Source organism: Geotrypetes seraphini, chromosome 16 (genome assembly GCF_902459505.1).
Source record: "Geotrypetes seraphini chromosome 16, aGeoSer1.1, whole genome shotgun sequence".
Classification (NCBI taxonomy): Eukaryota; Metazoa; Chordata; class Amphibia; order Gymnophiona; family Dermophiidae; genus Geotrypetes; species Geotrypetes seraphini.
The window spans coordinates 14,716,530-14,860,708 of NC_047099.1; the positions used below are offsets into that span (position 1 = coordinate 14,716,530).

General features: G+C 43.1%; 4 protein-coding genes and 1 pseudogene across 6 annotated transcripts; all 5 read left to right on the top strand.

The window, feature by feature from the left end:
• The first annotated feature begins 8,443 nt into the window (after positions 1 to 8,443).
• Positions 8,444 to 9,400, top strand: LOC117349714 (olfactory receptor 146-like). The gene has a single exon (XM_033923307.1). The coding sequence runs from the start codon at positions 8,444 to 8,446 to the stop codon at positions 9,398 to 9,400; it is 957 nt and encodes a 318-aa protein (XP_033779198.1).
• Positions 9,401 to 31,819: 22,419 nt separating this feature from the next.
• On the top strand, positions 31,820 to 32,742 carry LOC117349715 (annotated as a pseudogene).
• Positions 32,743 to 37,056: 4,314 nt separating this feature from the next.
• LOC117349716 (olfactory receptor 6-like) lies at positions 37,057 to 79,518 on the top strand. Its single transcript, XM_033923308.1, has 2 exons — positions 37,057 to 37,193; positions 78,579 to 79,518. The coding sequence occupies exons 1-2, from the start codon at positions 37,057 to 37,059 to the stop codon at positions 79,516 to 79,518; spliced, it is 1,077 nt and encodes a 358-aa protein (XP_033779199.1).
• Positions 79,519 to 107,314: 27,796 nt separating this feature from the next.
• On the top strand, positions 107,315 to 112,761 carry LOC117350714 (olfactory receptor 11H12-like). Of its 3 annotated transcripts, none has more exons than XM_033925225.1 (2): positions 107,315 to 107,559; positions 111,697 to 112,761. In XM_033925225.1, the coding sequence occupies exon 2, from the start codon at positions 111,821 to 111,823 to the stop codon at positions 112,640 to 112,642; it is 822 nt and encodes a 273-aa protein (XP_033781116.1). In that variant the 5' UTR covers positions 107,315 to 107,559; positions 111,697 to 111,820; the 3' UTR covers positions 112,643 to 112,761. The 3 variants fall into 3 exon arrangements, with proteins under 3 accessions (XP_033781116.1, XP_033781119.1, XP_033781118.1); XM_033925228.1 differs by having other exon boundaries at positions 107,315 to 107,531; XM_033925227.1 differs by lacking the exon at positions 107,315 to 107,559 and adding an exon at positions 107,576 to 107,846.
• A 13,329-nt stretch (positions 112,762 to 126,090) lies between these two features.
• LOC117349717 (olfactory receptor 11H6-like) lies at positions 126,091 to 127,017 on the top strand. The gene has a single exon (XM_033923309.1). The coding sequence runs from the start codon at positions 126,091 to 126,093 to the stop codon at positions 127,015 to 127,017; it is 927 nt and encodes a 308-aa protein (XP_033779200.1).
• Positions 127,018 to 144,179: the final 17,162 nt, after the last annotated feature.

Sequence of the window (144,179 nt, forward strand, 5' to 3'; positions counted from 1 at the left end):
GCTCTGCACTCAGGCCTGCCCTGTTCCGGCCGACCAGATCCCGTTATGCCCAGCCTCGACAACACCTCACTCCCTCGACCTGCATGAGCAACGAGCAACGTCGGACAGAATTCGCATAGCGCTGGTGTGACGTGATAACATACATTTCTCTTCCCCCCACTGTGCCTATAGCTCTTCACCTGCGTGATCAACATCTTCAACCTGCTCACTGCAGCCTTGGCTCTCCCTCTTATGTCACTTCCGGGTCCCATGACTCAGGAGGTGACATCAGAGGGAGAGCCAATGCTAGGTGTGGGCATAGATGCTGCTCATACCAGGGAAGTTGAAGAGGTACATGGGAGAAGGGCACAGGAAGGGGGGGCACCACCAAACCCGTCCCTGAACCAGTTGCCCCCCACCCTAACTACTTCACTGTAGTAGCCAATTATTGAGGGCTTTATTTTAGTATTTATACACTGCTTATAGCCTAAGCAGTTTGTATTTAGGTACTCAAGTATTTCTCCCTATTGTACCGGTGGGCTCACAAATCTGACTAATATACCTGGGGAAATGGAGTGTTAATGACATGCACAAGATCACAAGGAACAGTGCTGGGCTTGAACCTGCAACCTCAGGGTGCTGAGGCTCCAACCCTAACCACTAGGCAACTCCTCCACTCCAACCACTATGCCAAGTTGTGCTTACAATATAGGACAAAGAAAGGACTTAAGGAAGCCAAGATGGTTACAGGGTGAGAAGTGTTGTAAGAGGCTCCTCCACTTACGGGGTTTTTTCTCTTTATTATAAGTTTTTGCCTACCTGCTTTTCTTAGCGGAGTTTTCCTTTCTGCAGTGCCGAAACGCAGGGGGAAACTGAGGAGTGATCTCCCTGCCTCCTCTGCCTCTTTGGTTACACGCCAGGCAGCTATTACTTCCTATGTTGTTCCTTTTGGATTGGGCGGATCTGCACTCCGAGGGAGATTGACCTCGGAGTTAGACAGTGACTTGTCGCTGAGCCCGATTGGGCCTTTAATGCCCCTCCGTCTCGGGATGATGTCGGGGAAACCATCAACTCAGCAGGAAGCGTCGGGGTGTAAGTCTCCGTCGGAGCCGATGTATCACCTTTGACCCCAGAGGTAGTTCAAACCCTGCCGGATTACCATCTACCAGACGGCAGTTGAATTTTTTCCTCACAATTTTTAATTTGAATTGCAGTTTGTTGAGTTGAGGTAATAAACTGGGAGCATAACTGATGAAGGCTCTCCATGGCTCCCCACAACACCTCCATGTCCACCACTGCTGACTTAATCAGGGGTCTCAGAGGCTGAATTGGAAAAACTATTCCATTTTCTGCACTCGTCTAATCTTCAGATGAAAGACAAAAATCTATTAATCAGGAAAATTTTAAATTTAGAAAATGCTAATAGGAATTTGAACTTGAGACTACTCAATTTTCCTGTTTCTAGAATGCAATCTCCTAGAGAACTTTTTCATTCTTTTTTGACATCGGTCTTGAAATTTTCTGAGACTAATATGCCTCCGCTGCAGAAATTGTATTATCTTAATCTGCTGAAAGAAGAAAAAGATAAGTCATCTACACATCCTGGAAACTTGGATCTTACCGGGATGTTGGAATCCTCTCTGCGAGAGCTACTCTGCTTGTGACCTTTGTCTTTATGCAAGACAAAGAAGCTGTTCTTCGTTTCTTTTACAGAACTGAGAATGTTGAATTTTATGACCACAAGATTTCCATTTTCACTGATGTTTCAAAGTGGAGGCAGGCTAGAAGGAAGAAATTTCTGATGTTTTGTCAGTCAGTTATGGGTCTGGGAGCAACCTATCAACTTAGATTTCCTTGTAAATGTTGTGTTACTTATCAGGCGAACAAATATATCTTCTATGAACCAGATTAATTGCAATTTTTTCTGGAAGGCAAAGCTGTCATAACGGTTCCAGACCCCTCCATGATTTCCACCACTCAGGACTAAATGTAAAAATCCAAAAGAACCCCTGTATTTCTATAGGACATGGTTATATATGACCGTAAATAAATTATTTAAGTTCAACTTCCCTTGGGGTATGGTTTCTCCCCTCTATTTGTGGACTATGTTCATGGTATTATTAATAGGTGTGAATGTTTTCACCCATTTTTTTCTTATTGGTATTTTCTTTTAAGATGTATATTTAATTTCTTTTATCAAAGTTTTCTGTTCTTTGATGTGAAAATGAATAAATAAATTTTTAAAAAAGAAAGAAAGGACTTAAGAGGTTGCAGCTACTCCAGAACACAGTGGCTAGAGGGCCAGTCCGCTGCTGATAGAGCTACACTGGCTGCCTGTCAAGTATAATATAAAATTTAAAATGAAGAAAGCTCAAATGGCCTAACTTTAGCCATCCAAATTTCACACTCCTTCTATAACTCAAGAATGAGAGAAAAATAGAAACCTTTAAAAATTGATGGCAGATAAAAACCAAATGGTCCTTCTACTCTGTCCATCCCCAGTAACCTCTTCATCTCTCTAAGAGATCCCACAAGCCTGTCCCATGATTTCAGACACAGTTTCTGCCTCTACCACTTCTTCCGGGAGGCTGTTCCACACATCTATCACCCTCTCTGTAAAAAAGTATTTCCTTAGATTACTCCTGAGCCTATCACCTCTTAACTTCATCCTATGCCCTCTAATTCCAGAGCTTCCTTTCAAATGAAAGAGACTCGATGCATGCACATTTACATCATGTAGGTATTTAAACATCTCTATCATATCTCCCCTCTCCTGCCTTTTCTGCAAAGTATACAGATTGAGATCTTTAAGTCTGTCCCCATACGCCTTATGATGAAGACCACGCTCAATTTTTGTAGCCTTCCTCTGGACCGACACCATCTCTTTTATATCTTTTTGAAGGTGTAGCCTCCAGAATTATACATAATATTCTAAATAAGGTCTCACCAAAGTCTTATACAGGGATTCAATACCTCCTTTTTCCTACTTGTCATACCTTTCCCTATGCACTATAGCATCCTTCTAACTTTTGCCTTCACCTTTTCAACCTATTTGGCCACCTTAAGATCAACACTATAAATTACCTTTTCTCTCTCCGTGTCAAGTTCGAAGGAAATTATTCTTCAAATGCACTTTCAAGTTCCAAGACCCCCAAATTTGAAACTGCCTCCCTCCTATCTTCACTCTAGGAAGGTGTTAAAAATGTATCTGATTTCATCATGGTATTGCTATGATTCATAATGTCTATGTTGCTAACCTTATGAATCTTATGTAAGCCTCAATGATTCCCAGTTAACATTTGTTGGATATAAGAAACAATATGATATTGTATAATGGCCAGATTTGAGCAGCTTTTATAGAATCCGGAGGTTAAAAGTTATTTTTCAGACTAACTGGACTTCCATTCTTCTTGCCTATTGCCCCCTGCATGGATAGAAATGTATTCAAATAGAAAGGAGTAAAAAGTGGTCTGGGTGATGCAACACTGATTTGACTAGAGAAGAAGGCTATAAAATCACTATTCAAACAGCTTTAACCAAACAGTAGTCATGACTTACATGGAAACCCATTAGAGAATGACACAGTAACAAAATTCATCATCGTTCCTGTCCCCGCGGATAACCGCGGGAAATAATCCCATGTCATTTTCTAGTGTCTATTTCATCCTCTGTCCTTCTACACCAGCATTCTTCAAAGCAAAGCTTGTGGGTCAGTGGTTGTGGCCATTAATGCTCTGTTTCTTCCATCTCTCCTTAAAGAATGGCATGAAGATGGTTTCCTGCGGTTATCCGCGGGGACGGGAACGGTGATGAATTTTGTCACCGTATCATTCTCTAAAACCCATCTGATTTAGGACTGCAGATTCAGTTGTCCTAATTAATCAGATCAGATGCAAAGATAAGTAGATAAGTCATTCACGTATCTTTATATAGTGATCAGACAGCTGAATATTGCACCCACACTTGTGAGCCTAGGGTAAGTACCCATAGTATACACAAAAAAACAAGAGCCACACAAACGGGGACAGGCATCTCATCACAAATTTGGAGAGCAATGTATGTTAACACACACAGCTTGGGCTACAAAATCCTGGAACTAGAAACAGAGATAAGGAATGCTGACCTTGACGTAGTAGAGATATCCGAGACCTGGTTCACAGTCTCGCATGTGTGGGATATGATTATACCAGGCTACAATCTACTTCGTCGGGACAGAGAGGGCAAGTTAGGAGGGGGGGTAGCACTATACACTAAGGATAATATCAAAACTACTAGAATCACAGAGGTTAGATACACAGGGGAATCACTTTGGGTAATCCTGGCCAGAGGGAATGAAAAATGCCTTTACCTCGGTGTGGTATACAGACCTCCAAGGCAACAGGAAGACAAAGACAAGGAATTGATAGAGGACATAGAGAACATCACTTTGCGTGGTGACACTACTGTTAGGGGACTTCAACATGCCAGATGCAGATTGGAACACACTCTCTGCGACTACGAGTGGTAGCAGAAGAATATTAACCCCCATTAAAGATGCACAACTTAAACAAATGGTATTAGAGCCCACCAGGGAACAGGCAATACTGGACCTGGTACTCACAAATGGAGACAGTGTCACGGAGGTATCAGTAGGAGACACGCTGGCCTCCAGTGACCACAACATGGTATGGCTCAAGCTCAGAAAAGGCTTCTCTAAATCAAACACAGCGACGAGGGTCCTCAACTTTAGAGTCGCAGATTTTGACCACATGAGAGACTTTTTTCCATCAAGAGCTGCAAAACCATGCAGAAACTGACAATCTGGAAACTATGTGGTCAAATCTGAAATCCATCCTGAACGAAGCAACTAGCCGCTACATAAATACAGTAAGCAAACGCCGGAGAAACAAAAAACCACAATGGTTCAGCAAGGAAATAACGGACCTCATTAAAAAGAAAAAAGAAGCATTTATCACCTACAAACATCTTGGGAAAAGGGAGGCAAAAGAAGACTATCTGGCCAGATCTAAAGCTGTCAAAAAAGCAGTCAGGGAGGCCAAACTTCGAACAGAGGAAGATCTAGCACGGAACATTAAAAAAGGGGATAAATCCTTCTTCAGGTACATTAGCGACAGGAAGAGAAACAAGGATGGGATAGAACACCTTAGGCAGTCAGACGGAAACTACGCAGAATCTGATTCTACCAAGGCAGAACCACTAAACGAATACTTCTGCTCAGTATTCACCTGTGAAGCACCGGGAGCTGGTCCAAAACTACAGACAAGAGACAGCCAAAATGATGTGTTTCACGATTACGAGTTTACACCCAGTAGCGTCTACTACAAACTTTCAAGACTCAAAGTAGACAAAGCCATGGGACCTGACAATCTACACCCCAGGGTGCTCAGAGAGCTGTGTGAAGTTCTGGCTGAACCACTATCCGTGCTCTTCAATCTTTCCATGCGCACGGGAAGAGTACCCCTGGACTGGAAAACAGCTAACGTAATTCCACTCCACAAAAAGGGCTGCAGAACAGAAACAGAAAATTACAGACTGGTGAGTCTCACATCTATAGTATGCAAACTCATGGAAACACCGATCAAACAGAAACTCGACAAAATTCTAGACAAAGAAAATCTACGTGATCCACACTGTCAGCCTAGAGGCCTCTGGGAGATTATATCAATCTGACCCTGGCATGGGAAGGCAGATAGACCCTTAGTGCAGGGAAACTGTTTTAAGTAGCCCTGATTGATATATTTTAAGTTTCAAGTAGCCCTGCTTGAATCATGGCTAGCTAAAAGGTGTTAATGTTTGATTAAGAGGGTGCTTAGGACAATGGTGCACAGATCAAGCCAGAGACTTAATCCCATCACCATGCTTACAGGTATCTCACCCTCCTTAGCAATTAAATTAACCATTGTTTCAAACAGTTTACAAATTCTAAACAGAAAGATACTGGGGCATACAGGTTTCTATATTGAGCCAAGGTATAAAAGCCTGCTCTCTGCAACACACAGCTCTCTCTCTCTTTTTCTATGGAGCTATCTCTTGGCTCTTTGCTCGGCACTCTGGTTCTGTCTTGGCTCTCCCTCTCTCTGTCTATCCTTCCCTTTATCTATGGAACACGAAGCTTCCTAGAACTGCAAGCTTCTATGTCCCTCTCTGCCTCTGACCTCTGTAAGGCAGTGAGACTGCTTGCTCTCTGCTTAAGTGTAATGCTCTCTGCTTAATTGTAATGCTTATAAATATTACTTTTCTGTAAGACTATTTCTATAATATATTCTTTATATAATCACCCCTGGCTGTGCTTCTTATTTGATTTTATCCCTAATGAAACTTCTGTGAAGGAACTGAACCTGGGACCTGGCGTTTTTCAGTACGCCTTTCACTTAACCCCTACCACCTAATATTGTGGGGACCACTTTCAAACTGACATCTCCCATAATTTTTTTACACACACCAACACGGATTTACCAGGGGAAGGTCCTGCCAATCTAATCTGATTGACTTCTTTGACTGGGTGACTAGGCATCTGGATTCCGGGGAGTCCTTGGACGTGATATATTTGGACTTCAGCAAAGCTTTTGGTAGCGTCCCACACCGCAGGCTGTTGAACAAACTAAAATCTATGGGATTAGGAGATACACTCACTACATGGGTTAGGGATTGACTAAGCGGTAGGCTTCAAAGGGTGATGGTAAACGGTACCCTCTCCAAAACGTCAGCAGTGATGAGTGGAGTACCTTAGGGCTCCGTCTTAGGGCCAATTCTATTCAATTTATTCATAGGAGATATGACCCATGGGCTTAGAGGAAAAGTATCACTGTTTGCTGACGACGCCAAACTATGCAACATAGTAGGTAAAATCAGTGTGCCTGACATTATGACGCAGGACCTACGGCAGCTGGAACAGTGGTCGTCAACTTGGCAGCTAAGCTTCAATGCTAAAAAATGTAAAGTGATGCACCTAGGTAAAAAAAATCCGCACAGAACTTACACACTAAATGGTGAAACCTTGTCCAGGACCACAGTGGAACGTGATTTAGGGGTGATCATTAGCGATGATATGAAGGCTGCCAATCATGTGGAGAAGGCTTCGTCCAAGGCAAGACAAATGATGGGCTGCATCTGTAGGGGTTTTGTCAGCAGAAAACCTGAAGTCATAATGCCGCTGTACAGATCCATGGTGAGACCTCATCTGGAGTATTGTGTTCAATTCTGGAGACCACACTACCGGAAAGATGTGTTGAGAATTGAGTCAGTTCAGCGAATGGCTACCAGGATGGTCTTGGGGCTCAGGGATCTCACGTATGAAGAAAGGCTAAAAAAACTACGGATGTACTCACTGGAGGAACGAAGAGAGAGGGGAGACATGATTGAGACCTTTAAGTATATCACGGGACGTATAGAGGTGAAAGATGATATCTTCTGTCTTACAGGGCCCTCAGTTACCAGAGGGCATTCGCTGAAAGTCAGGGGAGGGAAATTTCAAGGTGATGCCAGGAAGTACTTCTTCACCGAAAGGGTAGTCGATCATTGGAACGAGCTACCTCAGCAGGTGATTGAGGCCAACAATGTGTCAGATTTTAAGAGAAAATGGGATATTCACGTGGGATCTATAGGGGAGTAAAAGTTGGGGAGTGGGTCATTGGTATGGGCAGACTCGATGGGCTGTGGCCCTTTTTTGCCGTCAATTTCTATGTTTCTATGTTTCTATAATGTATTACTACTATTGAAAGTCCACTGGGAGAAAAACCCCCAATTCTTTAGAAAAACTTGCATAGACTAAGGTCCTTGCCAGCACTTTATTTATACATATAAATTATTTATCTTCAACCACTGTATACCATGAACTCATTTGTGATGGAAAGACCATCAAACATTTTGCATGTGTGCATATAACTAGAGATGAATTAATGATCTCTACTGGGCACAGCTATTCTTCTCAACTTTTAGGATTCTTCAGTGATCCAAGACATCAACATTGGTTTCTCTGGGACCCATCAGCTTGCCAGAAAAATAACACAAATTTTGAACATACTTCAGAAGTATATGGATGACACTAGCAAGGTCAGATAAAAAAAGATGGAGAAGTGGAGTATGTGCTGGGTTGCTAATGGAAATTTCCATTGATATGTTGCCTCAACTATATGAATCTCAATTGTACAGATTGAATGAGACATTCGGGCCTTTATCTGCCTTCATTTACAATGTCACTAAGAAACAAAGCACTCAAAGCACAATTAGGTGTTTCATCCTTCATTTCACTTATGAAACTTCTGGGATCATTTCCCAAATGGACCGACAGCAAAGAATAAATATTCAGGTCTTAATTTGGGTTACCAGATTTCAGATGATGTAAACTCTCCTCTTTATTAAAGGTAAGAAATTAAGCACCTGAATAGGAATGATAAATTTAAAATCCAATCAAAACCCAAAGACTTGATGACTTTCCAACAAGACTCCTCACTCATGAAACTGAATGAAGGACTTATTGGTGTTTAAAACTGAGAATCCAATGGAAAAGGTAAATTTTACCACAGTGACAGAATTTATCATTTTGGGGTTTCCTGAATTTCCAGACCTGCAGGTACCTCTTTTCTTTCTGCTTCTATTGATTTACCTGATCATCCTAATGGGGAATCTAACTATTATCATCATAGTGTGCCTGGACTCTTGCTTGAAAACCCCTATGTACTTTTTCCTCAGTAACTTGTCTTTTCTTGATATCTTTTGCACCTCAGTCTTTCTTCCCAAGCTGCTGGATATCCTTCTAAGAAAGACTCATCATATTTCAAAGAACGGATGCTTTACACAAATGTATATTTTTCTGTCTCTGACTGGCACTGAATTTTTAATTCTTTCAATCATGGCTTATGATCGCTATATTGCAATATGTCAACCTCTGTCTTACCATTTGATTATGAATCAAAAAGTTTGTATCCTCATGAGTACAGGAACATGGATCTTAGGGTTTCTGCTACCTTCATCTTATTATATTTTTATACTTCAGTTCTCTTTTTGTGGACTCAATGAGATTAACCATTTCTTCTGTGATTTCTCAGCATTGCTAAAGCTTTCTTGCAGCAGTACCTCATCTCTTCAATGTGTAGTTTATATTTTGAGCGTACTTGTAGCTTGTCCATCCTTTATCTGCACCCTCACATCTTATGTGTACATCATCTCCACCATCCTGAGGATCCGTTCCACAGAGGGGAGACGTAAAGCCTTCTCTACCTGCTCTTCTCACCTCACAGTTGTATGTCTGTTCTATTTGACTGTGATATGTGTATACATTAGACCACCATCCATGCAATCAATAGATATAAACAAAGTTATTTCTATATTGTATAATACTTTAATTCCAATGTTTAATCCTGTAATTTACAGCCTGAAAAACAAGGATGTAAAACACGCCTTTAGAAAATATTTCTGCTGATAGCAATTGTATACATTAAATTTTCCCAAAGATGTTTTAACCTTAATCTGTGAGTCTCTTACTGAAAAGATCTAGCTGTGTACACTAAAGGTAAAGTTTAGGAATTGATTCTATAACAAGCTTCTTATGTTAGGCAGCAAGGACGTATTGAAATGCTGGTAATGCAATCATGTGTGTGTGTGTGTGTGTGTACCACAGCAGCAGCTTCTACCGCAGGTTTATAAAAGGATACCATAATTATTTATTACTTTATAAAGTTGGGATATTAGAATATAACTACAGAGAGAAAGAGGATCCTTTTGTGTGACACTGCCATAAGGGGAAGTGCAGCTCAATGTCATCGTGGATCATGCTAATGATTGTTATAAAATGTTACCATATATTCTCGAATATAAACTGAGCCCAGTCAATTCTGGCACATCCCACCTCCTTCTATCCTCCCAGACTTTTAAAAACCTACCTTTTAAGCACTGGTTTGTCAAGTGGTGAACCGGGCCAGAATCAATCTTCCTACTCTCCTTCCCCATGCAGCGTCACTATCTGAAATGGCTGCTACAATTTCTCACGACAACCTCATAAGTTACCGTATTTTCACACATATAACGCGTGCGTTATACACGATTTTACAAACTGTGCATAACTATGCGCGTTATACGTGTGAGCGCGTTGTACAAATTTTTTTTTTTCACTCTGATCCGGCATTCCCCCTGCGAACCAGCATCCTCCCCCCTGCTCGCATCACCCCTCCTACCCCGCGATCCTACATCCCCCCCAGCACCGCAAAGACAACTCTTACCCGATTGGGCACCGGCACCAGCACCAATGCACAGGATGTGCCAGTGCCAGTGCCCGAGATCCTCCCTCGTTGGGCTGGGCTGGGCGGTGCGAGAGAGATCCTCCTTCTTCCTGTGCCGGGCTGGACTAGGCTTTTAGCATTTGTGCATGCTCAAAGCCTTCTGGTCTCGCTCTCTCCGAGATAATCTCGGAGAGAGCGAGACCAGAAGGCTTTAAGCATGCGCAAATGCTCAAAGCCCAGTCCAGCCCGGCACAGGAAGAAGGAGGATCTCTCTCGCACTGCCCAGCACAGCCCAGCCCGGCCCAGCCCAACGAGGGAGGATCTTCGGGCACTGGCACTGGCACATCCTGTGCATTGGTGCTGGGTCCGGTGCCCAATCGGGTAAGAGTTGTCTTTGCGGTGCTGGGGGGGATGTAGGATCGCAGGGGAGGGGGGAGGTGATGCGAGCGGGGGGGAGGATGCCGGTTCGGAGTAGGCGGAAGGAGGTTTTATCGTGCACGGTGTACCCGTGTGCGCGCTATATTAAAATTTTATTACATAATGTCTGTTCCCCGCGCGGTATATGAGTGAAAATACGGTCATCTTGTTAGGTTGCCGTAAGAACTCACAGCAGCCATTTAAGAGAGCAATTCTGCATAGAGAAGGTGCATAGGAAGATTGCTCCTGCCCCAGTTTACCAGTGGACAACCAGAGCTGCTAAAGTATTTTTTTTAATTTGGGAGGCTAGAGGAAAGTGGGATGTGTCAGAGTTCACCGCGACAGGAATCCCTCCTGTCCTAGCCCACCACTGGACCACAATGGCTTATAACAAGGCAGGTGCGGGCTTGCAACAGGTTCAGCAGTGGTCAGATGGACACTGAACAGAACATAAACTGAGAATCCAATTTTTTTGGCCATTTATTGGCCCCCAAATCTCAGTTTATATTCGATTATATACAATATATTAATAATTGTAAGCTAGTTTCAATATAAAATAGCTCCATTGTATTGTGTAAAGCACATTGGGCTATTAATTTGCTTTTGGTAGGTTATATTGACTTGTGATGACATTATGATAGATGTAATTAAGGAAAAGAGTAAAGCTGTGGCTAAAATTGGAATTCCACTCGGATCTATTGTGTTAATTGGCGATTTGTGAGGTTTATGGTATGAATGTTTTGTGTGTTGAATCATAGGCGTCAGATTGGGGTACCATAGAGGCCATGGCCTCCCCAATAATTGCCCATCCTGTAGGTCAGGGGGTATGCAGACTGACCACCGCCCATTACTGCTGCTGCTCCCTACCTGCTGCTGCCGCTCGCCATCGCAACTGCAGGAAGGGAAGGGAAGAGCCAGGTGTCTGCAGCGAATGCACGCCACTGACCCACTAGCCTTCCCCTGATGTCAATTCTGATGTTGGAGAGAAACCTTCTCTCTGATGTCAGAATTTATGTTGGGGGAAGGCTTGTGGGCCAGACCTACTGCATGCGCCTGGTTTTTCCCTTCCTTTCTTGAATTTGCTGAAGCAGAGGGCGGCAAGCAGCAGCGGACTAAGGGGGAGGAAGAATCAGTGGTGGGTAGGCCAGCTTCAGCTCGATAGGGGGGAGAGAGGCAGGCTGGCTTTGGTGGTGGAATGGGGGAAGGAAGAATCAACAGTGCTTAGGCCAGGCTTCGGTGCAGAAGGGTGGGAGGCAGGCAGGCAGGCTGGCTTTGGAGGAGGGGGTGGGACAAAGGCTGGAAGGCAGTGAGGGGGATATAGGAAGGAGGGAGAGAGGCAAAGAAAGGTGGGGGGTTGTAAACAGAAGAAAGTCAGAGAGATAGAGAAAGGCCTGGACCAAAGGGGAAAGACAGGAGGCAGATGCTGGACTATGGGAGGTACAGACAGAGGGGGAGATACTTGAGGAAGAACAGAGTGATGGAAGATCATAACAGAGGACGGAGAAAGAGGGAGACCTGGAACAAAGCTAGTTGTAGGTACAAATAATAATAACTTTATTTTAGTATACCGCAATACCAGAATTGACACTGGATCTGGGGAGGGTAAGCAGAGGGAAAAGAGATAGAGACCTGGACCCAAAAGGGTTGGGGCTAGATTGTGAATGAAAGAAAGAAAGAAGGAAGGAGGGGCAGAGCTTGATAAGATGTCATCTCGCAGCAGCATGCCGACATTGTAGCAGACTTTGAGTCTTTTTCCTCCCCAGAGATGGTTAAAAGAAAGTCTAAGCACCCGGGGTTACCGGGTGAATGATTACCTATAGTAGGCCCGATGGACGAATTTGTGCAGCAAAGCCATGTGACGCAGCAGTATCTGGAGAGTAATACCTCGGCTGGAGGGGAAGCGCTGGTTGAGGCGCGTCTCCCTTCTTTTGAGGGTGTCAGCCTCTCTCCGGAGGAACAGAGTCCTCCGGCTTGCCCTGATGCGGCGAAAGTGGAAGCTGGTGTAGTTGGAGAGGAGCAGCCGATGCTGAGTCCTATTCAGGATGCCTTCCTGCTTGCCTGGTAGAGCAAAGTTCCCAGAGCCATATGGAAGCAGGGGGAGTGGGCAGTTTCATCTAAACAGCCGCGAGGAGAAGAGGATCAGATAAAAGCTGTTTCAGGAATATCTGCAGCAAACGCAAGTACTTTGGCTTTACCAGGGGCATCCAGAACTGAGTTTTTGCCCTTACCTAAACCTAAAGTTTTTAATATGTAAATGATTTGGGAGGCTATTTCAAATCTCCAGTCTACCCTGGGAAACCAGATACAGCAACTCTCTCAAAATTGTACTGCAGTACTATCAGAAAATTTGGATTTGAAGAATAGAGTTTCGGTATTGGAAAATAAATCAAATGACTGTGACACCAGAATAAAATTATTGAAAGCACAAGCACTAACTTGGGTTAAATATAGTGCAAGTATACATTTCAAACAAGAAATGGTGGAAAACTCCATTAGGAGAAGTAACTTGTGGATTATGAATTTTCCAAAATTATTTTCCATATCGGCAAAAGATATATTTAAGCATTACCTAAGTGAAGTTTTGAAAGTACCTGATTCCTCACATCCACCTCTCTCTAAAATATATTATTTATCTGTGAGATCTAGGTCTCAAAATCCCAATCAGCAGAATTTATCTGCAGATAGTTTGGATTTAACTGATTTTCTAGAGAGGTCGGAAACTGAGACTCAGGTACCAGCTACACTATTACTACAGTTTGCCATTGATTCAGATAGGGAATGGATGTTAAAAATATTCTTCAAATATAAAGATGTTCCCTTTTTGTCTAATATTGTAGGAATGTACCAAGATGTTTCACGTCCGACACAGAGGAGAAGGAAACAGTTTCTCATACTGAGACCTAAGGTGGTTCAGTTGGGGGCGACCGTTGTTCTGAGGTACCCCTGTAAATGTGCAATGATTTATAAAGAGAACAGATATGTTTTTTATGAACCGCAGCAGCTATCTAAATTTATTACTTTTTAGGATAGTAAGTGATAATTAATCCTGATTCTCAAACCGTTTATAAGGAATGTTCCGTGGCATTTGAGCCTCCTTTTGGTTTTCCTGGTCACATAAATTATTTGTAAATTTTCAGCAATTTCAGCACCGTCTCCATCTGATTGTGGACTAACTATATTGTGTAATCCAAAAATTTTCCTTGATTTATGGAGATTTGATGATATTTCTGATTTCATAATATTTTTTCTTATGTTTTGATTTTGATTGTCAAAATTGTAAAACTAATAAAGAAAGAAAATAAAAAGAAAGAAAGAAAGATTGGATGCACAGTCAGAAGGAAGTACAACCAGAGACTCATGAAACCACTAGACAACAAAGGTAGGAAAAATGGTTTTATTTTCAATTTAGTGATCAAAATGTGTCAGTTCTGAGAATTTATATCTGCTGTCTATATTTTGCACTATAGTTGTCTATTTTTCTATAGTTGTTACTGAGGTGACAATGCATATTTTAAAGTAATTTGCCTTGACATCTTTGAAAAAATACCTGAATATAAATGATAATTAACATTTTCTCTGTGTATACTGTGCTTTGTGTTGGTTCATAGTCAAATGCATGCAAGTGGTGCGCTCAGTTATCGTGTGCGTGATAGTATTTGCGGCTAATTGTCCTGCATGAAATTGTGTCACGCACAATTGTCCTGCACTGAAATGTCTATGCGTATTTGATTGCGTGCATTTGTCTTGCGCAGATTTGACTTGCCACCCACAAAATGGCACCCAGCAACATATCAACCAAACTTTTCCATACGTCCCAAACAGACCACTCCAATCCCAGGAGGAAACATATCTTTACATCCCTGCTGGAAGCGCCCTACAACTCCAGAGCGTCAGACACTATTCCTACTCCCACTTCCTACCAAGTTACTGAAATCAACTGCCTCCTCACATCAGATCACTCAAAGGGCTTCTGAACTCCAGGAAAGCAATAAACTTACCTCTTCTTATAAATCCAGTCACTCCCTTCACACCATATGTATTCTAATGTAGACTGAACTAGATCCACTCTGGTTATTAACTGAAGATGGAAATAAACGTATGTTAGCTTAAAGACAAAATTGTATGCTAAACCTGACTCTGTATATCTAACATTATTGTACAAATGTAAATTCATAATTTGTCTATGCTTTATGTATGTCAACCTTGTTACCCATTCTGAGCTCGTTGGAGAGAACAAATAAATAAAACATTACAGTTAAAGCACCTACCGGAGCCTAAAAAAAGGCTCTGGAATCACATCTATATAGATGCTTTACGGCAGTTAACACTATGGGCATGGCTAATGCCAGAAGTGATGTTAGGTGTGGTAAAGTGCCTATGTAGATACAATGTACAATAAAGTTATGTGCCAGAAATGTAGGCCTGGAAAACACTGGCCTACAGTTCTGATGCCTATCTTTCGCACTGTTGTATGACTGACATGCCATCAGTGAGTGCTTTTTAGGCGGCTGCTGATATTGGTACTAAATAGAGAATCTGGGCCTTATTGAATCTCAGCTGTACAGATTGGATGAGCCATTTGGGTCTTTGCCTGCTTTCTTTTACCGCACAATGTCACTAGGTAACAAAGCACAATTAGATGTTTCTTCCTTCATTTCATATACTCATCTTCTGGGGTCAATTCCCAAATGGACTTACAGCAAGAATAAATAATACATTCTTAATACAGGTTAACAGATCTCCGATGATGCAAGCTCTTCTGTTTATCGAAAGGTATGAAGTAAGGCATGTTCTTAGAAATGATAAATTTAAGTCCTTTATGATTTTCCAACAAGGCTCCTCACTCATGAAACTGAATGAATGACTTGTTGGTATTTTAAACTCAGAATCCAATGGAAGAGGCAAATTTTACCACAGTGACAGAATTTATCATTTTGGGATTTCCAAAATTTCCAGAGCTACAGGTACCCCTTTTCTTTCTGTTTTTATTGATTTACCTGATCATTGTAATGACAAATCTCACTATTATCATCATCATGTGCCTGGACTCTCGCTTGCACACCCCCATGTACTTTTTCCTCAGTAGCCTGTCCATTTTTGATATCTCTTCTACCTCAGTTTCTCTTCCCAAGTTGCTGGATATCCGGATATCCTAATAAGAAAGACTCATCATATTTCAATGAATGGCTGTTTTACACAATTTTATTTCTTTCTATCTCTGACTAGCATGGAATTTGTACTTCTCTCAGTCATGGCTTATGATCGTTATGCTGCAGTATGTCAACCTCTGTCATACCATTTGATTATGAATCAGAAAGTTTGTATCCTCATGAGAAAAGGAACATGGATATTTGGTTTTTTGCTACCTGCATCTTTTCATATTTGTATTACTCAGTTCTCTTTTTGTCACTCCAATGAGATTAATCATTTCTTCTGTGATCTATCAGCACTGGTAAAACTTTCTTGCAGCAGCACTTCATCTATTCAATATGTAGTTTATATTGTAGGTTGTCTTCTAGGGGTGCCCTGCTTTATCTTAACCCTCACATCTTATGTCTATATCATTTCCACCATCCTGAGGATCCGTTCCACAGAGGGGAGATGTAAAGCCTTCTCTACTTGCTCTTCCCACCTCACAGTTGTATGTCTCTACTGTTTGACTTCAATATGTGTGTACATTAGACCACCATCCATGCAATCAATGGATATAAACAAAGTTATTTCAATATTGTATAATACTTTAATTCCAATGTTTAATCTTCTAATTTATAGCCTGAAAAACAAGGATGTAAAAAATGCCCTTAGAAAATGTTTATGCTAGTGAATGACAAGGGGACAGGTACCCACGGGTATCCATGGATCGAGGAAAGTGGCAGAGCCTGAGGGGCACTTATGGTGACAGAGCCCATGGGGACAGGCACAAACTTTATCCCCATGTCATCCTCTTTAAAAACTTGAACCTAATATCAATATATAAAAACTGAACACATCTTAGACAATTGCCAACAGAATTCATTGATTAAAAAAACTGCAGAAGTTGCTTTTTTAGTTTAATGAACTACTGTTAAATGACATCTGCAATGTCCTTCCATCAATGTCCTAGGATCTCTCTTGGACACAGCCAGAGAACATCTCAGCATAGGAAAAAAAATGATGCTCACACAACTAGACATTACCGCTGCATTTGACTTACTGGACCATAACATTCTACTACAAATCCTGGATACAATAGGTATCACAGATAAAGTATACACATGGTTTGAAGGATTCCTTAAATCAAGAACCTATACAGTAAAATCAGACAAACAAAAATCTGAACCTTGGTCAAACCCCTGCGGAGTTCCCCAAGGATCCCCTTTATCCCCGACTCTCTTCAATCTCTATACAGCCTCCTTCAGCTCTCACCTGGACAAACAAGGCATAACCTCCTACAGCTATGCCGATGACATTACCATTCTCATACCCTTCGATCAACCTGAACTCTCCATGACGAACACAATATACCAAACACTAAAATTAATAGCAACCTGGATGAAAGATCACAAACTGAAATTGAACCCAGATAAAACGAAATTCATCCTCCTAGAAAACAACAAAATACCAACCATAACCAACATTGAAATCAACACAATCAACTACCACATACAAACCACCCTAAAACTGCTAGGAATAACTATCGACAGATGCTGCACCATGCAACCGCAAATCAATAAAACAATACAAAAGTCTTTCTTAGTCATGAAAAACTTAAGACAAGTTCGGAAATTCTTCGAGAAAACTCAATTCCAGCTCATAGTTCAGTCCTTTATACTAGGCCTACTTGACTACTGTAATATTCTGTACCTCCCATGCCCTTCAACCATAACAAAACAACTACAAACTATCCAAAACACAGCACTAAGACTCATCTACTCATTAAAGAAACATGATCACATTACAGAAGCGTATCTCCAATCACACTGGCTTCCGATCCCAGCAAGAATACAATTTAAATTCTACTGCCTACTATTTAAGACTTTATATGGAGACAGTCCAAACTACCTGAATAACCGCCTCATCCACAACACCACAACCAGACATAGGAAAACTCACACCCCCATTCTCATACCCCCCAATTAAGGAGGTCAAACGGAAAAAACTATATGATGGCCTCCTGGCCACTCAAGCAGCCAAACTAGACAACCAAATCGCCAATCTACTGACGGCATCCCTCGACTACAAGACTTTTAGAAAAGAAATAAAGACCATACTCTTCAAGAAAACTCTGAAAAAAGAAATAATACCGCAAGTCTCAAACTCCACCTCTAACTAAAGCCAACCACTTCAAATAAATAACCTTACCAATTTCTTACTCTCTTTGAAAATGACCAATTTTTGTTTTTTTTTGTAAGTTCTTGTTATAATACATCTTGGATAATTCTTTTGTAATCCGCTTTGAACTGCAAGGTAATGGCGGAATAGAAATCCCAAATGTAATGTAATGTGTCTAGCTGATCAAACTTCTTACTGTTATTGCCATCATTGCTGGCATCAAGGAACATTTTAAACATTTAATAGACATTTATTTTCCTGTTATCCGCTACACCAGCCCTGCACAACATATGGCCCGTGGGCCGCATGCGGCCCAAAACAGCTCTCACTGCGGCCCATGCCTGATACAGCTCTCACTCCAGTTTCCTGCTCCTGCTCTTCCCTGCTTGTCTCACCTTTAAAAGCGCCACCATCATTATCAATGACTAACAAGCTAATTATGGCAGCCTGCAGAGCAAACCTAGCAGGCTGCCATTGGCCTCTGTAGCAGGTTCCTTCTGCAGCAGTCCCACCTCTGACATCAGAGGAGGGGCGGGACCGCGGCAGAGGGAACATGCTACAGAGCCCAGTGGCAGCCTGCTAAGTTCGCTCTGCAGGCTGCCGTAATTAGCTTGTTGGTCCTCGATAAGCAGCGGTGGTGGCAGCAATCACAGCACAGAAAATGACCTCTCTGGTTATGGGAAGCAGCGGATAGATGGGGATTTCCCGATAGATGGGGATTGCCAGAGACGCTGGATCTGGACATTGCGGGTGGGGATAGAAAAGGACCTTCAGGAGTGGCAGGAAAGCAGACTTGAACCAAAAGGGAGGGGGAAGACAGGGCAGATGCTGGACCAGATGGGGTAGAGATGGGAAATACCCTGAACTGAGGAGAGAGAGAGATGGCTTTGGGGAAGTCAGGCAGGCTCTGGGGGAGGTAGGCAGGAGGCAGGCTGGCTGGTTGGTTGTCTCTGGGGAAGATAGGCAGGCAGACTGGCTGACTTTGGGGGAGACAGGCAGACTGGCTTTGGGGGAGGTAGGCTGGCAGGCTTTTTGGGATGGGGTTGGATAAAGGCTAGAAGGCAGTGAGGGGACATAGGAAGGAGGGATGAAGGAAGGAGAGAAAATGGCAGAGAAGGGGGGGTTGTAAGTAGAAGAAAGGCCTGGACCAAAGGGGAAAGACAGAAGGCAGAAGCAGGACTTTGGGAGGTGCAGACAGAGGGGAAGAGCCCCTGACGAAGAGCAGAGAGAGGCAAGATCATAACAGAGGAGGGAGAGAGAGAGACCTGGAACAAAGGTACAAAGGAGAACTGACACTGGATCTGGGGGCACTAAGGACATAGGAAGGAGGCACTGGGGGCATTAAGGACATAGGAAGGAGGCACTGGGGGCTCTAAGGACATAGTAAGGAAGGAAGGAGGGAATAGAAAGGGACAATTGTTGGGCCTGAGTGCAGAAAGAAATGAAAGATAGGATGCACAATCAGAAGGAAACGCAACCAGAGACTCATGAAATCACCAGACAGCAAAGGTAAGGGGCCCCCTTGCCACCTTGGTTTCTCATTTAAGTCCTATCTTCCCATCGAAGTCCTAACCCTCCGGTTTTGCACATGCACAACCTGGTTGGGTTTCTATACTTATTACCTGGTTAGCTTTCTATACTTGTGTTACATCCCAGCACCTCTCTCAGTATCCCACGATCCCTTTATCCCAGATTCCTGAGGGATAAAGGGATCATGGGATACTGAGAGAGGTGCTGGGATGTAACACAAGTATAGAAAGCTAACCAGGTAATAAGTATAGGAACCCAACCAGGTCGTGCATGTACAAGACCGGAGGGTTAGGACTTCGATGGGAAGATAGGACTTAAATGAGAAACCAAGGTGGCAATGGGGTCCCTTCTGGTGATTCAGACAGGTCGTGACCTGTTTGGGTCACCGCGGGAGCGGACTGCCGGGCGGGATGGACCTGTGGTCTGACCCGGCGGAGGCACTGCTTATGTTCTTATGTTCTTATGTAAGAAAAACAATTTTATTTTCAATTTAGTGATAAAATGTCAGTTTTGAGAATTTATATCTGCTGTCTATATTTTGCACTATATTTGTCTATTTTTCTATAGTTACTGAGGTGACATCGTTGAAAAAACCCCAAATATAAATGATAATGAACATTTTCTCTGCGTATAGGCTGTTTTGTGTTTTTTAAAATTTTATGATTACCATTAATTAATAAATGAAAAATGAATGGAAGAAATTGGGGGCAGGGCTAGGATGGGATTGGGGATGGGGCTAGGGCAGGATTGGGGTGGGGCTAGGGCGGGATTGGGGGGCAGGACTGAATATTAATAGATGTCCCGTTTTGATGAAAAAAATAAATGGTCACATTAGTGATCCAGAGCAGGCATTGCAGTGCTAATTTGTCTAGAGAAGAATGCTATTCAATCACTGTTCGGATAGAATATTTAATTAGGGCAAGCTTCTATTTTTTCTCAGAATGCAATGGAAAAGTCAAATTTTACCATGGTGACAGAATTTATCATTTTGGGGTTTCCAGAATTCCCAGACTTTCAGGTACCTCTTTTCTTTCTGCTTTTATTGATTTACCTGATCATTCTACTTGGGAATCTCACAATTATCATCATTGTGTGCCTGGACTCACACTTGCCCACACCCATGTACTTTTACCTCAGCAACTTGTCCATGCTTGATATCTCTTCTACCTCAATCTATCTTCCCAAGCTGCTGGATATTCTTCTAAGAAAGACACATCATATTTCGATGAATGGGGTGCTTTACACAAATGTATCCTGTATATTTCTTTTCTTGGGAATGTTTTGTACCTTCTTGTTTTCTTAATGATATGTTTATTTCATCATGTAAAATTTAAATTTCAATAAAATTTCAAAATATGAAAAAAATGTACATACTTGCCTCTGGAACATCAGCACTGGCATAGGCTTAAGTAGTCTTTGGGGGAGAGGGTAGGCTAGAGAACCATAGAGAAAAATGTGAGGCTACAAAAAAATCAAAACAAAACCCTACTCTCCTGCCATATAGGTGGCATCTGCAGCCATAAGAGTTATTGGGGTTGTAGACAGTGAGTTTTAGGGGGCTCACCATGACCTATAATATAGTTCTGGTGAGATGTTTATGTGGCACCTTTGTTTGTAAAGTTCACAGTAGTGCCCTGTAAGGTGCCCAACTACTCTCTTGCCATGTCTGGCTAGTCCATCATTTTTTTGGGCCCTTCCTACATCCAAAAGATCTTGTTCTGGACATTTTAGAATTGGGCAAAGAATGGTCGAGAATGTGGTATAAAGAATATGTACTGGCGGTCTGTATGATCAAACACCAGGCAATTAATATACGATGTCCAAATCAGACTTAGGCATTTCTTTCAGTTATGGCCCTCCACATTAATACCATGTTTCCACAAAAATAAGACCTACCCCAATAATAAGCCCTAGTCCAGGATTTGCCATCAGTTTCCATTCCCATAGGCTGTGTGGTGGGTGCGGGTGCTTGGGAGGGGGAGTTTCTCGCTCAAGGATTATGCTGCACGAAGGATGGGAGGGAGGGAAGGGAAGCTGGGCAAGGGTCCTATTGCACAAGGAATGGAAGGGAGGGGAGGAAAGATGCTGCACATGTGGAGGAGAGAAAGGAAAGAGGTGAATTGGGGTGAAGGAGAGGAAGGGAGAGATGATCATGTAAATACCCCAAAAATAAGAACTAGTGTGTTTTTTGGGCCACTGTCTTATTTTCGGGGAAACATGGTAATTGTAAGCTAGTTTTGATACCAAATAGCTCTATGGTATTGTGTAAAGCACACTGAGCTATTAATTTGCTTTTGAAAGGTTATATTGCCTTGTTATAATATATGGTACTTAAGGAAGAGAGTAAAGCTGTTGCTAAAATTGGAATTCCACTTAGATCTATTGTATTAATTGGCAATTAGTGAGGTTTGTGTTATGAATGCTTTATATGTTGAATGGAGATATGGTGTGAATGGCATTGTTAAAGAATTCCTTCCATTGTGTGCTAAGTCAATTATGTGATGTTCACTCAGGATAGGGTTACCAGATTTTCCAAACAAAAAATCTGAACCCATGGCCCTGCACTCAGGCCTGCCCTGTTCTGGCCGACCAGATCCTGTTATTCCCCAGCCTCGACAACACCTCACTCCCTCGACCTGCATGAGCAACGAGCAACGTCTTTTTTGTTTGTTTATTTTGTTTACACCACAGTGCCAATGTGGTTAGGAGAAGACAAAGGGGATGAAGAGGCTATAAAATAAACCCACCATAGAAAAGTCAAAACACGCAAATAGACTTTTTATTCCTGACCCAGAGTCAGATTGCTCAGAGGTTCTTAGAAGACTGTAATATTTCTCAATACATTGGTGCAAAAACCTGGCCACACTGGTTGCACAAATGTCAGAATGGCCCTTATTTTCAAAATCCCAAAGAAAAAGAAACAAAAACCAAAATTATGGCTGGACTTCAGTCTTTACCACTCAGTCCTCTTCACCAGCCTTAATAGGTAAAGGTAAGTTCATCGATGCTCTCTTTCTTGGGAAAGAGCAGTAAAGAAAAATACACACAGTTCTTGTAGCTTTGAAAATAAACTTTTCATAAGCTCAAAGGTGAACTGCTAAAGCTAGCTGGCTCTGGCTGACTGCAGCTAAGGATCTTATATACATGGAGCTCTTCCGTGGCTGATGTTCCCTGCAGTACCTTATCAGTATCTAATTAGTCTCCAGCTGTGTGGAGAGGAGCGTAAGGAAAAGGCTCGTAGTTAAATGTTCAAGCAGTATATAGCAAAAGTAATGTAACAGAATGTTTCAGAGGTTAGCACTGAAAGTCAGACAATTCTGCTGTACACTAAAACAAACTCAGTCTCAGGAATTCACCACAAATCACAGTAAGAAAAAGTATCAAAATTCTTCCCACCTTTCAGCTTGTGTCCATAACTTCTAACCTCTCACTAGGCTCACTGGGCAAACCAATATCCATAGGTTCACAGCTTTCCCACTGCTTCTCAATGGTGGGTTCAGACTCTTCTGAAACGTCCATCATCTCACACTCTTCTCCCAGCTCATCAGCATTCAGCTGGGGAGAGAAGTCATACTGCTTTTCAGGATCACGTTTCCAGCTTCTCTGTTCCTCCCCCTCTCTGGGTCTCAGCTGCCTTGTTTTAACAGGCTCCAAGCAGCCCCTCCCTGCTCTGAAGAGGGGGATGGGAGAAAGCTCCCTCTGCAGCTGTGTCTGCTTACATGACAGCTTCCTGCTAGTACTCTGGCTTTCTGGGAGCTGTAGTTTCCTTGCTCCTGAGTTCTTTTGTGAGCTAATAGCAGGCTTGGTAACATAACCTGCCGCTGGACTCTCCCTGGCAGTCACTGTCTGGCACATCAATTTCAGTACAAGGGAAGTCAGCACTTCCATACTCAGCAGAGCCAACCTGGGCAGCTCTCTTGCATAGGGGCTTATTGCTCTTATTAGTTAAACCTGAGACAAAGCTAGGAGAGAGCTAGATTTGTCACAGCCTATAAAAATGGCACCAGACATGTGCCAATCACACTTAGGCACCATTAAATGAATTTCAGCTGGATCCAAGATGGCCGCGGTCGTGGTTCATTGAGCAACCGCCCGCAAACCTTACCTTGAAAAATTTCTTCTTCTGGCGGTTTACCGCTGCTGATTTTGGTTATGCTGAAGAGGAGAGGAAAGGGTGCCTTTGCAACCTCGCAGCGCCCTGTTGCAGTCTCCTCTGGCAACATCGAGAAGTTGCTGAGGCGGATGCAGGGCACCATTGGAACGTCGGCGTTGCCCCCGCTTGAGACGCTTCCTGGAGACGGATTGGAGGCGTCTCTTCGGGCTCATGAGATCTCACTGAGCCCCTACATGAGAGTCCCTCCTCCCAACCCTCGTGCCGCCAGTTCCCCGGGGGTGGAGAGGCAGTCGGAAGTCGGCATGCGCTCCCACCCTGAGGTTGCTGGGAATGGTGAGACAAACAACGATTCAGGCTCTCAGAGTTTGCAGCAGAGCCTGAATGTACATGAGGATATTACAATGCTGGGATTAGTCCTGACACAGGAGGAACGGAGAGGAGAGGATCCTTTGGCTGGTGAGCCCAATTTTCTACTATCAAATTTGCAGACTTTCAATATTGTAAAGCCCCAAGAAGTTACATTGGAGGCTTGTGGGATTTGACTGCCAATTTGGTTAGAACAGTGAATACTAATTACTTTTAGATTGAGGCTAAAATAAAATCTCAGGAGAAGGAAGTTCTTCAGATAAAACAAGACCTGGAAGAATCAAAATTAGATATTCAGAGCATTAAAGATCAACTCAAATCTTCCAAATTGCTTCAGGATACTTTAATTAAGGATAACACTAACTTAAGAAGGAAGATAGAGACGTTTGAAAATTTCTCTAGGAATAACAATCTTAGATTAATTAATTTTCCCCTAATTTCAACAGTGACTCCAAGAGAAATGTTAAAATGTTATTTGTTGGAGATATTGGAAGTACCGGAAGATTCATTGCCTCTTTTAAATCAGGTCTACTATTTACTCAACAAAAGTCAGGATTTTCAGGAAAGAATTCAAGGACCAATTGATGTATCTGCCTTACTTGAATTGTCTGATAAAGAAAATGCAATACCTGCTACATTGATTGTGACCTTGGCTATCACATTGGATAAAAATTGGCTTTTAAGATTATTCTTCAAAAATAAAGAGAAAAAGTTTCTTGACTTTAAGATACAAATGTTCCCAGATCTGGCAAAAGATACACAAAGACGTAAAAGGAGTTTCTATTATTAAAACCTGGAGTTTTGGCTCTTGGGGGAACTTTTTATCTTCGTCATCCCTGCAAATGTATAGTACAATATAATTCTCAGAAATATGTTTTCTTTGAGCCAAACCAGCTGACGGCCCTTCTCTCCTTGTCCCACCTGGAGAAGGGAAAGAAATGAGGGCTTTAAGATATTAGACGCCTGAACATCAGTTAACCACGTACCAACTATCTCTAGTTAATATTTTCTTGTTATTTCCGTTCTTATTACATCACGGATCATATGGTGGACTTGAGAGATTATGCAATATTTTGTTCTTATGTAAATTTATGGGATTTCTTCTGTTTCTTTTGCTATAATCACTTTCTGTACAAGATTTATCTTGATTTGTTATTTGAAATTTATAAATAAATAAACAAATAGGAAAAAAAAAAATGAATTTCAGCTACCGGCGCCTAAGAAAACACGTAGGCACCAGTAATATAGGCTAGGGTTTTTAAGGTCCACATTTCCAGTGCTTTTAGTTTTGGGAAAATCATGACTAGTGATGCCTAAGGTCATCTCTACCCCTAATCATGCCTACTCTGACATTAGGCATGGTTTGGGCACCTATCTTTTTTTAAATGGATTTTTAATCGGTTTTAAAAGGCACATCAGTAAAGTGGCAGAGGGAATTCACCGGCGGACAAGGCCGAAACAGCCTATTTAGAGTGCTGCCGGCCCGACGCTACCTTGGAGGGGAGATACGGTATGTAGGGCTCGCTCACGGTCAGCGGCGTTCGGATGGAGGTCAGCGGGGGTTCGGCTGTGCAGCGGGGTGGGGGGAGGGAGGGAAGGATAGAAGCTGGCAAGGGTTCTGCTGCATGGGGTTGGGAGGGAGAGGAGGAAAGATGCTGCACATGGGAGGGAGAGAAAGGAAAGAGGAAGAACTGGGGTAAAGGAGAGGAAGGGGATGATGATTATGTACATACCCTAAAAATAAGACCTAGGGCTCCTTTTACTAAGGTGCACTAGCATTTTTAGCGCATGCTGCATTGCCGCACATGCTAATCCCGTGCTACGCGCCAAGAACTAACGCTAGCTCAATGCTAAGTGCGTGCAAAAACCACTAGCATAGCTTAGTAAAAGGAGCCCCTAGTGCATTTTTGGGCCCAAAATTAATACAAGACACTGTCAACCCCAAAACAAATGCTGCATAGTTATACCCTCGACATCATTGAAGTCTATCAGTTTTTGGTGATTCAAGCTGATTCAAATAAATGGCAAAAAGAACATTATTGGACAATGGTTTATTTTCAGTAATCTGTTGTGTAAAGAGCCATCCCCCTCACCCTACTCTTTCCTGTTTTCCTTTGAAAAAGTCAGTATTTACAAAAATTTAAGGGGAGAGAAAGGGAAGGTCTGTAAGATATTTCACTGACTTCTTTTGAACACATTTACACTTTGATGAAAACTTCCCAACCTTTGCATAACTGCTTCTATGGTTATCGGCCTCTTTTAAAAAGCCGCGCTAGCAGTTGCCCTGCGCTAATGGCCCCGAAGCCCATAGAGATTTAAATTGCTTTGGGGCTGTTGCCGCACAGCTTTGTAAATGAGGCCATATATGTGGGAGGAAACCAGGGGTGCCAGTGTACTCATCGATGATCAAAACCTAGAAGTTTATTTGAATTTGCTCTAACATGTACCTTTTAGGGCAGTTTACCATGAAAAAATATATAACAGATAAAAAATCAACTACAAAATAGGATAGGAAGGAAGGAAGGTGCTAATAGATTAAATGTCACTTATGTGACACTGAATTTGATCTTGAAGATACTTTAAACAGTAGTAGTAACCTTAACTACCATTTGTATATACCCTTATGTGAAAACTTTTTCTATGTTCTTCCAGGATCCTCAGCGGCACCACTTGGAGCTCAATTAGATCTCATTGCTCCAAGCTTTATGTGTCAACTCGTCATCGGGTCCTTATTTATTCCAGTTATATATAAACTTATTAATTTCTCTTTGCTTTTGTGTAATTAATTCATACTTAAACATTTATCGTGTGGTCTCTGGCTAGGGATTGTTATACCAACATGTTTCGCTGTAATGACGTAATGATGTAATGACATAATGACGTAAGCGCAGCTGACTAGGGTTCTGCTCTATTTAATTTCAAAAAAGACGACAACGCCATATCTGAGGACATAGTGGTCACCGCTTCTGGTGATATAACAGTTAGGTGAGAAATCAAATGCATACATTGTAACTTGGTGGAGTCTGTTACTTAGTTATTTTTGTTGCAAAATGAATACGTATTAACTTTAGCTTTTGTTGTTTGTAGGGGGTTATCCTTGATAAAGCTATAACAGCGAAACATGTTGGTATAACAATCCCTAGCCAGAGACCACACGATAAAGCTAAGTAATATGCTTATAAATGAACTAGTTTTTTAGCCCATTACATTAACAGGTGCTAGAATAGATGTGTAGACTTAGGCATTTCTTTCTATCTTTCTGTATGTGTGTCTTTCTTTCTCCCTGCCCCCTTTCTTTCTGTCTCTCCCCCCTGTCCAGCAGTAGCCCTTTTCTCTTCCTTTTACCTCCCCCTATCCAGCAGTACCCCTTGCATGCTCCTCCTGTCCATCAGTAGCCATTCTCCCTTCTTTTTACCTACCAATATTCCCATTTCCCCTTTTACCTTTCCTATTTCCACCTTTTTCACCCCATCCAGCATCATTAGAGTACCTGTTGCATTGTTGGTGTTCCAGTGTCTCCTCTGCCTTGGGTCTGGGTTGACTATTGTGGGCCAGGATTGCCAGGGGTGCCCTGTGAGACAGGCAGGGGGAAGGGTCAGCAGAGGTGGGGGAGTTCTGGGTGGCAGCATGAGTTCACTCTGGTGTGGGGCCTCTGCCGGGTCGCGGGGAGCTGGTGTCTGCTCCCATTCCCTCTTCCACAGCCGCCACCACCAACATGTCTGCCCAGGCGAGCCGCAGCGCTTTCTTCTGTGTGCAGCACGTAGGCGTGGCATCACGAGTGGTGACGTCCAGGCCTCGCACTGCCATGTCTTTCCTGGGCCGTGATGGAGAGGGCAGGGGGTGCTAGCGGCCGGCAGCCGCCACTCCGCACCGCCTTTCGCCTCAAGCCACCATGGCCTCCTCCCGGCAGCTGCCGCTCCGCACTGCCTTGCTGCGGCAGCGTCTAAAGAAACTTTGGCCGGTAGGGTCGTATTGTGAGGTGGAGAGCAGGAAAGATTGTCTGGCACGCATGCGCACTTGTGCTGCCACATCCCGACAGAAAAGGGATCAGGGAACACGCAGCGCGAGTGCGCATGCGCGCTTAGCATTTTATTATTAAGATGTTTAAGTATGAATTAATTACACAAAAGCAAAGAGAAATTAATAAGTTTATATATAAATGGAATAAATAAAGACCCGATGACGAGTTGACACATAAAGCTTGGAGCAATGAGATCTAATTGAGCTCCAAGTGGTGCCGCTGAGGATCCTGGAAGAACATAGAAAAAGTTTCCACATAAGGGTATATACAAATGGTAGTTAAGGTTACTACTACTATTTAAAGTATCTTCTGGATAAATCACCCCTGTGAAGATTAGTTGATTGTGCATATTTCATAATTCACTGAATTTGATCTTAGCATAAGGAAAACTCCCATTTACTTACATAACTTATAGCATATGGTATGGTAAGTTGCATATGTCCCTGCTGAATTTACACTTTGGCAGAAGACACCTGTATTTAAGGGCACATTGGCACCTATGTATATCTATACAATTCTTGCACAAATCCTACTGAAATTATACCTAGATTGAAAATGTAGACATGATGCCTCCTCAAGAGTGGCCATCATCGTTAGCATGTACTCTGTGTAGGTATTGTGATAGGGAAAGTAGGAAGCCAGAGAAATCCCAAGGTTTCAGCAAGAGAATAAGAGAACCTTCCCTGTCACTGGAGAGAGAGCTAGTCAGTAGCAGCTAAATCCAAAAGCTGCAGGGAATAAAAATATTCCTGCACATCCTTGTCTGAGGATCCTGATAGGGTGAGACACTCCACATCTCCTACTCTAGTTAGAGAGAAGAAAGGGAGTGGAGTGGAGAAAGTGTTCCAGACAAAGCTACAGCAGAATGCTTTGAGACAGGCAAGCAAAAAGCCTGTGCTATAATCTATGAGAAGTTCTTGATGTGAGCTTGATTAAACAACCTATGAGAAGTTCTTGATGTGGGCTTGATTAAACAAGTGGAGAAATAGAAGCAAGAGAGCTTCACTACAGACTAGAAACAGAAGGGCAAGAGCAATTAGCCAAAGTCCTCAGCAATACCACTCATGGGAGAATGGCTGAGAGAGATATCATGGCTAGAGAACTTCTGAGGCTCAGTAAGACTACTGATTCTACACAGGGTAGGAACCTTATGCCAAAGGTCCCAGATATGGAAGTGCTGTCTGAGCCTGAAGGAAGTGAAGCAGTGCCAGTGATAGATGAATGCATGGATTTTGAGACCAGTGTATCTGTGTGTACAGATGATACAGAAATGTTGTGGGAACCAGGGGAAAACACGGGAGAATTGCCTAGAACCTTGTATGAATTATATATTTTCCCTTAAAGCTGAATTAAGGAATGTATGTGTTTTTTGCTCTAAGCTGCCTAAGGAGCTCATTGTTAAGACTATGCTAGGAGTAGTGCTAGCATAAGAACATAAGAAATGCCTTCACCGAATCAGACCCTTGGTCCATCCAGTCCGGTGACCCGCACACGCGGAGGCTCAACTAGGTGCTTGCTAATGAAGGCCTAGGTGGTCCCAGATGAGACCTTGTTTACCTATATCCCTCAATGTGATTAGCAAGGAGGTGTGCATCCAACTTGCACTTGAATCTTATAGTGGAGGTCTCCATCACAACCTCCTCCGGGAGAGCGTTCCAAGAAAGAAAGATAGGGCTAAGAAACTTCAAGAAGTATTTCTGTTATATGCAGAAGAATCAGCAGTGTGTGGAGGAGGGGAACTCAGTAATTCTTTCGTTTCCTAACTGCTATGCTATGAGAGCAATACTAACATAGTAACATAGTAGATGACGGCAGATAAAGACCCGAATGGTCCATCCAGTCTGCCCAACCTGATTCAATTTAAATTTTTTTTATTTTTCCTCTTAGCTATTTCTGGGTAAGAATCCAAAGCTCTACCCGGTACTGTGCTTGGGTTCCAACTGCCGAAATCTCTGTTAAAACCTACTCCAGCCCATCTACACCCTCCCAGCCATTGAAGTCCTCCCCAGCCCATCCTCCACCAAATGGCCATATACAGACACAGACCGTGCAAGTCTGCCCAGTTCTGGCCTTAGTTCAATTTTTAATATTATTTCCTTAGTATAACGTGAGTCTCACCTGAGGGGATTTGGGGAGGGATTACTATCTAATTGCCCCTTCATACTGAACCCCATAGCTAGAGTTAGGGTTCAGTGTACAGTTGGTAAATACAGCAAATGCGGTGAAAGAGCTTGGGTTATTCATAAAACTGCTGCTAGTTGATACAGAGGGATTATAATAAAATTCCCAGTTATATTAGGAAGAAGCTAGGCCACTTCAGCAGAGTGAGAAGGAGCCAGAAGACTCTTATCTCCTCAGATAGGAGCCAGGCTCTGTAACCAAGGAAGTGCTGGGCCCTGAGAGCCCTGGAGAGCAACTTTAGAGAAATGTATTTCACCAGAGACTGGCAATAAGCCACAGAGGTTTGGGAGCTGTATCTGAATTGCTATTTTAAGAACATAAGAACATAAGCAATGCCTCTGCTGGGTCAGACCTGGGGTCCATCGTGCCCAGCAGCCCGCTCACGCGGCGGCCCAACAGGTCCAGGACCTGCGCAGTGATCCTCTATCTATACCCCTCTATCCCCCTTTCCAGCAGGAAATTGTCCAATCCTTTCTTAAACCCCAATACCGTACTCTGCCCTATTACGTCCTCTGGAAGCATTTTGATTTCTGGACTGGTTAAGTTAGAACGCAAAACTGGAAACTTTGGGACCGAGTTTGAGCAGTGCAAGGGCACAAGAATGAACTGTTTTGTTTGCCTTTCTGCCTTTCTGTGATGAAATAAATATGTGACATAGAGTAAACTGGATTTCAGATCCATTTGTTTATTTTTGTCACCAAATGCAAGCAGTGTCTCACTTCCGGTTCACCACACAATTGTTTCCCACGTACTCACCTTTATAGGACCCCCAGGGACCCCTGAAGAAGACTTTTTGTCGAAACGCGGACCGTGTTGGGTCCTGTATCCCTAGCGGACTAGGTCCTTTAAGGCTCTTATGTGGATGATTTACTTTTATATGGAAGGAATTATTTTATGTGGATGATTTTAGTGTACCTTTGGAACTTTGATACTTTCAAATAAAGTCCATTTGGGAACATCGTCACTCCACAGAGTTTTTTTGGTTTTCTATGAAATAAATATGTGACATAGAGTAAACTGGATTTCAGATCCATTTGTTTATTGTTGTCACCAATCCTAACTAGGCCACTGCAGGGATAACTTGAACTGGTGCTGTGGAGGTCAATGTGGGTCAGTTGCCTCAGCCTTTCTTTAGCCACAGTATATATTCAATTTACACAGTTTGGATGTAAATTGGGATATTGTTCATCTTCCGGCCAAGCTCTGACCCTGAACATGTCTATTGCATAGAACCACTCACAATTTTTGGCATGATCTAATTTAATAAGAGCACATTTAACCTCTTAAATCTGTGTTCTAAATTAGACTCCATTTATGCTCAAAAATGTATTAAATAATTGCCCTCTTTTAAAAGATTTTAGCACAAATAATGACTGTTGAAAGAAACTTACCTGTACTGATTGGATGAGCCATTTGGGTCTTTGCTTTCATTTACAATGTCACTAGGTGACAAAGCACAATTAGGTGTTCCCAACTTCATTTCACATATACACCTTCTGGGGTCAATTCCCAAATGGATTCACAGCAAGAATAAATATTCAGGTCCTAATACTGATTACCAGATCTTAGATGATGTAAACTCTTCTGTTTATTGAAAGATAAGAAATTAATCCTTTAAAAATCCAAAGACTTTGATAATGAAGCTGAATAAATGATTTTTTGATGTTTGAAACTCAGAAAACAATGGAAGAGGCAAATTTGACCACAGTGACAGAATTTATCATTTTGGGGTTTCCTGAATTTCCAGAGCTGCAGGTACCTCTTTTCGTTCTGCTTTTGTTGATTTACCTGATCATCCTAATGGGGAATCTCACTATTATCGTCATTGTGTTTCTGGACTCTCACTTGCACACCCCCATGTACTTTTTCCTCAGTAATTTGTCCTTTCTTGATATCTTTTGCACCTCAGTCTCTCTTCCCAAACTGTTGGATATCCTTCTCAGAAAGACTTATCATATTTCTGTGAATGGGTGTTTTACACAAATGTATTTCTTTGTGTCTCTGGCTTGCATGGAATTTGTTCTTCTTTCAGTCATGGCTTATGATCGTTATGCTGCAGTATGCCAACCCCTGTCATATCATTTGATTATGAATCAGAAAGTTTGTTTCTCAATGAGCACGGCAAACATGGATCTGGGGCTTTTGCTACCTGCACCTTATGGTACTCCTTTTTTTCTCAGATCTCTTTTTGTGGATCCAAAGAGATTAATCATTTCTTCTGTGATTTCTCAGCATTGCTAAAGCTTTCCTGCACCAGCACCTCATCTATTCAAAGCATAGTTTATGTTTTTGGAGTACTTGTAGCATGTCCCTGCTTTATTTTAACCCTCACATCTTATGTCCACATCATCTCCACCATCCTGAGGATTCGTTCCACAGAAGGAAGACATAAAGCCTTCTCTACCTGCTCTTCTCATCTCACAGTTGTATGCCTATTTTATTTGACTTTGATATGCGTGTACATTAGACCACCATCCATGCAATCATTGCATATAAACAAAGTTATTTCCTTATTGTATAATACTTTAATTCCAATATTTAATCCTCTGATTTACAGCCTGAAAAATAAGGATGTAAAACACGCCCTTAGAAAATGTTTCTGCTGAAAGCAATTGTATGGTCAAGTGAGTCTCATATTTAAAATATCTGGCTGTCTAAATGTATATGTTCAGGGGTTGATGCCATAAGAAGCTTCCTATGTTACTCAGCAAGAAAGTATTCAAATTCTGGCAATGCATCATGTGTGTCTGTGTATGTGCACACCACAGCAACAGCTGCTACCACAGCTTTATAAAAGGATATCATAGTTATTTATTAGTTTAGAAAATTTGGATTTTAGAATATAACTACAGAGAGACAGAGGACCCTTGTGTATGATACAGCCATGAGGGGATGCATAGCTCAATGTCATCTTGGGTCATGCTAATTGTTGTTATAAAAAGTTACCATATATTCTGAAATATAAATTGATCCAAATATAAATAAAAATAGGAAAAAAATGTTGACTCAAATATAAACTGGGAATATATATTCAAGTGCCCTGCTTGACAGGCTCTGCTCTGCAGCCAGTCCCCTCCCTCTCTCTCTGCCCTGTTAGGCTCTATAATCAATAATAATAAAACCCTAAGCGCGCATGCGCTTTTCAAAGATCGTGATGGTGTGCTTCTGTGTCAGCCTCACGGCGCCTGAGCTAGCTGGAGGCACGTGACTGTGCAGAAGACACCAGCGACTCCTCCCTCCCGCTGCCGCTCCTCTTCAAAGCGGCCTGCTGAGGTTCGCCAGCCGCTGTAGCAAACCTCGCGGGCCGCTCTCTACCCTTCCCGACATGGTGTTGAAGAAGGAGTCGGGGTTGCCGCTGCCGCCACACACGCACGTCTTCCTCCAAACAGGGTAAATACAAATAGCAGCAGGAAGATCTAATAAGATCAGCATAGCCTTTCAAACAGCTCTTTTAGGCTGCAGTCCAGTTCCTCTTTACAAACAGAATCCCCAGCACCTACCTACACTCGCCGGAAGGACTGGGCCCCAGCGCTGGACATCCTGCTCTCCTGTCGGCTCCTCTCATGAGCCGCACCAGCGTTGGAGAAGGCTTCCGACACTGGCGGGGATCGAGAGGAGCCGCGGTGACATCTCAAGGGGCGGCAAGGGAAGCGCCGAAAAAAGACTCCAGCCCCTACTTTCTTCGCGGTCCCGACTCTAAACGCCGATTCAAGCAGCGTGTGCAGCACTCTACACACGCTGCTTCGGGGCTTTCTACTGCCCTGATTTGCTCTGCCGCGTCTCTGATGATGTCATCAGGGACGTGCCAGAGTAAATCAGAGCAGTAGAAGGCCTCGAAGCAGCGTGTGTAGAGTGCTGCACACGCTGCTGTAGTCGCAGGTTTGTCAGGAAAGGGGAGCAGGAGACCCCATACCCTAAATCAGATTTACCTTTGCTCCATTTCCCACCAGCTCAGCTTGATCCCAAGTAGCAGTACCAAAAGGCTACTGCTAGGGGTCAAGAAATGCTACTTTGAAGGTGGCAGTCTATGAAGTAGGAACAACTATGGATCACTCTTTAACCACCCCCCCCTCCCAAAGGGCAAGAGAGCTGCAATTGGACAGACTGAGGAAGGAAATGTTCAGATAAAGAAGAGCTGAGACTGAAGAAGGAAAGAAAATTGGAGAGACTGAGGTAGGAAATGTTCAGAGAAAGAAAAGCTGAGACTGAAGAAGGAAAAAAAATAGGAATAAATATCTACAGGGAAACACAAGATCAGGAGCATACAGAGAAAAAAATACAGCATAGAGGTTTGCAGGAATAAGGAACACATAGAGAAAGTAGAGCAGAGACACCTGCAAGAAGAGAAAAAGAGCAAAGAGACTAGAGATGAGAAAGAGAGCAGACATGCTTGCAGGAGAAAAAGCGAGGCAGTAAGGTTACAGCTGGAGAGTGCAAAGTGAGGAAGAAAGCAGAGACAGCGCTACACATGGAAATGGAGGGGGAGAGAGACAGAAAAAAAAAAGACAGACATATATTCTAGCACCTGTTAATGTAACGGTCTTAAAGACTAGTAATAATAATAACAGTTTATATACTGCAGGACTGTGAAGTTCTATGCGGTTTACACTGATTAAAAATGTTACAGATTGAGTAGAACTAACAGAGTTAAAGTCTAGAGATTAGTTATTTTGGGAAAGATTGTGCAAATCAGCTACTTAAGTACTTTAGGAACAGATATGTTTTTAGGTGTACTCAACCCCCCTTCCTTTTCTGCCCTGACCTGCCAGGCTCTGCACCCAGTCCCCCTCCCATTGTAGGCACTGCACTCTTCCTTCCCTACCAGGTTCTGCACTCAGCCCTTTCCCTTCTTCCTTCTCTGCCCTGATGCCTTGCAGGCCTTCCCCAAGCCTACCTTAAGCCCAAGTGGTCGAGCAGTGGGCTGGGACAGGAAAACTCCCTCTTACCTCCTTTCTTAGCCAACTATAACACATCTCACCTCCTTCCCACCTCCCAGACTTATTTAAAAAAAAATCCTAACTTTAAAGTCCTAGTGGTCTAGTGGTGAAATGGAGCATTTGCAATTTTCCTATGTTCCTGCTCCATTTAGAGTCTATCTATTTAGATGTTCTAATATATTTCTAATATATTCTAATACTAGTGTTTAAGCCCGTTACAATAACGGGTGCTAGAGTAGATGTCTGTATGTCTGTTTTTTGGTTTTTTTTTTAATTTGTCTCTCTCTCTCCCTGGACGCTGTCTGTCTGTCATTCTTTGTGTCTGTGTCTCTCCCTGGTCCCCTGTCTGTGCGTCTTTCTTTCTGTCTGTCTCCCTGGCCCCCCTGCTTGCCAAAGCAGCCCCCTTTCTCTCTCTCCTGGTTGTGCCATGCCTGCCTGCTCTGTGGCCCCCTTCTATTCCTCCCCCCATGATTGGTGTCTGCCCCCAGCACAACCATCCCCCCAAAGCAGCCCCCTTTCCCTCTACCCCTGTTGTGCAATGCCTGCCTGCTTTGTGGCCCCCCTTCTTTTCCTCCCCCCGATTGCTGTCTGCCCCAGCACATCCCTCCCCCAAAAGCAGCCCCCTTTCGCTCTCCCTCTGGCCCCCTTTGTGCCATGCCTGCCTGCTCCGTGGCCCCCTTCTGTTTCCCCCACCCCCATGATTTCCATCTGCACTCAGCACAACCCTCCCACCAAAACAGCCCCCTTTCCTGCCTGCTCCATAGCCCTTCTTTTTTGGCTTCCCCTCCCGTTCTTCCCCTCCCTCCATCCATCCATGGTTCCTGCCGCCGCTGCCGCTCCTGTTCCTGTTCAAAGCAGCCTGCTTAGGTTATCGGCCAGCTGTAGCGAACCTCACAGGCCGCTCTCGTGACGCGATCGCGTCAGAGGGAACGTGCTCCATGTGGAGAGCGGCCTGCGAGGTTCGCTACAGCTGGCCGCGAACCTCAGCAGGCTGCTTCAAATAAGAGTGGCAGCAGTTGGTGCGGGAGGGGGGAGTCGTCGACGTGTTCCCTACCCGACACTTAACTGCCGCACCGCCTTCATCCTCCGCTGAAGCCGCCGGCCACGTCAGGTCTCCGCCTGGCCCCGTTTGCTGTTCTGAGCTCGGGGGCAGTTGTAGTCACGCATGCGCACTTCTTCAGGCCACGGACATACTGAACACTGTGGTATGCAGACTATGCCTGCTAGGAATGTCCCAAGAGCAGTGCACAAGTCAGGTTTAGGCTCCACACAATTACCTACTTTTAAAACCCAATTTCAGTCAGTGAATGAGTTTCCTGCTGTGTCCTGTAGAGGGAGTAGGAGGGAAGAACTGCAGGATTCATCACTGACGCTGAAACCGTGGATTGAAGACAAAGTTTTATTTTATTTTTCTTTCCAGCTTATGATTTATCTTTAATCTTATCTATTGTTTTGCCTTTTGTCTTTGTTTTGTTCTATTTCTATCATTTAAATTTCTCCAGAATTCTACTGTTCAACGGCTCCCCCTTCTGCTTCTATTCCTTTCTCTCCTCTCTTCTACCTTCCAAAGTATTTAGATCAATGCTGTCTTGTTAAAATGTTTATTTTATTTTTATTTTTCCTCTAACTCTACTTTTCACTTCTCTATTACCCTCCAGGTACTTTAGTTAGATTGTGAGCCTTCGGGACAGTAAGGGAATTTTTCAAGTACCTTTCTTATTTCTAATCTTAATGTATATTTTCTGTAAACCGCTTAGAACCTAACGGATGTAGCGGTATATAAGAAATAAATTACATTACATTACATTCCCATCCCCCACGGAAGCCTAGAGTGATTAACAGGAAATCACTTCCTCCTGAGGATTTAGGGCGGGGTTTCAGACTCCTTAACCTGAAATCCCAGTTCCTTGAGAGTCAGAAGCAGCAGACACTTGGAGAGGACAGGTTCCAGCGCTCAGGGCTGTCAGCCAAACTCCAGAAGCTATGGAGCTAACAGAAGCTGGTGAGGACATGTCTCTTAATCTACTGCAGGAGCCTCAGGATATGGAACTGGAAGCCAATGCGGAGTCAATTATTGAATTGCCTAGTGAAGATATGGAGATATGCTGTGTGAGAGGCAAGTGAATGACTATTGAATGTTTTTTTTTGAAAGTCTGTTTTGTTAATGGCTTGCCTGTGCTGTCTATTCTAAGTCAGCTGAAGAACAAAAAAAATTATCTTTTGAACTTGGTAAAGGACTGAATTGTTGGAACTTGTTTTCCTTTTTTGGGAGAAGTGAACTGTTCCCAGTCCCAGACAGAGGGGTTAGCCCCGTGTTCATAGTGGTGGGATAGAGGGCCAATTTTCCATGGCAGATTAACACCACACGGAGCACTCTGTCTGGCCAGCACTCTGATGCTGAAGAAGCCAGTGTAATTACACTGACTTATTTGGAATTGATACAACTCTGAAGCTTGTGTATTTTGAGTTTTTCTTTTCTTTTGGATACATGCTGATGGACTATGAGTTTGTGAACTTTGGCAACTTAGTTAGTTTTGCCTTATGGACATTGAGTCTGAGTTATGAACAGAATCATCCTGACAAAAGCTTGATATTTATTTTTACTTTAAGAATTAAAGCTCAAGTTTATTTTGAAAAGAACTTACCTGGTGTGGTGGTGTCCTTATCTAAACGCTATATTATTTTCCTTGTGCTGCCCGCAACGGCACACAAGAGGTTTTTCTTGTACCGGTGGCCCAAGACACCTTGCCCTGAGGCTGCCGGTTACAACACGCAAATAGAAGTGTGCATGCGTGGCTTAGGGTTTTATATATTAAGATGTTCTAATATATATAGTCTAGATATTTAGATGTTTAGATCCTATGCTCCTGCTCCATTTAGAGCTATTTGCAATAGCTGCTACAAATACTTGCAGCAACCTTGTGAGCTCCCACAGTCTTGTGAAATTGCCATTAGAACTCATGGCAGCCATTTCAGATAATGGCTCTTCATGGGGTAGAAATGTAGGAAGATTGTTCTTGCCCTGGTTTACCACTGGACCACCAGGGCTTTAAAGGTAGGGTTTTTAAAAGTTTTGGAGGAGGGATGTGTTCGAGTTAATCAGTACAGGAGGCAGGAGGAATAGTTCCTGTCCCAACCTACCATTGGATCACTAGGGCTTACATCAGGCCCAGGGAAGCCTACAACAGTCCCAGGAGGGGGGTGGATGGGCACTGACCAGAATATAAACCGAGAGTCCCATTTTTGCTCCAAATTTTTCCACCTCTGATAATATTTCTCTGTTTCAAATTTTTGGTTTCAAATTTTTGGTCTAATATTTCAAATTTTTGGTCCAGTTTAGAAATTGTAGACCTAAATTAGGTGCTGAAAAGATCCACTCTAAACTAGCATTCTACAAAAGGTACTCACCCTTTGAAGAATACTACTTAGTACAGACTAAAGGGTGATGGATTTAGGCTTGCTAAAACTAGAGAATGACACGGTGACAAAATTCATCACCGTTCCCGTCCCCGTGGATAACCGCGGGAAACCATCTTCATGTCATTCTTTAAGGAGAGAGGGAAGAATCAGAGTATAATTGGGCACAACCACTGACCCGCAAGCTTTGCTTTGAAGAATGCGGTGTAGAAGGACTGAGGTTGAGATAGACACTACAGAATGACAGTCTCTGGTATCCAGAGCAGATATTGTGATGTCATAATGCCTCATTCCACCAGTGCCTAAGAGCCAATCACATCAGTGATGTCACAATGGCTTCATTATCCTTGGCTCCCATAAGAATCAGAGTATGAATGGCCACAACCACTGACCCTCAAGCTTTGCTTTGAAGAATGCTGGTGTGTAGAAGGACTGAGGTTGAAATAGACACTAGAAAATGACATGGGATTATTTCCCGTGGTTATCCGCGGGACGGGGACGGTGATGAATTTTGTCACCTTGTCATTCTCTAGCTGAAACCTGTTCTAATTGCCTCTACCAAGCTTAGGCTCAGGTGTGTCATTATTCTGTAACATTCTGCTTAACTTCTGGGAACACCTGCAATTTGTCCATACGCCTCCCATAGCTACACATCTTTTGAGCTGTGCTATAACATTTGGCACAGATTTTATAGGATAGCAACTTGGCTAGATGCTCCCACAAATCAAAATTGTTGCTGATTAACTCGTTATTATCGGAATGAATATCTGCTCTGGATGCCCAAATACAAGCTAAGTGCATGTGAGTAAACATTAAATTAATGTCACACATTTTTGCCAACACTAATGCATTGCCTGAATTTAAAACTCTAGGCTGTGCTATATATCTGATCTGTTATGCGTGGTAAAATCTTGAATTATAGCATGTTAAACTCAGACCTTACTGCATTTTAATGAAAGGGCCTCTAATTTTACTGATCTCTTCTGGACATCTCTGTCTTTTAGAAATCTATCTGACTATCTATTGTCAACTGATTATTTAAATCACCTGTTCCAGTAAACCTCAATTTTCAGTATGCTCTTAACCGGTTAGTGTCACTGAAAATATGCATTGAATGCCAATCTATAGACCATTCTGGTGACATTATTGAGGGCATTCTGGTGACAATATTGCCAATATTCAGTACTTAACCTTCCAGGCTGATCACATAAAAATCAGCCCTATCTCTTTGCAGTAACCCATAGCCAGTTAAGTGTTGAATATTGGACTTAAGCATCTATGTGTTAGTTGGCTCCACAAATCCAAAAATTCAATGGTGCTGTCCAGACATGGTTCAGCATTGAACTTCTGGGTTTAACTCAATTCACCAGTGGCTTCTGAACATCAGGCCTCAAATCACCATTGGACATCAGAAGTGCAATGTAGAAGCAGACCAGAAATTAGTTAGGAAGGAAAACACTGGAATAATGATAGGGCAAAATTAGAATGGAATATAAAAAGTCATAAGAATGAAGCTAAAGATTTGGACAAACCCATTGTAGCCTTGCTAATAAGCAATTTAGTTAGAGTTTATGATTATACCACTGATATTGGGCAGCAGATTTAGGCAAATTACAATCTACTATAATAATTCCCTTAGCGCGCATGCACACTTCTAACATGGTGGCTCCGTGCATTCGTAGCTTCGTGGCAGTCAGGAGTGCGCATGCGCGCTTACAACGGCCACACACACTACTACAATGAGTGAAATGCCCTGGCAACTGAACACAAAGTGAATCGCGGCCCCACAAAGTATTCCAACGAACCCATCCGACCCTCCCACCCCGGTCTGACCCTCCCATCTGACCCTCCCTTCCCGTGGTCTGGCCGGCTCCCATAGTCCCTTGCCGCACTCCCCCCTTCCCTTCCCGTGGTCCCGACAAACCTCCCGGATCCAGCAGCGTCTGAGGCACAGTAAACACGCTGCTTTGCGTCCTTCTACTGGCCTGATTTCCTCTGCCACATCCCTGATGACATCATCAGGGATGCGGCAGAGGAAATTAGGGCAGTAGAAGGCCGTGAAGCAGTGTGTTTACTGTGCCTCGGATGCTGCTGGAGCCGGGAGGTTTGTCAGCCGTCTAGCAGTGGGAGGATCGGCTGGGTGGGTCAACGGGGGTTTCAGGTGTGCCGGGTAGGGTCGGTGCTGCAAGGGGGGGGGGGTTAAATGTAAAAATTTGCTCAGGGGGATGGGAAGGAGGGAGGCAGGCTGGCATCGGGGGGTGGGGGTGGGACAAAGTCTGGAAGGTAGTGATGGGGACATAGGAAGGAGGCACGGGGCACTAAGCAGGACAGAGGCACTGAGGGCACTAAGGACACGGGAAGGAGGCACTGGAGGTACTAAGGACACAGTACGGAGGCACTGGGGGCACTAAGGACATGGGAAGGAGGCACTGGGGCACTAAGGACATAGATGCACTGAGGGCACTAATCAGGACAGATGCACTGGGGGCACTAAGGACAAGGGAAGGAGGCACTGGGGGCACTAAGTACACAGTGTGCAGGCACTGGGGCACTAAGGACACAGTACGGAGGCACTGGGGCACTAAGGACATGGGAAGGAGGTACTGGGGGCACTAAGGACATAGGAAGGAGCACTAAGGACATAGGAAGGAGGCACTGAGGATACTAAGGACATAGGGAGAGACAGACAGAAAAAAATGACAGACAGACAGGCAGCGTCCAAGGAGAGAGAGAGACAAAGAAAAAAAAAACCCAGACAGATAGACATCTATTCTAGCACCCGTTAATGTAACGGGCTTAAACACTAGTTCTAAATAAAAGAACATAGAACATAGGAAGAAGGAACACTGATACTTAGAGGAAAATAGACACCAATCATTCCAAAATGATAGTAAACCTATCAATCAAATCTATCTTACCTATTTAAAAAGAAAACTGAAGTAATAGCAACTGATTATTCATGTCAGCTGGCATTAAAACAGGATCTTAATTAAATAAATTAAAGAAGTAATAGAAAGGGCCACACAGTCTTATTCTGGGTGGCCAATAACATTGGGCAAGACGAAGCCCAAGAAAAAGAAAAAGGGGTTGGGGTGAGGGGGATAGGGAGGGAGTGAAGAAGTTAGGATAGTGACAGAGTGGACAGATGTTCATTGGTGAATTAGGGGAAAAGGGGGATTGGTGGAATGGGAAGGGGATGAGAGTTAGAGGCAGATTGGAGCTGACAAGAATTGGCGAGAGAAGAATTGTTAGGCTGAGGTAGAAGGGGAGAGAAGTTGGGAGGGATTGCCATTCCCCTCCCTCCCTTCCACCCCATTTGGATTGGGGTAGAGTGTTGGTTTGCATTAGGTGGGTGGGTAGGAGATTGTTGGGTTGGGGTTAGGGGTGGGTATGGGAGTGCCTAACAGAGGTGGAATTGAAATTTAAGATACATAGGGCTCCTTTTACAAAGGTACGCTAAACGTTTTAGCACACGCACCGGATTAGTATGCGCTATAGCGTGCGCTAACTGAAAATCTACCACCTGCTCAAAAAGAGGCGGTAGCGGCTAGCACACACGGCAATTTAGTGCACGCTATTCCGCGCGTTAAGGCCCTAACGTGCCTTCATAAAAGGAGCCCATAATATATGAGTTTGAAATATGTGCTTGTGGGTGACACTGCCATGGGTTTTGGTGGCTTGATGACACCGGAAGTCACCGGAAGTCATAACAGAACGTTTTGTGGGGTAATGGAGCTAGTTTTGATACTGAATGACTCCCAATGATCTGCCAAAAGATTTGAAAATTGTTGGAATTTGTGGTATTTATAAGAATGTTATGAAAGTAATGTTACGACAATGTTGAATAAAGATACGGCCAGTGTTTTGCCCAATCAGAAATTGTAATGTTATTATTTGAAATGGGTAAGAAAGACATGTAAGAGAATGGCTGACGTACGAGTCACGGTGTTAACGCTAATGTCAGCAAATGTATCTTGAGTAACATTTCATTTTTTTGTCTAATAGTTGAATTTCCTACAAAAGATAACTGGGAAAACAATTTTCCATAGGAATAACCTGAGTGGATTTAAAGCTCTGCAGACCTTGTACCCAGAAGGCTTTACTGAAGAACCAGACAAGATCCTGAGCATTTTCTTGCTTTTACTGCATTTTTTGTGAAGAAAATATCTGTTCATCTGTTACAATACATTGATCAAATCAGTTTCATGCAGGGCAGTTCTATAAAATACACACTGATTATGCATACATTTCATTTGAATAATAGCATATGTTCCTAATGTGTGCTCACACAAATGATTATATCAAGAATTCGTCTAAACGCTATGACCTAGATTCAATAAACAGCACCTAAAAAATAGGCATAGAGTAGAGTTGTTTATAGAATCACGCCTAGAGGCACCTAAATTGGACTTAGGCACTAGTAGGAGTTAAAATCGTAAGTACTCCCTATTTATGCCAGGGTTTCCTTGACCAAAATACTAACAACTAAGTCCATTTTAGACACAAACATGGAAAATACACCCACGTCCATCCACAAGTCACCCCTTAATCATACCCACTTTCTGGTAGGTGCCTTGGGCTAGGCGCCTACCCAAAATGACTACTGATTTAGGTGCCGAAGCAATTTATTTTAATTTAAGACATTTATTGAACCAAACAAGCTTGTTATCAGTGAAGAATATGCTAATTAAATAATTAAGACCCTCTTTTACTAAACTGGGGTTGAGGTTTCTAGTATTTTTTTGGTATTTAGTATTTATATACCACTTATAGTCTAAGTGGTTTTTCCCTATCTGTCCTGGTGGGCTCACAATCTATCTACCACAGCCTGGAGCGTTAAATGCTCTGATGCTCCGATGCTCATGGAATTCCTATGAGTGTTAACACAGAGTGAGAGCATTTAGTATTCTAGTCCATGATAGAAACCTCTCTTGTGGCTTAGTAAATAGGGGGAGGGGAAGTAATCCTATACAGTATGTGTTATCTTATGTGGAGCGGCATAATAAAAAAAAAAGTCTAAGTCCCCTTTTGGCCTAAGTCAGTAGACGCTGAAGTTGGCAAAAGGGAAATGTCCATTCTCAAAAAAAAAAAGTCCAAATTGAGGTTTTTTTTGAGAATAGCCTACCTGCACATTTAGCAATCTACTGGCCCAGACTACCACTACATCTGTCCCTACACCACATTCCCGACCCAAAAATCGCCCAAGTCTCAAATGCCCAAACCCAGACCTTTCAGGCGAAGGAGGGGCCAGTCCGCCTAAAATCAGGATTCTGTAACCGGCATCTGTCAAAAAACAATTCAATTTTAAGGGGATGCAGTGAAGTACGTGAATCCTAGTATGAAATTGTTATGAGCACTTTGCACTTTACACTTCAATTATTAGTGATTTTGATATTGTGGATTCTTGGGAGTTTATTCATTACATTCACAAACTTGTTTATTTTTCCATTTTTCAATTTTCATTGTTCTATTTTTTACTTTTTATTTTATTTTTCTTTTTTTCCCCTGGTGTGATTGTTTGATCTTGATTTACATAAGATTTGAATGGGATTGTTTGTACTTATGATGTATGCATAAATGATGTATGGGGCAGTTCTCATTTAGACTTATGTCTGATGCTCGTCACTAACTGGTAAAGTGCATAACTGAAAAGGGGGTTTGGTTAGGGGGGGGGTGTATGAACCATTGCAAAAATTTGCAAGCAGAATTACTGAATTTGGTCCAACCATGCCTAGCTTATGTGCAGGCATTTGTAATTGGTTTTAGCAAGCATAAGTCCAGCACTCAAAAGTTAGACACACAATCCACAGCTAAGTGCTAATGAAATCTGGAACGCTCTTCCAGAGGCTGTTATAGGGGAAAGCACCCTCCAGGGATTCAAGAAAAGGTTAGATTAGTTCCTGATGAACCAGAACGTACGCAGGCAAGGCTAGACTCAAATAGGACATTGGTCTTTGACCAAAGGGCCACCGCGCGAGCGGACTGTGGGGAATGATGAACCACTGGACTGACCCAGCAGCCGCAATTCTTATGGTCTTAAGTACTTTTTATGGAATAGCACTTTTGGCCATTCTTGTCATGGACATCTTCCTGGAGATCTTAAAAGTTGGTTGTTTTATTTCAACATATTTGTATAGACTGAGGTGGAGAGATATCAATATAGCCTACTGTTAAAGACAGATTATTTTACTGCGAGTCATGCTACGAATGTTTAGCACAAGGTCTCATTGCATAAAAAGGGACCCTGTTATAAAATGCAAATGCAAGCAGTGTCTCACTTCCGGTTCACCACACAATTGTTTCCCATGTACACACCTTTATAGGACCCCCCAGGGACCCCTGAAGAAGACTTTTTGTCGAAACACGGACCGTGTTGGGTCCTGTATCCCTAGCGGCCTAGGTCCTTTAAGGCTCTTATATGGATGATTTACTTTTATGTGGATGGAATTATTTTATGTGGATGATTTACTTTTATGTGGATGATTTTAGTGTACCTTTGGAACTTTGATACTTTCAAATAAAGTCCATTTGGGAACATCGTCACTCCACAGAGTTTTTTTTGGTTTTCTCTGGATTTTCTTCTTTGTGGATATTTTGGGGTCAATTCATTTTGTTTTTTGCTACTTAGGATTTTAAAGTGTTTGAGGCTTGTGCAGATGAGGACGGAGCTTAGGCATTGGTGGAATCAGGCATTGTGACATCATAGTCTGAGCTCTAGAATGTTGATACTTAGGGTTTTAAAGGTTTTGAGGCTTGTGCAGATGAGGACGGAGCTTAGGCATTGGTGGAATCAGGCATTATAACATCACAGTCTGAGCTCTAGAATGTTGCAAACACAAGCAGTGTCTCACTTCCGGCTCACCACACAATTGTTTCCAACGTACTCAACTTTATAGGACCCCCAGGGACCCCTGAAGAAGACTTTTTGTCGAAACGCGGACCGTGTTGGGTCCTGTATCCCTAGCGGACCAGGTCCTTTAAGGCTCTTATGTGGATGATTTATTTTTATATGGATGGAATTATTTTATGTGGATGATTTTAGTGTACCTTTGGAACTTTGATACTTTCAAATAAAGTCCATTTGGGAATATCGTCACTCCACAGAGTTTTTTTTTTGGTTTTCTCTGGATTTTCTTCTTTGTGGATATTTTGGGGTCAATTCCTTTTGTTTTTTCCCTGTTATAAAATGGCATGACTTGTGCAAAACATTCAAGTCTAACCCACCCATAACATGCCTCTTACAAGTACCTTTTAGACTTAAATGTTTAGGAGTCTGAACGATCTGCAAGATGTCCAAATTTCTAGTTTCAAAAACTGGCGCTTGCACGTTTTGGTGAGAAAAACATCCAAATACCAACTTAGGGCCAAAAAGGACATGGCCCTAATAATCATTGTCAAGATCAAAAAGTAGTAGAAGAATTATCAACAATTCTTATTGTATGGAATGTAGAGATCAGAAAGAGTAACCACTAAAAATATGATAAATGATCATATTTTTTAGTGCCTAATAATCATCTAATATAATAAAATGGTAAGCCGCGCATGCGCACTTCCTAAGTGTGTGCCGGTTTTCCTTGAGCTGTAGCGACACATAGGAAGTGCGCATGTGCGGCTTACGATTCTTTGAAAGACGCGGCGGTGGCTACTCTCACGATCCCCACCTGCGTCGGACTTCCGACGCAGGCGGGGATCATGAGAGGAGTCACCGCCGCGCCTTTCAACTAAAAAACAAACAAACAACAAGGCGGATGTCGGCCCGATGGCTGAAGTTCACCGCTGAGTCCGGTGAGGAGTGCTTCCCTCAACAGGAACCGTCGGGTCTAATTCAAATGCTCCCGGCAGGTTGGGAGGGGGCGGAGCAGGCTCGCACGCCTGGCGGGGACCGGACAGGAACTAGACTCCCTGCAGGAGCCAGCCTGATGGCTGGAGATCACCGGACTGGACAGGGGGAGCAGGTAAGGGGGTGCTCCAGTACAGGAGGAGCAGGGAAGAGGTGATTCTGGACAGGGGGGAGGTAACAGGAAGGGAGGCCTACTGCTGGATAGGGGAAGCAGGGAAGAGGTGCTGCTAGACAGGGGGGGAGGTAAAAGGAAGGGAGAAGGGCTCCTGCAAAGGAGAAGAGCTACTGTTGGATATGGGGAGCTGGAAATGGGGTGATGCGGAACAGGAGGAGATAAAAGGAGAAGGGCTACTGCTATATAGGGGGAGCAGGGAATGGGTGGGAGTGCTGCTGGACAGGGAGGAGGTAAAAGTAAGGGAGAAGGGCTGCTAGCTCCCGTTAATGTAACGGGCTAAACAACTAGTTGTAACATAAATTGTAAGCATAGTACCAAAGAATATGGATGGTACTACCAAGACCAGATAAGAAAGATGGAGAAGGGGAGTTAGTGCTGAATTCCTAACGAAAATTTCCATCCACTTGTTGCCTGAAGTACATGAATCTCAGCTGTACAGACTGAATGAGCCATTTGGGTCTTTGTCTTCGTTTACAATGTCACTAGCTAACAAAGCACAAAGAGCACAATTAAGTGTTTCTTCCTTCATTTTGCATATTCAACTATAGGATCAATTCCCAAATGGACATACAGCGAGAATAAATATTCAGATGGGTTAACAGATGTCAGATGATACAAACTCTCCTGTTTATTGAAACATAAGAAATTAAGCACATTCGTAGTAATGATACATTTTAGAACTTGATGACTTTCCAATAAAGCTCTTCACTCAAGAAACTGAACGAATAACTCATTGGTGTTTTTAACTCAGAATCCAATGGAAGGGGCAAATTTGACCACAGTGACAGAATTTATCATTTTAGGGTTTCCTGAATTTCCACAGTTGCAGGTTCCTCTTTTCTTTCTGCTTTTATTCATTTACCTGATTATCCTAACGGGGAATCTCACTATTATTGTGATTGTATGCCTGGACTCTCATTTGCACACCCCCATGTACTTTTTCCTCAGTAACTTGTCCTTTCTTGATATCTCTTGCACCTCAGTCTCTGTTCCCAAGCTGCTGGATATCATTCTAAGAAAGACTCATCATATTTCGATGAATGGGTGTTTAATACAAATGTATTTCTTTTGCTCTCTAACCTCCACAGAAGTTATAATTCTTGCAGTCATGGCCTATGACCGCTATGCTGCAGTGTGTCAACCTCTGTCATACCATTTGATTATGAATCAGAAAGTTTGTATCCTCATGAGCACAGGAACATGGATCTTAGGGTTTCTGATAATTTTATCTTATTTTATTTTTGTACTTCAGTTCTCTTTTTGTGGCTCCAATGAGATTAATCATTTCTTCTGTGATTTCTCAGCATTGCTAAAGCTTTCTTGCACCAGCACCTCATCGATTCAATGTGCTATTTATATTGGGGGGGCACTTATTGGAGCTTCCTGCTTTATCTCAACGCTCACATCTTATGTGTACATCATCTCCAACATCCTAAAGATCCGTTCCACAGAGGGGAGACGTAAAGCTTTCTCTACCTGCTCTTCCCACCTCATGGTTGTATGTCTCTTCTATTTGACTTTGATATGTGTGTACATAAGACCACCATCCATGCAATTAATGGATATAAACAAAGTTATTTCTATAATGTATAATACTTTAATTCCAATGTTTAATCCTCTAATTTATAGCCTGAAAAACAAGGATGTAAAAAATGCCCTTAAAAAATGCTTATGCTGAAAGCAATTAAATGTATCAGGTAAATATGTGTTTCTTATTTGAAAGACCTAGCTATCTAAATGTAAAAGTTGTGGAGTTGATTCCATGAGAAGCTTCTTATATTAGACAGCAAGAAAGTATTGAAATGCTAGTATGCAGTCATGTGTGTGTGTTCATAGATACTCTCATACTTATTCATTAGGATTTATGTGCCACTTTCTGGAAAAAAAACCAATTCACCCAAGGCAGTGTACAGCAGCTGTACTGTAAGTTGAACATAACAAGTAACAGCAGTAAAAGACTGAAATAACAGCATATATTATGGCCTAGTATGCTACTTAATTTATCAATATAATACATAATAAAACATCTTACAAGATAGCATAAGGTGTAAGGAAACAGAGAAACATTTATTTATCTATTATTTATTTAAAAATGTATACCCCTCACTATAAAACCTAGGTGGTTTCCAATCAACATACATATCAATGGCAGGTAAAGGCCAAATTGGCCCATCCTGTCTGCCCATCCACAACATCCACTTTCTTCTCCTCTCCCTAAGAGATCCCACATACCTATGATAAGATAGGAAATAAGGGACTAATTGCATGTGAAGTTAGAAGGGTGCATGAATATAACTTAGGTATGTGTAAGATAGAAGTAACGAAATAAGTCAATACAGTATGTACAGCTTATGTTACAAGTTTATCAAGTTTCAAGTTTATTGACTTTTTAATATACCGACCATCACATAGTATCTGGCCGGTTTACAATAAGATTTATAAAAATTTTAAATATAAAATGTAGTGAGTGAACATTAAAACATAATTTGACTAACATGAACGTGTGGATAGGAGGGAAAGGGAGGGGGAAAGTTACATATTGTAGAGAAGAAAGGGAGAAGTAGGGATGGGAAAAAACATATTGGGTAGGATCGCTTTTTTAAAGCGGTTGGATGCATGAATTGGAATCGGAAGAGTTTATGAATAAAGTAAATGAGGAGAAGAGGGAAGAAAAAGAAAAAAAAAAAGAAAATAAAATAAAACTAAGAAAAGGAAAATGCATCTTGAAATAGAAATGTCTTCAAATTGATCTTGAATTTGTCTAGATGTTGTTCTTCTCTAAGTTGTTGAGGTAAAGCATTCCATAATGTAGGGACAACAACTGTAAAATTTATTTTTCGAGTATTATAGAATTCTTTGATAGAAGGGATACGTAATAGTTTTTGGTCAGTAGACCTCAGAATTCGTGGAGAGCTATGGGGGATGAGAAGTTTATGAAGAAATAGAGGCTGGTTTGTAAGATTTATTTTGAAAATAAGCAGGATGACTTTATAGGTTATGCGGTGTTACTACTTGTGTTTGTGCGTGTATGACTATCAAGTTAGTTATTTCTTCAATTAAAGGCCTGGGTGGGAGACCTAAAAGTGGATCCAAAATGGCGTCTTGCTGAGAGGCTGGAGAGGTCAGTTTTTCGGGAGCTCTGAGGTAATGAGTGTGTTGGGTCTCTTGCTAGAGAAAATAGGCAAAAGAAAAGGAACAGCAAAAGCCCAAGTACCGCCGATGAAGTAAACTACCTTGGAGAATTACAGATTGCCGACTAGACCCATGTTGGTTGTCTCTTCTGAGCAAGCACAATACATGCAGGATCTGCTTGTGAGTTGCACTAGCAGCAATGGGATCTCACTGAGTGGCTCCACTGCAGCCTGGAAGGAGTCTACTGGATGGATAGTGCCAGCATGGGATAGAACTCAAGCTTCTTTATCGCTGTCCAGGAACCTCTCCCCGTTAAAGTTTTCTCCTCACAGCCAGGTGTGTTGGTGAGGGTATCCGCTCCACAGCTTTTGGATCCAACTGAAACTGTAAGTGGGGCATGTGGGGGGAAAGATCCTTCTGAGAGGTCTGCAGATATGAAAAATAAGAAGCCAGCCATTATAACTTTAGAAGTGCCATGGAAGGCCATACAAAACCTAAATTCTTTTTTGAGAAGAGTGGACGTAATGGAGGATGAAATTAAAAATGTTTCTGAAGAAATTGCTTCTTAGTCCCAGGGCTTAGTTCAACAATTGGAGCAGAAAGTGGAGGAGGTACAGAATCTGGGAGTAGCTTTGGTGAAAGATAAGACCTTAACCCAACGAATGATTGAATATTTGGAAAATCAGTTAAGAAGTAATAACTTGACATTCTTAAATTTTCCCAAGTCTCCTTTGATATCAGCGGTGGACTTGATGAGACAATATTTGAAGAAGGTCCTTAAGATACTGGATGAAGCACTTTCACCAATTGTGAAAGCTCAATATGTTTCTGGGAACGAAATGGGAGGTGTCGGGACCTCAGGAAGATCAGAAACGGTAGTGAACTTAACTGACTTTCTGAAATCATTTCTCTAAATAGCCACCCAAAGACTTACTCTAATTGTAACATTTACTTTTGAGCTGGATCACAATAATGTTCTGCGTTTGTATTTCTGTAATATGAATCAGCAGTTTATGAGTTTAAATATACGTATATTTCCTGATTTATCTAGAGACACACAAAAGAGGCGCCAATCACTCTTGGCCTATAGATCGAGAGTGATTGCTTTGGAGGCCAATTTTGTATTGAAATTTCCTTGTGTTTGTATTATTTTACTTCACGGTGCATCTTTTACTCTTTTTTTTTTTTTTTTTTTTTTACTCTAAACAGCTTCTGGATTTTCTAGTAGCTAAAGAGGAGATCAGGGTGGTTGTATGACTCTCCTATGGGAAGGGAAAGCCGTGTTCGAGCTGAGATAATGATACAGGGAAGCCTCCAGAAATGTTTTCTTTTTCCTTTATTAATTATTTCTAGGTATCTTGGATCTTATTTCCGATAATTTGTGGACTGTCTTAAATAATTTTGATTTCCTGATTTGATTTCTTTTTTTGTTACTGTGATTTCATTATCATGGGTATACTGAAGTGATTGTAAATTTGAAATATTAGAAAAATATTTTTTTTTTAAAAAAAAGGTCTGGGTGAAGAGCCAAACTTTTACCTGTTTTTGGAAATAGATCTACTTTAGTCTTGTATTAAGCAAAGCCTTTTCAGGAAGTGTATCAAATAATGTGGTTGCTGCTCCAGAGAAGACACCACTTGAACATGTCCGGTGTATGACCAAGTTTGCAAACTATCATTGGCCCAGAAAGTTACTAAAAAAAATTTTCACCTCAAACTTTATTTTTATAATGTTAATTACTTAATATGTTTTTAATAATAAATATACTTATTTCTTTATAGATACGGTTATTTTTTTATAGATACGGTTATGTTGTACTGTATGCTTCCTTTATAATAATCAAAAAAGTACTTAGCTCAGGTATCATCAACCCGGCCAGTCCGACAGAAGATCTCCGTTTCGCTCGCATACAATCAGCAGTATCAGGTACAGTATAACAATTTCAAAACGCCGATATTTGTCCTGGACCGTTATAACTTTTACTTAACGATTTTCCTCTCTCAGGAGCTCACAGCGTCTTTTTTCACTTCCGGGTCTTTATCCGGAAGCCTTGAGATCCATTAAGAAGTATATAAAGTATTTTGACCTACGAGGTCTTAATCTGATGACTTTACAACAGCCAAGTTGCTTGGAGAAGTGAGTGTGTAACACAAGTGTAAAGAAGATTTTATTGTCAGAATCATGCCTAATACTACTACTATTCATTATTTCTATAGTGCTACCAGAGTCACAAAGAAGAAGAAAACAGTCCCTACTCAAAAGAGCTTACAATCATAGAAAACAGCTAAGACAGACAAACAGGATGACATGGATATAGTTAAGGGGAACAGTTAATCAGCTGACTGGGTTGGAGGGCAGAGGAGAAGGGTTAATGATTGAAGGCTATATCAAAAAGGTGGGTTTTCAATCTGCTTTAAACAAAGGAAGGGGCCTGATGGGCAAACTTGGGTAATTTATTGCAGACCTAGGGGGCAGCTAGATGAAAGGAACGAAGTCTGGAATTGGCAGTGGAGGAGAAGGGTAAAGCTAAGATCAGTTTTTTGAGGAACAGAGTTCTTTGGGAGGTGTATAAGGAGAGAGAAGCGAGGAGAGATATTGAGGGGCTGCAGAATGAACACACTTGTAGGTCAGCAATATGCAATGGCAGATAGGGAGCCAGTGAAGTGCATTAAGGAGAGGAGTGACATGAGCGTAGCAAGTCTCCACTCACAAACATGCCCATTAAGGTGTTGCTAGCTACCATGCGATAGGCCATGATTTGTTTTAGATTTTATAGACCTTTTATAGAATCATTTTATAGAACCTTTTATAGAATCATTGGCCTATTAGCCAATTTTTTCTTTTCAATTATGAGCTTGTTATCACTCATTTAAGTAATTAATGTAGGTGCCAATTTAGGCATCTCAGTCACAGAGGCATCTGCATAACCATTTTCTGGCTAACATCTATTCTAGAAGTATCAAGCAATATTCAATCGTTCAAATATTTCAGGAGGGCAAAGCATTTGCAGGGCACAAATTTACATAAGTAATTTAGAAAATATTATAAAGCACATGCAGTCTACTTTTTTTACTAACATGTCCCCTCTGAAATTCTTAACAAACTGTACATTGTAATTTGCTGCATTTTGTTAAGATTCTACATACTATAATTTCACTGTCTATCTGCATATTGTAACTCGCTGATTGTCCAGCTCTCTTCAATGTGAACCGCCTAGAAGTCGCAAGATTATGGCAGTATAGAAGAATAAAGTTATTATTATTATTATTATTATTAATACGTAATGTATCTCAGAGTGAATGTTGGTGTCGCTCATTCATTAATATAATATTATTTATTTATTTAAGGGATCCAAAGTAATAATTGTTACTTATAATATTTTTCAGCTAATATCTTATAGATATGGTTTTATTCTGTCACCTTTGAATTTGCCACATTGGCTTCCATAAACTGCTGAATCATGCTGACCCAAAATATAGAATACCCCCACCCCTAACCCATCCCAACTTACAACACGACAGCTCTAGGCGCCTGGGCCAATCAGGCCTTAGGGTTAGTGGGGATGGGTGGACCCAATAAGCCTAAGGCCTGATAGGTTCAGGCTCCTAGACCCTGGGCCAATCATGCCTTAGACTTAGCGGGGATGGGCTGGGAAGGGGCAGGCCCACCTCATTTCGATGAGGCAGGCCTGCCGGCTGGACAGCAACAAGACCTGTCCAGCTGGACAACAATTAGAGGTTAGTTGGGTGGGAGACTAGTTGAGGAGAAGGTTAGGGGGGTCATTGGGAGGTGATAGCATGGGGGCATTAGCGCGGGGTTCTGGAGGGTGTGCGGCCTTCTGGCAGGTGAGGTTGGGCACCCTCCCTGCCAGTGATCGGGAGTTTCAAGGGGGGGGCCGCGTTCTGGTAGGAGGAGTTGGGCACCCTCCTGCCGGCGATCGGGAATTTCAAGGGGGCGGAGTGAGGAGGGTGGCCCTCTGGCAGGAGGGGTTGGGCACCCTCCTGCCGACAATCGGACAGGCGGCCGCGGCACCATACTTATCTTAAGCGAGTTTAGGCGGTCTTGCGGGCCTCTCTAGGCGCCCAGAGGTGCCTTTAATATAGGCGGCCTGCCTGGGAAGCATTTTTTTAAAAAACGTGCATTCCGATTGGCTGATTAGACAGCTGTAGGACGCCTACAGCTACCTAAAATCGGGACACACTTTGTAGAATCAGGGCCCCAGTGTCCTCTCCCTCATGTCCTCCCCTGCTAGGATCTGCACTCAGTGCCCTTCCCTGCCAAGTTCTGAACCCAGCCCCTTTCCCTACCAGGCTCTGCACCCAGCCCCCTTCCCTCCCTGCCCTACCGGGCCAGGCTCTGCACTACACCCTGTCCCCCCCCCTCTCTGCTAGGCTCTGCACCTTGTCCCACCTCTTCTTCCACCTCTGGTGGTCTAGTGGTAGGCCGGGCCGGGACAGGAGAGATCTCTCCCATCTCCCATCCCAGCCCAGGTAATACAAATCATTTTTTTAACCCTCCCACTTACATTTTTAACCCAACCTTTGCGTACCTTTTCAGTTATCCCTAGTGGTCCAGCAATATAAGGGCAGGACTGCGTTCCTGCCCTGCGCACCTTATTCTGGGCTCAGGACTGACCGATCAGGGCTTGAGGCTTGGGGCTCACAGCACACAGGCACACAGGAATGAGCTTCTTGAGCTCCTGTGCGGCCCTGCGCCACTAGCAGAGCGGCTGCTGCCAGGTCCCGCAAGTCTCATGAGAACTGGGGCAGCCATTCTGCTACTGGCATAGGGCCATGCAGGAACTCGAGAAGCTCACTCCTGTGTGCCTGTGGGCTGCGAGCCCCGAGCCCCAATCAGTGAGTCCTGAGCCCAGAAGGAGGTGTGCATGGAAGGAGCACAGTCCTGCCCATACACTGCTGGACCACCAGGTAGTAACTAAAAAGGTAAGTGTGTGTGTGTGGGGGGGGGGGGGGGGGGTAAAAAAAAAAGATTTGTATTGGCCGGGCTGGGAGATGGGAGGGATTTCTCTGGTACTGGCCTATCCGAGGCCTATATCAAGTTGGGGAGAGGGTCGGGTGATGACCCGAATATAGGATGAGACCCCCATTTTTGGGCCCAAAAATCTCATCCTATATTTGAGTACATATATTAATATTTTAGCTGAAAACTATTGTACAATTGGTATAAGCAACAATAGATCTTTTGGAGCCCTTAAATAAACAATGTTAAATTAATGAATGAGCACCATTAACATTCACCCTGAGATACATGGCAGTCATCCACCCATGCTTCAACCATGATTGGGGTGATTCACTTTTATTATAGATTACATATGCTTCATAATATTTTATAAGGTACTCATGTAAATTTGGTCCCTACCAATGCATTGTCAAAACTCAGATTCATAATAATGCCCTCCTGAAATATATGCACAATTGGATATTGGTGGATACCTATAGAAAGGTTTATAGCCAGAAAATGGTTACTTACATGCGTCTATGCCTAATCTTGCAGACCCCTGAAGAAAATAAGCTGGAATACTGAAGAACAAGATCTCCCTCTATATACTTCCAAGGTCACTAAGGGCCAGTTTCTCAAAAAAGCCGCCAAATATTAGACACCAGCAAGCACCTAGATAACTGATTTAATTGGGACAATAATTGATTGTGCCATTAAAACCCAATTACAAATGGATAAAAAAGTTAGGCACTCTCTGGGTCCAGCACCTAGTGGCGTCTAGTGATGCTAAAACCCAGAAGTGGGTGTGTTTATGGGCAGCACCGGACTTTGGTGTCACTAGGTACTACCAGCTGAATTTCAAGATCCCTAGGTACTGGAAAAATAGGTCTGTAAAGCCCTGGCCTACATTTTCAGCACCTAGGGCTCCTTTTCTCAAACCACACTAGCGGTTTAACGCACGTAATAGCGCGCGATAAACCGCTGGCGGTGCTAGCCACTATCGCCTCCTGTTGAAGAGGCGGTAGTTTTTGGCCAGCACGGGGGTTAGCGCGTGATGAAAAGTCACGTGTGGCTTGATAAAAGGAACCCCTAGGGTCATTGCTAACCACAATTATGTAAGCAGCGTCTGTCCATGATTGAAACACAGCAGGCACTACTTCTCTAAACACCTGCAGCATCAGGCATCGCTTACAGAATCAGCACCTAAAGGTCTCTGTAGAGAATCCCTAACCACACCCTCTCCGAAGGTCATCAAGTGATGTGATACATGTCAATGAGTCTTCTCTTGAATAGCCCCCACATTGTGTCATCTACTCCCTAAAGGCTTTGCTTAACACAAGACTTTATCTACTTCAGGAACCAGGTGAAAATGCGGCTCTTCACCTAGGCTTTTAATGGAAGAAATAATTAACATGATAGTCACACACAAACACGAGTAACACTATAGGAAGAATTTATTAACTGCTCCTATCCTAGCTAAGGTACAAGTATATTCAGGCACCCTTCTGAGATCAAGTGCAACTTTCTTTAAATTAATCCGTAATTTGTAAAAATTTTATTATGCACTATTTTGATCATTTATGGGCTTTTTACAAAGCCGCACTAGCGGGTTTAGTGCGCGTGACTTTTAATCATGCGCTAACCCCTGCGCTGGCTGAAAAACTCCCACCTGCTCAAGAGGAGGCAGTAGCGACTAGTGCGTCCAGCGGTTTAGCGTGTGCTATTACACGCGTTAAACCTCTAGCGCGCCTTTGTATAAGGAACCCTTAGTGTCTCTTATTATTGGCTTTTAACTTTTTTAGTTCTATTCAACTTATTTCATTGTTTTAGTTAACTATTATAAACTGCATAGAATTTTATGGCCTTGCAGTATATAAACTGATTATTATTTTTATCCCCTTATTTCCTATCCTATCACAATAAGATTGACCTCTCCTTATACCTCATGCTATGTTTTAAGATGTTCTATTTTGTATTATATTGGCAATTTAAGTAGCATACTATGTCATATTAGGTACTGTTATTTCAGTCTTTTACTGCTGTTAATCTGTTGTGTATTTTCAACTTACTCTTGCTGTACACTAGTGCTGCCAGAGTCAGGAAAAAAAAATTCGATTCGATTCGATTCAGCCTATTGAATCAATTTTTCGATTCGATTTGATTTGATTTTCCTGCCCAATGAGGTGTTTTGTTTCAAACATCCCGGTGGGTTTATTTCATACTGAATCAGAAGCCAAGGACTGGCCTCAATGATGAGTCGTGAGGCTAAGATGTCAGGAATTCAGCGATGTGTATATAGTTAAAAAAAGTCACTTTATTGGTGAATTTGTCACAATAGCTCAAAGACTTGACACTGGCAGTGTTTCAGTGCACGTGCCTTTATCAAGAGTCTAAAGGACCATGTTAAAACAAAATAAACATCATAAAAACATGTATATAAATGTAAAAGATATGGATAAGAACAACATTATAAGCTGAAAATAAACAGCATAATTCAAAACATAATTAAAAAATAATTAAAAATATGTGAATAGGAATCACATTATAAACTGAACATGAGCAAGCAGCAAGAGTACATAATGTAATTGAAGCCATGCAATGAAAGAAAAATGTAATTTAGCTCTTAATCCAAAAACATGAATAAACACATGTAAATCAACAAAATCTACCCAGCTGGTTTAGGTATGGATAAAAAAGTATTTGTATATTCAATATGAAGCAAACTGAGGCAATTAAGAACAAATAAGCATAGTGTACCAAAAAGTCATACAAAGCACTTAAAAAGCAATAGAAAAGCAATTACAGTATAATGGGGCAATAAGCAAATAATGTGGAGCAATTGAAAAGCAAAGGCAATATACTATATACTAGTCTTTAAGCCCGTTACATTAACGGGTGCTAGAATACTGTTCACCCTCTATGTTGCCCCTACCATTCACTGCCCTCTCTTCTCTTTCCATCTCTCTCTCTCTCTCCCCCATATAGCCTCTCTCCATCTCCTCCTTCCTTTTGCCTTGGTCTGGCATACCTTCCTCCTTCCCTCCAAGCCATTCTCTCCCCCTCTGCTCCCTTTCCTCATTTAACTACTTCATTGGTCAGCAGCAGCATTCACAATTCATTGCTGTTGCTGGCTTCAGGTCTTTCTCTCTGGCCGGTCCTGTCTTCATGAAAACAGGAAGTAGGCAGGACCGGCCAGAGAGGAAGGCCTGAAGCCAGCAACAGCAGCGAATTGTAAACGCTGCTGCTGCCTGAAGCACCCGAGGCAGACGCTTCTCTCCCCTCCCAGCCCAACCCCCGCTGACTCTGCGACCCTCCCAGCAAGATGACTTTAATATCAAACCTCCCTCCAGCGTTGACAGCTAAACAGGCTGCTTCTGCTTTCTTCTGCCGTTGAGGCTGTCTGTTGCGCCATTGATGACGTAATCAGTGAAGCGGCAAAGGGACTCAACTGCAGGAGAAAGGCCGAAGTAGCCTGTTTAACGTGCAGCGAGTGCTAACGCTGGAGGGATGTTTGTACCGGTGCAGAAGCGATATGTCTCTCCCCCTCCAGTACCTGTGCAGCACTTTGCTGCGGCGCATCCTCCCATGGGGGGGGGGGGGGTTTTGCACAGTGTGAGCGGGTGAGAGCGGCGATCTCCAGTTGGGGGGGGGTGTTTGCACAGTGTGAGCGGGTGAGAGCGTCAATCTCCAGTTGGGGGGGGAGGGGGGGGAGAGCGTCGATCTCCAGTTGGGGGGGGTTTGCACAGTGGGAGCGGGTGTGAGCGGCGATCTCCAGTTGGGGGTGAAGGGGGGGAGAGCGGCGATCTCCAGTTGGGGGGGAGGGGGGGAGAGCGTCGATCTCCAGTTGGGGGGGGGTTTGCACAGTGGGAGCGGGTGTGAGCGGCGATCTCCAGTTGGGGGTGAAGGGGGGGAGAGCGGCGATCTCCAGTTGGGGGGGGTTGCACAGTGGGAGCGGGTGAGAGCGGCGATCTCCAGTTGGGGGGGGGGGAGGGGGTTGAGAGCGGCGATCTCCAGTTGGGGGGGGGTTTGCACAGTGGGAGCCGGGTGAGAGCGGCGATCTCCAGTTGGGGTTCTTTTATTTTTTTTGTTTTAAGTTGAAAGCCGGCGCTGCAGCTCCTCTCTCAATCCTGGTGCAGTTCGAGAGAGGAGCCGGTACCATTGACAGTGAGAGGCAGGGGTGAGGAAGGCCGCTGCAGCTGTGTAATTTTTATTTTTATTTGAAAGCCGCCGCGAGCAAGTGGTGACGTAAAACGTGCGCATGCGCACTCGTGTTTTCGCGACGGATCAGGGAACACGTTTTTTTTAGTGCGCATGCGCGGCCTAGCATTTTATTATATTAGATAAGCAATTGAAACAGAGCAATAAAAAACAATTTTGAACACCACAGTGTAGAAAAATAAATAAAGCAAGTATGGAGAAAAGGCCATACCAAGCAATTATAAAGTCATCATAAAACAATTAAGCAAAACATACTGAGGGGTAATAGAAATCACGTTAGTAAAACATAAAGTGAAATGCCCAATGAGGCATAAAACTAAGAGGAAAATCTAAAAGGAATTAAACCATCGTGAAAAATAATCTAACACATTGCTAAATCGAGGCATCAAAGCAGTAACACAGTTGAATGCATGGCAAGGACAAACAATGCATATAATTAACACAATTCAAGAGAGATATTGTAGTAGTAATGCTCATATGGAAAAAATGCTAACAGCTATAATAAACATAAGGCATACCGAAGCAGAAAACTCTGAAAATGAACCGTGTGGAAGGGCTAAAGAGACGTGTAAAATACATCAGATGAAAAAGAAAATATGGTCAGTGAAAGGAAATGTGGTCAAAACATACAATTATAGCCAGAGTTAAGCTGAGTGGACAATCCTATATAATAAAATGCTAGCCGCGCATGCGCACTCCTATTTGCGTGTTCCATGATCAGTATGTCTGTGATGGTAGGAGTGCGCATGCGCACTTATACGTCACCAGCCGCCGATCGCCTCCACAAGCTGGGGGGGGGGTCTCAGAGGAGAGGGATCGCGGCCGCTCAGCGCCCCCACCGAGGAGCCCAAAAACTTTCCACCCCGGCTCTTAAACTGACTCTGCTGCCCGGGACCCGAGTCCTTTGACGCCCCCCCTTCCCTTCCCGCGGGCCCGACTACAAACTTGGCGATTCAAGCAGCGTGTGCAGCAGTCTTCACATGCTGCTTCGGGCCCTTCTACTGCCCTGATTCCCTGATTTGCTCTGCTGCGTCTCTGATGATGTCATCAGGGACGTGCCAGAGTAAATCAGGGCAGTAGAAGGACCCGAAGCAGCGTGTGGAGACTGCTGCACACGCTGCTTGAATCGCCAGGTTTGTAGTCGGGACTGCAGGAAGGGAAAGGGGAGGTAGAGGAAATGCTAATGCTGCTGCACAGGGAACTGGTATGGATGGAGGGAAATGGAGGGGCAGGGACTGCTGCTTTGGACAGATAGACAGAGGGAGGAAGGGAGACAGAAAGAAAAGAAGAAAGACACAGGGGCAGGGGGATATACAGAAAGACAGACAGACAAAGGGGGCCAGGGACAGAGACAGAAAGAAAGACAGCGGGAGTCGCGTCAGGAGGGGTGCGGGATGTGGCAGAGGGAACTTTTCTAATGGGTGCAACTGGGTGGCTGTCAGGAACCTCTGATCAGGGGCAGAGCAAGGTAAGTGTATCATAGGGATAAGAAGGAGGAGGAGGGAGAAAAAGGAAGTGACGCCTACTGCTGGACAGGGGGAGAAGGAAAGAGGTGCTGATGGACAGGGGGGGTGAAAAAAAAGGAACGGAGACCTAATGTTGGACAGGGGGAGAAGGAAAGAAGTGCTGCTGGACAGGGGGGAGGTAAGAGGAAGGGAGAATAGACAGGGGGAGCAGACCTTTAGGATATGGGAGGGGCCAGCATTGTGATGTACTGGACACCCAGACTGGGCAACAGAGCAAAGGTGCACCTTACAGAGCACTGCTGTAAACTTCACAAAAAGTGTGCCAGATAAACATCTCATCAGAACTCCCTTATAGGTTATGGTGAGCCCCCCAAAACCCACTATACTCATCTATCTATGGCCTAGATTCACTAAACCTCCAAACAGTGTGCAATCCATTTCCGTTTGCATGCCAGCCAACAAATTCACTAAAGGCCTACATGCAACTGGGGATGATCATTAACACGCCCCCTACCCATGGCCAGGATCACTAGAGAGCGATCCCCGCTCATGCGCACACCCTGACAGTAGTAACAACAGAAGCAGCCTCCTGTCACTGCTGTCAGGGCTCAGCCCCGATCTCTTCTGCCTGCCCTGCTCTGCCCCAATCTCTCTTGCCTGTGTGCTAGACTCTCCTGCTCTCTGCCGCCGTTCCCTGCAGTCCAAGCCCATGGTTTTAAAGCAGGCCTGCACTGAGGGGAATTGTAGCAGAGAGCAGGAGAGTCTGGCAAGAGAGATCGAGGCAGATCAGGGCAGGCAGGAAAGCCTACACTAGCCCCACTCACTGTCCCGACACACTGGCCCTACCAGACACCCCCCCCTCCAGGCCCCAATCTCTCCTACCTGCCCTGCTCTGCCCCGATCTCTCCCTCGCCCTCCCTTGGTTTGGCTCGGCACAGCACGGCACAGCCCTTGCCCCCCTCCTAGCATGACCTACCCCCTACCAAAAAGTTGGGAGCAGGAGGGATGCTCAGTCCCTCCTGCTCCTAGGCCTCCTACCCCCGGCCCACCCCTGGTTGGCCCAGGCGGTCCGAACCGGCCCACCCACCCTGGTACTTTAAAATAGTTTGGAGCAGTTGGGGTGCCTGGACCTCCTGCTCCTACGCCAATCTTCGGGAGAAGGAGGAAAGTCTTCCTTCTCCTGCTCCCCCAGCTGCCGCTGCACAATAGTGGCCTTAGGCCCCGCCCCGGTGCATCATCTGATACATGGGGAGGGGCCTAAGGCACTTATTGGCTGAAGCACCTCAGGCTCCTCCCAGGCTCCTCCCAGGGAGGAGCCCAAGGTGTCTCAGCCAATCAGTGCCTTAGGCCCCTCCCCATGCATCAGATGATGCACCGGGGCAGCCGGGGGAGCAGGAGCAAGAGGGCTTTCCTCCTGCTCCCAAAGATAGGTGCCTTGTCGCAAGAAGCAGGAGGGATCGGGTACCCCTCCTGATCCCAACTATTTTAAAGGTACCAGGGTAGGTAGGCCGGACCTGACCACCTGGACCGACCAGGGTTGGGCTGGGGGGTGGGAGGCCTAGGAGCAGGAGAGACTGAGCTTCCAACTTTTTAGTGCCATGGGTGGGTGGGCCATACTGGGAGGGGGGCAAGGGCCTTGCTGTACCAGTTGCGGGGAGGGAGGGAGGGCGAGGGCCATGCCGGTTGGGGGTGAGAGGCGGCCTTGCTTGGGGGGTGCATTTTCTTCAGGAAGGGGCACATTTGTGTGTGGGGGGGTACATTTTTTTGACAGGCCTGCCTGTCTTTTATTTATTTTTTTATGGGGCAGATATTTTGCGTGTGTAACACACGTAAAATATCTGTGCCATGGAAAAAAATGAATAAAAAAGACAGGCAGGCCTGTCAAAATAACTGCAGACCTGACGGTAACTGTTACCGACAGGTCTGCAGCAATCGGGTTTGCTAATAGTAAAACCCGATTCAAAATAGCCAAGTAATTGTTAGTGAATCAATCGCTTGGCTGTTTTACATGGGGTTTTGCTAATCTGCATGGGAGGATCGCTACAGGCTTTAGTGAATGGGGTTGGAGGGAAATTTGGTTGCAAAGGGCTCGCAAACCAATCGGTACACAATTGGTTTGCTTACTGAATTTGGGCCTATAACCCCAGCAGCCCTTATGGCTGCGGATGGCACCTATATGGCAGTACAGTAAGGTTTTGAAGGGGTTTGGTGGGCTCATACTTTCCACCATTAGGGTAGTGGTTAGAATAGCTTATGGGCCTGGGTCTTCCTCTGTATGGTTCAGTAGCCCACCCCCCAGGCTACTTAAAACACCTCTGTGTTTCTCTACTAGGCCACGTGTAAGGCGGCCGCTGATATCAGAACTGGTGTGAGAATCCAGGCCTCAGTGTATATTTTTTTCTACAATTCACTCATATCAGATGCCCATTTATAAAACTGCCCCCTGTGTGGTTAGAAAAGTACACAAATAGAAAGGAGCATAAAGTGGTCTGGGGGATGCAGCACTGATTTGTCTAGAGAGGAATGCTATTTGCTTATCCAAAAATTAATGGGTGTAGATCTAAGACCTTCTTAGATAGGACCCTAGCGTTTCAAGCAGATAGACAGCAATCTTGGCTAGTTAAATGTATTCAGCAAGCTATGCCATCTTATTGCTCTTTTTGGAAATTAATTAAGACCGCTCTGTTCGATAAGTTTATTACTTAATTAGAATTTTATTATCGGAACTCTATTTCATAATCATCTGTATTTTATTACTTAATGAGAGTTTTATTATTGAAACTATATTTTACAAACATCTGTATTTTTACTGCATTATTGCATTTCGCTGATGTCCAGCTCTTTGTAGTGTAAACCGCCTAGAACTTTTGGTTATGGCACATAAAAGAATAAAGTTGTTATTATTATTATTATTGTTCAGACAGCTTTATCCAAACAATCCTGACTTAAAGGAAAATATATCTGATTTAGGACTGCATGTTGAATTGTCCTATTTAAAAAGATCAAGCCACTGCATCTCAGATGCAAAGATAAGTAGATCATTTACTTAGCAGCTGAATATTGGGCTGATAAATTATTACTGCTCTGGTAAGTCCACTGGGAAAAACAATTCTTTAGAAAAACTTGCAAAGAGTAAGGTCCTTTTTGCCAGCACTTTATTTATACACATAAAATATTTATCTTCAACCACCGTATACCATGAACTCATTTGCAACGGAAAGACCACCAAACATTTTGTGTTTGTGCATTTAATTAGAGACACATTAATGACCTCCACTGGGCACAGATCTTCCTCTCAACTTTTAAGATTCTTCAGTGATCCAAGACTTCAAGTCTGGTCTCTCTGGGTCCCACCAGCTTGCCAGAAACATGACACTCTATAAAACTTGGATGGGGTGCACTGTTGTCATTTCAGCTCACTTGAAAGGAGAGTCTGTGGCAGAATCCAAGGGCTCAAATTTAGTCGATTGATAGAAGGAATATACAGGCAGAAGGAGGGTGAATCCTATCATCAGTAATAAAGGTGATTCTTCTTTCATAATCCAGCAACACATTTCCAGATCCAGCCCATCAAATCCTTCATCAACTTGATTTCTGAAGCTGAAGAATAAATAATCAACTACTTCAAGACTCAAAGATCTGAAGCACCGTAAGTGATTCCTGCTATTAATGAATAAAGTGATTAACCAGGAAAAGCAGTATGATTAGCAATGTGATAAGCAATTCATCACTACCAAAGCCATTCCCCAAAGCAAATAGTGCAAAATGATAGTCTTGGCTCCACTGAAGTTCACCAATTTGTGGGGATTCAGCTGATTCAGATAAAAGGCAAAATGAATGTTATAGAGCAATGGTTTATTTTCTGTGATCTGTAGTGTAAAAAAAAAAAAAAAAAGTCAACCATCCTCCACTACTCTTTTCCAGCTTTCCTGTTCAAAAATCAGCATTTGCAAAATTAAAAGGGGGAAATGAAATGGTTGTAAGATATTTTGTTGTCTTTTTTTTTTTTTTAACACATTTACACTTTGGTGAAACTTCTAGACCTCTGCATAACTTGTTTCCACATTTATGCATGTGAGGAATCCAGGAGTGTCAGTGTACTGATCAGAACCTAGAGGCTTTATTCAGTTTTGATGTACCACACCATGAGGTACCTTTCAAGGCAGTTTATTTTTAAAATGATACAGCATATTTATGGATAAAAAAGCAAGTACAAAATAGAATAGGAAGGACAGAAGAACTACCCCCCCCTTTTATCACCCTAAATGCCGAGCCACCCGTTCTATTCCTATGGGAGGATTGCCATTTAACTTGCACTTATTGGCAGTGCAGCTTGATAAAAGAGGGGGGGGGGGGGCTCATTTTACTAATGTGTGTTAATATATTTAGCACATGCTAATTATTGGTGCATGCTAAATCTGTTAGTGCATCATAGTAAAAATAAAAACTAATATCATTATTGGACATTTTTTACCTCAGGACCCATTGTATAAAGGCATATATTAACCATTAGTAAATGACTCCTTATATTAAAAGGGGGGGGGGGGGGGTCTGCCTTCTTGGACTTTTATTCAAAACATGGGGTAACTGATTAGTGTGTTGTTTCTGAGACTTGGGGAGATCACTTAAAATTTTTAACACTCTGTTAAGAATTCTTGAAGCTCCAGTGACGGTTAGATTCACCATTATAAATATGAGCTTTTCTTATAATGCCCAGAAGTGTACTATCTAATAGATAGACAGACAGATAGATAGATAGAAACATAGAAACATAGAAGATGATGGCAAAAAAGGGCTACAGCCCATCAAGTCTGCCCACTCTGCTTACCCAACCCCTGTCTATGCCCTAATGACCCAATTTCCTTATCTTGACCCTCGTAGGGATCCCACATGGGTATCCCATTTATTCTTAAAGATAGATAGATAGACAGACAGACAGATAGATAGATAGATAGATAGACAGATAGATAGATCTTTGCTTTACATGTTTCAATGTGATGCCTGTTCCTGGGGCTCTGATGAAGATTTGATCTTCAGTCCTCCATGCTGTATTCAGGCTGTTTTATATGCATCATTGTAATGTCTTTGAATGAAATATGTTCATCACTTGATGCTGTATTGAAGATTTATAGAAATCAATAAAATGTATTTTGCTTTTCATCATGGTAATAAATTGACTTCTGCTGTTCTTTGTATGTCTGTTACTTGCTTCTGAAAGTGCACCTTTTAAAAATGGTTTCAATCTAGGGCAAAACAAAGTAGCCTAGTGGCTTAGGCAGCAGCTTAAGAACTGGGAAAACTGCTACTTCTACTGACACTCCTGATCACCTTAGCTAAGTCCCTTCACCCCCCCCATTGCCTCAGGTAACACCAGACACGGAAAACATTCTTGATCAAGACCCTTCAAAAGAACGTATGGGGCCATTTTACTAAGCTGCAGCAGAATCTGGATTTAGCACTTGCTAAGCTTTACTAAAAGGGTTGCACTATGGGCTACATTCATAAAGCATAGAGATGGTGAACTGATCAGTTTGCGACCCCAACCCGATTCACTAACCTCTCCTCCGATCTGATTCCAATCCGTGCATTCAAATGAAAGGAAACGGCCTGCAAAGTAGGCGGGGACGTGATTCACAAAACTTTTCAGGGAATACCGACTAGGTTGGCATATCCGAAAAGAAGCGACTGCTGAGGACCAATCACTCAGGTCCTTTCTGACTGCCCTGCCTTCTGCTACCCAGCTTCTCTGCCCTGATCTGCTCTCTGCCGCATCTCAGCCTGATCTCCTGCCTGCCCCGATCTGCTCTCTGCCCTGTCTCAGCCCTGATCTCCTGCCCTTCCTCACACTGCGAGCCCGTTGTTTTAACCCATGGGTTTAAAGCGGGTTAAAAGCACAGGCTCACGGCCAGAGAGTTTTTTAAAAGTCACCACTCTAGACACATGCGCAGACCATCTACACATGGTCTGCGCATGCATTGGGGGGCATGTCAACGATTGTACCCATTTGCATGCAGGCCTTTTGTGAATTTGTTGGTTTGCATTGCAATCGGGCACAGATCTGACAGGGAATCAGGGGTTAGTGAATCTAGCCCAATGTGCTTACCACAGCTAAAAAGAGCTTATGTTTTATTAAAACTTGTTATACCACTTGTTCTTATGCGAGATCCAAGCGGTTTACAAATACCCCAAAATAAACTAAACTAAACTAAACCTTAAGTTTATATATCGCACATCCTCTCCATAATTATAGAGCTCGGCACGGTTTACAGGAGCTTAATATAGGAAGGAATAACATAATGGGTTTGGGGGTTGAGAACAGGGAAGAGGAGACCATTACATTTTTGTGAAAAGCCTAGTTTTCAGGTGCTTACGGAATAGTTGGAAGGAGCCCTGATTCCGTAGTGAGGCAGTAAGATTATTCCAAAGCCCTGTGATTCTAAAAAAGAGGGATTTTCCCAATTTTCCCGCAGAGAGAATACCTTTTAGCGAGGGGAAGGATAGTTTAAGTTTTTGGATAGGCCTGGTGGTGTCAGGACTCGAAGAGTTCCAAGATAGTGGGATTAGGGGAGGGAGGGTGCCATGTAGGATCTTAAAAGCTAGGCAGCCACATTTAAAATGAATCCTGGAAATTACTGGGAGCCAGTGGAGTTTGAACAGAAGTGGGGAAACATGATCAAATTTGTGTTTTGCAAAGATCAACTTGGCCGCAGTGTTCTGAATTAGTTGAAGTCTTTGAAGACTTTTTTTTAGTTAGACTTAGATATATGGAATTACAATAGTCTAGTCTGGAGAGGATGAGGGATTGAACAAGGATGGCAAAATGTTGTTGGCGGAAGCAGGATCTCACTTTCCTCAGCATGTGGAGGCTAAAAAAGCATGATTTTACCAAGGAGTTGAGGTGGTCGTTGAAGGAAAGAGAAGAGTCGATAATGATGCCTAGAGCTTTGCTTGAGAACTCAAGCTGCAGTGTGGCGCCAGAGGGCAGTGCGAAGAGGGTAGGCATCTGTTCTAATTTTGGGCCGAGCCAGAGTAGTTTTGTTTTAGACTCGTTCAGTTTCATTTGAACTGAGAGGGGCCAGGATTGGAGTTTTGATATTTTCAGAGAGGTTGGTAAGGTTTGAGTCTGTCTCAAGAAGGACAAGGATGTCATCAGCATATATATAGATTATTTCAAGGGGAGATAGATGGAAGAGTTTCAGGGAAGACATGTGCGGGACTCCACAAGTCGGTTTCCAAGGGGCGGATGTGGTGCCATTTGTGTTGACAGTGTAGGAGCGGGAACGTAAGAAGTTTGAAAAGAACTCCATTTTAAAATAGGACAGACTTATACAGATTCAAAACAAAGATAAATTCACATTCATTTCTTCATACAAATTCAAATTTGCATGTATCAATTTTATATCACAGGATTGTGACTGGAAAAAATGTTTCCACTGATATATATGAATTATTTCTGATAAATCAGAATCTACCCCAATGCTTCATGAAAATAGAATGATTTTAACATAGTTTTAAATGTTTTAATATTCCAGCCACAATTCCCATTGTAAATGATTCCATAATTTGGGGGCAATAAAATAAAAAAAGCTTTATTTCTAGTTGATTTCCATCTTGCCCTATTTGCTGGAGGAAAAACTGATCTATCATCATGGATTGATCTCAAAGTTCTGACCAGTGCATAAGGAATTGTCAAAGTATGTAAATAATTAGGTTCCTGAAGAAAATATTTTCTATGTATATGAATCAGAGCTTTAAGTTTGATTCTATAAAAGAACTGGCAGCCAATGAAATTGCAATTACCCTACCACCACCACCACTACCACTTTTACAAAACTGTAGTGTGTTTTTTAGCACTAGCCACAGCAGTAGCAGTTCTGAGCATCGGAGCTGTTACTGTCGCTGACAGCACTAAAAAGGGGGAGAAGGGGAGTGAACAGGGCTCGTAATCCCATTTGCCACCGGCGTCTCCCCTTTCCCGCTCCCCCCCCTACACTCCTGATCTCACGCTCGCTATCGCGTACCTACCCTACCTTCGGTCTTACCACTACCCCTGCTAAATCTCAGTTATAGTTTTCCCCTCGCCCCCCCCCCCCCTTCATTGCCTGTAATTTTTTGTTACAACTCTGTAATTTTGTCAGCTCTGTAATTTTGTTACAATTCTGTAAATTTGTAATTTTGTCAATATATTGTAAATCCGTGTATCTCCGCAGACCGTAATTAATGAATGTGAACCGCCTAGAACTTTTTGGGTATGGCGGTATACAAGAATAAAATTATTATTATTATTATTATTACTATGTTAAATTTATTTTTATAACCCAATAATTTAATAGCAGTATTTTGTATTATTTGTAATCTTTTAAAATTATTCTTTGAGAGACCCATATGATGTTACAATAATCTAATTTATAAATGACTAAATCATGAATAAGAGCTCACAATGTAATGTGATGAAACATCCTGTGGTAAACCACGTGTTAAAAATATGATTTTTTTTTTTTTTTTACCGAGGTGATATATCTGGGGTCCGAGTGTGGTTGTTTCTGTGATAATCAGTTAGCATATCTGTATTTTTGTTTGCCTACTGATTAGCATTTGAGCCCTTAGTAGGGTTACCAGATTTTCCTTCGGGAAAATCTGGACCCTTGGCTACGCTCCCTGGACCCCCCTCTGTCACACCCTGTTCCACCTCCAGTCCTGCCCCTAGATGGCATCCATGCATACCCAGATGCAATGCAATGACATCACGTGCACACACATGTGACGTCACCATATTACATCCGCGTATGCACGGATGCCCCTTCCCAACGTGATTTTGTTGGGAAGCTTTTCAAAATCCTGACAAGGTGCTGGGTTTTGAAAACCCGTTTGAAAATGGAGGACATGTCCAGGGAAATCCAGACATCTAGTAACCCTAGCCCTTAGGGGCTGATTCTATAAAAGGCACCCAAAGTTAGGTGCCTTTTAGGCTCCTAATTTAATTGACAAAATACCTTATTGCAGGGGTGCCCAAATGGTTGATTGCGATTGACCAATAGATTGCAAAGGCAACGCGAGTCGATTGCGTTGCCTTTGCAATCTTTTTCTTCCTGCCATCCCGAGCCAGGCCAGGCGCGTACAAGTGCCGGACCCACAAGACTTCACCTCCGACGTCAATTCTGATGTCGGAGAGGAAGTTCTAGGCTAGGCAATCACTGCCTGGCTGGCCTGGAACTTCCTCTCCAACATTAGAATTGACGTTGGAGGTGAAAGCTTGTGGGCCTGACGCTTGTACGTGCCAGGCATGACTCGGGGAAGCAGAGAGAAATCGGCATGGTGGCTTGTGGGGGGGTTAGGGAAAGAATCAGGGAAGTAGAGAAATCAGTGCGATGGCTTGGGGGGCAGGGGGAGAAAGAAAGACAGGCAGGCAGGAGGAGAGAGCAAGAAAGAGAGACAGAAAGGGAAGGGGGCAGAAAGAAATATTGGATTTACAGAAGAAGGAACCAGAGACTCATGAAATCACCAGACAAAAAGGGATGAAAAAGGATTTTATTTTCAATTTAGTGATCAAAATGTGTCTGTTTTGAGAATTGATATCTGCTGTCTATATTTTGCATTATGGCCCCCTTTTACTAAACCGCGATAGTAGTTTTTAGCACAGGAAGCCTATGAGCGTCAGGAGCTGCAAGGGGCATTCAGCTCAGCTCCCTGTGCTAAAAACCTCTATTGTGGTTTAGTAAAAGGGGAGGGGGTATATTTGTCTGTGTTTGTATAGTTGTTACTGAGGTGGCATTGCATATTTTAAAGTCTTGACCTCTGAAAAAAACCCTGAATACAAATGATAATTAATATTTTCTCTGCGTACAGTGTGCTTTGTGGTTTGTTTGTTTTTTATTTTATTGTTGGTAGATCATTTTGACTTGGTCATTTTAAAAGTATCTTGCAAGCCAAAAAAGTGTGGGCACCCCTGCCCTATTGCATGGCGCTTAGTAATGCCTAATGCCGGCATTTCTATGGGCAGAGTGTGATTTAGGCACCACTAAGCATGATTCTCCAAAAGCTTAGGTGTCTGAAATGAGGGCCTTTCAAACATTGGCATACATGTCAGGTGCCACTAGACACATTTCTGTAAAAGGCACCTAATTGTGAATGACATGCGTCCGATGCAATTTTTTTTGGCACCAGCCAATTTAGTAGCCGTTTATAGAATCAGCCCCTTACTGCCTTCAAAATAGGTGGCAGGAAGGGCTCACGCACTAATGGCAAGACGTATCCACCATTTTCAAAACGACAGGGCAGCAAATATATGTATGTGAGAGAATATGGCATATTAGCGGCTTTAGATTGGAGGATATTAGCATCTGAAGAAGCGTCTCTGAAATGGAGCGATTCCATCGAACTAAGCTAAGTTACCACCATTATTACAGCTAAAACTGTTTTGATTTTTCTTAAAATGCCACTATTGAAAAACATTTTACGATGCATTTTTACTGTTGGACAGCAAACATGTTATCTATATATATAAAATCGGAGGTATGTATGTGTGTATGTATGTGTGTGTGTATGTGCCGCGATCACGCAAAAACGGCTTGACCGATTTGAACAAAACTTGGTATGCTGATCCCTCACTACCTGGGATGATATGTTCTGGGGGTCTCGCGGCCCACCTGCACACGTGGGCGGAGCTACAAACAGAAAATCGGATTTCACCCATTCATGTCAATGGAAAAATAGTAAAAAGTTGCCATTCTCACAGTAATTCAAAAACGGCTTGACCGATTTGAACGAAACTTGGTATGCAGATCCCTCACTACCTGGGGTGATATGTTCTGGGGGTCTCGCAGCCCACCTGCACACGTGGGCGGAGCTACAAACAGAAAATCACATTTCACCCATTCATGTCAATGGAAAAAATGTAAACAGCTGCCATTCTCACTGTAATTCAAAAACGGCTTGACCAATTTGAACGAAACTTGGTATGCAGATCCCTCACTACCTGGGCTGATATGTTCTGGGGGTCTCACGGCCCACCAGCACACGTGGGCGGAGCTACAAACAGAAAATCGGATTTCACCCATTCATGTCAATGGAAAAAATGTAAAAAGCTGCCATTCTCACAGTAATTCCAACTATAAAACACTTTCTACGACACTATAACCACTAGGGACATCGTTTCTATTCTACCACGGACACCATACATATAGAGTTTGTATGTTCTAACTGTGTTGTAACTGTTTCCTTCATGCACCCCAGTTCATAATGTTATTACATTACATGAGTACTCACATATGCTGAACTAGGAACACAGGTTCCATTCTGAACCGGGAAAAAACTGCTTGGAGTTTCTTTTCAACCTGAGTTTCCACTTATTGAGATGTTTAAATCAATACTGAAACTTTTGGATGCCACTTATTCCAACAGATCTTCCTTTTCAGTTTAAGAGATTGCAAATTCCAGTGAGACTTGCATTCTCTATCATAATCAACAAATCACAGGGACAGACTATTACATACTGTGGAGTGGATTTAAGATCCCCCTGTTTTTCCCATGGACAACTCTATGTTGCTTGATCAAGGGTGGGTTCACCCAAGAATTTATATGTTCTTGCTCCTGGAGGTGAAACTAAAAATGTTGTTTATAATCAAGTTTTGTGTTAGTTGTATTGTATTCATTTTGTCAAATATTTCACATTATAATTTGAATATTGTACTTTTTATAAAGCTGTAAAAAAATAATTTCATTCACCACTATACAGTATCTTTATTTCAATCCATTTACTGTGTTATTGCTATCATTAAATACCCGTGCAACGCCGGGGCATCAGCTAGTAGTCTATAATGAAGCACTAGAAAACAGTAGCACTAATGAACATTAAATAGATAGACAGACAGACAGACAGATAGATAGATAGATAGATATTAAGAGAAAGGCTTTTTTTCTGATTAATGATGGAATGTTTAAACTGAAATGAAGAGTTGATATAAGACAACCCAGATTGAAAAGCACATCTGAAATCTTATCCTTTTGGCCATTAACACAGAAAATGGAAAATCGGCCATTTTCTGACTGAGCTGAACAAATGTATAATACAGCTTTGTAAAAGGACAGGGAATTATCCAATATTACCCTTATATGGAGAGCAATTTATAGATGATGCTTACTTCCCTTTATGGAATACCAGTGCAAATGTGTGTGGTTTCTTTTGTGAACCAATGTAACTCCAAAACTACACCATATGCTAGATAGAGAAGCTATCTGCAAATTTAACCATAACATTTATACTCTACATTTATACTCCAACCCTCTGTTTCCTGCCTGCTAGCCAGTTTTTGATCCATCGGTGGACATTCCCTTGCACCCCGTGGTTCCACAGCTTCTTAAGCAGCCGTTTGTGGGGTACCTTGTCGAAGGCTTTTTGGAAGTCAAGGTAAATGATGTCTATGGATTCCCCTTTATCCATCTGGCGGTTTATTCCCTCAAAGAAGTACAGTAAGTTTGTGAGGCACGACCTTCCCTTGCAGAAGCCTTGCTGGCTCGCCTTCAACTGTCCATTGCTTTCTATGTGTTCACAGATGCTGTCCTTAACCAGTGCTTCCATCATCTTTCCCGGAACCGAGGTCAAGCTCACCGGCCTGTAGTTTCCCAGGTCACCTCTTGAACCCTTCTTAAAGATGGGCATGACATTTGCTATTTTCCAGCCCTCCGGTTTCTCCCCAGTTTTTAAGGATAAGTTACATATTTGGCGAAGTGGTTCCGCTATTTCGTTCCTTAGTTCTTTGAGTACCCTTGGGTGAATGCCGTCCGGACCCGGTGATTTGTCACTCTTTAGTCTGTCAATCTGTCGGAGGACATCCTCTTGTCTTACCTCTAGTTGGACCAGCTTTTCACCCTGATCCCCACTTATGATCTCCTTGGGTTCTGGAATATTGGATGTGTCTTCTCTCGTGAAGACTGACAAGAAAAACTTATTTAACCTATCAGCGATCTCTTTTCCCTCCTTTACCACTCCCTTCTGGTCACCATCATCCAATGGTCCCACTTCTTCCCTGGCCGGTTGCTTCCCCTTTACATACCTGAAGAATGATTTGAAATTTGTTGCTTTCCCCCCCAGTCTCTCCTCATATTCTCTTTTTGCTTTCCTAACCACTCGATGACATTCCCTTTGGTGTCTTTTATGCTCCTTCTGGTTCTCCTCTGTTTGGTCCTTTTTCCATTTTCTGAACGATGCTTTCTTGTCACTTATCGCCTTTTTCACTGCATTTGTTATCCACACCGGGTTTTTTGCTCGATTTTTTTTGCACCCTTTCCTGAACATGGGGACGTATCGGTTCTGTGCCTCGTGTACCGTGACCTTGAATAGAGACCAGGCTTTTTCTACGGTCTCCATCATCCCTGAGTTGCCGCTGAGTTTCTTTCCCACCATTTTCCTCATGGCATCGTAATTCCCTTTTCTGAAATTGAGTGCTGTCGTTGTGGTTCTTATCACCTTTGATGCTCCATTTTCTAGCTTGCACTGAATCATGTTGTGATCGCTGTTTCCTAGCAATGCTAGCACCGCCACCTCCTTTGCGGGTCCCCCTAGCCCGTTGAGGATTAGGTCAAGAGTAGCATCTCCCTGTGTTGGTTCCGTGACCAGCTGTTCCATGAAACAGTCCCTCATAGCCTCCAGGAGTAAAGGGCCATTACTCAGACTGGCTATGGGTCACGAGCAGAGTTCCGCAGGGGTCGGTGCTGGGACCGCTCCTGTTCAATATATTCATTAACGACCTGGAGGTGGGAACAAAATGTGAGGTTATAAAATTTGCGGATGACACCAAACTCTGCAGCAGGATTGGAAACTTGGAAGACTGCGAGGACCTGCAAAGAGACCTAACGATACTGGAGGAGTGGGCAATAAAGTGGCAGATGAGCTTTAACATAGAGAAATGTAGGTCATGCATGTAGGGAAAAATAACCCAATGTTCAGCTACAAAATGGGGGGATCACTGCTAGGGATAAGTAACCTTGAAAGAGACCTGGGGGTGATGGTAGACAAAACAATGAAGGCTTCAGCACAATGCGTGACGGCCACAAGGAAAGCAAATAAAATGTTGGGCATCATTAAGAAGGGTATCACGGCCAGGACAAAGGAAGTCATCATGCCGCTGTATCGTGCAATGGTGCGCCCGCATCTGGAGTAGTGTGTCCAGTACTGGTCGCCGTACCTTAAGAAGGACATGTCAGTACTTGAAGGAGTCCAAAGAAGAACGACTAAACTGATAAGGGTTATGGAAAACTTCTCATATGCTGACAGGTTGAAAAAGCTGAGGCTGTTCTCCCTGGAAAAGCGGAGACTTAGAGGAGACATGATAGAAACCTTCAAAATCCTGAAGGGCATTGAAAAGGTAGACAGGGACAGATTCTTCACAATGTGGGGAACCACAAGTACAAGGGGGCACTTGGAGAAATTAAAGGGTGACAGGTTTAGAACAAACGTTAGGAAGTTCTTTTTTACCCAGAGGGTGGTGGACACATGGAATGCGCTTCTGGAGGCCATGATAAGCCAGAGGACGCTACAGAGATTCAAGGCAGGTTTGGATAGGTTCCTAGAGGATAAGGGGATTGAGGGGTACAGATAGGAGCTGAGGTAGGTTATAGAAATAGTCAGGGACCACTGCACAGGTGATAGGCCTGATGGGCCGCCGCGGGAGCGGACCACTGGGCAAGATTGACCACTGGTCTGACCCAGCGGAGGCAACTTCTTTTATGTCATAATCCCTGGAACTGATCCTTCAGGCACATCAGGGCTAGTATAACTTTATAACGTATCCAAGTTAAACCCATCTTCCAAAATTTGAAAAACTGTCCATCAGATTCTATTTCAAAATTCAAATTCATATCAACTACTGTAATAGCCAGTCTTGTGGAAGATATCCTGCGGCTAGAGAAAGCTTGGACAGCAACTTCAGCATTTGGAGCCTAGGACAATGCCAGGTGGACTTTGCAGTCTGTTTTCCAGGCATATCAAAGAAGAGACACGTTAATGTAATCATGAATTTTTGATGGGTATGATAGGAAGACTGCATGGACCATTATTTACTATGTTACTATGATAAAAAAAAAATCATTCAAGATTGGACATATGGGAGCTGTTTCTTCTTAAATCTACATTCATGACCATGTAAACATTATTTTCCCCCTAAAATGTCCGCAGTTTCTGGGGAACTGTAAATCTAGAAGCTGTAACAGAACAAACTGAGAAGCTCAAGTGCAACAAACTACCAGGACAGGACAGCATCCACTCCTGACTCAAAAATGTGACTAGTAATGTGTAACCAATGTAGTGTCAATGTTGTAAAAGGGCTCCTGGGGTAATACTGGTAATTATAGACCTCTGATCCTGATGACAGTGCCATACAAAATGATTGAAGCTATACTACAACAAATTATACATGGAGCCACTGAAAAGTTCTCAGCCCAATCATCAAAGTTGGGGCAGTCTTCATCGAGGGCTATACATGTGAGTCCAACGATTTTCCAATTTTTTCATTCTGTATTTTTCTGTGGAAAATCAGTGGACTAAGGGGCTCATAATCAAAATATAAACACGTCTAAAAACCCAGCCAAATTGGCACTTGGTCATCCTAAAAGACAGGTCATCCAAGTGCCGATAATTTGAAATGGCTTTTTGGATGTATCCAGGGACATTTTAGGCCTCTGAATCCCACTGTGCCCAGAGCTGAAAGGAGCATTTCTGGAGGAGTGGTTAGGGTGGGATGTGAGCAGGATGTGGGCTGACCTAGACTTAGTTGTCCTGCAGGGATAATCAAATGTTTGATGAGGGGAGATATGAAGGAAAATATGATAGAGAATTTAAATACCTACGTAATATAAATGTGCATGAGTCGAGTCTCTTTCATTTGAAAGGAAACTCTGCAATCAGAGGGCATAGAATGAAGTTAAGAGGTTATAGGCTCCGGAGTAATCTGAGGAAATACTTTTAAACAGAAAGGATAGTAGATGTGTGGAACAGTCTCCCGGAAGAGATGGTAGAAACAGAGACGCTGTCTGAATTCAAGAGGGCCTGGGATAGGAACGTGGGATCTCTCAGAGAGAAAAAGAGATAATGGTTACTGCGGATGGGCAGATAAGATGGGCCATTTGGCCTTTATCTGCCGTCATGTTTCTATGTTTCTATTTCCTAGGTGAAACTTATACATTATGAGTTAGACGATGTAAAAGCAGGTATAAGTGCCAAAAAGGTATCCAAAGTGATAAGATAACTATTGCAGAGACAAAGTAAAGACCCCCTAAATTTCCCCTCATGTTCACTGACCCCTTTGCACCCCCTCAAAGGTCAGAATAAAAACATACATACGTGCCTCTGGAACATCAGCACCTGCTACAGGAAAGCCTAGTAGAGCTGCACAGAGGTGGCTTAAGTAGTCTTGAGGGGGAAGGGGCTTCTGAAGCTTAGAGAGCAGGTCCCAGGCCCATAAGCCACTCTAACCACTACATTAATGGTGGAAAATGTGAGTCCACTGAAGAGTCGCTGCTTAGCCCTTCACTGTTTCTCCTGGCTAAGGGAATGACCGAGACAAGACGTGCAATGTATTTCCAAATCAGACAATACTTTTATTTGTAAGCAGAATATATAAAATATAAGCGGAAGCATACCAATAATAAGGTTGTATTATCAACCTGGAAATGCAATGGAGAGAACAGACAGACAGAAGCCGACAGAGTCTGGCTGTATGGATTTATCTTTGTCTAAAACAGGAAGAAGTGGCCATTATATAGGCTTTATTTTGGTCTACAACCATACATCCTGTACCAGCCCAGGACTATTTCAATTGGTACAAAAATTCTCCTATACTGTCCTTTCCATATTGCCCCCTTGTTCCTGTGCCCATATTTGGAGAGTTTACTGTTCTTTTATGGGTTTTCTGTGGTCAGGTCCTTTGTCCAGATGCGTCCTGACGGTTGCTGATATTTGCTGACCCAGTGGTTGCTGGTGGTCACAAAGTTGCTGCTGATGGCAGTTGGTAGCACTTGTTTATGTGCTAACACACATCACCTGATATTTTTTTTCTGCAAGTTTGTGCTCCTTCTTAAGAAACAAAACTTATCTGACCACAAGTTCATCCTTGGGTTAAGTACAGTAGAAATACTCATCGGAAAGTGTCTTATAACTTGCATTTGTAGATAGTGACAACACTTCATGGGGTTCACTGGTCTGGCACCTCTATTCACCACCAAATAAACACCAAAGCCTACTGTATTGCCGTATAGGTGCCACCTGCAGCCATAAGGGCTATTGGGGTTGTAGACAGGTGGGTATAGTGGGTTTTGGTGAGATATTTATAGTGGGTTCTGGTGAGATATTTATCTGGCACCTGTTTTGTGAAGTTCACAGCAGTTCCCTATAAAGTGCTCCTCTGCTCTGTTACCATGTATGGGTAGCCAGTACATCACAATGCTGGCCCATCTCATGTCCAAAAGGTCTTGTTCTGGGAGTTTGGGACTTGGACAATTTTTTGGTCGAGAATGTGTTATAAAGATAGACATAGTGGTCGGTCTGGATGATCAAATGCCTGGATGTACAGAGAGATGATTTCCGGAAAAAAAAAAAATTAGATGTACTTTTCGAGAATGGACATTTTCCCACTACCGTCTTTATGCGAGTAGTGCCCTACATCCAAATCAGACTTAGATGTATGTTTTGATTATGCCCCTCTAAGTGTATAGCCCTCTGTGTAGACTGCCCCAGCTTTATTGGTTGGGCTGAGGACTTTCCAGCATCCCTCGTATGACCACATAGAAAGACACAGCTTAATATGAATGAGTCAGCATGCCTTAACAATTTATTCAACTTTTGAAGGTAATGTATAATGATGAGTCAATTAAAATATTGTATTTGTTGTTTCAAATATTGGGGAAGGCCAGGGATGGAGTTGAGGTGGAACAAAAAAGCTGTCCTAAGTTAACTGGGCATCTATTTGGGTAACTCCTGCCATGCCACTGAGTACACAGATATTCAGTTCCTGTGCATCAGCTCCAGGGAGCCAATATTGAACACCCTGAACTAATTTAGCAGAAGAAAGCCAGCATTTGTAGAAATACCGACTCTGCCACCTGAATATCACTACCAAAGAATTCAATTACACGAACATGAATAAACTTCTTGTTATATAACAGCTGAAAATAAATGCCAGGAATCATGAGGGAAACTGGAAAGGAAGTGATATAAAATTTTAAGTGATCTAAATGTTGTTGTTGTTTTTTAATTGAGTGTTAATAATATTGTTCTTTCTCTTAATATTGATCTTTCTGTTTATAGGTTGAACATTGGAAGGATGCATGGAGGAAACCAAACAGAAGTGAAAGACTTTATTCTTCATGGACTATCTATAAATGAAGGAGCAGACATTATTCTATTTCTGATCTTCTTAGGCATTTATACTCTCACATTGGTTGGAAATATAATGATCATCATGTTGGTGTGGTACAACCCTACTCTTCATAAGCCCATGTACATCTTTCTTGGAAACTTGTCTTTTGTCGAAATCTGGTACACATCTAGCACTATACCGAAAATGCTATATGGCTTTCTGTCCACAGTTAACTATATTTCCTTCATTGGCTGCTTCCTACAGTATTTTTTTTTCTTCTCCTTAGGTACAACTGAGTGTTTTCTTCTCACTGTCATGGGCTATGATCGATATTTAGCCATCTGCCAACCGCTCCGCTACAATGTGTTGATGAGCAGCAGGATATGTTCTAGCCTTGCAGCTTCATGCTGGATCTCTGGGTTCCTCTGGTCTATGGTACCCATAAGTTTAATATCCCAGCTTCCCTTCTGTGGAGACAATGAGATTGATCACTTCCTGTGTGATACAGGACCCTTGCTGGAACTCGCATGTGTGAGAGATTTTGCAACTGAAATGACCAGTTCTCTATCCATTTCACTAGCGCTACTTGCTACCTTTTCCTTCACCTGTATCTCTTATGCTTTCATTATACAAACCATAATAAGAATTCCTTCCTCATCTGGCCGTCGCAAAGCCTTTTCCACTTGTGCCTCACATCTCACTGTGGTCACAATGTTCTTTGGTTGTGCTATGTACATGTATATAAGACCCTTGGGGAACCATCCATTCTATGTGGATAAGATGGTGGCTGTACTCTATACTATTGTGACTCCTTTAATGAATCCCATAGTCTACAGCATGCGGAATAAGGAGTTTATACAGGCAGTTAAAAAGGTCATAAAATGTTAACAATGTAATGAAAATATAAGAATGCTCAAGGCCTGATTCTATAAAGAGCACCTAAAATTTAAATGCTAACTAGAGTGGTGCAAAGCGTGATTCTATAAAAGTTAGGCATACTTTACAGAATCATTCTTAGTACCACCAATGACACATAATTCACAAAGAGGCTCCTAACTAAAAAAAATGCACATTTATTTATTCAATTTTCTATGCTGCTCTCCCAGGGGAGCTCAGAATGGTTTACTCAAGCATTTTTCCCTGTCTGTCCTGCCAGGCTCTCAATCTCTCTAATGTACCTGAGGTAATGGGGGGATTAAGTGACTTGCCCATGATCACATGCAACAGTGTGGATTTGAACTCACAACCTTAGGGTACTGAGATTGTAGCTTTAACCACCTCACCACACTCTCTCCCTCCATATGATCTGCCCTTAACCACATCCACTTTTAGATTGGTGCATTGGACTAGATGGTTACTTTTATAGAATTGTTTTTCAAGTTAGGTGCCTAATTTTCAATTAAGTCAAATTAAAGACAATTATGAGATGTTAAATGCCAATTATTGGCCTATTAATCAATAAAGTTAGGCACCTGTATCGACTAGATGTGCCAATGTACGCACCTAACTTTAGGCAGACTAATAGAATTTGCCAGTGACTGTTTATTGTGCAACTATCCATTCTATGTACCATACAGTTTTTTTATATAATGCATTTTTCAACAAGGAATCATTGAAACATACATTAAGATTTGGGATCAGCTATTACATTAACAATTTGATTTTTTTTTAATCTTTATTCATTTTTTAAACTTTCAATAAGTGTAATACAAGATACAATCATTTTTACTTTAACATCACTTAATATACCATCAAAGTATAACGCACATCAAATATCCCCCCTCCCTTATACCCAACAATTGTTCTTAAGCATAAGAAATCATAAAATATTCCCTCCCCCTTCCCCAACCTGGACATGCATGAACAAAAGGGAAAATAATATTCATTCTGTACAGTATTTTGTTAATGGCTCCCACATATCCCTAAATTTCTTAAAATGCCCCTGCTGTATGGCTATTACCCATTCCATTTAAAAGATTTGGCATAACAATTAGATTCTAGAGAGCATATTGAATAGTGATTAGTCATTATAAGAAGAAAAGATAAATCTTTAGCATGCTCCTGAAGCTGTAATAGGAGGGGACCTGATGAAAATATAGGGATAAGCTATTCCAGACTTTGGGGCCCAGGGATTCAAAGGTAGTCTCAAATAGTTTTTGCACTCAATATGATGAGGGCAATGGGACGTCATCTCAAACTGTTCAAAGTTGTGAAAATGCATGCAGATTGTGAAAAATCGCAGGCAGATCTTAGGAAATTGGAAGACTGGGCGCCCAGGTGGTAGAGTGTGGCGCAGTGGTTAAAGCTACAGCCTCAGCACCCTGAGGTTCTGGGTTCAAATCCACGCTGCTCCTTGTGATCCTGGGCAAGTCACTTAATCCCCCCATAGCCCCAGTACATTGCGAGCCCACTGGGACAGAGGGAAAAATGCTTGAGTACCTGAATAAATTCATGTAAACCGTTCTGAGCTCCCCTGGGAGAACGGTATAGAAAAATAAATAAAATTTAATGTGGGCAAATACAAAATGATACACATTGGGAAGAATAACCTAAATCATAGTTCCCAGATGCTAGGGTCCACCTTGGGGGGCTTAGAGCCCAAGAAAAAGAACTGGGTGTCATTATATACAATATGTTGAAACCTTCTACCCAATGTACAGCAGCAGCCATAAAAGCAAACAAGATGCTGGGAATTATTAGAAAAGGGATGGTTAACAAGATAATTTAAAGGGAGAAGGGAGTTCCAACTTTGTCTGCAGTAAAAAAACCAACCAGGAACAAACAAACCAAAACTGCAGATATGTACAACGGTGTAGGCAAAATTTATTGTGACAACCAAATTATATCTAAAAACCTTTTTACCAACAGGGGACCCAACACGGTCCGTGTTTCGGACAACCTTCATCAGGGGTCCTATTAAGTACAAATGTAACACAAAATACAATATTAAAAACTTTTCATCTTTGTTTTTTTATTTGCAATCTCACCATTAACCTTTTATTATTATTCTTAATATTGTTTTATATGTTTTTAATATTGTATTTTGTGTTACATTTGTACTTAATAGGACCCCTGATGAAGGTTGTCTGAAACACGGACCGTGTTGGGTCCCCTGTTTGGTAAAAAGGTTTTTAGATATAATTTGGTTGTCACAATAAATTTTGCCTACACCGTTGTACATATCTGCAGTTTTGGTTTGTTTGTAACAAGATAAATTAGTCAGACCAATGAAGAGGTGCTGAAAAGGTCTCAGTCCAGCCAAGAAGGGAATGATGTGGAGCTATTAAACTTACACGTTATTCCACATATTCACCCCTATGTTCAACATACTTGGCACATTGTGTCTGAAGTTTCTGTAACCCTTCCCAAAAATACTCTGATGTCACTGAAATAATGCTGCACTGCTGCAATCACCTCCAAATCACTTGAAAATTGTTGCACTTTCAAACTCTTTTTTAAGGTTTGCAAACAGAAAATAGTTAGATGGATCAATATCTGATGAGTAGGGTAGATGGTCTAGGCACTGAAACCCCAGCTCCATCAAAACATCAATTGTTTTGTCAGCCCTGTGAGTAGGCGCATTGCCTTGCAAAATGAGAATTCCTTTTCACTGCTTCCCTCTCCTTGTTTCTTTCAATGCCTCCTTTAATCGGCACTGCTAGTTATGGTAGCATCATGTCCTCCCCAGCAAGCTCAGAACAAGTTACAAGGTTGACATACATAATGTGTAGACAAACAAATTGAGAATTTACATGTGTACAGTACAGTAGTTTTAGGTCATCTTTGTTTGACATATATAGAGAGTCAAAGTTAGCATGCAGTCTGATCATTTTTAAGTTAAGATATAGTTGTTCTCTTCCGTTAACTTATATAGAAGGTATTTATGGGAAGAGGTAGGCTTTTATTGCTCTCCTAAAGTTCAGGAGTCCATTAAGGGATCTGATGGGGGTGGGGGGACAGTTGGTTCCAATAGCTAGATATGACGTGGGAGTAGGAATGGCACCTGGCAGTCTGGAGTTGGAGGGCACACCCTGGAATGGAATTCTTCTCTTATAAGGAAAGACTAGAAAGGTTAGGGCTCTTCAGCTTGGAAAAGAAATGGCTGAGGGGAGATATGATTGAAGTTTACTAAATCTTGAGTGGTATAGAAAGGGTACAAGTGGATCAATTTTTTACTGCATCAAGATTTGCAAAGACTAGGGGACACTCAATGAAGTTACAGAGTAATACTTTTAAAATCAATAGGGGGACATATTTTTTCACTCAGAGAATAGTTAAGCTCTGGAATAAAGAATGACACTGTGACAAAATTCATCATCGTTCCTGTCCCCACGGATAACCGCGGGAAACCATCTTCATGTCATTCTTTAAGGAGAGAGGGAAGAATCAGAGTATAATTGGGCACAACCACTGACCCGCAAGCTTTGCTTTGAAGAATGCTGGTGTAGAAGGACCGAGGTTGAAATAGACACTAAAAAATGACATGGGATTATTTCCCGTGGTTATCCACGGGGACGGGAACGGTGATGAATTTTGTCACTGTGTCATTCTCTACTCTGGAACACTTTGCCAGAAGATGTGGTAAGAGCAGTTAAAAAAGGTTTGGACAATTTTCTGTTGTTGAGACAGACATGGGATGGTAGTATGGAATGCTGCTACTATTTGGGTTTTTGCCAAGTTCTTGTGATTTGGATTGACCTCCACGAGGATGGGATACTGGGCTAGATGGACCATTGGTCTGACCCAGTAAGGTTATTCTTATGTTCTTATGATCTGTTTGAGGCATATGGAGGAAGTGCTGGAATATGCGGGGTGTCCATCCACAACTAAAGGTTACTCTAGAACAGTGGTTCTTAAATCTGTCCTGGGGGACTCCTAGCTGGTCAGGTTTTTAAAATATCCCTAATAAATATGCATGAAGCAGATTTGCATGCCTGTCACCCCTATTATATGCAAATCTACCTCATCTGCATTCATTAGGAATATCTTGAAAACCCAACTGGACAGGTTTAGAAACCACTGCTCTAGAATACAAAAAATGTAGATGGCATCTTGAAAAAGAAAGGTTATAAGAGAAGACTGGAAGTTAGAACAGATCTTTCTAGAAGAAGAGGCAAAGAATTCTCGAGAGTTGGACTAATAACATTCTATAATAATCTCAGTACTCCCTGTATTTTCTGAATAATCCCAGATCATACAACATTACTTGCTCTTAAAAGTTTTATGACATTCTATTCAAAACTTAAAATATACATGAGTTATATAATGGCTACAAAAGGAAAAAAAAACCATACATGTAATAATCAGACTGACTGATAGACAGTAGACCCCATTACTGCTGAGATACACAACAGCCATATACTAAAGCCTATTTAATTGAAAATAAATTGTAATCAATTGAAGGACCTCTGTTTTATAGCTTATTACTGTAGTTACTTTCTGTTATGTTTCTCTTCATTATGTCTCTTGTTTGGAGGAGATTAAAAATGTTTTTTCCATTGCAGTGCATTTCATTCATTAGGTTTAAGCAGTGTAAACATGTTTAAAATAAATACAAATAAAATAAATGTGTATTAACAATTTTAATGCATGATAAATTTTTCTAGCACAAATGAAACCATAATATAACACAAATTAGCATCACTGCTCCCTCTGAGTTGCAGTCCTCCATCTATAGGCCTGCCAGTGGGGGGGCACTATTTCACTATTATATTTTTCAAATCACAAGCAAGCTCTGCAGGATGCTAGGGAACATGCATCTCCCTAGTGATCGAAAACACAATATTGAAACACCTCCCCCCTTCCATCCCCATCCCCTGATCAGCTGAGAGAGAACAGTGATTACCAGTCTTATTTTAGAAACTCTTTTCTTGATTTACATATATTTTAGAAATTCTTTTCTTGATTTACATATATATGAATTTAGAAAGCCAATATTTACACGTGTAATTCTGGACAATATGCAATTTACAAGAGTACATGTATAACACCCCCTTTAGGTCTGCTCTGATTCCGGAGCCCAACCTGGCTGGAGTCCCCCAAAGCCAGTCTCCATTGGTCCCTCAGTTGATCACCACTCGGTGCCTCCACCTGCAGAAAAGAAGTGTTAGTAGGTGGGTTCACCCTCTTCTCGCCCCCACCCCCCACCCCCACCCACACACATAGGAAAAAGCCAAAAAGTACTTCCAACTTCCAAGGTTGGTTAATAAAGTATGGATACTTTTATTTACACTATGTATATAGGCCTAATCATGAACAACTTTCAGTTGTTTGGATATACAGTACATACAGTGAAGTTAATAGTGTGATCCAAAAACAATTTTTTGAATCCTGACACCAGTAACCACTTGTCAAGGGGCGCTTGGGCTAGGCCGGTGTGACCTACCTGGGGCCATGTGCCACAAGGAATAGAGTTGTTGGTGACCCGGATCCTGCCAGTGGCTCCCAGGCCCACTGGTGTACTCCCGCTAAGCTTTTCACTTGGTGCCAAAAGGAACCAAACCACACAGTTTCAAAAGCAAAGCCAATGTTTCCTTTAATTGGAAATAATAATTCAATTCACAGTCATGTCAGATGGCATAATCGAGCAAATATAACAAAACAGTTGGAGTGCCTCCGGGCTAAGCAAATTTATAAACAGGACCCAGCATTCAAGCTTTGGCACTTCTTATAAACTTACCAAATCAGTAAAACGGAAAAATAAAAATCCCTCACATTCAAAACCAGGGTTTTTCCCTGTGCAGTGCTGAGGGAGCAGCCCCGCCCTAGACCTGTGGGTCAGGCTGTTTCCCAGCAAGAAACGTAATGTGGAATAAAGAAAATTTTCCTCCAATCCTGGAGGTCTTTTGGCTACAATGTTTTATGAACAGACCAGATGGACTCCATCTGACCAGTAGGGGTAAGAACGTCTTCGGACACCGACTAGCCCGCCTGCTTCACAGGGCTTTAAACTAGGTAAGTCGGGGGAGGGTACCCATTCACATATTAGTGCAGAAAGGAATTATCCTGATGAGGTGAGTCGAAACTCTGCTTCCATGTCCATGGTAAGTACCCATATTGCAAACAGTTCTTTGGGAGTCACACCGACTCGGGTAGGATACGCCTCACAGGGACTTAGCAAACACAAGATATGGAGGGCCATGTATGTCAATGCACACAGTTTAGGTAACAAAATTCTAGAATTGGAGGCTGAAATAAGGAATGCCGACCTAGATGTGGTGGCAATATCTGAAACTTGGTTCACGGACTCACATGGGTGGGATATGGCTATACCGGGCTACAATCTACTTCGTCAGGACAGAGAGGGCAGGTTAGGAGGGGGGGTAGCTCTATACATTAAAGAGGACATCATAACCACCAGGATCACAGATGTCAAGTACACCGGGGAGTCCCTCTGGGTAAACCTGGCAAGAGGCAGAGAAAAATGCCTGTATCTAGGTGTGGTAAACAGACCCCCAAGACAACTGGAAGACATGGACGCAGAATTAATTGAAGACATAGAGAATATCACTCTACGAGGAGAAGCTGTACTGCTAGGGGACTTCAATATGCCTGATGCAGACTGGAACTCATTTTCAGCGACAACCAGCGGTAGCAGGAGGCTCTTAACCTCCATAAAGGGAGCACGCCTCAAACAAATGGTAACGGAGCCCACTAGGGCCCAGGCGATCCTCGACCTGGTACTCACCAACGGGGAAAGCGTCTCAGAGGTCTCAGTAGGAGATACGCTAGCCTCCAGCAACCACAACATAGTATGGTTCAACCTTAGGAAAGGCTTCCCTAGATCAAACACGAAAACAAAGGTACTCAATTTCCGGTGCACAGACTTCGCACGCATGGGAGATTTCGTCCATCAGACGCTGCAGGACCAAGCGGAGACCGATGATGTAGAAGCTAAGTGGTTAACACTGAAATCAACTATACATGAAGCAACTAGCTGCTTCATAAAATCAGTAAATAAACGACAAAGAAACAATAAACCCCAATGGTTCACCGCGGAGATCTCGCACCTCATTAAGGAGAAGAAAAAAGCGTTTCTCTCCTACAAGCGCATGGAGAAAAGAGAGGCAAAAGTCGAATATAGGACCAGATCTACAGCGGTCAAAATGGCAGTTAGGGAGGCAAAACTTCGAGTGGAAGAAATTCTGGCAAAAAACATTAAAAAGGGGGACAAATCCTTCTTCAAGTATATTAGTGACAGAAAAAGGAACACAGGCGGGATAGTACGCCTTAGAAGACCAGACAGAAGTTATGTGGAAGCAGATTCCGATAAAGCCGAACTACTGAATGAATACTTCTGCTCAGTCTTCACCTGTGAGGCACCGGGACATGGTCCGCAGTTGAAGGCAACACAAAGCACAGAAGACCCGTTTCAGAATTTTGAGTTCACACCAGGTGAAGTTTACAGTGAACTGGCAAGACTCAAGGTGAACAAAGCCATGGGACCAGACAATTTGCACCCAAGAGTGCTCAGAGAATTGAGCGATGTCCTGGCGAAACCGTTGGCTGAGCTATTCAATCTCTCCCTAAGTAAGGGGAAAGTTCCCCTGGACTGGAAATTAGCTAATGTAGTTCCTCTGCATAAAAAGGGTTGCAGGGCAGAGGCTGCGAATTATAGACCGGTGAGTCTCACATCAATAGTGTGCAAACTCATGGAAACACTAATTAAAAGCAAATTGGACACGATCTTGAATGAAGGGAATCTTCGGGATCCCAGTCAGCATGGATTCACCAAGGGTAGGTCCTGCCAATCCAATCTCATCAGCTTCTTTGACTGGGTAACAAGAAAGTTGGACTTGGGAGAGTCTTTGGACGTCGTGTACCTGGACTTCAGTAAAGCTTTTGACAGTGTCCCACACCGCAGGCTGCTAAGCAAGATGGAATCGATGGGGTTAGGAGAGACACTAACTGCATGGGTCAATGATTGGCTGAGTGGCAGACTTCAGAGGGTGGTGGTTAATGGTACCCTCTCTAAAACATCGGAGGTGACCAGTGGAGTGCCGCAGGGCTCGGTCCTGGGTCCACTCCTTTTCAACATATTCATAGGGGATCTGACTCAAGGGCTTCAAGGTAAAATAACACTATTCGCCGATGATGCCAAACCATGTAATATAGTAAGTGAATGCAGTTTACAGAATTATATGGCGCAGGACCTGCTTACATTGGAAAGTTGGTCCTCAACCTGGCAGCTAGGCTTCAATGCTAAGAAATGTAAGGTCATGCACCTCGGAAGTGGAAATCCATGCAAGACATACTTCTTGAACGGAGAAACTTTAACTAGGACTTCAGTAGAACGAGATTTAGGAGTAATCATCAGTGCAGACATGAAAACTGCCAATCAAGTGGAGAAGGCTTCATCTAAGGCAAGGCAGATATTGGGTTGTATCAATAGAAGTTTCGTCAGCCAAAAGCCTGAAGTCATAATGCCATTGTACAGGGCCATGGTGAGACCTCATCTGGAGTACTGTGTGCAATTCTGGAGGCCACATTACAGTAAAGATGTGCGCAGAATTGAATCGGTTCAACGGACGGCCACCAGGATGATCTCGGGGCTCAAGGGTCTCTCGTACGAAGAGAGACTGAACAAATTGCAGCTCTACACTCTTGAGGAACGTAGGGAGAGGGGAGACATGATCGAAACATTTAAGTACCTCACGGGACGTGTCGAAGTGGAAGATGATATTTTCTTTCTCAAGGGACCCTCGGCCACAAGAGGGCACCTTCTCAAACTCAGGGGCGGAAAATTTCATGGCGACACCAGAAAGTATTTCTTCACAGAGAGAGTGGTTGATCATTAGAACAAGCTTCCAGTGCAGGTGATCGAGGCAGACAGCGTGTCAGACTTTAAGAATAAATGGGATACCCATGTGGTATCCCTACGAGGGTCAAGATAAGGAAATTGGGTCATTAGGGCATAGACAGGGGGTGGGTAAGCAGAGTGGGCAGACTTGATGGGCTGTAGCCCTTTTCTGCCATCATCTTCTATGTTTCTATGACCAGCAAAATAAGCAGCCTTGAAGAAAACCAGTTATTGTTTAAATCTTACCCAAAAGAAAAACCAGCATAATTCTCACAGTCTTTTTACTTTGGAAAGTCCAGTTCAGGTTTTGTAACCACTTCCCTGGGTCACACCAGTTCCAAGCAGAAAACATAAAAAGGCAAAAATAAATTTCTCAATACTTCCAGTCCTCGCCCTCATAAACACAAGCGAGAAAAAACATTCAAAAACTCCTCTTAATGTCTCACAGAACGCATGGAGCTTCTGGCTTAACTTATACTGTTCATCTGGGTCCGTTTCAAATGGTATTCCTCATATGTCCTGGGCTCAGGTTTCAGCCCAGAGAGAATTACACATGGTCAGCAAGCAGAGCAGCAAACTAGTGCTGCCCGATTCAGAGAAAAATATTTTGATTTGATTCGATTCGATTCACCCTGTTGACTCGATTTTTCGATTCGATTCGATCCATTGTTAATGAAAGAGCTTTTTAAATTTAAACATTTTATTTAGCCAAGGCTAAGCTTCCATCTCCAGCCACCCAGATTCACCAGCCCCCCTTCCGATTCCCAGCTTCCATCCCCAGCCCCCAAGACTCACCAGTCCCCTACCGATTCCCAGCTTCCATCCCCAGCCCCCAATACTCACCAGCCCCCCTGCCGATTCCCAGCTTCCATCCCCAGCTAAGACTCACCAGCCCCCTGCCGATTTCAGCTTCCATCCCCAGCCCCCTGCCAATTTCAGCATCTATCCCCAGCCCCCTGCCGATTTCAGCTTCCATCCCCAGCCCCAAAGAATCACCAGCCCCCTGCTGATTCTCAGCTTCCATCCCCAGCCCCCCTGCCGATTTCAACTTCCGTCCCCAGCCCCCAAGACTCACCAGCCCCCCTGCTGATTCTCAGCTTCCATCCCCAGCCCCCCTGCCAATTTCAGTTTCCATCCCCAGCCCTCAGGACTCACCAGCCCCCCTGCTGATTCTCAGCTTCCATCCCCAGCCCCCTTGCCAATTTCAGCTTCCATCCCCAGCTCCCCTGCCGATTCTCAGGCCCCCTGCCAATTCTTAGCCCCTCCTGCTGATTCTCACCCCCCCTGCCGGTTCAGTTACTTACTCGACTGGATGTGGAATCGCGGAGAAGAGAGGAGAAATGCAGAGACAGACAGAGCCAAAAAAATACCCTTTGTTTCCGAGGTCCGCTGCACGAGTTCTGTTCGCTCCCCCCTCGACGCTCCCATGTCCTTTGTTTCTTCTGATGTAACTTCCGGTTTCGCAAAACTGGAAGTTACATTAGATGGGAACGAGTCCGGCAGCCAGCAGTGAAAAAAGAATGAACTTTTTATCGGAGCTGAATCAGTGAGTGATTTTTTACAAAAATGAACCGATTCATTTCCTTGTAAATGTTTTGTCTCCTATCAGGGGAGTAAATATATTTTCTTTGAACCTGCCCAATTAGGCTTTTTCCTTGAAGGTAAAGGAATCTCTATACAGTCCGAATGATACAGGTTACTTATGCGGTATTTAAATTTTTGGATAGGATAAGATCTAGCTGCTCTATTTTTTTAATATTTTCATTTTCTTTTGTATATGTCCCCTTTCCCGAGGGGCTTTATTTCATCTTGTCTCCTCTCCTCAGGTTGTGGACTGTATTAGATGACTTATTATGGATGTTTAATTTTTAGTTCTTAGTTTGTATTATGACTAAGAGAGTATTATATTTCTGTATTTGCCTTTAAACATCTTTGTATATAGGATGTATTAAAATGATAAATAAATAATAATAAAAAAAATAAAAAAATGAACTGATTCGAATCGATTCACCTGATTCGAATTGATGAACCGATTCGAATCATGAATCGGGCAGCACTACAGCAAACTTCCTCAATGATAACTTTGAAACTCTGACCTGCTTTACACGCTGTGCTACCATGCATGGCTGCTAGCATAGGCAATTCCTCAGCAGGGAAATCTCCATCCTTGCTACTGGCTCTCTCTCAGCTGTTCCTCTCTTCCAGCTCCATCTCAGCTGTCCTTCTCCTAGCTCTCCCCTCTGAGATGAGGCCCCCCCTGGGGTTCCAGGTACGGGCACTACTAAGGGTGCTACCGTTTCCTCCGCGCTGGGCTCATGTTCCGTTAATTTCCCCTGAGACTCAGTGAGACTGTCTTGGGCCCCTAAAACCCCTGGATCTACTTTCCCCTCTTGACTATCAGAAGAGCCAAAACCCCACTCTCCCCGCCTTGAAAGGGGTAGTTGAACCCTTTCATCTAGCTGTGGTCTACAAATTCTTTCACAGATAAGCTGAGTGACCTTTTCTCCAGCATTCACCCGAAAAGGTGCATCACTAAAGTTAAAGAGAAGCACACCCACACTACCCCTGTAGTCAGGGTCTATCACCCCTGCCCCTACATGGATAAAATGTGTCCGAGCTAGTCCCGATTGGGGTGCTACTCTTAGATAACATTTCGGTGGAGGTGAGACCGTAGATTTGTCTGAACTACCTCTCTAACAAGAGCTCCTCCCTGCTCTTTCTTCCTGGCACAGGGAGCAAACTAGAGGCTCTTGGGAAGTGTAGTTTTCTGTACTGCAATGTTTCTGGTTTAAACCTAGGTTCTGTGGAGGGAATAGGGACTTGCCGGGTGCTTGGCACAGGATTTCTATTGCCCTGCCACAATATATATATATATACTATATATACACACACACAGATATGTACACAACCTAATCAAGTTTAAAGTTTATTTATAATTTTTTATACCGCTTAATCAAACTTCTAGGCGGTGTACAATAAAAAATACCATAAAAACAAATTAAAGATTAGAGACACTAAACAATACCAGGGTATATTAGTAAAACACGACGTGACATATAGACTTACTTCAAACAATAGGAAAAAGAGGGCAAGAACTACAATCTTTGGAGAAAAGAGCACAAAAAAGGAAAAAATAATGGGTGAGGGTAAAAACGACAAAGCCTTGTTTTAGTCCTTAAAAGGACAGTTATTGTCCAAAAGTATCCTGGAACAAGAATGTTTTTAACTTGGATTTAAATTGATTTAATGCGGATTCGATGCATAAGTGATTAGATAACGAATTCCAGAGAGAGGGTGCTGTGACAGTGAAATTATTAGATCTCAACGTGTTGATTGACTTTAAAGATGGTGCAACAAGGAGATTCTGTGACATAGAACGAAGCGATTTAGAAGGACTATAAGAGATTAAGAGTCTGCTAATGAACTCTGGTTGATTGCTCAAGCGTATTTTAAAGGTTAAAAATAGGATTTTGTAGGTTGTTGAGGCTCTTCAGCTTGGAAAAGAGAAGGCTGAGGAGAGATATGATTTAAGTCTACAAAATCCTGAGTGGAGTGTAACAGTTACAAGTGAATCAATTTTGAACTCCATCAAAAATTACAAAGACTAGGGGACACTTGATGAAGTTAGAGGGAAATACTTTTAAAACCACATAAGCACATAAGCAATGCCTCTGCCGGGTCAGACCTGAGGTCCATCGTGCCCAGCAGTCCGCTCACGCGGCGGCCCAACAGGTCCAGAACCTGCGTAATAATCCTCTATCTATACCCCTCTATCCCCTTTTCCAACAGGAAATTGTCCAATCCTTTCTTAAACCCCAGTACCGTACTCTGCCCTATTACATCCTCTGGAAGCGCATTCCAGGTGTCCACCACCCGCTGAGTAAAGAAAAACTTCCTAGCATTTGTTTTGAATCTATCCCCTTCTAATTTTTCCGAATGCCCTCTTGTTCTTTTATGTTTTGAAAGTTTGAAGAATCTGTCTCTCTCCACTTTCTCCATGCCCTTCATGATCTTGTAGGTCTCTATCATGTCTCCTCTGAGTCTCCGCTTTTCCAGGGAGAAGAGCTCCAGCTTCTCCAATCTTTCAGTGTATGAAAGGTTTTCCATGCCCTTAATCATTCGTGTCGCTCTTCTCTGGACCCTCTCAAGTATTGCCATATCCTTCTTAAGATGCGGTGACCAATACTGAACACAGTACTCCAGGTGCGGGCGCACCATTGCCCGATACAACGGCAGGATGACTTCTTTTGTTCTGGTCGTAATACCATTTTTAATAATACCCAACATTCTGTTCGCCTTCTTCGCGGCTGCTGCGCATTGCGCCGTTGACTTCATTGTTGTATCCACCAGTACACCCAAATCTCTTTCAAGGTTACTTCCCTCTAATACTAATCCCCCCATTTGGTAGCTGAACATCGGGTTCTTTCTCCCTATATGCATGACCTTGCATTTCCCTACATTGAATTTCATCTGCCATTTATTTGCCCACTCCTCCAGTTTGCTTAGGTCTCTTTGTAGGGCCTCACACTCTTCCGTAGTTCTGACCCTTCTACAGAGTTTAGTGTCATCCGCAAATTTTATAACTTCACATTTCGTCCCCGTTTCCAGGTCATTAATAAATACATTGAACAGCAGCGGTCCAAGTACAGACCCCTGCGGAACTCCACTCGTGACCTTTCTCCATCCCGAGTAGTGACCCTTCACTCCAACCCTCTGTCTCCTGCCTGCCAACCAGTGTTTGACCCATCTGTGTACGTCCCCTTCCACCCCGTGGTTCCACAGCTTCCTAAGTAACCGCTCATGGGGTACCTTGTCAAAGGCCTTTTGGAAGTCAAGGTAGATGATGTCTACAGGTTCCCCTTTGTCCAAATGGCTGTTTACCCCCTCGAAGAAGTGCAGTAAGTTTGTTTGGCACGATCTTCCCTTGCAGAAGCCATGTTGGCTCGCTTTCATCAGCCCATTTTTTTCTATGTGCTCACAGATGCTGTCCTTTAGGAGGATTTTTTTTTTTTTTTACTCAGGAATGCATTGCCAGAGGTTGTGATAAGAGCGAATAGTGTAGCTGGTTTTAAGAAAGGTTTGGACAAGTTCCTGGAGGAAAAGTCCAGTCTGTTATTGAGAAAGACATGGGGGAAGCTACTGCTTGTCCTAGATCAGTAGCATGGAATGTTGCTACTCCTTGGGTTTTGGCCAGATACTGGGGACCTGGATTAGCCACTGTGAGGACAGGCTACTGAGCTTGATGGACCATTGGTCTGAGCCAGTAAGGCTATTCTTAGGTTCTTAACCTACTGCACCACACCTTCTCTGGTGGTCCTGTGCACAGCATAGCAGTTTTGAAAAGGGCTCTGTATCAGCCAATGACAGAATTTCCTATCTAGGGTGTCACCTCCCAACTGAGCAAAATGTACAGCTATGACTTTGCACAGTGCAAACTCATAGATTCTAGCTCATACTGACTCATTTGTTTTGAGCATAACAAAAGATCCACAGTTCTATAAATCAGAAATACAAAAGCAAAAATAATATAGAACAGATCGTTCATGGCTAGAGAGAAAGGACAGCTACCTACCACATTAAATCAGTGAAGAAAAAGAGACCTCAGAGCACAAATCTCATTAGCTCAGCCCAAAAGTCTTAAGTAAAGGATATCAAACAATTATAGGTCTCAGAAAAACTCCTCATTCAATGCTTGACAAAAGGCAGCAATGTACTTATCTCATAGCTGTGTCCTGGGAGTCTTCAAACAAATTACCAAAGCCAGTTACAAAATCAAAAAGCTATTATGTAGTCCATCAAAAATACTGCTTGCTGCCCTGTTTTTCACAGAAGCTATTTCAAGGGCTGAACAAATTATACCATCTGGACAACATTTAAAAAATAAATAAGGAAAAAAAGAGAAAAAAAAAAATCCCAGCCAAAATGATAATGATATAAATAAATCAAAGGCTAAAACATAAACCTGAAAGCTTGCTATGAAAACAATGTAGAAACTGCAGTGATAACCAGAAATTCTAAATGAGTAGAAAATTATATGAATAACCAAACTGGTATGAACATACAGGCTGGAGGAGGTCTGTGAAGACACAAGCTGGAAAGAGTTTGTAGAGAAAATGTATACATGATGTGTGTAGCTGAGGTATGTGAGTCACCAAACTGAAAAGTGTACGTAATTAAATGTGTGGGTGGTATTGATGTCATTTTACTCACAGAGGAGCTTGTGTTCTTCTGTTATTTCCATCAATGCTGACCACCAGAACTCAGAACCATTCTACTTATACTCACATGTACTATTGATAACAGACAAAACACCCAATATCATTTGTAAATCCCCTGAGATTATGTTAAGGATAAACTGTTATATGAAAATAATCATAATTATAAAATCAAAGAACAAATTATGCAATAAAATCCTCTACTAATTCAACGTTTGTTGAAAGTGGGTCATAAATAATATTCAGTATAATTACTCCACTTTTAATTTAGAGAGCCACTCTCAATGGAAGAAAAAGCCTCAGTTTTTCTTAGGGTAGAGCATAAATGTTCCAACCTCCTCCACCAACATCATCGGCTAAAGAAACTTCCAGAAAGAATGTGCAAATTACCACATTTAACTCTAACTGCAGGACTGAAATAGCTCTTACTCCAAATTTGTGAGGAAACAAGTGATATTTAGATGTGAGCCAACATTTCACGGTCAAAGGACTGTTTCTTCAGGGCTTAACATTCACTATCCTACAATTTTTTAAGCTGGTTTGAATGAGCAAGCAGCTTAAAAAATTGGAGGATAGTGAATGATAATAAGCCCTGAAGAAATGGTCCTTTGACCATGAACGTTGGCTCACCTCTAAATATCACTTGTTTCCTCACAAATTTGGAGCGAGAGCTATTTCAGTCTTGCAGTTAGAGTTAAATGTACTAATTTGCACATTTTCTCCTTAAGTTTTTTTAGCCGATGATGTTGGTGGAGGAGGTTTGAGCATTTATGCTCTACCCTAAGAAAACCTGAGGCTTTTTCTTCCGTTGAGAGTGGCTCTCTAAATTAAAAGTGGAGTAATTATACTGAATATTATAAAATCCTCTACTCCATGATCTCCAAAGAAAGAGGTATCATTAGAACATAATTTCACTATTTATTCATGTACGTTATTACAGAATTAATGACTTCTGTTGTGTGATCATGTCCTCTGCTAATCCTTAAGGATTTTTAATGGATGGTGTCTCACTAGGGACCTTCTAGTGAGCTGAAATCTTAATCCTTTATAAGCATCAGCAACAGCTCAGGTCTTGGGAAAAGAAGGTAAGAGTCTCATTAGCCACCAAAACCGAAGTCTTAAAGCTGAGGGAAGACTCCAAGGTTTCCTGGTCTCAACCATAGAGCCCTTCCTTATTGCGGCTTCTGGTACTGAAGAGTGAATGATCAAATGCATCTCGATGTCCTGGAAGCTAAAGAGCCTCTCTTACAGTGAGTACCATAGTGATCAAATGTCTAGAAGGCTTCAGCTTTTTCCTCTCACCACACTACATAGTATATGTTCTTTCTTAATTATGGAAGCATAGACAATAAATACAAAATATTTGGATGCACACCTCCTTGCAAATCATATTGAGGGATATGGGTAATCAGGGTCTCCATCTGGGAGCACCTGGCTTGGCCTCCGCGTGTGCGGGTCGCCAGAATAGATGGACCTAAAGTCTGATCCGGTGAAGGCGTTTCTAGTAAAGTATTGGGGTTCAAGAAGGGATTGGGCAACTTTCTGAAGAAAAGGGGATAGAAGAGTACGGATAGAGGACTACTGCACAGGTCCTGGACCGGATGGGCCTCCACGTGTGCGGACTGCTGGGCATGATGGACCTCTGGTCTGACCCAGCGGAGGCAATGCTTATGTGCTTATGTACCCCCTTTTTACAAAGCTGTGCTAGCAGCTGCCACTGTTGTAGAGATTTAAAGGGCTTTGGGGCTATTGTCGTGTGGCAGCTACTAGCATGGCTTTGTAAAAGGGGGGAGCATATTACCTTGAAAATCATTGATGAATTCAATGAAAACAATGCACACACACACACAAAAAAAAAAATCACTCAATGTATCACCTCACAAGGAGAAAAAAAAATACCTCAGCTTTTAACTGGAGGCAAATTGACAGCACTATTGCTGTAAAAACAAACAAACAAAAAAACATTGTGGATAAAAAAAACCTCCTTAATTTCTACTGCTCAATACATTGTATTATTCTTGATTTGACCATGGCTTTAGCTGACATAATTTAACTACAAAGCAGTTATATGACACCCGGGGCCCATCATTTTTTGACACCCCCCATCTATATCAAAATATTATTTTTAGTAACAATCCACATATTGCACAAGAGTGTACCTAGGAAAAGGCAGCATCTTAAACACTGCAGTGAGCACTAGAACACCAACACATACATTGTAAAACTAAACAAGCCAGATCCCACACAGTTAATTGATCCTGTTAAATGCCAACTAAAAACTACAGATCCTCGTCTCCCCACCTCAGCTGAGGACTTTGTTCTGCAAGTTTCACCTAGTTTGACGTGATGGCAGAAGGCAGAAGGTGAAAGCGAGCCCAAGGCTGTAGTGGGAGCAGAGGCCGGATCAGCCGGACAATTCTTCGATTGCAAGATCTGAGCCCGGTTTAAGCGCCCAGGGAGCTGGAAAGGGGAAGGATGAAGAACTCGGATTCGGGTCTGAAGTACAATTCCAAGACAGAGGGCCGCTGATGAGGAGGATCAAGATGGCCGCTGATTGTCTAAGCTGAGCGTCACGCGTTGGTGAGCTCTTCACATGCTTTCGGATCGCTGGGAAAATTTTCTACAAGATGCCCAAACGGAGAGGTCGGAGCACGGCTGGGGCCTCGCGGAGCTCTGGTGAACCCGGGCTGGGTAATATTGAGGAGCTGATCCGTCGTATGCAAAGTTCCCTACAGTTGGAGGTGGTCCCGCTAGAGATGCCCCGAACAGGCAGAACGGAGGCGATCTCCCTGGGACTTGAGACCATGCTAAGCCCCGACACAAGGGCCCCGCCCCCACGCTCTCAGGTTACCAGCTCCCCGCGGGCAGGGGAACTCTCCAAAGAGGGAGTATGTCCTGCCCTGGAGGCCGTTGTGAATCATGGAGGGAGCAGGGATCCAGACTCTCTACATTTTGAAGAGAGTCTGTATGAAGAAACTGAGGAGTCGACAGCAGAGGAGAATGGGCAGATCCAGGAGAGTGTTCAACAGGCAGTTTCACCAGTGGGAGAAGCGTCTGCAGTCTATTCTTTCCATCTCAAGAGACCCCGTGACTCCGTGAGGTAACACTAGAAGCTATATGGGTCCTGGTTGCTAATATTCCTAATTTGTTAAAACCTCAATTAAATCAAATAGAAGAAAAAATAAAACATCACGATAAAGATATTCAAGATGTGAAGAAGGAAACAATAGAGCTTAGAAAAGAGTTTGTCAGCATTAATCAGGAGTCATCTAAGTCCAAACAAATTTATGAAACATTAATTAAAGATAATACCAATCTTAGGAGAAAGTTAGAAAACTTTTCCCGTGGAAATAATCTAAGATTGGTAAATTTTCCTAAGGTCTTAATGATTACTCCTCGGAAGATGCTGAAAAGATACATGATGGAAATTTTGGGTTTGTCTGAAAATATGATACCACTATTTACATAAGTTTACTACCTTTCTATTAATCAACGGAAACAACAACAAGAGGTTGAGCAGGAAAATTTGGATGTGACCATGTTACTGGAATCCTCGAATATTGAAAAGGCAGTCCCAGCAATCCTATTATTAACAGTGGCATTGGCCCCGGACAAAAACTGGTTACTGAGACTCTTCTTTAAAAATAAACTGAAAATATTCTTAGGAATGCAGATACAAATGTATCCTGATCTCGCCAGAGAAACCCAGAGGCGTCGTAAATAATTTCTATTATTAAAGCTAGGGGTGTTGGCCTTAGGGGCAACTTTTTATTTACGTCACCCATGTAAATGCATAGAATATTATTCTTCTCAGAAATTTGTTTTTTTTGATCCTTCCCAGCTGGTGACCTTCCTGTCATTGTCTTGCTTGGAAAAAGAAAAGGATGATAAGATTTAGCCCTAGATTGGATGTTTGTTGGATGTGAGTCCAGCTTAGATCAATCTTAGCATTCTTTGTTTTCTTTCTTATCTTAAACTGTCCTTTGTACATCTAGATCCTCAAAGTGGACTTGAGTTTAAAATTTAAGTAATATAATGAAGTTTTTGCTTTTTTCTTTTTTGAAAACATGGATACGTATTACTCACTTGCTTCTTAGTATTTTGGACTTAAATATGATGTACATGGTTATATATCCTTAAACTTAAATTTTACTTTCTGTACAAGTTTATACTTGATAATTAATTATAAAATGATAAATAAATAATAAAAAAGTATGTCCTTTTCATACACACAGAACAGAGATACACCCTCGCCGAATATGGAATAATCACAAACTAAAAATAGAAATATGTAGACAAAAATTAAACTGAACCGCCAAGAAATCAGACTCTGCATACAATGAAACACGACAACACCACAAAAACAGTGACACGTCCCCTAATACTGTGCAAAATATAAAGACAATAGATGTAAATTTGAGAAAATTGATACATAACAATCACCACTTTACAAATTAACAAATAAAAATAAAAAAATAATCAATAATAATAAAATGTTAAGCGCGCATGCGCACTCGAAAGTCATGTTCCCTGTTCCGTCGCGACGGCACGAGTGCGCATGCGTGCTTAATGTCACAGTCTCCTTTTTTTCAAGCCGCTGCTAGCGACGCGTCGGAGCTGGACCCCCCGTTGACCCTCCCACCACTAAAAAGCTGACAACCACCTAGCAGGAGCAGCAGCGTCGCAGGCACACTAAATGCTGCTTCGGGTCTTCTACTGGCCTAATTTCCTGTGCCGCGTCCCTCAGGGACGCGGCAGAGGAAATTAGGCCAGTAGAAGACCCGAAGCAGTGTTTAGTGTGCCTGCGACGCTGCTGCTCCTGCCGGGTTTGTCAGCCCTGTAGCGGTGGGAGGGTCAATGGGGGTTTCGGTTGTGCCAGGTTGGCGGCGGCGGCAGGGGGGGGAGTCAAGCAGGTGGAAGAGGAATGGGAGGGAGGCAGGCAGGCTGCCATCGGAGGAGGGGTGGGGGGGTTCAATGGAAGGCAGACAGGATGGCATGCGGGGTTCCATGAAAACATGCTGCTCAGGGGGATGGGAGGCAAGCAAGCAGGCAGCAGGCATGGGGGGGGGTTCAGTGGAAGGGGAATGGGAGGCAGGCAGGCTGGCATCGGAAGGGGGTGGGGGGTTCAATGGAAGGCAGACAGCCAGGATGGCATCGGGAGGGGGTTCCATGGAAACTTGCTGCTCAGGGGAATGGAAGGCAGACTGGCATGGGGGGGGGGTTCAGTGGAAGGGGGATGGGAGGCAGGCAGGCTGGCATTGGAGGAGGTGGGGGTTTCAATGGAAGGCAGGCATGCAGGATGGCATCGGGGGGGATTTCCATTGAAATATGCTGCTCAGGAGGATGGGAGGCAGGCAGGCTGGCATGGGGGGGTTTCAATGGAAGGGTTATGGGAGGCAACGGAGGGGGTGGGAGGTTTTCAATGGAAGGCAGGCTGGCATCGGAGGGGGGGAGGAAGGAGGCACTGGGGGCACTAAGGACATAGAAAGGGGCACTATGGACATAGGAAGGAGGCACAGGGAGATTCACAGACAGAAAAAATGACAGACAGGCAGCATGCAAGGAGAGAGAGACAAAGAAAAAAAATACCCAGACAGACAGACATCTACTCTAGCACCCGTTAATGTAAAGGGCTTAAAGACTAGTGAGAAATAAGAAAATACCATTTTACTGGACTAATCCATTTTTCAATTAGCTTTCAGAGGCCAAATCTTTCTTCAGAACAGTACAGTATACTGCTGTTATGGTATCCTGTCCTGAGGAAAGGGGTTTAGTCCAAAAAATTGCCTTATTTCCATTTCCTATTTATAAACTTTTATCAATACAGTTACAATACTACTTGATTCTAAGTAAAGCAACAAAAAAATATCTCTACCCTATTGTCGTTTCTGCTTTAATCATCTTCTTTGCTCTCTTCTTTCTATACAGCATTTGTCCTCTCTCCCTTCCATGCAACATCTGCCCTCTCTTTGCCCCTTCCACCCAGCTTCTGCACTCTCTCTCTACCACTTCCATCTACTGCTCACACTCTCTCTGTCCCTTCCATCTACTGTCCACCCTCTCTCTCTTCCATATGGCATCTTCCCTCTTTCTATGTCCCTTCAATAAACTGTATATCTGAAGTCCCTTCTCTCCATTGCACATGATTCATTTAAGCTTCACCCCTCTCCATTTTTCTGTCTCCACCCCCTCCCCTATGCTTTGGCATCTATCTCTTTTTCTTCTCCTTTCCTTCCTTCACACTCCACACCATGGTGTGGTATCTCTATCTCCTTCCCTTCCCTCATGCCACGGCATCTCTTCCTCCCCCTCCATGGTCTGGTATCTCCTTTTCTTTTTTCCTTTCCCTCCCTCCCATGGACTTGGCATCTCTGGTTCCTCTCCCTTGTCTTCCTTTTCCCTACTTCCCTCTCTCCCCAATTGGGTGCTGCTGCTGCAGCATGTCTCCCCCCTTTCCCTCTGCAATATTTCTACCCTCCTCCCTTCCCTGTACAGCAGCAGCAGCATGTCTCCCTCCTTGCCTTTGCAGCATTTCTCCCCCCCTTACCTGTACAGTATTTCTACCCTCCTCCCTTCCCTGTGCAGCATTTCTACCCTTCCCCCTTCCCTGTGCAGCATTTCTACCCTCCCTCCTTCCCTTCCCAGCATGTCTACCCTCTCCCCCTTCCCTGCCCAGCATGTCTGGCCGGCTCCCCTGCTGAAAGCCGCGGGTGTCCGCTCCTGGCACGATCCGTGGCTGCGTCGGAAGCCTTCTCTCTGACGTTGTGACGTCAGAGGGAACGCTTCCGACGCAGCTTTAGATCGCATGAGGAGTGGACGCCCACGGCTTTCAGGAGGGGAGCCGGCCAGAAGATGAGCAACACCGGTGAGCACCCGCAGACACCCCTTTACTGTTGCTGCTACTGGTTAAGGAAAGCAGCAGCGGAAGAATAGGGAGGGTGGCCGGCTGTGCACTAGAGAGTTGCGCAGGGACAAAAGTCCCACCCGTCCCCGTGAGGAATCCCTCCGTCCACACCCATCCCTGCGAGGAATCCCTCCATCCCACCCGTCCCCGTGAAGAATCCCCTCCGTCCCCACCCGTCCCCGCGAGGAATCCCCTTCGTTCCCGCCCATCCCTATAAACTTCAGAAATAGTTATTTCATTTAATTATGCTACTGAATTAAAGGCTCTGGTAGAGACCCATTTACAAATAAGCAAAGACACTTTATTAATTTGGAAATATTAATTGGGAAGAATACATACTTTTTAAACGGGTTTCTACCAAAGCCTCTAGTGTAAATATAAAATATAAATACTCAGCTGATGAGAACCCCCAAGCTGTCAGCTGAGGAATTCCTTTGCAGTTGGCCGGGGGTCCCTTTTGCAAAGCTTGGCAGGCATCAGTAGCATCCCTGAGTCACAGATGCTGGCACATCAGTGGCTCATGGATGTTTACAGCGACTGCCGTGCTTGGTGAAGGGGAGTTCTGGCTGTCTCTAGAGGAGATCCTCTGCTGGCGGTGCTTGGGGGATCCCCACCAGTCACAGCAAGGGTCAGCAAGTACTTCAACACTGTAGAAATAAAACCAGAAATGCATTTCCTTTTCTTTTGAACACAATACAAAGACATCTGCTATATACATTTCCCAAAGCTAACATATTTTAGTCAATAAATTCAGTTCTTTACCTTTGTTGTCTGGAGACTTATTTTTCCATAAAGGTGGTCCCAGTTTCTTTTTTCCGCTTTCCCATCTTCTGTAAATTCTTCTGTTGCTGTCCATTGGTTCCTCCTACCATGGTCCAGCATTTATCCCTTTCTCATCTTTCGCCCCTGCCCACCAGTCTCATGCCCATTTCTCCTTCTATCACCCCTCTCCAGCAACATGCCACATCTCTCCCTCCATTCCCTTCACCACTATGTCCAACATTCCTCCCTCTTGCATCCATTTCAATCTGTCCGCTCCACCACAATATTTCTCCCTCTCATCTGTACCTCACTCCCTCCCTATGACCAAAAATTCTCCTTTCTTCCATTCCCCGTGACACAACCATCTCTTTCCCTCCCTTCCTCTCTCCCAAGTCCATGCCTTCTGTGTCCAAAAACACATTCTCTCCCCCACCTCAGCATCTCTTTCCCTCCCTTCCTCTCTCCCAAGTTCATGCCTTCTGTGTCCAAAAACCCTTTCCATCCCCACCTCAGCATCTCTTCCCCTCCCTTCCTCTCTTACAAGTTCATGCCTTGTGCCCAAAACGAACTCCCTCCCCCACCTCAGCATCTCTTTCCCTCCCTTCCTCCATCCTCTTCCCCAAGTTCATGCCTTGCATCCAAAAATGCACTCCCTCCCCCCTTTTGTGTTCCACGTTTGCCTCCCAAGCCCATCTTAGTAACTTTCTCAGCAAAATGGAGCTCGAGCCAGACTTGTCTTCTATTTCCTGCCTGCCCTGCCACGCACACATAGCCAACCGGAAGTCTTCCCCGATGTCAGCACTGACGTTGGAGGGCAGGCTTTGCTTAAGCCCTCCCTCCGACATCAGCGCTGACATCGGGGAAGACTTCCAATCGGCTATGTGTGAGCGGCAAGGCAGGTAGGAACAGAAGACGAGCCTTGCGGCTCGAGATGTATTTAACCCCGCAGGTCCCCCGTTGTCCCCATTCAGCTCTCTCCTGTGCACCCGCTTGGGGCGTGCACCTGGGATGGACCGCCCCCCCCCTAGGTACGCCACTGCTACAAAGAGATTTATCTTAATCAAAGAGCTTCAAAAGTCCAAATGTTAGCTTATGATGTTCACTGCTTGTTGATATTCTAACCATGAGTCTCAATTTATTTTCTGTAATGAAATTTAGGTCCCCAGCCATATTTATTGCATCCAGTGTAGCTGATATTGGCTAGCGTTTTGCTTTATCAAAGAAGATGTTTCAGTATTCTTAACTTTCAAAATACAACAATATTCAAGATCCCTAACAGTAGTCATATTGCTTCACAATATTCAATTGTAATATTAAATGTTATCTTAGAAACATAGAAACATGACGGCAGATAAAGGCCAAATGGCCTATCTAGTCTGCCCATCCGCAGTAACCATTATCTCTTTCTCTCTGAGAGATCCCACGTGCCTATCCCAGGCCCTCTTGAATTCAGACACATTCTCTGTTTCCACCATCTCTTCCGGGAGACTGTTCCATGCATCTACCACCCTTTCCATAAAAAAGGTATTTCTTCAGATTACTCCAGAGCCTATCACCTCTTAACTTCATCCATTGCCCTCTCATTGCAGAGTTTCCTTTCAAATGAAAGAGACTCTACTCATGCACATTTATATTACGTAGGTATTTAAACATTCTATCATATCTCCCTTCTCTCACCTTTCCTCCAAACTATACAGATTGAGATCTTTAAGTCTTTCCCCTTATGCCTTACCACGAAGACCACACACTATTTTAGTAGCCTTCCTCTGTCTAGACCGACTCCATCCTTTTCATATCTTTTTGAAGGTGCGGCCTCCAGAATTGTACACAATATTCTACATTAGGTCTCACCAGTCTTATACAGTCTTATACAGAGGCATCAATACCTCCTTTTTCCTACTGGCCATACCCCTCTCTATGCAACCTAGCATCCTTCTAGCTTTTGCCATCACCTTTTCAACCTGTTTGGTCGCCTTTAAGATCATCACCCAAGTCCCGCTCTTCCATTGTGCACATAAGTTCTTCACCCCCTAAACTGTATCGTTCCTTCTGTTACAATTTAGGGGGTGACAAACTTATGTGTACAATGGAAGAGCAGGACTTGGGTGTGATTGTATGTGGCCAAACAGGTTGAAAAGGTGATGGCAAAAGCTAGAAGGATGCTAGGTTGCATAGGGAGAGCTATGGCCAGTAGGAAAAAGGAGGTATTGATGCCTCTGTATAAGACTCTGGTAAGACCTCATTTAGAATATTGTATACAATTCTGGAGGCCGCACCTTCAAAAAGATATGAATAGGATTTAATATTGTTCAGATCATACAGGTATTCTCACTGCTTATTATTTTGTGCCTAAAGACTATGAGAATGGCAGAGGGATTTAAAGAAGAAAATCATTCAAATAAAATAAAAAATAACAAAACATTTTTCAGAGATAATTAGGCACCCTGGGGGTTCTCTCATGCTTTAATGAATCCTTAACATCAGTATCATCATCTTTATTTGATATACTGCAAAGTCATTAAGTATATCTATCGTGTTTCCCTGAAAATAAGACAGTGTCATGTTAATTTTGGGCTCATAATTAGCACTAGTTCTTATTTTTGGGGTATGCACATGATCATCTCTCCCTTCCTCTCATTCATCCCAATTCTTCCTCTTTCCTTTCTCTCCCCCACATGTGCAGCATCTTTCCTCACCTCCTATCCCCCTGTGCAGCAGAAGTTTGCCCAGTTTCTATTCATACTTCCCACTCTCCCATCCCTCGTGTAGCAGAACCTTTGCCTAGCTTCTATCCATCATTCTCTCCCTCCCATCCTATGTACAACAGAACCGAGTGAGCCCTACCTTGATCCAAAGCAGTGTTGGGCTCGCTCGCGGTCGGTCGGTGGGGAGGGAAGGATGAAGGGTCAGCAGGGGTTTGGCTGTGCGGGGGGGGGGGGGGTTTGAACACTTGCTGCCGGCAAATCCTGGGACTAGGGTTTATTTTTGAGGTAGATCTTATTTTCGGGGAAACACGGTAAGCAGTTTACAATAAAACTCAAGGAAAGAGGATAGACAAGACAATACAAGGGAGACAATATAACAGAAGTGGTACAATAATAATATTAAAATTTGTGCATTACTAGGAAACAAGAGATAACATTAGAATAAAGATAAGAATATATACAATGAAAGAGGGGACAATTGTCACATAGACATGGGCATTGCTGCTGAAACTGGCTACAGGTTGAAGTGAAGGCCTCAATGAAGCAGAAGGTTTTCAGGGCAAATTAGAATTTATTAAATGAAGCCTTGGAGTAAATATAGAATGGAAGTCTATTCCAGAGCAACAAGGATAAAACTGGAAAACAGGAATCACACATTCAATCCATATTAGTCTGCATTCAGGTTGGAATAACCCAGAGTTGCTTTTGAGAAGAGTCCAGGATAGAGTATAAGGAATTGAGAGTCAATACTCTTTGAAAATAAGGGAGAAACACCTGTTTGCGCCACAAAATAGTTGAACAAAGGAGTTTTGAACTATTTATAATTGGAGAAGTTGTGATTGTGGCTGGCCATGAAGGAGTGAATTCCAGTAGTCCAAATATGAAATAACAAAGGAATGGTCAAGTATATACTTTAGTGCATAAGTACTAGCAGGGTGACTAAGCACTGTTCTGTAAGGGTGTGCTTAGGAAAACCCAGCCATATCCTCCTTTTGGAGGACTCTCCAGGTGACCAGACATTAAAAACAAAAAATGTTGTTTGGATTTTTGAAGAGGGTCAAGTTTGGAGCCATGTGTGGATGTGACATATGCTCGGAGGCCCTCCAGACATGTTCCCAAGCTCAAGGGTTAGGCCAGGACAGGGCTGGTGCAGAACAAAGTGGGGCTGGGGCAGGACCACATGTCCAGTTTTTAGCTCCACAAAATTTGATAACCCTAGATATGCTAAAGTAGCAAAGCCTATATTGCTAAGGTGTGCCTCCCACTTATGCATATAAAGTTACTCATGTTCCTGCTACATTTATGTGACTACAAGTATGCTGGCTCTATGGCAGAGGGAACTCTAGGTTCATAAAGCTATGATACTCCAATATTAGGTCAGGTTATGCTAATATTCTGTAACATAATCTGTTGGCCCAGAAGACATTAAAATAGGCTGTTACCCCATGCATTGGAGCATCTAAATGGAGGTGACCTGTTATAGACTGGAAAACTCATTTAAACCCTGAGTGATGTCTACAGTAGTGTATTGCTTCGTAAAAGGTTTGTTCACTGTGGGCATGCTGAAATATCAAAGAAATTGTGCATATCCTAACCTGGACATCTCAATTTCTACCTAAACGTCCGATACAAAATTGAACCTCGCTGAGAGACAGGAGAGTAAAGTGTAATGCACAAACTCACTAGATTCAGTAGCACTCCCACACAGGAATTACATTGATCCATTTGAAGGCCAATGTTCCTTATGAGGTGCATGAGAGTCCTCCATCCAAGATCCTATGATGGGGCGCACAACACTCATATCATAGTTTTGATGAGGGATGGCAGCCATTTTAAATAACTATCATTTGCCCAGAGATAGTACACACACTTGATAGTTCACACAAGGGTACTAATGTGAGCAGGCACACGCTATGGGAAAGAGTATGCACACTACTCCCTCCCCCTCCGATTCTATAAAGGATGTGTGCAATCCTGAGATGCATGTTCTCACAGGGCTGCCTCTGTCCCTAGCGAGGAAGCCGTGCCAGAAAAGGGAAATAGGGTTAAAACCCTTGAAAGTATTCCTAAGCCTGCTAAGAAGAGTCCCAAAGCAGCTCCTAGGAATATTTACAAGCCAAGCTATCTAGCAATGAAACTTCCTAAAGCCCTGCCTAAAGCGGGCAGATCTAGTTTATCTTTACATAAGCCAGTTATAAGAAAACAAGTGGAAAGACTACATCTCCCAGCAGGCATAGAGCCAGGGAAAGGAAAGAGCAGGGCTGGAATACAAGCCACTCCCAATCAGGCTCAAACTGGTTTAAGCCAGATGAGAAGCTCTCTGTAGGGAGGATTAATCAGCTTCCTGCAGGGAAAGAAAAGGTAGTAGTTTTCTCAAAGCAGGGGAGCCAGCTCCAGAAGCAGTTGGAGGGCCAGCCTCAGGGTACATACCTGCTCCCGACACAGCAAGCCAGAGCCAGTTAGCAGATTGCAAGTCACAAATTGCCAGCTCAGAGAATCAGGAAGCCCAGGCAGAGGTTGGTGAGATAGAAGCCACAGGGAATGGTGAGTCTGTGTTTGGGCAAGACACTGAAATGGCTGATGAGGACCTTGCTTATAATATGGAGATAGAAGAAACTGAATTGCCCTTTATAGAAGGAATGGAAATAAGCTAATCTTTTCCTGGTAAAGAGAGCTGGAATAAAATTTGGACTGTGTACTAGATTAAGAGAAGGCTGAAATTTTTGTTTGAAGAAAACTTTACAGTTGGGACACGTTTTTATTCTCTTTTGAGATAGTTGGGCTTGGAACTGACAATTGTTTATACTTTGAATACTGCAATGATATACCAGGTAATACAAACCTGAAGAAGCCTGTTTGAAAGTGTGTTTTGATTTTTGATCACTAAATTATACCAGGAAATTGCACCTCTGTCATTGGACCGTTTTTTGTTTTTTTTTATTGTTCCAATACCAAGCTACCAACAGAACCTAATGTTGAGGTTGAGGTTTTGTGTGCACTGGGTAAGGCCACTTGCTGAGCCCAGCTTGGCTGCGCCCGGTCACAATGTACAACATACAGTAATTGGTTAATGAGCTATTAACAATTGTTGCTGCTTATTGGCACCAATTAGATTAGAAGTTGCACCCACATGTGCCTACAAACGATTACATAACACTGGGCAACCAAATCCCATACTATGTGACCCAAAAGGGAGCCCAGCCATGAGAGAGGTATGGGAGGGTCAGGGGTATTCCAATCATGTGGGTGAAGTTATAGAATACCAGAATATGCACCCAACTTGCATGTCAGGATTTATAGCAGGTTTCAGCTGGCGTAAGTCCTTGCATTCAAAGTTGGGTGCCTTTTACACAATAACACTGAGCACTGATTCTTTCCAGTACCTAATTTTTGACACCATTTACATAGTAACATAGTAGATGACGGCAGATAAAGACTCAAATGGTCCATCCAGTCTGCCCAACCTGATTCAACTTAAATTTTTTAAATTTTTTCTTCTTAGCTATTTCTGGGCAATAATCCAAAGCTCTACCCAGTACTGTGCTTCAGTTCCTTCTGCCGAAATCTCCGTTAAAACCTACTCCCAGCCATTGAAGCCCTCCCCAGCCCATCCTCCACCAAGTGGCCATATATAGACACAGACCGTGCAAGTCTGCCCAGTAGTACTGCCCGATTCACAATTCGAATCGGTTTGTTTTTGTGAAAAACCAAACTCAACGATTCAGCCTCGATTGAAGTTCATTATTTTTTTCATCACCGGCCACCAGACTCGTTCCCATCTAATGTAACTTCCGGTTTTGCAAAACCGGAAGTTACATCAGAAGAAACAAAAGGACATGGGAGCGTTGAGAGGGGCGTGAGCAGACCTCGTGCAGCAGACCTCAGAAGCAAACAGAATTTTTTGCTGGCTCTCTCTCCGCATTTTTCCTCTCTTCCCCACGATTCCACATCCATTTTTCCTCTCTTCCACACGATTCCACATTTACTGAATTCAACCCTACAGAGTGTGCAACATTCATTGGACAATGATTTTAAGAAAAAAGAACATGAGAACAAAAATGTTTTGGTTGCCCACTCCTAGTCTTGAGAGACAGGCAGGTCCCCTGGGGAATCCTGTAGAACTTGCTTTTCTCTTGTAATTTAAACCACAATATTGTTGTACCATCCCTGTATATCTTAGAGAATGTTGGGCTTCATCATGATTCCTGAATTTGAAATAATCTCTGTTTTATTGTCTAGTCTTCCAGTTAATTCATCTATAATTTAACAAATATATTAAATTAAAAAAATATATTCCATAAATGTCATGATACAGAATATAAACACCAATGTATGGAAATCCCAATGAACATAAGAATTGCCGCTGCTGGGTAAGACCAGTGGTCCATCATGCCCAGCAGTCCACTCATGTGGCAGCCCCAGGTTAAAGACCAGTGCTCTAAAATGAGTCCAGCCTCACCTGTGTATGTCCCAGTTTAGCAGGAACATATCCAGCTTAGTCTTGAAACCCTGGAGGGTGTTTTCCCCTACCACAGATTCCGGAAGAGCGTTCCAGCTCTCCACCACTCTCTGGGTGAAGAAGAACTTCCTTACGTTTGTATGGAATCTATCGCCTTTCCCTCTTGTTCACCCTACCTTGGAGAGTGTGAACAGTCTGTCTTTATCTACTGAGTCTATTCCCTTCAGTATTTTGAATGTTTTGATCATGTCTCCTCTCACCAATCACATTGTCAGTCTACTTAAAGTTAGTGAGCTGATAAATTATTAGTAAAAGGGTGAAAAGACTTCAAGTGCTCACCAGTGCCAGATGTTACATAACTCTGGTTTGGTCACCACAATTGTGAGCTATCAGTCTTTTTTTCAAAACCACTGGTTATATATACTATTAAATACTTTGAGCTACATATTGACATTACTTTTTGCTAAAAACTGGTGGGCGAACAGCAAAATTCTATATTATTTCTCAACGGTGGGTTGATGCTGTAGATTGATTTAAACTTTGAATGGTAAACTTTGAATAGCTCCTGTGTTCTCCAAAGCTATGGGGAACTTCTGGGCTAATATCTGCTGCCAAAGCTCCTAACAATATGAAACGGGAGTGCTCCATTGAGAAAAAATAGAGAATTTTGGTAAAAGGCCCTGGCTGTTCACCCACCAGTTTCTAGCAAAAAGCTAAGTAATTGCTAAATGTCAATATGTAGCTCAAAGTGTTTAGTAGTTTTAACTAGTGAGTTTGAAAAAAAAAGACTAATGATAGCTCAGAAATGTGGTGATTGGACTAGATATCCGGAACCGGTGAGCATTTGAAGTATTTTTCACCCCTTTGCTACTAATTTATCAGCTCACTAACTTTAAGTAAACTGACAATGTGATTGGTGAGCTTATACAACCATTGGGATTTCCATACATTGTTGTTTATATTTGTCTCATTGACACAGAGGTGAAGGATTTTATAATCCTATATAATAAAACCCTAGTCGCGCATGTGCACTCCTTTCTGCGTGCTTCCATGATCCGTAGGTCTGTGGCCGCAGGAGTGCGCATGCGCGAGTCCCCAGCCTTACATCTACCTACACTCGCCGGCAGGACTCGCCGCCAGTGCTGGATTCCCTGCTCTACAAAGACGGGGGTCGTAGGAGGCCCAAAATCACCCAAACTCATAGCCACATACCGGCACAAACCTCCCTCCAGCGTTGGCAGGCGCAGCACGCTAAACAGGCTGCTTCGCGGCTTTCTCCTGCCGGTGAGTCTCCTGCTGGTGACGTCATCAGTGATGCGACAGAGGGACTCAACTGCAGGAGGAAGCTGCAAAGCAGCCTGTTTAGCGTGCTGTGGCTGCTAACGTTGGAGGGAGGTTTGTTAAGGTCATGTTGCATGGGAGGGAGACATAAGAGAGTCACCACGGGTTGGGCTGGGAGGATAGAGAAGCGTCTGCCTCAGGTGCTTCAGGCAGTAGCAGTGTTTACAATTCACTGCTGTTGCTGGCTTCAGGCCTTCCTCTCTGGCGGGTCCTGCCTAAGGACTCATCAGAGAGGAAGACCTGAAGCTGGCAAAAGCAATGAATTGTGAATGCTGCTGCTGCCCGATGAAGTTCAAGGAGGAAAGGGAGCAGAGGAGGAGAGAATGGCTTGGAGGGAAGAAGACATGCAGGGCATGGAGGGAAGGAGGAAGGTATGCCAGACCAAGGGAAAATGAAGGAGGAGATGCCATATGGAATAGAGAGAGAGAGAGAGGGAGGACACTGGATGGAAAGAGAAGAGAACAGTGAATGGAAGGGGCAAGACAGAGGGGTAGAGAGAGAGAGACAGACGCTGAATGGAAGTGTGGGGGACAGGGGGAGCAGACATTGGAAGGAAGTGGAGAGGAGAAAGAAAAAAGGGCATATGTAGGATTGAGGGAAGAGGATAGAGTTAGAAATAAAGATAGAGAGACAGGGGGCCAGGGAGAGACACAGACAGAAAGAATGACAAGACAGACAGCGTCCAAGGAGAGAGACAAATAAAAAAAACCAAACCAGACAAACATCTACTCTAGCACCCGTTAATGTAACAGGCTAAAACACTAGTAATATAGAATATCAAAGGATATCATGTGTATAAGTTCTGGACAAGTATGCTTAAAATCAGAAGAGATTAAAAGAGAAACTTTTTTCTGTATTGTGACTTTTCTTGTTCCATACAGGTTTCGAAGAGGTTGGCAGGCTGCAGAAGGCAATCGCACAGGAGTGAAAGAGTTCATTCTCCTTGGACTTTTCGGGAACGACAAAGTACAGACTGGTCTTTTTATATTATTCTTAGCTGTATATATGCTCACCATAATTGGGAATATTGTAACCATCATTTTGGTTTGGTCCGATCCTCGCCTACACAAGCCCATGTACATCTTTCTCTGCAACTTGTCTTTTATTGAAATATGGTACACAACAAGCACTGTACCCAATATGCTTTTTGGTATGCTAACAAAGAATAAAGTCATTTCATTCACTGGCTGCTTCTTACAGTTTTACTTTTTCTTTTCCTTGGGTACAGCTGAGTGCTTTATCCTTGCCGTCATGGGCTATGATCGATATCTAGCCATCTGTCATCCTCTACACTACAACATTTTAATGAGCAGTAGAATATGCTCCAACCTTGCTATTATCTGCTGGATTTGTGCTTTCCTCTGGACTGCGGTGCCTGTAATATTAATTGAGCAGCTGCCCTTCTGTGGCCCAAATGAGATTAACCATTTCCTGTGTGATCCAGGGCCTCTACTGGAACTTTCATGCTTGAAGAACTATGGCATAGAAATGATGTACTCTATATGCAACTCGCTGATACTTCTCACTACCTTCTCCTTTTCCTTTATCTCTTATGGCTTCATTATAAAAACCATACTCAGAATTCCTTCTTCCTCTGGTCGTCATAAGGCCTTTTCTACCTGTGCCTCTCACCTCATGGTGGTGATCATGTTCTTTGGATGTGCTACATCTATGAACATGAAGCCCTCGGGGAACCACCCAGTTGATGCAGATAAGGTAGTAATTGTGTTCTATACTGTTGTGACTCCATTGCTGAATCCAATAATCTATACCCTAAGGAACAAGGAGATCTGGAATGCAGTGAAGAAGATCGTGTCGAGCCATTAATCGTAACAGAAATGAACAAATTTTAGTTTTCAGCCCTTCTTTACCTATCACTCCTAGTACAAATCATGTTTATTTTGGGTTTCTCTACTCTTTCAATTCACTGTTCTAATTACCGTATTTTCACGTAGATAACGCAAACCCGTTTAAAATGCGCACACGGGTATAGCGAGCAGAAAACACAAATTTATGTACAGAAATTTTTATATACCGTGCACACCCGTATACCGCGCATGCTGCCCGACTCTCCTTTCACCCGCACCGACTCTCCACTGGCCACCCCGACTTTCCTTTCACCGCCCCGACTCTCCTCTCCCCCTTGAAGTCCTGTTCCCACCCTGAAAGCCTGATGCCCCCCCCGACGTCCGATTCACCCCCCCGCAGGACCGCTCGCACCCCCACCCCGAAGGACCGCTCGCACGCACTCCCACCTGCACCCGCACCCCCACCCTGAAGGACTGCTCGCACCCCCACAGCCTCCTGACCCCCCCATCATGTAGAAGCTCCTACCGGTGCCTGCTGCTTTCTCTTGGCGGTCCCGGCCCTTCCGTGAGCCCTGCGCCTGCGCTGCTTCCTCTTCCAGCGGTTTGCCCTTTCTCTAACGTCAATCCCTCTTGCCCCGCCGACTCCCCGACTCCCCGACACGATCGGGGCAAGAGGGAGCTCAAGCCCTCTTGCCCCAGCCAACCACGGCACCCCCGACACGATCGGGGCAAGAGGGAGCTCAAGCCCTCTTGCCCCAGCCAACCACGGCACCCCCGACACGATCAGGGCAAGAGGGAGCCCAAGCCCTCTTGCCCCGCCGACTCCCCAACTCCCTGACAATATCGGGCCAGGAGGGAGCCCAAACCCTCCTGGCCACGGCGACCCCCTACCCCCACCCCGCACTACATTATGGCAGGAGGGATCCCAGGCCCTTCTGCCCTCGACGCAAACCCCCCTCCCCCCAACGACCGCCCCCCCCCAGAACCTCCGACCGCCCCCCCAGCCAACCCGCGACCCCCCTGGTCGACCCCCACGACACCCCCACTCCCCTTCCCCGTACCTTTCTGTAGTTGGCCGGACAGACGGGAGCCAAACCCGCCTGTCCGGCAGGCAGCCAACGACGGAATGAGGCCGGATTGGCCCATCCGTCCCAAAGCTCCGCCTACTGGTGGGGCCTAAGGCACCTGGGCCAATCAGAATAGGCCCGGGAGCCTTAGGTCCCTCCTGGAGGTGGGGCCTGAGGCATGTGCCCAAGGCCCCGCCCCCAGGAGGGACCTAAGGCTCCCGGGCCTATTCTGATTGGCCCAAGCGCCTTTGGCCCCACCAGTAGGCAGAGCTTTGGGACGGATGGGCCAATCCGGCCTCATTCCGTCGTTGGCTGCCTGCCAGACAGGCGGGTTTGGCTCCCGTCTGTCCGGCCAACTACACAAAGATATGGGGAAGGTGAGTGGGGGTGTCGTGGGGGTTGGCCAGGGGGGTCGCAGGTCGGCTGGGGGGGTGGTCGGAGGTTCTTGGGGGGGGCGGTCGTTGGGGGGGAAGGGGGTTTGCGTCGAGGGCAGGAGGGCCTGGGATCTCTCCTGCCCGTAATGTAGTGTGGGGTGGGGGTAGGGGGTCGCAGTGTCCAGGAGGGTTTGGGCTCCCTCCTGGCCCAATATTGTCGGGGAGTTGGGGAGTCGGCGGGGCAAGAGGGCTTGAGGTACCCTTTTGCCCCGATCGTGTCGGGGAGTCGGCGGGGCAAGAGGGTTTGACGTTAGAGAAAGGGCGAACCGTTGGAAGAGGAAGCAGCAGGCGTAGGGCTCACAGAAGGGCCAGGACCGCCAAGAGGAAGCAGCAGGACACCGGTAGGAGCTTCTACATGATGGGGGGGTCGGGAGGCTGTGGGGGTGCGAGCGGTCCTTCAGGGTGGGGGTGGGGGTGCAGGTGGGAGTGCGTGCGAGCGGTCCTTCGGGGTGGGGGTGCAAGCGGTCCTGCGGAGGGGGGATGAATCGGACGTCGGGGGGGGGAACTATGTAAAAAAAATTTTATATAGCGCGCTCACGCATATACCGCGCAAGGTTATGCACGGTTTGTAAAAACACGTATAACGCGCGTGTTATATGCGTGAAAATACTGTACTAGGTTTTTTTTTAAGTGTACCTTTGCATTAGTAATAAATAGGCCCCATGGCATAAAATGAGACCTAGAACAAATAATCAAATCTAATCTAAACAGGATTTCTTAATTGAACTTCTCCAGAATAGGTTCAAGGCTGTTTACAAGTTATATCATATAGAAGAAGCAGGTTGACCTGTCATAAAAGGGAGAGAGTTAAAAAAACAAAACATTGTGGATGATGATTACATTTTTGCAAGGGAGGAAGCAGTTACAATACATTGAGGAGGAGGCCTATGTAACAGCACAGGGAAAAGTTACATCAAATGGAAGTTAGGGAGGAAGAATTGTTACAATAGGGAGAAGTCTCAGAGTACTGTTGAGGGAGGCTATTTTGTTCCAAGACGGCTCGTTCTAACAACTCCTATGTAGAACGCCCCTTTTACCTACATTATCCAATCCCTGACCCTCCTTTTGGCGTGAGCCCCTCCCCTTTTTTCTTTACTAATTCTACCTTTCTAACGGTTCTCAACCCTCACCCCCACCCCCACCCTAGCTTGCCTACATGCAACACGAGGGCCTCCCAGCCCCGTGTTACTCTACGCCCTTTGAGACAAGCTCTCGTGCTCCTTCTACTGTGGAGAATGGTTACATTATAAGGAGAGATTACAGAGGCACTGAATTAAATAAAGTTTTTAATCTTTCCTGAAGGCAGGGTAGTTCTGTTCAGTCCTTATGAGTGTTGGAAGGGTGTTCCTTGATCTCGTAGCGATGTACGAAGGTGTTGAATATCCACTTGTATTTTACTCCCTTGGAGGTGGGGTTGATCAGCTGGTGGGTGTTGCTTATCCTGATTGATTAATAACACATGCTAGAACAAGGTATTGTAGAAATGTTTGTGTTTGTTTTTTAATCAAGCCCTCGGAACTTTCTTCTTTATCTTTCATTCTCTGACAATGATGAAGCTTATGGAAAAGGCAAGGTCACCAAGGGAATAATTTTATAACTTATCACACTTAAATATTATGGAGAAAATTCTAAGGAACTTCCAAAAGTTAGATGACAAGCTTGAGTACAAATGAATTAAACTCGCTGGCATTATTCATCCACAAATAACACAGTTTTCAAAGTTCACCACGAGCTGCTTTATTCAGTCTGAGAAATAATGAGTTACTTTTCATGTATTTGCATGTTTTCCATTCATTATTATCCAAAATGCTGCTGTAAGGGTATGGGATGAAGTTATGAATTGATAGAATCAGGTGTAATCTAAGAAAATACTTTTTTTTTTTTACAAAAAGGATGGTAGATGCATGGAATGGTCTCCCAGTAGAGAGGAAGATTGTGTCTGAATTCAAGAAAGCATAGGACAGGCATGTGGTACTGGTGTTCAAAGTCATTTACCATCAGATTCCTTGGTATTTATCGCAAACTATGACAATCTATCGACTGCTTAGAACTCTGCGGTCTGAGGGTGCGATATGATTGTCATTGATGGGCTTCTCAAAAGTGTATTATGAGAATACCATAGCTTCTACTATTTCTATCATAGGAGTAACTCTGCAGAACAAATTAACTGGACCGCAAAGAGCTGTGTCTGATATTCAGAAGTTTAAGACTACATTCCAATGAATGTCTTCTGACTAAATCTGGGTTTTGGATTAATATACAGTACTAGCTGATGCCCCGGCGTTGCACGGGTATTTAATTATAGCAATAACACTGTAAATGGATTAAAATAAAGATACTTTATAGTGGTGAATGAAATTATTTTTTTACAGCTTTATAAAAAGTACAATATTCAAATTATAATGTGAAATATTTGACAAAATGAATACAATACAACTAACACAAAACTTGATTATAAACAACATTTTTAGTTTCAACTCCAGGAGCAAGAACATATAAATTCTTGGGTGAACCCACCCTTGAGCAAGCAACATAGAGTTGACCATGGGAAAAACAGGGGGATCTTAAATCCACTCCACAGTATGTAATAGTCTGTCCCTGTGATTTGTTGATTGTGATAGAGAATGCAAGTCTCACTGGAATTTGCAAGCTCTTAAACTGAAAAGGAAGATGTGTTGCAAGTTTCGTTCAAATCGGGCAAGCTGTTTTTGCGTTGGCAGCTTTTTACAATTTTTCCATTGACATGAATGGGTGAAATCTGATTTTCAGGTTGAAGCTCCGCCCACATGTGCAGGTGGGCCGCGAGAACCCCAGAACATATCACCCCAGGTAGTGAGGGATCTGCATACCAAGTTTCGTTCAAATTGGGCAAGACGTTTTTGCGTTGGCAGCTTTTTACATTTTTGCCATTGACATGAATGGGTGAAATATGATTTTCAGTTTGTAGCTCCGCCCACATGTGCAGGTGGGCAGCGAGACCCCCAGAACATATCACCCCAGGTAGTGAGGGATCTGCATATCAAGTTTCGTTCAAATCGGTCCCACAGCTTTTTACATTTTTTCCATTGACTTGAATGGGTGAAATCTGATTTTCTGTTTGTAGCTCCACCCACGTGTGCAGGTGGGCCGCGAGACCCCCAGAACATATCACCCCAGGTAGTGAGGGATCAGCATACCAAGTTTCGTTCAAATCAGGCAAGCCGTTTTTGCGTTGGCAGCTTTTTACATTTTTTCCATTGACATGAATGGGTGAAATCTGATTTTCTGTTTGTAGCTCCGCCCACGTGTGCAAGTGGGCCGCGAGACCCCCAGAACATATCACCCCAGGTAGTGAGGGATCTGCATACCAAGTTTCGTTCAAATCGGTCAAGCCGTTTTTGTGTGATCGCGGCACATACACACACACATACATACCTCCGATTTTATATATATAGATGGAGAGCTTTGAACTAGAGAGCTGCACGGGAACGGGGACGACGGGAATCCCGCGGGACCCGCGGGCATCCCGCGGGTTCCCCCTTTGGGTCATGGGGATCCCGTGGGGACGCCCCTAGGGTCGCGGGGATCCCGTGGGGACGCCCCCTAGGGTCGCGGGGATCCCGTGGGGACGCCTCCGAGGGTCGCGGGGTTCCTGCGGGGCTGGATGTACTCAGTCGCGCGGCTCTTCTCTCTACCTTCTCTGCTTGCAGCACAGAGCTGAACGGAAGTCTTCCCGATGTCAGCGCTGACGTCGGGAAGACTTCCGTTCGGCTCTGTGCTGCAAGCAGAGAAGGTAGAGAGAAGAGCCGCGCGACTGAGTCGGGAAGACTTCCGTTTGGCTCTGTGCTGCAGGCAGTGCAGGTAAGGAGGAGAGTAGCCTCGCGGTTCGAATGGCAACCAAGGGACGGGGCGGTCCGCCCCGCCACACCCCGCCCCGGTTGCAGCACAGCCGGCCAGGTCCCCTTACTTTTGTGGCACTTCCCCGACCGACCGACAACCCCGGTCCGACAATCCTCCCTGCCCTGTAGCCGCGAATCTAAATTATCTTCTTACAGCAGCTGTAATAAGGTAATTTAGATTCGCAGTTAAGGGCAGGGAGGTTTGTCGGACCGGGGCTGTTGTCAGTCGGTCGGGGAAGTGCCACAAAAGTAAGGGGACCTGGCCGGCTGTGCTGCACCCGGGGCGGTAGAGAAGGAGGGGGGGAGAAGGACGCTGAAAGCACTTGAAGACAGAGGAGGGAGAAGGACGCTGAAAGCATATGGGGGAATACAAAGGGGTGGAGAAGGACGCTGAAAGGCCATGGGAAGGGCGGGGGAGGGGGGTAGGACTCTGAAAGCACTTGTGGAAGACAGAGGGGGGAGAAGGATGCTGAAAGCACATGGGGAAGACAAAGGGGTGGAGAAGGACGCTGAAAGGACATGGGGAAGATAAAGGGGTGGAGAAGGATGCTGAAAGCACATGGGGGAATACAAAGGGGTGGAGAAGGACGCTGAAAGGCCATGGGAAGGGCGGGGGAGGGGGGTAGGACTCTGAAAGCACTTGTGGAAGACAGAGGGGGGAGAAGGATGCTGAAAGCACATGGGGAAGACAAAGGGGTGGAGAAGGACGCTGAAAGGACATGGGGAAGATAAAGGGGTGGAGAAGGACGCTGAAAGGCCATGGGAAGGGCAGGGGGGGGAAAGGACTCTGAAAGCACTTGTGGAAGACAGAGGGGGGAGAAGGATGCTGAAAGCACATGGGGAAGACAAAGGGGTGGAGAAGGACGCTGAAAGGACATGGGGAAGATGGGGGGGGTGGAGAAGGACGCTGAAAGGCCATGGGGAAGACAGAGAGGGAGAAGGACACTGAAAGGACATGGGGAAGCAGAGGGGGGAGAAGGACACTGAAAGCACATGTGGAAGACAGAGGGGGGAGAAGGACGCTGGCAGGACATGGGGAAGATGGGGGAGAAGGACGCTGAAAGGAAATGGGGAAGAGAGAGTAGGGAGAAGACGCTGGCAGGGAAGAAGACAGATGCCAGACTATGGGGGGAGCGGAGAGAAGAAGATGGGTGCCAGACCAATTTGGAAGGGGGAAGAAAGGGAGAGGCACAGTAACAGAGCAAATGGAAGATGCAGAAGGAAGAGAGACAGTGGATGGAAGGAATTGAATGAGAACATGAGGAAAGCAGAAACCAGGCAACAAAGGTAGGAAAAGAACTATATTTCTTTTTTTTTTATTTTGCTTCAGGATAAAGTAGTATATTAGTTGTGTTGATAAAAATTTATAAACATTAGAGGCTCTGGTAGAAACCCATTTGCAAAGTATGTATTCTTCCCAATTAATATTTTCAAATTAATAAAGTCTTTTTGCTTATTTGTAAATGGTTTCTACCAGAGCCTTTAATTCAGTAGCATAATTAAATGAAATAACTATTTCTGAAGTTTATATGGACGGGCGGGACGGAGGGGATTCCTCGCGGGGACGGGTGGGGACGGAGGGGATTCCTCGCGGGGACGGGTGGGGACGGAGGGATTCCTCACGGGGACGGGTGGGATTCCTCACGGGGACGGGTGGGGACGGGTGGGACTTTGGCGGGGACGGGTGGGATTTCTGTCCCCGCGCAACTCTCTACTGTGAACTAACTGTCTACATTGAATGATCTGTAATCTTTGATGTTTGTACAAATCTTGTTTGCTTTTATTTTATGTATGCTACTATTTGTAAAGCTGCCTAGGAATAGGCGGTTGAGAAATCTTTTAAATAAATAAATGATGGAGAGGAGGAGAGAGTGGATGTTGCAGATGGGCAGACTGGATGGACCATTTGCCCTTTATCTGCTATCTTGTTTCTATGTTTGATTAGTAATTGGCATTTACATTTGGTTAGCCATAGAATATCTGGTGAAGTTTAAGATATTGTGGATGATTTTGAGGGCTCCTTTTACGAAGGTGCATTAGCGATTTAATGCACGTAATACCGTGCGCTAAACCTCCGGCTGCGCTAGTTGCTACCGCCTTCTCTTGAGCAGGCAATAATTTTTCAGCTAGCGCGGGAGTTAGCACATGATGAAAAGTCACGCGCATTAAAGCCACTACCACTGCTTTGTAAAAGGAGCCCTTAATGTCTTGAAGTTGAGCATACCATATTATTATGTCATATGTTCTGCATTTCTATCAATCAAGATTGTTGTAGTCTGATGGAGCAAGATTATTGTCGTTCCTGTTCTGACAAAATGTTGTATGAACTGACACAAAAATGTTCCTTCTCATTAAAAGGATGGACCATTCCTCCTTTTCAGACTAATACAAGATGAGTTGAATAAATTTAAGAAATGATTGAAATAGCTTTTCTTTGTGATGGTGTTTCATATGCGATAGGACAGATAACGATAGCCTGTCTGGTAGATTGTAAATTTATACTTAATTGTTAATGTGATTTTATAATGAACTAGTCTTGAAGCCCGTTACATTAGCAGGTGCTAGAATAGATATCTGTCTGTCTGTCTTTCTTTCTGTCTGTCTCTCTGGCCCCATCTGTCATTCTTTCTCCCTGCCTCAGCACTGTGAGGTTCTAGAGAATGACACGGTGACAGAATCCGTCACTGCCACCGTCCCCACACATAACCGTGGGAAACCATCCCATGCCATTCTTTAGTGTTTATCTCAACCTCAGTCCTTTTACACCAACGTTCTTCAATGAGTGGTTGTGTCCATTCATACTCTTGATTCTTCCCTCTCTCCTGAAAGAATCCAGATGGTTTATTGCGGTTATCCGCAGGGATGGGGACAAATTTGGTACCTTTCCATTACATTTTCAGAGAATAGTTTTGCCCCAGTTATCCAGTCACTGGTCTGTTTTTCTTCCCCCAACCTAACTAAAGCAAATTTGCTCTGACATTCCTGCATCTGAGGCATATGACTCCTGCCATTGAAAGGCAATGTTTCAAGGAACAGATTGATCTGACAAAAGTTAACACCAGCCTTTTTGTGAGGAGGGGGATGTTGGGGGGGGAGGTGATCACTTGGGTAACCAAGTCTACTTCTACCTTTGTAGTTACCCTGGAAGACTGTTTATAAGCATCTTAAATAAACTAAAACCCACAGGCAAAGCCAGCATCTCTCCCTGTTAACAGGCCACTTCAGTGTGTTTGTAGAGCACTAGGAAGCCTCTGTAGCCCTTCAAAATACCGCTGTCAATAATTTGAAGGTGGGCTGTCCAGGACCTCCACAGGGCTCCCTCACCGCAGGGGAACTGCCTCCGGGTGGGGTATTTGGTCTAACCCGCCTTACCGTCACTCCGTACTTGAGTGTGATGCCCTGCAGCATATCGCCGTCGCCCACCCGTTGCTCCATGTAGCTCTCGGCCAGAGGCGCCATCACGCTAGCCGTACTGCCATAGGAGTGCGTCTTGGTGCGGGCCAGGCTCTGGGAGAGCTCGCGCAGACCTCCATCAAGGAAAAACAGCACTACCGCCCGAAGTTTATTTTAAAGTTTAAAGCCGCTGCGGCGGCTCCTCGCACTATCGCTGCCTGCGTAGGAAGCCTTCTCCGACGCAGGTGTGGCTGATGAGAGGAACCGCCGCAGTGATTTTAAACTTTAAAATAAACTTCGGGCGGTAGTGCTGTTTTTCCTTGATGGAGGTCTGCGTGAGCAGGGAGGCGGTGTGGGGCCATTTATTTTTAATTTTGAAGACGGCGCGAGCTGGAGCAAGTCATCTATCTGCAGACCGCCCTGGCCCTGCGTCTGCCCTCCGCCGACAGCCGCCTTGCCTCAAAGCCCTCCTCCTGGCAGCCGATGCTCTGCGAGTGCTGGTGTAGCGCGTGTGCACTCATGCCACCACATCCCCGACAGATCAGGGAACACGCGGCGTGAGTGCGCATGCGCGCTTACCATCTTATTATTATAGATGTGTCCCATGGAAGTTCCAGCATTGGTGTACACTTCCCATGAACTAAAAACTAGAAAACTTAGTTTAATACTGAGTTGTGTTTGAAGCAGATAGACGACATACCAGTGCTAATCAATCAGCACAGCTACTTTGGCATGGACAAACCAATTAACAAGGGAGTACTTACCACCTATCTTTACTGTTATTATTGATGTAGTCCCCTTGTCTATTTTCCTATACTTTTTTCTCTTTTTTTTTTTTAGAATATATACTGCCTTGGTTGCTTAAGTTGAAAGGCAGTATATCAAATATATAAGAACATAAGAAGCGCCATCTCCGGAACAGACCCTAGGTCCATCAAGTCCGGCGATCCGCACACGCGGAGGCCCCGCCAGGTGTACCCTGGCATAGTTTTGGTCCCCATATCGCTCCAAGCTTCTCGTAAAGAGAAGTGCATCTAGCCTACCCCTACCCATGTCACTTCATGCCACTCATAAGGAGATGTACATCTAATTTACCCTTAAATCCTAGAATGGTGGATTCCGCAATTACCTCTTCTGGGAGAGCATTCCAATAAATAAATTGTGAATCTTGTTGAGATCCTATTTGGATAAAATGAGTATTACAGTAACATTATTTTCTTTAACATCCCCCCATCTTTATAAAATGTCTGTTGATCTGCAAACACCAACACTGCAGCCTGAGTTATACCAAATGGATCAGTTGTTCTCATAAGCAATTCAAAAATCCTAAATTGTATTCTCCTGGAAATGTCCAGCTAGATTCTTTTATAAACCGCCTAGAACTGCAAGGTACGGGCGGAATAGAAGTCATTAATGTAATGTAATGTAAGAAGAAGAACCAAGAGACATGAATTAATCTGTTTACACAATTGCTAAAGTAATGGCTTCCTTCGGGGTGAGCATACTCTCAGTGGGCTTTAAAGATTCTCCATTGATCCAGGCTTCCCATTTGGTCTCTCAGCAGGGGACTTTTAGCCCCCCTGGAATCTCGGTCCTCTATAAACATAGGTCCTTAGGCTCAGGGCATGTGAACAGAGGAAAAGAGTTGCTTTTTCTCTGCCACTGAAAATCACAAGCTGAAAGAGATTGAAATGTTACACTCTATGCTTTTTCTATCAGCGACAAATAGGATGCTGAATTCAGCCATCTACCCAGATTTCCTGATCCAACATTACCTGATTTAAGTATTGACAAGTGAATTATAAAATACTTAATTATAGGCTGAAGATTATAAGATCCAGCTAGAAGTAAGTATCAACAGGAATATAAAGAACTGAATTTTGTTATAGATTTTCAAATACAAGCAGTCCCCAGGTTAAGAGTGAGTCATGTTTTTAAAGCTGTTCTTAAGTCGGATTTGTATGTAACTTAGAACATTTAGATTTTAAGATTCTTGCTGCTAACCTCTGCTCCCAGCTGACAAAAGGGTCAACCTTCAATGGCTGGGAGGGTGTAGATGGGCTGGAGTAAGTCTTAACAGAGATTTCGGCAGTTGGAACCCAAGCACAGTACCGGGTAAAGCTTTGGATTCTCGCCCAGAAATAGCTAAGAAGAAAAAAAAAAAAAATTTAAATTGAATCAGGTTGGGCAGACTGGATGGACCATTCGGGTCTTTATCTGCCGTCATCTACTATGTTACTATGTTACTATATGTCTCTACCAGTTTTCCCTCTAAGGTACAGCACGAACAACCACACATTGGTCTTAATATGGCCATGCATCATTCCTGAATCTGCTGCAGGAGAAGTGTAGGAGTCTATGCCACTGGAAATACTGCTCAGTGAAATCAAATGAAGCTGAAAAGATATTAAGACTGTGTTGTTTGATAAATTCATTTCTTAACTGAAGCTCTATTGATAACATAAATTTTACATTGTGTATATACAGAAAACATGTTGTTGTATTTCTTTTAACTATTTGTATTTCGCTGAGTGACCAGCTCTCTTCTGTGTAAACCACCTAGAAATCATTTGATTGAGGCGGTATAGAAGAATAAAGTTATGTTATGTTTTGTAATATGTTCTTAGGTACAAGTCAGGCTTCTGGAACTCGGGGTCTCCCTGTACAACACTGCAAAGTCATGAGTTCTTTCCTTCTATCCCTGAACAAGCCTTTCTTTGTTTTCATTATCCAACATTGTGGACTCATATTTTCTAGACAGTACGTATATATCTCAGTATTATATAACAACAAAGAAAAGGTTGGCAGATAAAGACCTGCATGGTCCATCCTGTCTGCCCAACAAGGTGGCCAGGGTTGAATCTGGCAATCTGCACAGGTTCCACTGGTATACTTTATCTCTGTCTCTCACTGCCAATTTTAGAGCACAGATCGTGGAAGTCTGCCTTATACTGCTCCTAATTCCCAACCATCAGAGCTGTTGTCGAAGCCCACACCAGCCTTCATGATGATCTGTTTATGCCATTTACAGGACCCAGATTGTAGACATCTGAACGTTATTGGTCTTATTTCCCAACCTCTGAAGCTGCTGTCAAAGCTCACTCCAGGTATGAGGTCATTTAAGTTTTCCTTTAATTGGTTTCCATCTTTTTTCTATATAGTGTTCCTCTCTTTTTATCTCGCACATTCTTGAATTCTGTAACTATTTTTGTCTTTACAGCCCCCTGTGATAGGGTCTTCTAAAATTCAACCATGAAATCATCCTAAAAATGTTCTTATCCTAGCAAATATTTTTTAACTCGTTCATGTTTTTTATTTTTTAATAATTAAATACAATTAGTAACATCCTCTTTCTTGTCCCAATCTGCATATAAATGGTAATTCCATAAAGTGAGTGATATGTGCACACCCTTTTTATATGCCACCTAAATGCTATTCTGTTGTATAGCACAAGGGGCGTGCACAAGGGTGGATCGTAGATATAAAGCTGATCCTTACCCCACTTTTGATTGAACTACATCAGTTGCCTACTCAATGTCAGATGACTCAAAATTATATGTGTTGCTCGTACAGCTTATCTCTCTGGTCAACCTTTTTATTGTTCCCTTATACTCCATTACACCCTTATAGATTACTTGATTCACATTGGTTTTACCAGCTCCCAGAAAGGCACATTATATCAATTCACCAGAAATTCTGCCTTCTTTTTCTTTGCTCCAGAATTATAGAACACCCTTCCAACCTCAATTTAGTCAGAAGTAGTGTTGAAGAAATTCAAATCTCTCCTCTATATATATCACTTTAGCCTTGATTTTGATGAGTACTATGCGGAAGCAGATTGACTCTGAATGAATTAACAGAATGAAGGATATGGATACATTCTGGATATTATGATCTCCTGTGTATTTGCAGTACATTTTCTCTGTGATGATCTTGCATTGCCTTTCTTTTCTGTCCTAATTTTTTCTATGATTGTGCAGCACTTTGGTCTGTACATTAGTTTAAGTTTTATAGCAAGAATTCAATAAATATAAACATACTTACATATTTACAAAATACTGTAAATTATGCACTTAACAGCTGCAGGTCTGCATCCACACTTATGCCACCTTTATGGCTAAGTCTCAGTGCTTTGGAGACTACAACTGGTGTTTACTTACCCCCTCTTCTATGAAACCGCACTAACCGTTTCTAGCATGGGGAGCCACGCTGAATGGTCCATGCTGCTCTCGACGCTCATTGAGTTACTTTGAGCATCGGGAGCCATGTAGGCCATTCAGCGCTGCTCCCCACACTAGAAACCGCTAGTGCGGCTTTGTAGAAGAGGGGGTTAGGATCCATTCTTATATTTAGCTAGGGCAGCCATGCTGCTTTTATAAGGCTCTTGACTGATGATTAGACCACTTTATTTTTATGTGCCTTGTTGACATTGAGTATTCCCTGAAGAAGGCATTTCTTTAGATCAAAACTAGGATCTTTGTTGAGACAAGAATTCATTAAATAAAACTGCCATTTTGGTGAATTTTACATCTTTCTTGCTTTTTTAATAAAAATTATTTAGCACCCAATCAGTGTGATTATATGACCGTAGGAGATGTTAATAGAATAAATGAAGAAGAAAAGTACATTTGACTTTAAAAAAGAAGATGTGTACTGTATATTTTAGTTCTTATTCCTCTTTCCAGGCTAAACGGCATGAAGTGGAGCAACAACCAAACTAAAGTGACAGAGTTTATTCTCCATGGACTCTCCAGCAAACAGGAAGTTCAGACTGCTCTTTTTACACTCTTCTTGGTTGTCTATACCCTCACCTTAGTTGGGAACACGATGATCATTGTGGTGGTATACTCAGATCTTCGTCTACATAAACCCATGTACATCCTCCTCTGCAACCTATCTTTTGCTGAAATCTGGTACACAACCAGCACCGTCCCAAATATGCTTTATAGCTATCTGTCAAAGAACAAAGCCATTTCCTTCAAAGGCTGCATCCTGCAGTTTTATTTCTTTTTTTCTTTCGGAACGACAGAGTGTTTTCTTCTCACCGTCATGGGTTATGATCGATATTTAGCCATATGTCAGCCTCTCCGCTACAACGTTTTAATGAGCAGCAGAATATGTGTGGGTCTTGCTACATCTTGCTGGATTGCTGGGTTCTTCTGGTTTGTGATACCCATAATATTAATATCGAAGTTGCCCTTCTGTGGCCTGAATGAAATTAATCATTTTCTGTGTGATCCAGGGTCTCTGCTTGAACTTTCCTGTCTAAGGGACTATGCTACAGAAACAACCAGCTCTACTTGCAGCTCACTATTGCTCCTCAGTACCTTCTCCTTCACTGTCATCTCTTATGTTTTCATTCTACGCACTGTAGTAAAAATCCCTTCCTCATCTGGACGCCATAAGGCCTTCTCTACTTGTGCTTCTCACCTCATAGTGGTGACCATGTTCTTTGGATGTGTTATGTTCATGTATATGAGGCCTTCAGGGAACCATCCATTTTATGTGGATAAGGTGGTGGCGGTCCTCTATACTATCGTGACTCCTCTGTTGAATCCAGTAATCTACAGCTTGAGGAACAAGGAGTTTTTAGAGTCAGCAAAAAAGGTCTTGAGTTTTTAAAATTTTCACTGAATATATATATGTTGAAATGTATTTTAAGGATAAATAATTGTCAAACCCATTCTATTTACCTTCCATTTACAAATCTTCTTTTTTCCCCTTCTTCTACATATAGTATAAATTTATCTAAACTAATGATGACTAGATTTTAGCATCTCAAACAGAGTGCCAAATCAGAGGAAGCTGGATACAAAAAAAGAGAAAGGAAATTAACTACAATAGGCCAATTCAATATAGAGAGCCAACTTAAAATGATTCATAGTACACATAAGGATACCTCTCACCCTTCCTAATCTAATCTAATCTAAATCTTGGGTTTATATACCGCATCATCTCCAACAGGTGGAGCTCGACACGGTTTACATGGTTAGGAAGCAGCGGAACTCCAGTGGGTTTATAAAAGTAAGTAAGAGAGAGGTTAGGTGTGATAATAATAGGGAGGGGACGGGTTACGTTTTGGAGAAGAGCCAAGTCTTCAGAAGCTTACGGAATGGTAGAAGGGGGCTCAAGTTGTGGAGAGGGGAAGGGAGACTATTCCAGAGCTGAGCGATTCTGAAGTGGAGGGAGGACCCGAGTTTACCGACGAGGGAGATACCCTTTGAGGAGGGGAAGGATAGTTTTAATTTTTGCGTGGATCTGGTGGAGAATGGATTTGAGGAATTCCAGGATAGAGGAATAAGAGGTGGAAGGATGCCGTGGAGCATCTTGAAGGTTAAGCAGGCACATTTAAAATGGACCCTGGAGATGACAGGAAGCCAGTGCAGCTTGGACAGGAGTGGAGAGGCATGGTCAAATTTGCTTTTTGAGAAGATAAGTTTGGCCACGGTGTTCTGGATTAGTTGGAGTCTGTGGAGGCTTTTCTTTGTTAAGCTAAGGTAGATGGAATTGCAATAGTCCAATCTGCAGAGGATGATGGACTGTACGAGCACGGCAAAGTGTTTTTGGTGGAAGCAGGACCTCACTTTCCTCAGCATGTGAAGGCTGTGAAAGCATGTTTTTATCAGGGAGTTGAGGTGGTCGTTGAAGGATAGCGAGGAATCTATGGTGATGCCCAGAACTTTGCTAGAGAACTCTAGTTGTAGAGAGGTGCCTGTGGGCAGTGGGATGGAGGTGGGTAAATGATCAAGTTTGGGGCCAAGCCAAAGTAGTTTGGTTTTGGATTCATTTAGTTTCATTTGTACAGCAAGAGCCCAGGATTGAAGTTTGGTTATGCATGAAGAGATGTTTGCTGCGAGATTGGTGAGGTTTGCGTCGGTCTCGAGGAGGATCAGGATATCGTCAGCGTAAGTGTAGAGTATTTCTAGGGGGGAAAGGTGGAGGAGGTTCAGGGAGGACATATAAATGTTGAAGAGGATAGGGGATAGGGGGGAGCCTTGTGGAACTCCACATGTCGGTTTCCACGGGGAGGATGAGGTACCATTCTTGGTGACGATGTAAGAGCGAGAACGTAAGAAATTCGAGAACCAGTCAAGGACCGTGGAGCTGATGCCTATCTCGGAGAGTAGGAGGATTAAAATGTCATGATGGACAACGTCGAAGGCTGCAGAGAGGTCGAATTGGAGTAGAACGGCAAATTTTTTATGAGAGTGGAGTTGTTGGATCTTCGAGGTTAGGGAGGCCAGGAGGGTTTCAGTACTGAAGTTGGGTCTGAAGCCGTATTGATACGGTAGGAGGATAGAGAATCTTTCCAAGTAGGCTGAGAGTTGGGAGGAGACAATGGACTCAAGCAATTTGGTTAGGAGTGGGATGTTTGCTATAGGGCGATAATTGGATGGGATGGAGGGGTCTAGGTCAGCCTTCTTCAGTAGGGGGGTCAATGCAATGTGTCCCATTTCAGGTGAGAAGAGGCCTGATAGTAGGGCAGAATTTATGAGTTTGGTGAGAGATGAGATGGCCTGTGTGGGTATTTTCTCAAATAGATAGGATGGAAATGGATCCAAGGTGCAGTTACAGGATTTCAATTTCAGGCAGAGTTTGAGGACCTGCGATTCGGATACTTGCTCAAAGGCAGTCCAGGATCTATTGACTGGGACAGGGGTGATGAGATTTGGAGTGGGATTAGGGGTGGCGAGTACTAGGGAGTTGTAGGAAACTGCGGGAGGGAAGGAGCTTCTTAAGATGGTGACCTTTCCATTGAAGAAGTTTGCTAGTAGATCGGCTGATGGGGAGGAGGGGAGTATGGAAGGGTTGGTGTTGGGGATTAGGGAGCGCCAGATATTGAACAGCATGCTGTTCTGGTTGTTTGATCTCGAGATCTTGTCACCGTAAAAGTTTTTCCTAGCGCTTTTGAGTGCGTTGTTGTAAAATTTAATGTTGACTCTCCAGATTTGTTTGTCTGTGGGGGATTTAGATTTTTTCCAGATGCTTTCCAGGGATCGACATTTTTGTTTTAGTACCCTGTGGTGTGGGAGGTACCAGGGGGCCTTACGGGAGTAGGTGACGGTTTTGGTGGAAAGCGGGGCAAGAGAGTGGTAGGTGGATTCTGAGAGAGTAATCCAGTTGTGCCAGTTGGTTACAGAATCTGAAGGCTTAGGCTTGGATGAGAGATTGTCGAGAAATTTGGACCAGAACTTATCGCTTGAAATTTTCTTGCGGAAAGTAATGGACTTAGAGGTATGGGGTGAGGTTCCAAGGTGTGACATGAAGATGGGGAGGGAGAAGGTTCCTAGGAAGTGGTCGGACCAGGGGACGTGGTCCCAACGGATGTCATCGATCGAAGTTTTGTAATCCGTGAGATCGAGGAAGCTGATGATGTCTAGTGTGTGGCCTCTATCGTGGGTTGGAGAGGGGGCGGGGGGAGAGAAGCCAAGGGAAGAGAGGAAATTATTGAAATCAGATGCATCCTTGCTGGTGGTGTCATCGAGGTGGAGGTTGATGTCACCGATGATCAGAAGTCTTTGGAACTTAAGGAACGCGTTAGATATGGTCTCGTAAACAAGCTGTGAGGGTTCATAGACTACATAAGAATGTTGATCCAAATAAACTTTACTTTTAAAAGGAAACCTTAACTGCAACTTACCCCTCCCAGAGAAATTATTTTTTTAAGAAAAATTAGGCATCTACTTTTCATTATAAATTAAAATGTTCTTTAATTTAAGATGAAAACATGTATATTAGAAGATATAGAGCTGACTAAAAAACACACTGGGCCATATTCTGTAAATGGTACCATACATTAGGCAGTGGTAGGTTTAATTGGTATAGTAATTGCACCATTTAAAAACCAATTAAAAATCCATTTTTAAAAAGTAGGCATCGGCACTAGCTTAGCCTAATAGGCACCAGAATCATGGCTATGTCACATGTGGGAAGCACAGCACTTGCTTGGCTATCTTGGGCCAACTTTTTTAAAAAATTGGCATTTTAAAAAAGTAAGCACCGGCAAGGGCACCATTTTTAAAAAGTAGGTACTGGCAAGGGCCTACCCTAATAGGTACCACAATCATGGCTATGTCGCTTGCGGGAAGCACAACACTTTCATGACAATCAGGTGTGCTTTAGTGTTCACTGCTTGAGGCCTCATGGGCACATGGTGGGCCCACTCAATTTCGAGTGGGTGGCTGAAATTCAAAGAAAGAACTGAAGAAAGCCACTTCTCAAAGAATGCACAAGGATCAAACCCTTCTATGCCTTCATGTAGCCCAACAATCTGTAAATTGTTATGATGGCAGCGGTTACCATAGTCCTCCAACTGCATCTTGATGGTATGTAAAGCTTTAAGATCCACCCATTGATTAAGGGAAAACTCATCAAAGCAATGCAATTTCTATTCCAGGGTTTCAATTTGGGTATGCAGGTCTGAGAGCTTAGAAGTAATAGTATACATCTTGGTTTTAATAGTTTTGATGTCTTCCTTATTGTCTGACAGCATTGTGGTTATATTACGTAGCTGCTCCATCATTTCTGCCATATTATAACATAACATAAGACTCACTTGTATACCATAAATACCGCTAAGTTCTATGCAGTTCACAAAAGATAAAGAATACAGGTGAATACTACAACAAAGAGCTAACTTCCAAAAGATAATATAAAAAGATGTGTTTTTAAAGCACGTCAAAACTGTTGGTAGGAGTTGGAAGATGTAAATATATAGTTCAGATCCTTAGCCCATAAAGCCACTTGAAAAGACAACAGACGCTCCTGGAATTTTTTAAATTCCTTTGAAGATGGAAAAGAGTATAGCGCAAGAGATTTCCTAGAATGTTTGGAATTCGTGATGAAAGATTCCATAAAATATTCTGGGATGAGACCTGTTAATGCCTTAAAGCAAAAACATCCAAACTTAAACTTAATCCGCACCTCAACCAGCAACCAGTGCAACTGACAATAGAAAAAGATAACATGATCATACATATTCAGATCATAAGTGAATCTAACCGCTGCGTTCTATATTATACACAGTCTTTGGAGATTTTTTTGGACTCCAGCAAGGTAAACAATATTGCAGTAATTGAGTTGACTAAGAACAAATGATTGTACTAACAGTCAAAAGGAATTTATGCTCTACTGGTTCTTAGTTTCCACAACACTTAGAAGCCCTTTTAAACCATTGAGTCAACCTGATTTTTCATAGTAAGATTTTGATCAAAAATTACTCCAAGTATCTTTATAGTTGGTTGAACAATGTATGTTTTATCATTTAAAATAATGGATGTAGAAAGGTGGAGGCCAACCAAGATGGTGGTTTGAGTCTCCACGGAGATGCTGCCTTGGTCAGTTTGGACTTTTTTCCTACCTTCCTATGGTGAAGAGAAAATCGAAGACCCAGGTTTTCCTGGAGGAGCCTATTTCTGTCCAAACTGGCCCGATGGACGCCTTTCTGGAACGTGGCTCCCGAGCGCAATCGCTGGAGGGAAATTCCTTGGCTGGGGAGGGTGTGCAGGCTGAGGCACCCAAACTCTCTTTCGAGGTGGCCACACTGTACCCGGATGAACAGAGCCCGCCAGCACGCCCTGGAACGTCAGAGGAGTGGTTGGAGGTTAACCTGACGCAGGATGTCCCTTTGCCATTCCAGCAGGGAGCGAGTACCAATCCTGGAGGGAAGCAGGAGAAACGCTTTGAACCATCAATGCGGTTGGCAGGGGAACTTCAGTAAACCCAGGTTATTTCAACAATTGTAGCTGGGTCAACAGGTACTGTAGTTTCTAATATGGACCTTAGAACTGAGATTGTTCCCCTATAAAGGCCCAAGGTCTTCAACATGGAAACAATTTGGGAAGCTATATCTAATTTACAAATTTCTATGGGTAATCAAATGGAACAACTTTCTTCAAAGTGTACAACGGTACTATTAGAAAATCGTGAATTGAAGATAAGGACATTGACTTTGGAAAATAAATTGGATGGAGTAGAAGTTAGAGTTAAAGCTTTGACTTGGGTTAAAGATAGTGTAAGTTTGTACTTTAAACAGGAAATGTTGGAAAATTTTACTAGGAGATCAAAAATATTTTACTAGGAGATAAAAAAAATGTAACCAAAGACGGTAATATAAATTCACTACCCTCTCCATCTTCAGATCTCAAAATGAAATCCCCGCTCAATCAAATTTTCCCGATACTATGCCTTACCAGTCTCGCAGCAATACATAGCACTCCTCCCAGCAGCAATGGTCACCCATCCAGGCACCCCAAACAACAGAAATCAAGACCCCTAGATCTACCAAATAACCCCATGAAATGCTATCCCTATAATCTGGAACAAAAACAAAAGACAGCAAAAACAGCCTCTCCTCGAACCCCGCAGCAATCTGCAACCAATAAAACTAACAACTGAACTGAAAAATAGAAAAACCTTCATCCCCATCCCATTTATGTATGTCAATGCTAGATCAGTGATGAATAAATTATTCCTCTTAAATGATCTAATCACATCTAACAATCCAGCTCTACTTTTCATCACTGAAACATGGCTAAAGGACCCAGATGGCCCAGAACTCCCACACCTCTGCCCACAAGGATACAACATACTTCAATTCCCCAGGAAACACAAGCGAGGTGTCGGTCTAGCAATAATATACAAAAGCTCATATACCATCACTGAATTAGACTCGGTTACCCACCCAGATCTAGAATATATCGTCTGTAAACTGTAAGACAAGCCCAACTCCACACTCAATAACATTGGAATTCTTCTGATCTATAGACCCCCAACTCTCAATCAAGATCCATCCTCAAAATGACTAGGCAGCAATACTAGGCACCAACACACGAAACTGATTATACTCGGCGATATCAACCTCCCTCTTGAATCCATGGAGAACAAAGATGTCCATAAGCTCAAAACACTACTCGATGACTGCGAAATCACTATAATGCCCACACACGAAAAAGGTCACACCACTTCAGCCAATCTCACTACAGACATGAAATGGTCCCCTGTACTATGGACCGACCATTACCTCCTAAACTTTCACCTAAACCTTTCTACAGAGAACCAAGTGACAGAGCCACCACTAAAGAAAAATTAGTTTGAGGAAGGACACAACTAAACCTCTTATGGAACAAAATCCCTAATTACCCTTTCTAACTGCACTACAACAATGCTAGCAAGCTAGAACCATAACATAACCAATACTCTAGACATCCTTACCCCCTCCACTCCTGAAAAATAAAGCAACATCAAACTTCCCTCTGGTTCACTGAATCACTGAGAACAGACAAACAATTATGCAGATGACTGGAAAGGAAATGGAGAAAAAGCAGAACGCAAGAACACAGAATACTTTGGTGCAAAGCAATAAATAAATGCAAACTCAACTTATCGGAGGCCAAGGAAACTATTATGCCTCCAAACTAGGCACCAAAGCATTAAATACAAAAAAATGTATTCCTCTTGCTATGACAGCTCACTACCCCACCAAATCAAGACTTCACGGGTCACCCCAACAAAATTACTGCACAAGAACTAACAGACTTCTTTCAAAACAAAATCAAGACAGTTCATTCCGATGTAGACGAAGCGATTACCATGGAACATTGTTCTCTTGACATTCCAAGACATTCCACAAAACCTACAAATGCAGACCAAATCTGAACTTCATTCTCCAGCTTGTCCATCTCGGAAACAACAAAACTACTATCCAAACTGTCAACACGTTGCAGTCCGCTAGACAACTCCTTGCAACCGCGCCTAAGGAAATCATCATCTGGATCACCAACTTTCTCAATACCTCCCTAAACCAAGGCCAAATACCAGAAACAATGTGAAGAATATCACTTACTCCCATACCAAAAAATCCAAAGGCAGATCTCTCCATGACCTCCAACTACAGACCCATCACTGGCATACCTATTCTAACAAAAATTATTGAGAGCCACGTAAGTAAAAAAACATTCAATCTACATCAAACAACGTTCATGTCTCCACCCAACCCAATTCCAGATTCCGTCAACAACACAGCACTGAATTTCTCATCCTCACTTTAATCACAAAAATCAAACAACTACTCAGTACGGGACATCAGGCAATACTCTTGCAATTTTACATTTCAGCTACCTTTGACTCAAAACTGTCAGAAATTGGTATAACTGGAACCGTGCTAAAATGATTCTCTGACTTCCTACAAAACAGAATGAAGAGATCTCCAAACCCTGGAAGGCCTTCTGAGGGGTGCCTCAAGGTTCTCCACTTTCCCCCATCCTGTTTAACCTTTTCATGAATTCCCTTGGAAACATCAAATTCAATGATGAAAGCATAATGTCCTATGCAGATGACATTCTGCTCCTCATCCCTACAAACAACAACCTGTCAGATGTCACCAACAAAGTATCAACCAATATTGAAAGAATCCAAAATTGGGCAACAATCAACAAGCTAAAACTAAACCAAGCCAAAACCGAAATCTTATGCTTCCACACAGCCCAACAGACAGCACCGACAAGCATCACTCTCCGAACGGGCCACACCCTCACAGTCGATAAAACCTCCAAAATCCTAGCCTGCATTCTTGACTCGACACTAACCATGGAAGCCCAAATCTCTAATATTCGGAAAAAGTCCCTCTTCACCATAAGGCGTTCGAAATAGTATACAAATTAAGTTTTATTACATAAATATAGTATTTTTAGCCATAATCATTAATTAAGTACAGAGTTTGAATCAATACATTACCGGTTATTGCATCATCACTCTGTCGGGGGACCACGATCAGAAGGCTTATTCAATATGTCATCACACAGCTCGTCAGCAGTGGAAAAGTCCCTACCTTTTTTCAGGGAAAGCACCATTTATATTGTACTTTTTACCCATCCCCTCCTTTTGGGTTGGATAATCAGACGCGTGCTAATCGCATGCTGAGATGATGTTTACCAATCAGTATGTGTTAAAAACATCTAGCCTGACTCGTGAGCTGATTACCCATCCCCTCATTGTGGATTGGATAATCAGATGCGTGCTAATCGCATGCTGAGATGATGTGTTTCTGTGATCACCAATCAGTATGTGTTAAAAACACTTGGTCTACCTCGTGAGCACCACGTATCTAAGGCAGTCTCACTCAATATCAATATTCCTTACATACCATTCGTTTCTCATTTGTATCACATTCAGTCCTTATTGAGTGATACTTCCATAGGATACCATCGTGGGCCGGGTTGGTTTACAGCATAGTCCATAAACCACATAACAATTCCACAAGGACAGAACAAGTACTACTATGGTCAGAATAAGTAAAGGGCGAATTAACCAATTCAAAGTGGTAGTGGCTGATGGTGAATATCCCAGAAACACATCCCACCAATGATGCGATGTCGCATCCGCAATTGTGGATCCAATATTAATAATTTGTTCTGCTACAATGGTGGTACTAATCTGGTGCTCTATTATACTTTTGTTCAAATTCCTTATGGACTGATTTATCATGCGGGACCCTTGTATTATTGCTTTTAACTTTTCCAACTTCAAATCCCAATTTGGAACGGAAAAGTTGTTTCCCCAGAGTATATTTGTTCTAAGTCCTATATCAGGTGTTAAAACATAAGTTTGATTCTGCCAAAGAAGTGTTGACATATTGTGTAAGCATCCTACAAAGGGTATTATCATTTTTGGTATTATTGGCTCATTAGTCACCACACATATTACGCGTGGTGCTATTTCAATCATATACTGATAAGTTATCGATAATATAGTCCATTCACACACATTTACAGTATTTTGTAGTAAACATGGTTCATATACTATTGATTGTAATTTACAAATTCGCCCTTGCAAAGTGGAGTCACAAAATGTTAAGTCATGAGTTTTGTTATTTACATCAATCATTTGTCCATTAAATTTGGGTGCCCAGAAAAATTGCTTCTGAGGTTCCCCTAGTATGAGGGGTTGCACTACATATTTACGCATAATCATTTTTTTTGGAACATTATACATTTTAAACATTCCTATGCAGCGAGTATCATTACATTGTACTTCTGGTGCTTGAAATTGTATCCAAAAGGTTTTTGGTATAGTTTTATTAAACACGGTCCTCCATATCTGCTCATTTCCAGTCATTAACTTAGATTGAAAAATTCCTTTTTGTTGTTGTTGCTGCATTGTTTGTAACGTACATAAAGTCCAATTAATTATGTTCGAAACCTTCTGATCAATTATATATTCAATATCCGCTGTGGCGTTTGCTAGGTTAAGTAATTGATTATCAATCCCTGTCTGTAATAATGCAGATTGCCATATGGTAGTCATCCATTTTGCAGCTACAGTCAAAGCATCATTAATATTACTTCCCGCCTTATGTAATCTATTGGCCAATGTTTCAATATCAAATGTGTTTAAAGTACCTGTGATGGTACCATATCCCCCCATTAAGTATCATACCATGCTCTCCTTCCTCGGTATGAACACTGAGAAGAGGGAGGAAATGATATTTCAAACATCACATTAATTTTTTGTGCATGTTGACCTACCATTTCACATGTGGATGGTAATCTCTTTATTTGTCCCGGATCTACCTTTGAGGTATCATTTTTTTATGAATACCACATATTCTACCCACATTGATCTGTTATAAATTTCCGTGGCATTAGTACATACTACATAAGACCTATTTACAGTAATATTCATTTGTGTTCCATTATATGTAGTACAATTGTTCGTAACAAAAAACCTCTGGGCCGAACTGTTCCATGTCATAAATTCTTCTGTTTGACAACACAGGACTATCACTTCTGCAGTTATATTCAAGGTAGTGTTTAGTCCCTCATATAATACGTATTGGGCGATTGGTCTAATTTGTCATTGCTTTTAATTTCTGTAATCCATGTATGGTCTCTTATTGTTACATTTGCAATGATACATCTGGAATTAGCACTGCAAGTGAAGTTATCTTGCTTTCGATTCATTGAAGAATGCTTCCATCTCCATGACGTAACGACCCCTTCTTTAATTGTAATACGTCTCCCGGGGGCAGCGCCTCTTACCCCATACCATATTCCAAGGATTCCAAGGCAGACGTATATCTGCAAGTTTCAGAAAACATTATTACTCTCTCAAATAACATTTCTCCTGAGGGACATATTCCCATTTTTCCACTCCTGGTTTCATTACAAGGAGAGCCTTATCTTTCCCGATTGCAATCACCTCCGCTGGTTCCGGAGGTCCTCTAGGATTACTAATCCAGATTTTGGCTCCAACGTTTACGGTATTTGTAGCTCCAAACCCCCCTTCCCCTCTTACAGTCAGCTGAGAAGGAGGGGTTATTTCCCTAATTGGCACGATATAAATCGGTATCAATAACAATTGAGCTACTCGTTCCCCCTTTGCAATTATTACATTCTTTTCTCCTAAATTTATCAATATGACTTTAACCTCCCCTTGATAATCAGCATCAATTACTCCCCCTAAAGTGATAATTCCTCTTATAGCAAAACTGGAACGGGTAGCTAATTGCCCATAATGCCCTGTGGGAATTTTCACTCCCACTCCGGTAGGAATAAGTTTTACCGATTGGGGATTTATAACCAAGGTATTCATACTGTACATATCTAATCCCGCAGCCAATGGCGTGGCTCGGTAAGGAATATTGGCTTCAGGGTGTATTTTCCAATATTGCATGGCAGCTACGGACAGTTTCCCAATTGTCAAATTGGGGGTTAACATTCTCATTAACAGGGTGGTTGATTCCGTTAAAGGCCGATTGTTCAATTTTTGTAATGCTGTAGATACATTATCCCTCCATTGCCCATATTTGCCATCTGTAGTTAATTTTTTAAGGGCCTCCTTCAAAAGTCCATTCATCCGTTCAATTAATCCCGCTGCTTGAGGATAATAGGGCATGTGATATACCCATTCAATATTATTTTCCTTAGCATATTCTTTTACCTGCCCTCCCGCAAAATGTGATCCATTATCAGTTTGTATTTGTAAGGGCATACCATAATACTGAATAATCATATCTAAAGTCCTTAGAGTGCTCCATTGTGACGCAGAGGCATAAGGGAATGCTAGTAATAATCCCGAGTATGTATCTACAGCAGTACACATATATTTACATTTACGACTTTCGGGTAACGGTCCTATGAAATCCATTTGCCAAATCTGGGCTGGCAATCGCCCCCTGCCTATGTGCCCCATTACCGTATGTGGTACTTCCCGTTTCTTGATATGTTGACACACCGGACATTTTCCGATCACATGTTTGATCACATCTATCGTCAAAGGAATCCCTTGTTCCTGAGCCCACCTGTAAGTAGCTTTTTCTCCAAGATGTCCACTTTTCTGATGCGCCCAAATGGCTGTACCTTCCAACCATTCTTCCACCTTAGGAATTTCATTAGTAGTGGTTACAGAAATGGCGGCTGCAGCATCTGCTTGGGAATTAAACAATCGTTCCATTGAATCAACAGGCATATGTGCATCTACATGAAATACTGACACTGTTGTTTCCTGTACAATTTCTTCTATGTCTTGCCACAATTCTTTACCCCACAGTTCCTTACCATGAATTAACCAATTATGGGACTTCCACCCCATTAACCATGTAGCAAGACCATTAGCGACCGACCAGGAGTCAGTAAAAAGATGACATTCCCCTCCTCTTTCTTTCCTTAAAGCAGTGACTACCGCCATCAATTCAGCGTATTGACTGCTCATTCCTTTTCCCTCCATCACCAGGGTAGTATCAGTTTTAGGGTTATAGGCCACACTTTTCCATTTCCGCTCTCCCCCCACATATTTGGCAGACCCATCTGTGAACCAAGCATGTTTTTGTTGTTCTGACGTGAGATTATCAAATCCCACTCCCCATTTCACTGGGGATTCATGAGCATATACTGGTTTTATGATTTCCAGCTCTCCGTTAGGAATATTAGCTATTTTTTCGTGCAAAGTAGCTACCCCATGCTCACCTATTTTAGCTCTTTGGGAAATGTACCATTTCCATTTAATAATACTTTGTTCCTGAGCATGTCCTACTCTATTTGTCTTGGGATCAGACATTACCCATTGCATAATTGGAATTTGTGGTCGCAATAGTACTGTATGACCTAATGTAATCTGTTCGGTCTCAGCCAATGCCCAATAACATGCTAAAAGTTGTTTTTCAAAGGGAATATATTTTTCACCTGCTTCCGGGAATTTCCTGTTCCAGAATCCTAATGGTACCCGTTTTCCACTTTGTTTTTGCCATAATGACCAATTAGCATGCATTTGATTAATAGATACATGTAATTCCACTTCCCCTTCTCTCATGGGCCACAAATCTACAGCTGTCTGTATGGCTTGTTTAGCATTTTCAAAAGCAACCTGCTGTTCTTCTCCCCACATAAACTCATATTTCTTACAAGTTACCTTGTATAACGGGCTCAGTAGTTGACTCAAATGTGGAATATGTTGTCTCCAAAATCCAAATAAACCAATGTATGATTGCATCTCCTGCTTATTCTTTGGAGTAGGAAAATCTAATATTTTTTGTTTTGCTTTCTCTGTGATTTCTCTATGTCCTCTATTCCACTGAATTCCTAAAAATTTTACTGATGTTGCCGGTCCTTGTATTTTTGTTGGATTTATTTCCCATCCCTTCTTTTTCATATGGTCAATTAATAAATCCAACTGCCCTTGCACCTCTTCCTTCGTTGGTCCCTGTATCAATATGTCGTCAATATAATGAGAAATTTGTATAGATGCGAACTTATGACAAATGGTAGGACTATGTAACCATCCCTGTGGTAGCCTAGTAAAAGTAAATTGCCTTCCTTGCCATGTGAATGCAAACTGAGATTGGGCACGTTCTTCAATAGGGATAGTGAAGAATGCGTTAGCTAAATCAATTACTGCATACCACTCCCCATCATGTCCCTGTATCCTTTCAATAATCCCTATAGTATCAGGGACTGCAGCCGTAAGTGGCGGGGTAAATTTATTTAGTTGACGATAATCCACGGTCATTCTCCATGTACTGTCACTCTTCTTGACTGGCCACACCGGATTATTCCAGGCGGTGGTAATAGGTACCATCACCCCTGCCTCCACCATTTCCCTTATAGTTTCGGTAATTTCCTTATGCCCTCCCGGGATTCAGTATTGCTTCATTGCAATTAATTTGGTGGCCGGAGGTATATGTACGGGGGTCATTTTTACCTTACCTACCAATATCGGACAAGCTTCTATTGAAGACTTTCTCACTGCAAAGGCATATTTCCCCTCCGGTAAATGTAGTGTCATCCCTTTTAAAATGTCCATTCCTATTATGTACTCCGGTATGGGTACTATGATGACCGTACATTTCCGCAGAGGTAAATTTCCCAATTTCAATGTCACTTGAGTTTGCACACCCTCCGTTACTTTTCTTCCTAACCCCGAAATTTTTATTTTTGGTCCTCTGAATTTTTGTAGATTCCCATATATTAAGGTAGCCTCTGCCCCAGTATCAATTAGAGCAGGAACCCGTTGTACATTTCCTCCCTTCCAATGTATTCCTAATTGAACATATGGACGTTCATCTGGTTTTATCCACATAGGAGTTCGGCTCGCTACCTATTCTGAATTCTCTGTCATTGGAGGAGGGGATGTTGGAGTCAACATCATGTAATCCTTAAATTGCGAGGCCATGGCTACCGCCAATTCCTTCCAGGGGTACAGATCCTTATACTGTTCCCAATCTGGAAGTTTTGGTTTTTCTACCTCCTTCCTTTCATCTGTTCCTTTCTCTTTCTTTTCTTTCGACATTTCTTTAGTCACCTTCCTGTTTTTTAACACTTTTTGCTTATAGAGTCCCCATAATACTCCAGTATCTGCCCCATCTATCTTTTCCTTGTTTACTCCTGCCTTTATTAAAGCTTGAAACATTTCCTTCCTCGATACCCTCCCCTCATGACTGTTACTCATAAATTGAGGATGTCTGGGGGAAGGTCTTATTTCTCTTCTTCTTTCCATATTAGTTCCTTCATTTTTCGACCATTCCCCCATATCTTGCAATTCTATCATTCTATCTAATAAGACAGAGACCTGATCCCCAGTTAATGATAATAACAGGGTCATCATCACAGCCTTGTATGCTGGGGGCGTATTTTTTAATACCCTATTCCTAAATCCCGCAGTTATAGGGATTACATAAGGATCCTCTGTGACTTCTAAGATGTGTAGCGAACTACGCATTGCTTCCTCTTTCACCCTTTCAATCCCATCTTTCAAGGCAAACCAAGGTCCATCATTAGCAGGAATATCCCCTTCAGTTGGATATTTATCCCTCATCCCATAAATAATGAGTCCCGCCAAAGTAATATTTTCCCCATTTCTTCCTTCAAAGTGTGTACGCATTGCCCGTGTTACTATAGGGTCTCGCGTCACAGTGTAAAATTTATGTACATCCCCTTTATCCAAAGTTACCCCAGTTGCTCCCGTATCCATTAATCGTACCACCCATTTCATATCTCCTTCCCCACTTCTTTGCCTAAATCTTCCCAATATATCGTCCACCTCAGCCTGAGTGAAATCCTCTAAACTTTCTCTTGCTTGCACACGGGGCACCAATTCAGTCTCATACATCATCTGATCCCCCTCCGCTGCGGTTGTCCCATCCACATTCAATATCACACCATCCCTATTCCGTACCGGGATTCTTTGTCCATCCCCTCATCTTTTATCCTGCCTATCTGGTCCATAAGTGGTCTGATGTTTTCGTCTAGTTACTGGTTTTACCGATAGGTTACTTACACCAACGGGGGGACCTATTTCTGGATCAGAACACCGAGGTCCTCCTGGACAATCGTCCCAATCCCATCCATCATCCGAGTCAGTACTATCCCAAACATCCCGATCCCACTTACTAGGGTCCCAATTTACTGTAGCGGCCGCAATATGTTTCTGCACCTTTATTCTATTTACTTGACCGCGCCTTTTCTTATATTTTGTGGCAGCAATATAAACTGCAGATTCTTCAGCTATCTTTTGATAGTGATCTAACTTATCTCTTAAAAGCTTACCACTACATTCCAGCATAAGACAACACCTCTCTACTTCCACCTGCGCCTGTTCTGCTTTAATTTGTTCCTGAACTGCTGTTTGCAACCGCATGTGCACTATACGGTATGCAGAAGTTAATACCCAGCTCCTTCGAGCCAGAGCAACTACATCACTTGATTTATCGGGGCATTTTTCTAAAGCTTGTACAAGATCAAGTGGTTCTGCCCTTCCCAAAACCTTTTCCCATGACTCTGCTAATCCATGATTATTGGCTAGTTCTTGTGCTATCAAATTATACGGTGCCTCGGTCCAGCCGGGCACCTCTATAGGTTCTTTTGAGGATTTCTCTTTTTTCTTGAACATTCCTGTATCACAAGAGCGTTCAAGTTTTCTTTCGAGAAATCCTGCCGACTACGCCAATTAATGTATTACTATTTAAAAGGGGTTTTCAAAAAAAACCTTCAGTCACTTTTCCTCACTGGAAAGAATACCAGGAGTTCGAAATAGTATACAAATTAAGTTTTATTACATAAATATAGTATTTTTAGCCATAATTATTAATTAAGTACAGAGTTTGAATCAATACGTTACCGGTTATTGCATCATCTCTCCGTCGGGGGACCACGATCAGAAGGCTTATTCAATATGTCATCACACAGCTCGTCAGCAGTGGAAAAGTCCCTACCTTTTTTCAGGGAAAGCACCATTTATATTGTACTTTATACCCATCCCCTCCTTTTGGGTTGGATAATCAGACGTGTGCTAATCGCATGCTGAGATGATGTTTACCAATCAGTATGTGTTAAAAACATCTAGCCTGACTCGTGAGCTGATTACCCATCCCCTCATTGTGGATTGGATAATCAGACGCGTACTAATCGCATGCTGAGATGATGTTTACCAATCAGTATGTGTTAAAAACATCTAGCCTGACTCGTGAGCTGATTACCCATCCCCTCATTGTGGATTGGATAATCAGACGCGTGCTAATCGCATGCTGAGATGATGTTTACCAATCAGTATGTGTTAAAAACATCTAGCTTGACTCGTGAGCTGATTACCCATCCCCTCATTGTGGATTGGATAATCAGACGCGTGCTAATCGCATGCTGAGATGATGTGTTTCTGTGATCACCAATCAGTATGTGTTAAAAACACTTGGTCTGCCTCGTGAGCACCATGTATCTAAGGCAGTCTCACTCAATATCAATATTCCTTACATACCATTCGTTTCTCATTTGTATCACAGAGACCTCAGGTACTCCAGTTGGGTGCAACATTTGTTCTGCGGTATCCTTGTAAACGTATTTTGATTTTTAAGGAAAACAGATATGTTTTCTATGAACCACAGCATTTATCAGAATTTGTTTCCGCTAAAGGGCAATCAATTACTATAACATGAGTTTGCTGTTGATGTTACTTAGATCAGTTAGGATAATTCAAAAGCCACCTATCCTCATCTTTAGCTTTCCTTGTTATCTTTTTTTGGATTTAAAATTCAGCTAATGTTTAACTCTGTCTCCATTTATTGTGGACTATCTATTTCTTGTTGTGAAAAAACTTTTTCTTTTTCCTTTTTGGAATTATGTCAACAAGAAGTTTTTCTCCTTTTTGACTGTTAAGTGTCAAAATTGTTAAAATTTATAAATAAAGCATTAAAAACAAACAAACAATGGATGTAGCATCTTCCTTCAAATTTAGAGATGCAAAGAAAAATTTGTTCTTATCTGTATTCATTTTCAAATTAAATTCTGCCATCCAAGATT

Coding starts and splice junctions, on each gene's coding strand:
- LOC117349714 (XM_033923307.1), top strand. CDS start 8,444: ATGAAGGACTTATTGGTGTTTAAAACTGAGAATCCAATGGAAAAGGTA.
- LOC117349716 (XM_033923308.1), top strand. CDS start 37,057: ATGGAGCTAACAGAAGCTGGTGAGGACATGTCTCTTAATCTACTGCAG. Junction 37,194..78,578: donor ATATGCTGTGTGAGAGGCAA/GTGAATGACTAT, acceptor TTCTGTTTATAG/GTTGAACATTGGAAGGATGC.
- LOC117350714 (XM_033925225.1), top strand. CDS start 111,821: ATGCTCACCATAATTGGGAATATTGTAACCATCATTTTGGTTTGGTCC.
- LOC117349717 (XM_033923309.1), top strand. CDS start 126,091: ATGAAGTGGAGCAACAACCAAACTAAAGTGACAGAGTTTATTCTCCAT.